Genomic DNA, 144179 nt, shown 5'->3' with positions numbered 1-144179 from the left:
TTCAATCCATTTTTTGGCATGATGCCCTGCCACGTGGCAGCCTCTAATTGGTTGATGGGGTCCACCGGGTGCCACCTGGGATGACACATCATCTCTTGCCATTTGTCTGCCTTGTCACCGCCATTGGACTACCACTTGTTACCATGTCATCACCACCTTAGTAGCCACATCACAACTACATCAACGGGACCCGCAAGCCGGACCTCCACTTTGATTGCCATGTCACCTTTCACCATTTCACGAAGGGTAACATGCGTGCATTTTCCCTTCATGAATCCACGCGCACCGTCGGATCTTGCTGAACATGCTCGATCTTTAGCCTTCATTTTTCGCACTTGCTTTTTGCCATTTCGCGAAGCTTAACTCTCGATCATCTTCCTTTCGTGAATCAACGCGCACCGTTAGATCTCCTGCAACCTTCTCACCGGTTCAGTCTCTCTTTCTTTGCAAAACTTGCCTCAGAAACCATGCCTACGTGGGGTCCACCTAGTCACCACTTGTCGACCTCCTTGGTCACCTTGGGAAGTGCACCCACACACGTGGGGTCCACTTTGGTGCCCAACCTGCTCCTTATGTCAAAATCCTCTTGAGGCTTTGACATTATAGATGGGTGCAGCTTTACACTTAAACATAAAAAAATTCCATTCCCTAGCCAATGTGGGATAAATATAGTTTGCTTGGCACTGTGCATTTTGAAGGTTTTAATGGCTGCCAATGCTTTTGTTTGAGACTTTTCAAACCTTTCAACTTACCAATCGCCTCTCCATACACCACGCAAAGGAGGATGAGGGAATTAAGCCTGCCAATTTCATTGCTTGGATTTTATTGCTGCCCTTTTCCAGCCACATGAAGGAGGGAAACACACTTACTAATTGCATTTGTTGGTAACTTTCAATATTCTGCTCAATGTGACTTCTACGTAAGAGGGGATTTGCACCATTCGCATTGGCTTGGAAGTTTATATTCTTCCCAAACTCCACCTCATTCCACACAAGAGAGTTGATTGCTTTGTTTGAAGTTTCAACCCTTGCCAAAGCCACGCAGGAGGAGGCTGATAGTTTGCATTTGCTCTGAGACATTTTTAAATGCCCTTCCACTCCACTTTAAATTCCACACAGGGAGGAGCTGATTTCACTTGCCATTGCAATTGTTTGGGGTTTTCACTTGCTGCCTCTCCCCAAACACTGTGTTTTCTATTGCAAACCTGCTAATTGCATTTGTTTGAAGTTTTTAAAGCCATCCTCACGAGTCACGCAGAGGGAGAAATTTTGGTTTAATACCTGCCAATGTATCGGATTTAAAGTTTATTTGCTGCTTAAACTTCAATGGCTCTTCAACACCATGCACCACAACAGGAGGAAAGGTTAAAGAAAGGCATTTCAATATGCCAATTGCATTTGTTAAAAGTTTATATGCCTTTCCAACTCCTTCAAACAGCAGGGGAACTGACAAAGAAATAGGAATTAAGTTTTATATCTGTTAATTGAATTTGCCCGGAGTTTCAAAAGTTTGCCAACTCCACTCTATTCAACACTGTTTTCCTTCCATTTTCTTGGAGGTTTCTAATTCCTTCCAAAAACTATAGCAAGGGGGAGATTTGGGTAAAGTCGATTGGCATTATGGCTACCAATTGTATTTTAAAAGTTTTAAAACCCTCTTCCAAAAACTCTACTTGCCAGGCACATTTTTGTTAATGTCTCTTCTCTGTCACTAAAGGAGGATTTAGCATTAAACTCGCCAATTTGAAATCTCCTAGAGTTCTATTAACATCTTGAATCCTATTGAGATGTCTCATGATCACAATCCACATTTAAATATTTTGAAATTCTCCTAGTGAACCAAGTCGCCAATAAAATCAATACATGAGCATGAGCCAGGTCGGGCCCCGAAGTGGGTCCGACTAAATTTTTTTTGTTTTCATGTGACTAACCTTTGAGATGCCTCACGAACCTTAAACATACCTCTGGAAATGATCAGCACCATTTTCAAATCATCAGACTGAGTTTTGCAACTTTCAGGCACTTGTGCCACATTTTCGCATTTAATTGCGAAGACATAATTTTCAAACTAGTCAAAACACCTTTTTGGAGCTTGCCATCTAACAGGCGTGTACTCTTATATACAAACATGAACTCTACCAATCAGTTTCTTAAGACAAATCCTGAGTGAAGAGATATTAATGGTCAAAGATGACCAACTGGCTTTGTCTGCACTACGGACCCGATTAAGTCAATGCGTAGGCAACCCATGATGCCTTTCTTAAAAATATCAAATGATCTCCGTAGACCCTCAAAACTGAGACATAAGTACCTTGAAGTACATATCAAAAATTAGAATACTCAGTTGAACCAAAAGGCTGACTGGGTGCAAATGGTGCGCTCGTGAAAATAGCAACTTTAACTGATATAGCAATAAAAGTATGGATCACTGAAACATATGGCGGAATAAACCCTTTTTAAAACCAATCAAACGGATTGGCAGGAGCTTGAAAATGGAAACATAGCTTCTCATTTATACCAAAAATATCTTGGAACAAACATTCTGACATGACACTCACTGAGGCAACTTTTACACTTATGCAAAACAAGGCTCCGACTAGCAACTGAAACAGGGACTTGTCAAACCATACAAATTGCAAGTAGATTGAGACTGCTAAACTGAGAAAATGGATTCACAAAGACTTGAAATTTTGTACGGAGAGACACTTTTAATCATATAATTCAATCCATTTTGAATTTCTTCATGACGATCAACAAGACAAAAGATATAAGAGCTCAAAGTAGACCACTTAATAAAATCTGCATTTGCACCTAAAATGCACTTTCAGCTCACCCCTTGAAATGGGTACCTGATACACTGATCCAAACTGAAATTTGAAAGTTGCAACACACTACATTAGGCAAATGAAAGGTGTAGGACACACTTCTCAAGCCTTACCCTTTGAAAATCAATTGGCTCCATTTTACCCTCTTTCTAACTAGGCCATTCAAACTGACTCATTTTATGATCATTTGGAAATGCAGAGCAAAATTTTGAAATGGGCCTCAAAACTTGACTCAAATTTAATGAGTCCCAACAAGTAGACATAATACTCTTAAACCCAATTTATCAACACCAAAGGATTTATTTGAGCCTTATTAGATCAAAATGACTCAACACAACCTAATTAAACTCATTAGGCATCCTTTGTGACATTTTTACATATTTAGACTTAATGACCCCTATTAGGTCCATTTGCACTCATAACTCATTTCATTCTTCCTATTACATTCAAATGCTTTAATAGGCTTTTTTACATCATTTTTAGGTCCTTTAGACCCTTCACTTGATGTTTTATACCAAAATGGATTCATGTGTCTCCATGTCATAGGAAGGGCTCCTACACCATACTCCCCCCTTATGAAAAATCTCTTGTCCCAATAGAATAGGGGTCTGGTTTGTACTCCATGCATCCTTCTAGAAGGCCACTTGCACCTTTGGCCTCTTGCAAACTTCTGTAGCAATAACAACTCATGAAATGAGTTGGTCTTCCACCTATTACCTGCGGAAAACTCATGATCAGATTTAAAAAAATCATTAGATCTCTGGTTTAGACAGTCACGTATGGACTCTTGCTGCACTATTTTCCTTGCCTTTGTGAGGTCCAAATGACCCCCAACTCCATTCATCTTTGAAGGACTATCACTATTCTTAATCTTCATACCTAGAGCGCACTCAATAGTCCCTACCATCACACTAGTCTGGACCATCCTTTTGCTATCAGTAACAAAATGTTGCTAGTCTTCTGACTTCTTTCCACACCCCTAATCACTGCCTTGTGTTTCCTTCATCTTAGGAACCTACATACTCCTTCCTACCAAATCATATTACACTGGATTCAAAGATCTGATTATTCTTTAAAGGAGTTAGTGTAAATTTCTTACCATCTTTGTGAAAAACATATGTGTTGAAGAACCCATCATGCAATATCCTTCTCTGATATTGTCAAGGCCTTCCCAAGAGTGCATGACAACATGTCATAGGAACAATGTCACACAATACCCTATCATGATAATTGCCAATGATAAAATCTACATATGGTTTCTCTTGGACTACTAGATTTTGTTCATTTGTTACCCAAGTGGCTTTGTAGGGTCTATTATGTGGTATTCTTACTAAATTTAACTTGTCAACCATCTCTTGAAAAACCAAGTTATCAAAAGAACCCGAATCAATGATCATTCTACATACTTTACCATGGCTAAAACATTAAGTTCTAAAAGTGGATACCTGGGGTTGTACCTGCTGCAACCTTTGTCCGCTTGTAAACATCAGAAAGTCACCCTCAAGTTCTCGAGCAACAATACCAACCTTCTCTTCTACTGGTTGTTCTTCCCCTTGGGCCAACTGAACTCTTTTCTCAGTCTTCTTGCCACCTTGTTCATTCATTGGACACTTGAAGGAAGTGTGCCCAACTTCATTGCATGTGAAACACCTTCCCGTGAAGACTCCTGATCCTCTACCTGATCCAAATCCATCTCCACCTCTGTATCTATCTCTCTGATCTGAAAATGACTCCTTACTCTTATCATTGTTAGGCCCGCTACCCCTTCCTCTATTTGCATTACCTTTGCCACTTCCTCCTTGTCTCTCTTGTTTCCTCTTTACCTTTTCTTCAGCCCTTATAGCCACCTTGTTCATTCATTGAATACTTGAAGGAAGTGTGCCCAAATCCATTGCATGTGAAACACCTTCCAGTGAATACTCCTGATCCTTTACCTGATCCAAATTTGCGTCCACCTCTATATCCACCTCTCTGATCAGAAAATGACTCCTTACTCTTATCACTGCTACCTTGTCCTTGTCCTTCATTGTTAGGCCTGCTGCCCCTTCCTCTATTTGCATTACCTCTTCCACTTCCTCCTTGTCTCTCTTGTTTCCTCTTTACCTTTCCTTCAGCCCTTATAGCCAACTCAAAACACTCCCTAAGTGTCTTTGGTATACTCAAACCAATCTCATCTTGCAATTTGTATCTAAGCCTATTAAGATATCTTGCAACCTTCTTATCCTCATCTTCCAATGCACCTCTTATAATCAACTTATGGAATTTCTTAGTGTAGGTCATCACATCCATGTCTTTGTGTTTCAGATTTTGTCCCAACCTCTTTATCTGAATAGAATAATCAGAAGGAAGGAATTGATCCTTCATCATGGCCTTCATCTTACTCCATGTGGTGATCTTAGTCATCCCTCTTTCTACTCTCTCTATCTGCACACTACTCCACCATGGTAGGTAGTACCTCTCAAATTTGTCTTAGCAAACTTCACCTTCTCATCCTCATTCATGTCTTTATTGTCAAAGTAGTTTTCTAGGGCATCAATGCACCCCAATACCTCTTCACTATCTATCTTGCTTTGATAGATAGGAAAATTGTTGGATTTTGCCAAGATCAAGAGGTCAATGAAATGTACAAGATAGAGACATAATATGGGACAAGAATAAACTGTATTCTCATCAATAGAAAATGATCAATAATTGTTCAATAGTTGTTACATACAATGTAGATGAGCCTGCCTATATAGGCAAGGCTAGGGATATGTATGAGCACACAAATATGACATGTGGCTCAATAAGAAACAAGGGTAGGTAGGAAATAGGTGTGGGTAGGTAGGAGAAATAATATAATATTCCACATGAGGTGGATCACCCACCGAAGGTGGAATTATCACTCCACAATAAGTGGATATGATAGTGTAATAACAAGATCAACACCATAAGAGGTGGAATTTCTCCTACACACACTATCCCAATGTGACACAAACACCCAAGTGTCTCATATCCAAACTACTATGAAATGCATTATCCTAAGTAAACTTAAGTAAGTGTAATAATATCCATGATGAATAATTATTTACACCAACACCCCCCCTTAAGTGCAACTTAGGGGAATGCACTTAAGTCTACAATGCAACTAAGCAATGCAAGATGGGTCCCGGCTATGAGGCCATGTTAGGTACCCATGAACAAATGCAAATGCATGCAAACCAATGCAATGAAATCTCTTACAAAGTGGGGAAAGAGAGAAAAACCCAATGGGAAAAAAACCTCCCCCAAAAGAGAGATGAAAGCTATACAAGAGAACTCTCAAAGAAGTATGTGAGGAACAAAACCCCATGTGAAGAAAAAGTCGCCCCCATATGAGAGAAGAAGAGAAGTCAAACTGTGATCCTCCCTCAATGAAGAATCTGCACCAATGATAGAAGCTCGATGTATGAAGAAACTGCTCCACGAACGTCGAACAACATTCCTCCCCTTAGGAAGAAACAAAACCAAAGGTGTATCCATGAAGTCTCCCCAATCATGAAGGGAAGATGTATGAAGAAAACTCATGATGAAAGGAATCTCTGAAAACTGCTCAAGTGTCTTCATGTTGATGCTGAAAGATACCCCTTCCAAAGGTGGTAAACTGTGCCACACTGCTGAAAAAGGAACTCCAACATCTAGTGAAGATGAATGTAGAGCAATATCCAAAGACTCATGTGTCTCCTCAAAGAATAAAGAGACCTCCTCCAACTGCTGTACATAAGTATCCACAATCATGTCAACCTCGAAAGAATGATCATGTAGAGAATGAACAAGAGGGTTAGAGTGTTCCCTCGCAACAATCGAAGAAGGATCATCTTCATCAAAGAGAAGATGTATGTCATCAATGATGTCTCCCAAATCTGCAATGTAGGATTCCATAAACAAACTTGCAATGTCTGTCAAGTAATCATCCCATGAATCTGAAGCTGGAAGACAATGAATATCCTGCTGCACTGAATCACATGAAGGCAAAACTGTCGCACTATCTGCATCATCAGGTGCAATAGGTGATGTGATATCAATATGAGAAGATGAAATACAAGACTCAAGAACGGGTTCACATGTGAGAATCCCCATGTTCAAGTGTCCAAAGTTCTCCTCAAAATCTGAACCATCACAATAAGTGTGATCATCATGTGTAGAATCATCAAATGTGAAATCATCATCATCAACAAAATCTGAAAAGGAGTATAACCGAGATGCATGATCAACCACCCCAGTCACAATGATAGCTCTAGTCTCCATGTCTCTAATAAAAACTGAGTCAGGTGTGAACTCCACAACTCTCTTAGTTGTGCCATGTGTGATTTGATAGATAGAAAGGAGATTGTTTGTCAAGTGGGGTACACACAACACATCATTGAAGGAGTTATCCCCAATGTCAATAGATCCTTTCCCAATCACATCCATGTATGTATGATTGCCCATCAAAATCTGTGGCATGGTGCAAGGCTCAAATGTAGAGAACATAGACTATGAAGATGCCAAATGATGAGAAGCCCCTGAATCTAGAAGCCATCTCTCTAAATCATGACTGATAGTAGCACATAGAGCTTTTCCTTTTCTTGTTCCAAAAGAGTGAGTTTTTTCACTTGTAGAAGCCATGAATGCTTGCCCTTTTCCTTTTGAATGTGAGGAAGTGGAAGTTGATGAATCATCCTTCTAGTAGACTTTAGGCAAATCAATGTTATGCTTTTTGATGATATGTGTGAGTTCATCAATCTTCTTAGTATGGCAACGATGTTCCTCATGACCAATCTTTTTACAATAAGCACAAGTAGGTCTTTCCCTCTTTGGTGAATTATCTCTCTTGGAAGATAATGAATCTCCTTGTTGTGGAGAAGATGGTGCTTTGTCCTTAGGCTTTGATTGCCATTTCTTCTTGTTTGAGTTGTCCTTTCCTTGATTTCCTTTGTTCCCTTGATTTGCTACTAATGATTGAGACTTAGAAGAAGCCTTAAGAATGCCCATGCTTATCAACTTAGTTTGTTCCATCATCAACATTTCATTGAAAGCATCAAATGTAGGCATTTTGTAGCTTGAACCCATTGTCATCCTATGAGTTTGGAAACTAGAAACAAATGCTGCATATTCTTGTGGAAGCTTCCCTATCAAGTTGAATATCAATTGAGTATCCTTTTTATCAATGCCACAATCTTTGAGTTGTGCCCTCAACTCATTTGCCTTAGTGACATAATCTTGTATAGTATCAAAGTTCTTGGGATCTAACATGGTGAGATCACTATCAATTTGATATCCCCTAATCTCATCAACTTGACCATACAAGTCTTGAAACTTTTGCCAAGCATCCTTGATTAGAGTACATTTCTCAATATGGAAAATGAGATCCTTTGATACATACTTTCTTAAGGTACCAATTGCCATGATATTTTTAGTGAGCCAATCTAAGTGACCAACTGGATCAGCCTTAGGATCAGCTAGAGCAACAATAGTTCCATCAATGTAATGAGTGAGTCCTTTTTCCATAAGTTTACTCCATGCATCAATTTTCTAAGTAGCATAATTATGTGGAGTTAAGAGAGGAAACTTAGAAGAACCCATAGCAACAAAAAGGAAGTAACACAAGAGCACAAAAGCACAAGAGACACCCCCCCAAATTCAATCAATCAAAGTACCCCACCAAAAGTGATGATTTTGGCACTTTATACTTAGTGCGATTACAATGAGCCACTTGCAAAACAAGGCAAAGTGGACTTATGATGCAAATTTTACAACTTCTCAAATGAGATACAAGAGACTTCAATCAAGAGTGCAATGAATCTAACTGAGATTTAAGCAAATATACAAGTACCAAGATAGCCAAAAATGGCCAAGATCTGAAAGTACAATTTCTACTTACAATGACATCAATCTGATAGCATCATGTGAAAGTAGATGAAAAAATACACACTTTCAAAAAAAAATGACACCTAAAATGGAGGTCGGATGACCCTAAATGAAGCCTCTAAAGTTGCAAAAACTGGGATTACTCAGGGACAGTCACCAAAAACTGCATTTTCTGAAAAATCCATGCATCAAAATAAAAAAATTCTTTCACCACTGCGGAGAGCACGAAATTCTAGCCCATTTCAAAAAAAATTGCACCCAAAAAGGAGCAAAAATGAGCAAGTTATGGCCATTTGAAGTTGAACTGCAAAATCAAAAATGCAAATGAGAGGGGGTCCAAATATTTTCAAACCCTGCTGATGTGGCGCTGACGTCAGTAAATCACGTGATTAAATTTGACGGCCGTATGACCGTCGCAAAACTTTGGCCTATCTGCTGACTGTGCGTCTGTACTGTACGGACAGATTGCGTGGTGTGCTGACTGTATATTTCGTACTGTACGGAAATGCTAACTGTGCATGCTGATGTGGCTGCTGATGTGGCGTCCGTACGGAATCTGACTCGGCGTACAGAAGGTACCCGTGGGCCAGTGGTCGCCTGCCACGTGGCGGAGGACGCCTGAGGGGATGCCTGTGGGAGGAGCCGCTTGTGGTGGCGGAGCCAAGCAGCAGTGGTGTGGGGGAGGCGTCGGCGGAGAGATCCAGTGCGGCGGCATCAAGCGTGGACGAGGTGGGACGTGAGCTCGGGCGGTGAAGCTGGAGATGCCGGGAGCTGCTGGTGTTGGGAGGCGGCGCGAGGAGCCGAGCGCGGCGGGCGGTAGAAGACCAGCGGCCGGGTGCAGAGCAGAGGATGTCGAGCGTGGAGCGAGGACAGCCGTGACAGGTATGGTGTCGTCCGATTCTGCAGATAGGTATGTTCTGCGCAGACCTGCAAACCTGCGGTCACGGGTCACGGGGGTCTGCGGACCCCCAAACAAATGTTTTTTTTTTTGTTTTTTTTTTTGATTCTTTTCGGAATTTTTTTTGATCTTTTTCAATTTTTTTCGATTTTTAATTTTTTGAAATTTTTTTTTCAGACAATGAAAATAAAATTATTATTTTTTTTTCAAAAAATACAGGAATATTCCGAAAATCCGTACGATATAGCAAAATTGGGGAATTTTTTTTTTTTCTCACCAAAATAGGCCAACTTTATAACCAAAATTCATGGAAACGACCTTCCGGACGCAATGGCGAGGTCAGATCTGGTCTAGGATGCCTCCAAATGATGATGCTCCTCAGATCTGCCTCTTGACGTCGCAATAATGCCTCTTCAAGACGAATCAATGAAGCTCCAAAAGCTCTGATACCATGTTGGATTTTGCCAAGATCAAGAGGTCAATGAAATGTACAAGATAGAGACATAATATGGGACAAGAATAAACTGTATTCTCATCAATAGAAAATGATCAATAATTGTTCAATAGTTGTTACATACAATGTAGATGAGCCTGCTTATATAGGCAAGGCTAGGGATATGTATGAGCACACAAATATGACATGTGGCTCAATAAGAAACAAGGGTAGGTAGGAAATAGGTGTGGGTAGGTAGGAGAAATAATATAATATTCCACATGAGGTGGATCACCCACCGAAGGTGGAATTATCACTCCACAATAAGTGGATATGATAGTGTAATAACAAGATCAACACCATAAGAGGTGGAATTTCTCCTACACACACTATCCCAATGTGACACAAACACCCAAGTGTCTCATATCCAAACTACTATGAAATGCATTATCCTAAGTAAACTTAAGTAAGTGTAATAATATCCATAATGAATAATTATTTACACCAACAAAAATCAATGGTTGTATTACTGCCACCTCCTTGTACTGCCTTCAATAACCTCACCATCCTTCTCTCTTCAGGGTCTAGTTCCCCTTCTCCATTTCCTTCATTTTGATTCTCATTTGCTCCATCATTTGCTTCAACATCTTTTTCCTCATTTTGTGGTCCTCTTCTAGATCCTCTCTCCAAGGCTTCCAACCTTGCTTGCAATGCTGCATTCTCCCTTCTCATTTGTCTCATCTCTCTATCTCTTGCTGCTTCTTGTTCTCTCCTTTCTCTCCTTTCTATCTCCAAGGTCTCTTTCAACTCTTGGTTCTCCTTGGCTATTTGTTGTTTAGGAGGCATCTTGTATATACCCCAACTAGTGTACAACTTCTCCCTCTTCCTTACTTCCCTCAAGAACCTACTAGTTTCTCTGATACCACTATGATGTAGAGGATACTAGTTTATAAGCACCCCAATAGACAATACTTGTTGTTTTCTAAATTTGACCTTTGAAACCCTCAAGGCTCTCAAGTCTTCTCCTTCACCAATGAACCCAAATTGTGTTACCAACTCAATCAACCAATCTAATACCACCTTGGGTCTTCACATGGCCCAACCAGATTGCTTCAACAATAAACACATACCCATTTTCTTGGTTTACACAAAACCCTCTTACCCGGGTGCAACCTAGGCCTACTTCTAGTAGCCCTGCCATACTGGTTTTCCTCACGTAATTCAACTTTTTCCCAAAACACTTACAAGTAACATTGGACTTCCATATACTATTTTGGAAGTTTCATAACATATATGAAACTCAACTATGGTTCTTTTGGATAAAATACCTTGACTAGTGTCTTGCTACACACTGACTAGGCCCAATTAGCCCTCTTTTCCAAAGAAAGTACCAACAAATGGTACGAACACAACACAAAACCCAAAAAAACTCTTGAAAAATATTCTAAAATAATATATTTTCCAACTTTCAAGGCAAGACACACTCATTTGACAGGTTAGATATTAAACCCTCCTTTTTAGGCCTCCTAACCTAGGGCTCACTCAAAACCACTCCTCCATTCACTTCTAGACTCAACCAATGGTTATTTTACCTTTTATTTAACCCCCAAAAAAATATTCCAACATAAAAACACCACCTTGTTAAGCTACTTCTTCAGCTGCTATACTCATGCCTACATTTCATGCTTTTTCTCACACAAATATGCAGTTTTCATGGTGATCACCTACTCAATCTCTTTTCCCTACATTCTTGTCATTGGGTTAGTTAAAAATACATTGGTAGGGTCTCATTACTCAAGTAACATTAAAGACATAAAGAGGAATGAGCCCTAACTTCTCATTTTGACTCCAAACTAACACAAAATGTGCACCTCCAACCGAGTTCTTTTGGATAGTCAAAATAAAAGATTCAATAATAGATATGAAACCTTCAAAAATGGATTCAAATTTTCATCAACACCCAAAGGAATCACCTGCAATCCATTGCCAATAAAAATGAAAGAAAACAATTCAAAACTAGCAAGTAGTTTCCAGATTTTGTATTAAAAAAGAGCAGTCTGTACAATGCAATTGTGATTCCTTTCCCAAACTTCAATCTTGCCTCTCCAGGTCATGTAACATGAGGTATAAATCAATACAAACCTTCCCAAACTGACCATAACTACCTTTATCCTTAAAAAACACCTAAACCTCTTGTTTGGCTAACTAACTGTTGGGTTTCAAATTTGAATTTGGCAGTACTAGACATGATACTCTTAAACCCAATTTATAAACACCAAAGGCTTTATTTGAGCCTTATTACATTAAAATGACTCAACACAACCTAATTAAACTCATTAGGCATCCTTTGTGCCATTTTTACATATTTAGACTTAATGACCCCTATTAGGTTCATTTGCACTCATAACTCATTTCATTCTTCCTATTACATTCAATTGCCTTAATAGGCTTTATTACATCATTTTTAGGTCCTTTAGACCCTTGAATCCATGTTCTATACCCAACTGGCTTCATGTGCCTCCATGTCACAGGAAGTGGTCCTGCACCAACTATTCGAGTTGTAGCCATTCAGGAGCTAAAGTCTATTAACAAAACTAAGGTAACCCTTGACTCCATCATTGGTAAGCTTACTGCTTTTGAATTAAATGGTTATGATGGTAGTGTTCATAAATTTGAATTTGCATTTAGACCTTTAGTTTCTAACCCATCTATGAGGAAAAGTAGAGATGTCAGTCACAATTATGAATCTAGATCCAGTAGAGAAGTTGATGATGAAGACAGTTTGGTTGAGCTTGAATCATTGTTGGCCAAGAGGTTGCCCAGAGGTACTAGTAAATATAGGGGTAAATTATCTTTGAAATATTTTGTATGCAACAAGATTGGACACATTGCAGCTAATTGTCCTAATGGTGATAATGAGCACAAGCAAGAGAAATTCAATAAATACAAGGGAAAAGGCAAAAGAGATTCTCTTATTGCAGTTGATGGTGGTATCACTGATGAGGAATCTAATAGTGATGCTAATGAAGACATTGTGTTTGTAGCCATTAAAGAGGAATCATCTGATCATAAAGCTTTAGTTTCTCGTATGGATAATTATGATGATTGGATCATTCATTGTGGTTGTTCATATCACATGACTGATGACCAGAGCAGATTTCTTTCTTTGAAAGAATTTGATGGCGGAGTTGTAAGATTTGGTAATGATTCACCCTACATGGTTAAAGGTAAGGGAATTATTTCTCTTAATGGAAAGAGCAGTGGAGATGATGTCTACTGGGTTGAAGGTCTAAAACACAATCTTTTGAGTGTTTCTCAACTCAATGACAAGATATCCATTGGAGCTTAAGAATGGTATGTGCAAAACCTATGGGAGAAAAGGTGAACTGATTGCAACTAGAAAACAGACTAAAGGTAACCTATTTCACCTAAATCATAAAGTCAGCAACTGTTTAATTGCTAAAGTAGATGATAGTTGGATTTGGCATAGGAGATTTTGTCATATAAATTTTGATAACATTGTTAAAGTGAGTAAGTCCAAGACAGTGAGAGGTTTGCTTCAATTGGACAAACCAATTAATGATCTATGTAAGGAATGTTAGTTGGGAAATATGACATCCTCAACTTTCAAGAGAAAATCTTTTTCAACGGAACATTTGTTAGATTTGGTTCATACAGATCTCTATGGACCAATAAGGACTAAAAGTATTCAAGGTGATAGATACTTTATGATCTTCACTAATGATTTCTTAAAAATGATGTGGGTCACATTCTTGAAAGATAAAACATAATCATTTAGTAAGTTCAAGGCATTCAGGGCCTTAGCTGAAAAGGAGAGTGGTAAGAAGATAAAATGTCTGAGGACTGATCAAGGTGGTGAATTTACTTTTGTGGAATTCACTAGATATTGTGAAGAAAATAGTGTCAAATGACAGCTTTCTGCATTGAGGAAACCACAACAGAATGGTATTGCAGAGAGAAACAGTTGGTCAATTGTTGAAGCTACCAAGACGATGTTGATACAAGGAGGTGTAGCAAAAAATTTCTGGAGAGAAGCTGCCAGCACAACTGTCTACACTATGAACCAGATTTTGGTAAAAAGAGGCAAGGACAAGACTCCTTATGAATATTGGTATGGTAGATCACCTAATGTTAGTTATTTCAAGATATTTGGCAGAAAATGTTTTATTAAGAGAGGTGACTATGATAGTAAGTTTGAGGTTAAAAGTGATGAAGGTATATTTCTTGGTTATTCCACCGAGAGTAAGGCCTACAAATGTTATAACAACCAGACACAAAGAATCATTGAGAGTACTGATGTTTGAGTGGATGAATATCCTGAAGTCTCAGAGGAAACCAGTGTGGAGAAAAATGATGAAGATCCTTGCATTTTGTTTTTGGAACCAAAACCTATGAAACATGAAATTAGTAAAGAGAATGTTGTTGTACCAATTCATCTGGAATAGGTAGATTCATAAGAAGATATTGATAATGAAGAAGATGAACCTGCAGATAATGATCATGTTATTTCGAGGTATGTGAGACTCCATCATAATCTTGAATATATTATTGGAGATAAGGATGTTGGAGTGCTAACCAGAAGAAGAATTAGAGAGAATTCTTGCATGATCTCCACTATTGAGCCTAGAACTGCTAAGGAAGCATTTAGAGATGATCATTGGGTTAAATATATTGAGGAGGAGCTTGACCAAATTGAGAAGAACAACACATGGACCCTAGTACTCCAACCAGTAAATAAAAATGTGATAGGTACTAAGTGGGTATTCAGGAACAAACTGAATGAAGATGGTGTTGTAGTTCACAACAAAGCTAGATTGGTTTGCAAAGGTTATGCACAAGAAGAAGGAGAAGATTATGGTAAGACTTTTGCTAGTGGATAGACTGGAAGGTGTCAGAACTTTACTTGCATTTACAACACATAAGAGATTCAAAGTATATCAAATGGATGTGAAGTCAATATTTTTGAATGGAATACTGGAAGAAGAAGTATACATTGAGCAACCAGATGGTTATGTTTTGATTGATGAGAAAGACATGGTATGTAAGTTTCACAAAGCACTATATGAATTAAATCAAGCATCGAGAGCATGGTATAAAAGGCTTCATTCACACTTGATGAAGATAGGTTTTCAAAGAACTAGTGAAGATAGCAATATATATCTCAAATATGAAGGAGACAAGATATTGGTTAGTGAAGTGTTGGTAGATGATATCATATTTGGAGGTAATGATGACATGAGCAATGACTTTGAAAATGAAATGAAAAGTGAGTTTGAAATGTCTCTAGTGGGAGAGATAAAATTTTTATAGGCTTGCAAATAGAGCAAATGAAGAGTGATATTTTCATCAGACAGTCTAAGTATGTGAAAGAGGTATTAAAGACATTTGGTATGAGTGATTGCAAACTAGTTGGGACACCAATGGTTATAGGTTGTAAATTTTCTAAGGAATATGAAGCCACATCTGTTGATGAGAAGGAGTACAGGCCAGTGATTGGAAAATTGCACTATGTTGTTCACAACAAACCAGATATATCTCATACAGTTGTTCTAGTTGCTAGATTTCAAAAGAATCTGAAGGAAACACATTTGATAGCAACCAAGAGGATTTTTAGATATTTCAAAGGTATTGTTGACTATAGATTATGGTATCCATATGAAGGAAACTTTGACTTGAAGGTGTACACAAATGCAGATTGGGCAGGTAATGTTGATGATAGGAAAAGCACAACCGGTGGAGAATTCTTTCTTGGATGAAGACTTGTTTCATGGAGTTGCAAGAAGCAGAGTTGTATATCACAGTCTACTATTGAAGCTGAGTATGTTGCAACTTATATGAATTGTACCCAAGCTATCTAGATGAGACACATTTTGGAAGGTTTCAAGATGAAGTTTACAGAACCTATAAAGATCTTATGTGGCAATACCTGTTAGCATTTTCACAAAGGGAGATTGTTGGTATGAGGATATTGAGAAGGTTGTTGGAGATTGATGATATAATTGATAAAGGATGATTACTGTCTTAGTAATATTATTTTGTCATTGATGTCAAGCAATTGATTTTCTGATTCAGTGTGATGTTTCCATATCTTAAAGAGTATATTTTGATGAGTATAAAGATGTCGGTAAGTGACATAGAATGAATGTAAAACTGAAGGGGAGTAATAAGTTATTCAATGGGAAACTATTACCGAGTTACACAGTGATGAGATCTTGTTGTTTTGATATCCTATATATGAGTATTCGAAGACTGAACAAGAAGGAGAAAAGATTTCAAGCTATAGAATTAGTTAAGGTTTGATACTGTTCTATGTTACCGAGCAAGATGCTAGTCGGTAAACCCTAAGGTTATCGCTATAGGTTAAAGAAGGTAGAATATCTACCGAGTGAGGTTCAGTATTTACCAAGTAACAACCGAGTAATAACAAAATGCATTGGATGGATAAAAGCATTATTAAATGAAAGATGCCAATGAGCTAGAAATGTATAGATGATTGTTATGTCGTGCAAAAAGTTTTTTGAGGATCTATGACAACAAAAATGATAACTCAATGATGAACCACTAGTACCAAACCGATACTGAGAGGGGGGGGTGAATCAGTACAAACACAAATATAGTCCAAAATCGGTTTGACGACAAATACTCCAAATGACTGACAAACAGGGATACCGGTAAAACAAAGTGCAACCGGTAACATCTAGTACAACTCAATCAGTCATGAACCGGTCACTCAATAAGATTTCCTCTTAGCTCAATACTACAGTATCATTATATTCTCCCGCATAAACAAGTAAACTTAACCATCAGATCTTCACAACAGCGAGTTCAATATGTTTTATAGATAGGCATAAAACATAGAACCTTCATGTGCTTAACAGGTCAAACAAAGCATCACAAGACAAAAGCATTTCACATGACACACATATTTTTCACGTGGAAACCCAACTGGGAAAAACCACGGTTGGGATGAATACCCACAAGCTGCTTTTTGAACTCTTTAGAAGTCCGCTCTGTTAGGAGCCTTGTTTGGTTAAGGACATTATAATAGGTTCTGGTAGGAACCGATCTTGTTAGGGATCACCCGGTTAAGGGATACCCGGTTAAGGGTTAAACCCGGTAGGGTCACCTTGTTAGAGGATTTCAAGGACTCAATAGCTGAAAGGATCTCCTAAACTCTCTAGCTTCTCAGAACTCATTAGCCTCGAGTTACTTGGTTAAGAGATTTGAATCAAGCCGGTTAAGACCACCTGATTTAAGGGATTTTGAATCAAGCCAGTTAAGGCTACCTTGTTAGGGGATTTTACAACTATTGAAGTGGTTAGAGATCAACAGGTATTACAATGATCTATTAACAACACTCAATGCTAATGCAGATCTGTTTAGGCTCCTCTTTTCCTTCTGCACATTCACTTTGCAGGTATCTCTTCTCTCCTTTGGTTTGGCAAGAATCACGTATCACTTCCCTTGGATACACACTTACAACTTTTGCCAACAACCTCAGAAAGAAACACAACATCGAACTTATAGGAAACATACAGGTTGGTAGCAAAAACCCTAAACCCTAAACCTGTTAGGTTAAGCAATTCAAACGGTTTGATCTTGACCGCTAAATCATACTACATTAAATGCAATAGTCTTGAATCGATCTCAAGACATTCTCCATCATCCATTTTCCACCGATTTCATGGCGGCTAATAACCCATCACGCATTATTACCGTTTGGCAGACTTCACACATTCCCAAGGTGGATAGGAATAGTCTTCTTCATGCAAGATCCTTCATGCGCACAGAGCTTACGTGGCAACATGATTTGTTCTCCATTATACTGCTAACTCATCACACAAGAGTCACCAATTGAGTCACACAGACTTGAGGTACTCCAACTAGAAATCCTGAAGTGGAAACTATCTACCAACCGGTAGTCATACAATGCTTCCATGTGTCGGTTCCCATAACTACATGCCAGTTCAACTTGACATGCTGGCTCACCTTGAACAAATATATCGATTCACTTTGAACACATATGTTGCTTCACTTTGGCATAAAAATCGGTTCATACATATGCTGGTTCCTCTCTCTTTTCTCCTATCATGTGTGCTGGTTCACACCATGTCTCATATTGACATCAATGACAACATACAATATCATTATGTCTTCATGCCGGTTCACATAATGCTGACAGAAAATACAAGAGATAGATCTACAACGCAGATTGAATGGTCATAACCTAGCACAAGTTCCAAGGAAGGAATAAAAGTTCCAAGATGAGATAAAACATTCTCAGATCGAAGGATACAATGAACCTAGTCACGTTTGAAGATCTGATGGCTAAGATTGATCATGGGAAATGTGATCAAGGAGATTAAGTGGTTAGGAATTGTTCATAAATAAGAAATTGTTGATGAACAATGTATGCGGGAAAATAGAAGAACAATGATACTACAGTAGTGATCACCGAGCACAAAAGACTGAATATCTGATTAGAGAACAGATTGAGAAGCCCAGCAGGGAGCAAGATAAGTCTTATAAAAAGATTATTTTGAGCACATAGAGTCTGCTTTAGCATTTCAGATGTGAAGTTGCAGATATATTTTATACTGTTATTTATTTTGTAAGTGATAGGAAATCTCTTAACCGAGTGGACCTAACAGTCTTATTTGTAAATCCTCTAGCAAGGTAACATTCTGAATGAGTGTTTGAAATCCTTTGACAAGGTCACTTCTAAAAAAGTGCAAGACTCTAAAAAGTCTGAGGGAAATCCCTTAACTGGGTCACATCTAGCAATGTGTTTATGTAATTTGTAATAGGATTGGCTTTTAACTGAGCATACTCTAGAAGGGTATATTTCTTAGTGGGTTTGAAATCCCACAGTGGTTTTTCCCTATTTGGGTTTCCACGTTAAATCTGGTGTTAAATGAGTTAGATGTCTTAAGTGTATTTGTTTATGAGTTTGAATGATTTACAGTCATAGTTACATATTAGTAAAGGCTATCGAGGTTGAAATTGATAAATATATTGAATTGTGAGTTTGTATGATTCACCCCCCCCTCTCATCTTAACTAACAATTGGTATCAGAGCTTTGGAATCTGGAAGAAAAGTTTAAAGGTACTTGAGGCAAGATTCAAAGATGTATAAAAGGGATGCACCAAAGCTGAACAAGTCAAGTTTCTCCACATGGTAGAAAAGGATGAAGCTGCACTTATTAGGAATTGGAGAATATGCAACATATTATCTAGAGAATAATTACATTGCACCAAGCACCTACCCAATGACAATGGAAGAGATAAAGGCAAAGCAAGAACATATTCAAGAAATGATTGAAATAACATCAGCATTAACTGACTCAGAGTTTAATGATTTAGAAGGCTGCAATGATGCCAAAGTGATGTGGAACAAGCTTATATCTATGTATGGTGGTGATGAACATGTTCAAAGAGCAAAAGTAGATAGTCTAAGAAGTCAACTTGAATCCATGAAAATGAATGAAGGTGAGAACATAACCCAATAAAGTACAAGGTTAAAAGAAACCATCGATCAAATCAAAGGAGCAGGAGGATCTATTGAAGAAAAGGATGTAACAAGTAAGTTGCTTAGAACACTTTTACCTGCTTATGCCATTTGAGTCTTTGCAATCAATGAATTAAGGTTTGTACCAAACATGTTAGTCTCTTTGGATGCTACTATCGGTAAGCTACATGCATTTGAGTTAAGTAATTTTGATAATAGTGGGTCTTCGGTAAATAAAGTTGAATCTGCATTCAGTTCTTTTTATATTGGTGAATCTGATGATTACAATGATAGAATGTATAAGTATACTGAAGGAAATCATAGTGGAGCAAGTGAGAGATTTCGCAAAAACATGGAAGAGGTACACAAACTATATAAGGAAATCAGAAAGTAAGAAGAGTTTGAAGCACTATTAGCCAGAAGGTTACCAAGAGGCAAAGGTAAGTATAAAGGAAAGTTACCTTAAAATGTTTTAACTGTGATAGAATAGGACATATGTCTTCTAACTATCCTGACAAAGAATCTAGTGAAAAGAGAGAATACTAAGATGACAAACAGAAAGACAATCAATACAGAGGACACCGAGACTTTAGAAGGAGAGATAGAAAGACATGCCTAGTAGCTGATGAGAAATCCAACGATGATAAATCTGATGGGCCTAAGACAAAGGAAGTTGTTTATGTGGCTATCAAAGATGGATCAGATGAAGAAAGGTATGAGGAAAAAGCCTTAATATCTCACATAAATAAAAATGATTCTTGGATCATAGATAGTGGATGCTTACATCACATGATAGGTGATAAACACAAGTTTATTAAATTAGAAGACTATGATGGAGGCTATGTAAGATTTGGTAATGATGCACCATGTCTGGTGAAAGGTAAAGGTTCCATAACACTTCTTGACAATGCTAAATGTGATGATGTATATTGGGTTGAAGGTTTGAAATACAATTTGTTGAGTGTAGTATAGCTAAATAATATAGGATACCAAATAGAATTTCAGAAAGGAAGTGTCAAAGTTCATTACAAACATGGAAAACTGACTGCTATCAGGACACAAACAAAAGGTAATACATTTCATCTTGACTCAACTCAGAACAATTATCTATATGCTAAAATAGAAGATACCTAGTTATGGCATAAAAGGTTTTGTCATGTAAATTTTGATAACCTGATCAAAATAAGTAAGAAGCACCGAGTAAGAGGTCTACCGAGCTTGAAAAAATCAGAGAATGCAATATGTCGAGGATGCCAGATGGGTAAAATGACAAGGTCAAGCTTTACAAGTAAGTCCTACACCTCTAAAGGAATTTTAGATCTTGTGCACACTAATCTTTGTGGTCCTATGAAAGTTCAAAGTTATTATGGAGATAAATACTTCATATTATTTGTGGATGATTACTCAAGGATGATGTCAGTTATGTTTTTAAAAGAGAAACCAGAAGCCTTTCAAATGTTCAAATGGTATAAGGCTAGATTTGAAAAAGAAATAGGAAGACAGTAGAAATGTCTAAGATCTGACATGTTGAAATGTGGCGACTAATAAAAAAAGTACTGTACACTCAGCACGTATCCTCGTCGGGGTCCAGGGCCGGGTCGGGAGCCCCCGAGAAATTTTTTTTTGGTATTTTTTTTGATGAAAACTGATATTGTAATAAAACCCTAAAAAGGCTGACATTGTTTTTGCCCTAAAAATGCATGTTATAAGTGGCTGGGATGCTTAAGGCATTGTAAGGTTGATGTATTGTTTTTGCTAGATAATTAGAAAGATTGGACGACTGTGTATGGTGGACGTAACCCATTATGGGTGAACCACGTTAAATCTTTGTGTTATCTGTGTCCTGTTTTATTTCTTTATCTTTTGTATTTAAATCTGCATATAATTGTTAGTTCATATTTGATTCGGATCTGTTTGAAACCCTAACAATTGGTATTAGAGCGAGGTTTTCTGTAAATTGGCAGAACTTTCAGATTTGAGTGGGAGCAATGGAGGATTCCAAATTCAAGGTCAAAAAGTTTAACGGCCAAAATTATCAGTTATGGAAAATGCAGATGGAGGATTACCCGTATCAAAAGGATTTGTGGCAGCTCTTGGAAGGAAAGGCAAAGAAACTGACCACAATGTCAGATGAAGAGTGGGACATTTTAGATGGAAAGGCACTGGGATCCATTCGATTGTGCCTTGTGCCATCTGTAGCATTCAATATAACAGAAGTAAAAATGGCTGTAGATTTGATGGCAACATTGGCTAAGTTGTATGAGAAACCCTCGGCTTCAAATAAGGTATTTCTTATGAAGCATTTGTTTAATTTGAAAATGAGTGAGGGAGGATCTATATCAGAGCACTTAAATGAATTTAATACAATTACTAGTCAATTGTCTTCGGTAAAAATTACCTTTGCAGAAGAGGTTAAGGCTCTCTTGATTTTATGTTCTTTGCCAGAAAGCTGGAATAGCTTGGTTTTGGTTGTAAGTAACTCTGTCTCTGGTAAAAATACTTTGGTATTTGATGATATTGTTGGTGTTATCCTAAGCGAGGAAATGCAAAGGAAAAGCACAGGTGAGACTCCAACATCATCAGGTAGTGTTTTGAATGTAGAGAACAGAGGAAGATCAAAGGAAAGAGGAAAAGGCCCTAGGAATGAGAAGTCACGAGGGAAGTCAAAGAAAGGATGCTCTCAATCTAGAGGAAAGAAAGATTGCTGGTACTGCGGAAAGCCTAGTCATCTAAAGAAAGACTGTTGGTCTCAGAAAAACAAAGAAGGAGACAAAAATGAAAATGACAGTAAGGAAGCTAATATTGCAAGTAATACTTTACAAGATGCTTTAATCTTATGTTTGGATAATGTTAATGATTCCTGGGTAATAGATTCTGGGGCTTCATTTCATGCTACACCCCATAGAAAATATTTTCTAGATTATGTTCAAGGTAAATTTGGACAGGTATATTTGGGTGATGATGAGCCCTGTCAAATTGTTGGAAAAGGAAAGATAAAGATCAAGTTGCAGAATGGTAATGACTGGTTTCTGCAGGAGGTAAGACATGTTCCTAATTTAAGAAGAAATTTAATTTCTGCAAGGCAACTAGGTAGTGAAGGTTGCATAGTTACCTTCTTAGACAGTATGTGGAAGGTCACTAAAGGATCATTAGTAGTAGCTAAAGGTGTGAAGGTAGGCACATTATATCTGTGTATTGGTAACACTTACTCTACCTTAGCTACTACAGATAAAGTACTATAGGGACAACAATAATAAATGTTGCAAGAATAGATTCAATAATGTGGCACCATAGACTTGGGCACAAGAGTGAGAAAGGGATGAAAACCCTTCACTCCAAAAATCTATTGTCAGGACTAAAGAAGATTGATTTAGAGTTCTGTGAAAACTGTGTTTATGGTAAATGTAAAGCGGAAAATCACGATCGAACCCTAGTTGCTCTCCCCTCTTCCAACTCCAAGGAGAGAGGAGGGAGATTCACTCTAGGGTTGATGGTTTTCACTTAGGGGAGAGACTTTACATTCAAAAGAGGGGTTGAAACCCACAAGATCCAATCCCACGCAATGCAAGATTGGATGCTAAATGAGTTTCAAGGGTTATGACAGCAAGGCTACCCTCTTTTGTAAAGAATGTTGATAGAAGAATTAAGCTAGGAATGCATAGAAAGTGAGAAAGATTCGCTTATAAACTGAGATAGGAATACAGTATGAAGCTGCGGACCTGGAATTAGTAGTAAAATGTCGATACGGCGCTGTCCTGCAAATTTGAGCGAAAGTTGCCAGGACGATGGCGCCCGAGCGCCATGGTCCTCCGAAAAATCCGCGAAATGAAGGGGGATCTGTTCGTCTTTGCACAAGGATTCCAGATCTTCAATTTCAGCCGCGTACCTGCAACCTACACACAGAAAAGCAAAGACGATTGGGGGGTTAGGGATTAGGGGTTTGCCTTTAGGTCAAACCCCGGTTTTGGAATTAACCAAGAAATGAGCAATGTTGTAAATGTAAATGTCTGTAATGTAAAACAAGTACTAATACCTTGTTGTAAGGATGTTTGTATCCTTATGTGCGAAGGTATAGATGTTGTATGTTGTATGTTGTAGTAGTATGTTGTAAGTGATCTCCTCTTCAATGGTTGAATCCTTGTCTTGAATGCAACACTTAGCCTTGAATGGAGACTTGAAATGATCAATTGCTTGAAGGAATGCTTGAACGCTTGAGTATAGTTTCCACGTTTTTTCTATCATATCGAATGAAAGAGGAAAATGTAGTTTATATACTTGTCAATTAGGGCTGATAGACTGATTTTCCCGACCTTAGGCCAACCAGGAAAGATAATTTTCCAATTTGCAAACATAAAGACCCGAAGTCCAAAAGAGACCGGGCCCAAAATAGGACCCAGGGACCAGGGCGCTGGGCGCCATGGTCCTGGGGGACCAGGGCGCTGGGTGCCCTGGTCCTGAAGGACCAGGGCGCTGGGCGCTCTGGTCCCACCTCTCGGGACAGTAGGGTGCAAAGGAGGTTCAGGCCAGGGTGCAAGAAAATGCAGTTTTTGGTGTCATAATCAGGTTTTTGGGTCTCCATTCAGGTTGCGTGTTGCGTCGCCATCATGAAGACCCAAATGCGGTCGAAATTGCAAGTGTCACAATTTTAGGATGCTACATTTAGCCCCCACTTTAGCGGGAGTATGTATGCTCATACTTCCGGTAAAGTACAAGGAAACAATATTGAAAGACTTTCACCACGTCAAGGAGGCAAGATACACCAAGCCCCCAGTGGACTAAGGATCTTACGATTTCGATTGACAAAGTAAAAGGGAAGATCACGAGGGAGAACCATGACTGTCAGTAGTAAGGTTCCCTCACTATGGGTCATGCAAGAGAAATACCAAAAATTTTCAAGGCAAAGCTGAGTTCTCCAAGAAATTTTCATGTATCCTGAAGGGATAGACAGGGTGTATGGCCCCCTACGTTAAAGCGATCGCACACGCCTCAACGGGGGTGATTGTTTTAACGTAGTGATACACATAAGAAATGAGAAAGGAAAGGAGCACGTTATCACAAGGATTTAGCCCCCAAGTGTGAGATAAACACAAGGATAATAGACACAAAACACAAAGCACGAGGTGACTTTACTTTCCTCAGGGTTAGTATGCTGTATGATAATTCATGTATATATATCATATGTATGTATGCATAATTGTTCTTCATTCCCCAATCAAGGAAGGTCACCTAGAAGAAGGGAACACATGTGTCTTTTGAGTCAACATGAGAGAGATCGAGAGATCTCAATGCTTTGCATCATCCTCAAGTAGACAACACTAAGGACAACAAATAGAAGAATGAGAGTAACGTATAGAAGAAGTAACAAAAGAGAGGAGAGAATCTGCTATGCTAATGAACTAGTCTAGCACGTCATCTACCCCCCGATCTTGCTGATCAATGTTTTGGGAAGGCAGGGAACACGCTAGAGGAGGAACATCCAACATAGTAGATGGAGCTATCACAAGATCCAAACAAGGGCTATGTTCATGTTCCAAGCCACGTTGTTCTTATCTAGGAGCTAGGATAAGTGCTTTAGAAAATTTATTAGATAAATGGTTATCAATATCAACAAGTTCATATTCACTATCAGAAGCAAGAGAAGCAACATTTTCTTCATGAATAACATTTTCATCTATAGCATCATCAAGATTTATAAAAATAGGGTCTTTAATTCGCACAGGATCAAGACCATCATGCATCTTATGTTTTGGAGATTTTGGAGAAAATGGAATAATGCTTGTTGAAGGTGTTTTTGGAGATTGCAAAGTTTGAGAAGCAGCTGCTTGAGCTCTAAGACGACGCTTTCATCGGCGTTCACGTGCAGAACGTTTTCGTCTAGTCTTAGTAGGAAGTGGAGAAGATTGAGGAGGAGGAATGTTCTCAGCCTTATCACTTGGGTGTTTAGGTTGTGGTCTCTTAGGTTGAATAATAGGAGAAGAAGAAGGTCTCTTCTCTCTATAAAAAGAAGGAGGAGGGACTGCTCCATATAAAGGAGGAATTTTTGGTTTAGGAAGGAGACCAAGTCCATCATGACGAGGAGGGATAGGTCTACTCTTAGAAGGTTTATTAGGCATAGACATAGTCACATCCATAGGGATGGGTTGGGAATCGTCTTGAGGAAAGACATTAGTTTTATCTTTCAAAGGAAGAACTTCCTTCTCAAGAACGATAGGAATGTCAAGTTTGGGTGTTTTAGGTTCACTTAGAGATAGGATCATGTCTTTTTTCCACTTTTGATAAGATTTGAAAAGATGATCACTTCGCGGAGGAAGAGACTGGAATTGTTTAGGCCAAAAGTAATCAATAGGAACGCTAGAAGTTCTTTCAGCTGGTTTAAAGAGACTATGATTGACAGTAACAACTTCACCATTATGGGGAAATTTCAAACACTTATGAATAGGAGAAGCAATAGCTTTCATGGAAGATAGCCAAGGATAGCCAAGCTTCACACGAAATTGTTCGGAAGATGGAATAATAGCAAAGTTCACATCAAGGGATTTGTTATGGACCTCAATAGGCAATGTAATAGAACCAATTGCAGGAGAAGAAAATGCATCAAATAGTTTCACAATCACATCTGTTTTGTCATATATCACTTGATTCAATTGCAAAGTAAAAAGAAATTCTTCAGTAATAACATTAACCATGCACAAAGGATCAATAAGCACTATATTCATTGTATTGGTTAATCTAGTTGATCATTTGCATATTGATGAGAATACAGTTTGTTCTTGTCATTATTTTGTCTCTCTTTTATGCTTTTCATTGTGCTCTTGATCTTGGCAAAATCTCACACATAGAATATAATAATTATAGGTAGCAATGGGGGTAAATTAATAAGACTTAAAAAAAATAAAAAAATATCAAAGGTACTCAACCCAAATCTAGTTGCTAACTATGTAATTTATTTTGATACTATTTGCAAAGAATATAAGAATGATAGAGTGAGTTATAGGGTTAATTGGCTACCAAAGAACAAGGTCAATGGTGTTGATAATAGAGTTGGTATATAAAAGTGGTCTATTCCTAAAGCCAAAATTGTATATCTTTCCATTTTCCTTAGATACAATTAGATGACAAGATGAAAATCTTTTGCAATAGAAGAATATGATGATTAGGTATATTTTAGGTCTAGGTTCAATATAAAGTTTGTTCAAACTTTGGTTATTTGGGCTACGACCCCTTCAACAAACAAACACAGGTTGTGTGGTGCATTAAATATTTGATAGGGAATTTAATTTTTAATAGGTCGTCTAACACCTGTGCTCCCCAAGCAACATCTATAGCTATGAGTACTACCTTATTTAGTGTAACTATTGCAAGGAGGCTCCAAACTAATAATGATAAGTTTCATACAAATCACATAATGTGGACGTTGGAATATAGTAAGGTGCAATCATTGTTACCATCTCCACAATGTACAAATCCCTCAATTATTACAACTCCTCCAAGATTGGTAGATAGATCAATTCAATATTTAAGGAATATCTATCCTAAATGATAAAAGAGATTGGGGAACAATTAAAGGAGGCAAGGGTTAACAATATGTAAAGCAGAAAATCGCGATCAAACCCTAGTTGCTTTCCCCTCTTCCAACTCCAAGGAGAGAGAAGGGAGATTCACTAGGGTTGATGGTTTTCACTTAGGGGAGAGACTTTACATTCAAAAGAGGGGTTGAAACCCACAAGATCCAATCCCACGCAATGCAAGATTGGATGCTAAATGAGTTTCAAGGGTTATGACAGCAAGGCTACCCTCTTTTGTAAAGAATGTGCATAGAAGAATTAAGCTAGAAATGCATAGAAAGTGAGAAAGATTCACTTATAAACTGAGTTAGGGATATAGGATGAAGCTGCGGACCTGGAATTAGCAGTAAAATGTCGATACGGCGTTGTCTTGCAAATTTGAGCGAAAGTTGTCGGGACGATGGCGCCCAAGCGCCACAGTCCTCCAAAAAATCCGCAAAACGAAGGGGGATATGTTCGTCTCTGCACAAGGATTCTAGATCTTCAATTTCAGCCGCGTACCTGCAACCTACACACAGAAAAGCGAAGACGATTGGGGGGTTAGGGATTAGGGGTTTGCCTTTAGGTCAAACCCTGGTTTTGGAATTAACCAAAAAATGAGCAATGCTATAAATGTAAATGTCTGTAATGTAAAACAAGTACTAATACCTTGTTGTAAGGATGTTTGTATCCTTATGTGCGAAGGTATAGATGTTGTATGTTGTATGTTGTAGTAGTATGTAGTAAGTGATCTCCTCTTCAATGGTTGAATCCTTGTCTTGAATGCAACACTTAGCCTTGAATGGAGACTTGAAATGATCAATTGCTTGAAGGAATGCTTGAATGCTTGAATGCTTGAATGCTTGAGTATAGTTTCTACGCTTTTTCCGTCATGTATCTATCTCTCTCCCCAAATGAGAGAGGAAAATGTAGTTTATATACTTGTCATTTAGGGCTGATAGACTGATTTTCCCGACCTTAGGCCGACTAGGAAAGATAATTTTCCAATTTGCAAACATAAAGACCCAAAGTCCAAAAGAGACCGGGCCCAAAATAGGACCCAGGGACCAGGGCGCTAGGCGCCATGGTCCTGGGGGACCAGGGCGGCGCCCTGGTCCTGAAGGACCAGGGCGCTGGGCGCTCTGGTCCCACCTCCTGGGACAGCAGGGTGCAAAGGAGGTTCAGGCCAGGGTGCAAGAAAATGCAGTTTTCAGCGTCATAATCAAGTTTCGGGGTCTCCATTCAGGTTGCGTGTTGCGTCGCCATCATGAAGACCGAAATGCAGTCGAAATTGCAAGTGTCACAATTTTAGGACGCTACATTTAGCCCCCACTTTAGTGGGAGTATGTATGCTCATACTTTCGGTAAAGTACAAGGAAACAACATTGAAAGACTTTCACCATGTCAAGGAGGCAAGATACACCAAGCCCCCAGTGGACTAAGGATCTTACGACTTCGATTGACAAAGTAAAAGGGAAGATCACGAGGGAGAACCATGACTGTCAGTAGTAAGGTTCCCTCACTATGAGTCATGCAAGAAAGATATCAAAAATTTTCAAGGCAAGGTTAAATTTGCCAAGAAATTTTCAAGTATCTTGAAAAGATATGAATGGGATGTATGCCCCCCTACGTTAAAGCGATCGCACACGCCTCACCGAGGGTGATTTCTTTAAGGTAGTGATACATATAAGGAATGAGAAGGGAAAGGAGCACGTTATCACAAGGATTTAGCCCCCAAGTGTGAGATAAGCCCAAGGATAATAGACACAAAACACAAAGCACAAGGTGACTTCGCTTTCCTCGGGGTCAGTATGCCGTATGATAATTCATGTATATATATCATATGTATGTATGCATAATTGTTCTTCATTCCCCAATCAAGGAAGGTCACCTAGAAGAAGGGAACACATGTGTCTTTTGAGTCAACATGAGAGAGATCGAGAGATCTCAATGCTTTGCATCGTCCTCAAGTAGACAACACTAAGGACAACAAATAGAAGAATGAGAATAACGTATAGAGGAAGTAACACAAGAGAGGAGGAAAGAATCTGCTATGCTAATGTAACTAGTCTAGCACGTCATCTACCCCCCGATCTTGCTGATCAATGTTTCGGGAAGGCAGGGAACACGCTAGAGGAGGAACATTCAACACAGCAGATGGAGCTATCACAAGATCCAAACAAGGGCTATGTTCATGTTCCAAGCCACGTTGTTCTTGTCTAGGAGCTAGGATAAGTGCTTTAGAAAATTCATTAGATAAATGGTTATCAATATCAACAAGTTCATATTCACTATCAGAAGCAAGAGGAGTAACATTTTCATCATGAATAACATTTTCATTTATATCATCATCAAGATTTATAAAAATAGGGTCTTTAATTCACACAGGATCAAGACCATCATGCATCTTATGTTTAGGAGATTTCGGCTCAATCGTCGGCTGAGGAGAAAATGGAATAATGCTTGTTGAAGGTGTTTTTGGGGATTGCGAAGTTTGAGAAGCAGCTACTTGAGCTCTAAGATGACGCTTTCGTCGGCATTCACGTGCAAAACGATTTTGTCTAGTCTTAGTAGGAAGTGAAGAAGATTGAGGAGGAGGAATGTTCTCATCCTTATCACTTGGGTGTTTAGGTTGTGGTCTCTTAGGCTGAACAATAGGAGAAGAGGAAGGTCTCTTCTCTCCATAAGAGGAAGGAGAAGGAACTACTCCATATAAAGGAGGAATATTTGGTTTTGGAAGGAGACCAAGTCCATCATGACGAGGAGGTATAGGTCTACTCTTAGAAGGTTTATTAGGCATAGACATAATCACATCCATGGGAACGGGTTGGGAATCTTCTTGAGGAAAGACATTAGTTTTATCTTTCAAAGGAAGAACTTCCTTCTCAAGAATGATAGGAATGTCAAGTTTGGGTGTTCTAGGTTCACTTAGAGATAGGATCATATCTGTTTTCCACTTTTGATAAGATTTGAAAAGATGATCACTTCGCGGAGGAAGAGATTGGAATTGTTTAGGCCAAAAGTAATCAATAGGAACGCTAGAAGTTCTTTCAGCTGGTTTAAAGAGACTATGATTGACAGTAACAACTTCACCATTATGGGGAAATTTCAAACACTTGTGAATAGGAGAAGCAATAGCTTTCATGGAAGATAGCCAAGGATAGCCAAGCTTCACACGAAATTGTTCGGAAGATGGAATAATAGCAAAGTTCACATCAAGGGATTTGTTATGGACCTTAATAGGCAATGTAATATAACCAATTGTAGGAGAAGAAAATGCATCAAATAGTTTCACAATCACATCTGTTTTGTCATATATCACTTGATTCAATTGCAAAGTAAAAAGAAATTCTTCAGTAATAACATTAACCATGCACGAAGGATCAATAAGCACTCCACGGCAAGGTGTATTCTTGACTTTTGCAACTATGTATAAAGGACCATCAGGTGCCCTAATGGTTTCACTGGAATCAAATGTGATGGAAGGTTCTTTAGGGTTTTCTTGCTGCTCTACAAAGTTAATCACATTCGGAGTCATAGACACAAGACCATCAGATGAAAGAGAGGAATCATTAGTCTCAATCGAGGTATGAGAAGGTAATGGATTAGTGAAAATCTGAAGATTTTGATTAGGAGGAGCTACAGATGTATTGCCTTTATCATTCACTCCAGAAACAGAAATAGTATTATTATCAATCAAATCTTGAATTTTACCCTTTAAAGAAAAACATTTTTCAGTATCATGCCCAGGCTGATGATGAAATTGACAAAAAGCTTTGTTATCAAAATAAGGTGAAGTAATCTTTGCAGGATCAATTTGTCTTATAGGAGGAAGAGTAAGCACATTTTGTTCCAATAACTTACTCATAATACTATGCAATGATTCATTCAAAGGAGTATACTTTCTTTCTTTCTTGAAAAATTTAGAAATAGGAGGCACACCTGATGCTGCATTCACATTGTTGTTGATGATGTTTTCATTGAATTTGATGGAATCTCTATTCGGTTTAAACTTCCCAAATGGTTGTTGACTGCTATCACCCTTATCACTCGGAGCCATAGGATGTGATTGTTCCATTTGACTCACAGTCAGTTGATAATTGTGAAGAGTTGCACACAACTGTTGGAAAGAAGTAAACTCAGAAAACAGAAGTTTGTCTCGAATATCTTTTTGTAAATTAGAAATAAAGATTCTTTGAATATCATTGTCAGGCACTGGGAAAGAAATTTGAGCATACAAATGCTTATATCTACCAATGAAATCAGTCACTTTTTCTTTAACACCTTGTTTACAATGCATTAAATCAATCAAAGTAACTTTAGGACTTATATTGTTTTGAAATTGTTGAATGAAAGCATTTGCAAGTTGTTCGAAAGAAGTAATAGAATAGGAAGGCAATGAGCAATACCATTGTAGGGCTTTGTCTCTTAATGTTCTAGTAAACAATTTGGCAAGCAACCTTTGGTCATAAGCAAAATCGGTACATATTGCTTGAAAAGTCTTAACATGTGTCAGAGGATCACCTTTACCATTATAAAGCTCCAAATGCGGGATTTCAACATGTTTAGGAGGGATAGCTCGAACAATGTCAAGAGAAAGTGGGCTCGCAACATCAAATGTGGGCACACTAATCTTAGATTGATTCATAGAGGCAATTCGTTGCTGTAAAGAAGAGACAGTTTGTGCAAGATTGTTAATGGTCGCTTCAGTCGAAGAGTTCATATTAGACGTGTTAGATTGAGATGGAGGTGTTATGTTATTGAAAGAAGGTAAAGAGTAAGGTGGTGGGACCCTATGATAATTAGTCATAGGAGCTGATTGGACAGGAGGAACACTACAAGGAGGAATGGAATGATTGAATGAATTGCCCCCTTGCGTCATGTTCATTTGTGGAGATATAATAGGGACACTCATTGAAGGAATGAATGAAGAAGTCGGATTGAATGAAGGAAGAGGGTTAATTGAAGAGGAACGATTGCCCCCATGACTAGTGATCACAGGAGGAATGTCTTGTGTAGAAGTAGCCATTATGTTTGATGTAAAGGTAGGTATGCTAGCAATAGAAGTCATCAAAGGAATAGAATGATTGACTTGAGTAGGAGGTTGTGTATAACCCAAATTTTTAGCACAACTCTTCATAGGCATCACATTCGAATCCACAATGTGTGAAATACCACGCAAAATATCAATTCCATTCTTATCACTTTGAAGCATACGTTTTAGACCCTCAATTAAAGGAAGAGCTTGACTATCAGGGTATTCTTGAGACATCCATTGTCGAAAATCGTCAAATTGGTTATCCAATTTTGAAAGTTGTTCTTCAGAAACCTCATGGAGAGCTTCTTCATCATTAGGAGGATTAGAGGAATTACCCATGTCCTCGTTAAAAAGGCTATTCAAATTAGGTTCCATCTCCTCGGTAATTAAACCTCGGAAAGACTTAATTCTACGGCTTCGTCTAACGGGAATAGTGTAAGTAGGGCTTATTGTTGTAAAACTCATCCACTAGAGAGAGAGAGAGAGAGAAAGTTTTGAATTTAGAGGTAGCAATTTTCAGTAAAATTAGCCAATCTTCCAGATTTAAGCTGTTAAATGCAATCACGACAATCTCCCGAAATTTCGGAAAAAATGTCCGGGACCGTGGCGCTCGGAGTGCAACACGGTCCTTGCAACTTTTTTTGAAATTTGCAGGGATGAAAGGTATGATGATTTTAGAGCTAATCTGAAAAAATTGAGTGATTTTACGATCTGAAGATAGGCCAAATTAAAGTTGCAATCTCGAAATTGAACCCTACCAAGATTGTCGAAAAATGCAAAAATTTGAATTTTGAAAAAGAGAGGGAAACTGAAATTTTGAATTTTATGATTTTAGAGGGAATGTCAAGAGCAATGCAAATTTTGAAATTTAAAAATTGACTCAATTTCACGCAAAATTCAATTTTGAAAGCGGAAATTGAAGTTGTTGTAATTAAGCACTTAATTTCAAAAGTCACAAATTGCAAGAATTTAAATAAAGCACTGAAATTTCAAATGAATGCAAACACACTTTTCAGATTTAGGACAGTAAGAACACAATTTTGACACAAAATTTCAATTTCAATGATTTTTGAATGATTAGAAGCATTAATCCAAGCAATCCCTAGACCAACTTTGACTTTAATTTTGAAAGTGTTATAATTGATAAAATCAGCCAAAATTCTGGATTTTAGTAGGAAAATACAGTAAAATCTAGCTCCCGAAATTTCGAAAAAAATGTCGAGGACGATGGCGCTCGGAGTGCACACGGTCCTCGCAACTTTTTTCCAAATTTTCAGGGATGAAAGATATTGTGATTTTATTGCGGAATCCAAAGTTACAGCTGATTTGGAGATGTTTTGATCAGTGAAATTGTCAAACAAAGGTTGAACCAAGAGGGTTTTAAAAATTAGGGTTTTGACACTTAACCACTTAATTTTCAAAATTAAAGCATAGATATGAATTTATAATTTGTAATAGAAGGGCGGATCTAAAACAAGCATTAACATTTAGACATTTCGCAAGTTCAATTACTAAAAAGAAAATTTAGGGTTTTTATGCAATTAACCTCTAAAATTTTGTAAAAGATCAAACATGGAAATGTAATCAAGGAATCCAATTTTCAGATCTAATTATGAATAATCAGAAAGGATGTTCACGTCAGGTTCACCAAAATGTAAAGCAGAAAATCACGATCGAACCTTAGTTGCTCTCCCCTCTTCCAACTCCAAGGAGAGAGAAGGGAGATTCACTAGGGTTGATGGTTTTCACTTAGGGGAGAGACTTTACATTCAAAAGAGGGGTTGAAACCCACAAGATCCAATCCCACGCAATGCAAGATTGGATGCTAAATGAGTTTCAAGGGTTATGACAGCAAGGCTACCCTCTTTTGTAAAGAATGTGCATAGAAGAATTAAGCTAGAAATGCATAGAAAGTGAGAAAGATTCGCTTATAAACTGAGTTAGGGATATAGGATGAAGCTGTGGACCTGGAATTAGCAGTAAAATGTCGATACGGCGCTGTCCTGCAAATTTGAGCGAAAGTTGTCGGGATGATGGCGCCCGAGCGCCACGGTCCTCCGAAAAATCCGCGAAACGAAGGGGGATCTGTTCGTCTCTGCACAAGGATTCCGGATCTTCAATTTCAGCCGCGTACCTGTAACCTACACATAGAAAAGCGAAGATGATTGGGGGGTTATGGATTAGGGGTTTGCCTTTAGGTCAAACCCCGGTTTTGGAATTAACCAAGAAATGAGCAATGCTGTAAATGTAAATGTCTGTAATGTAAAACAAGTACTAATACCTTGTTGTAAGGATGTTTGTATCCTTATGTGCGAAGGTATAGATGTTGTATGTTGTATGTTGTATGTTGTAGTAGTATGTAGTAAGTGATCTCCTCTTCAATGGTTGAATCCTTGTCTTGAATGCAACACTTAGCCTTGAATGGAGACTTGAAATGATCAATTGCTTGAAGGAATGCTTGAATGCGTGAATGCTTGAATGCTTGAGTATAGTTTCTACGCTTTTTCCATCATGTATCTATCTCTCTCCCCAAATGAGAGAGGAAAATGTAGTTTATATACTTGTCATTTTGGGCTGATAGACTTATTTTCCCGACCTTAGGCCTACCAGGAAAGATAATTTTCCAATTTGCAAACATAAAGACCCGAAGTCCAAAAGAGACCGGGCCCAAAATAGGACCCAGGGACCAGGGCGCTGGGCGCTCTGGTCCCACCTCCCGAGACAGCAGGGTGCAAAGGAGGTTCAGGCCAGGGTGCAAGAAAATGCAGTTTTCAGCGTCATAATCAGGTTTCAAGGTCTCCATTCAGGTTGCGTGTTGCGTCGCCATCGTGAAGACCGAAATGCAGTCGAAATTGCAAGTGTCACAATTTTAGGACGCTACACAATAATAAGAGGATTACTAATTTGGTTGATGATTTGATTAGTCATAGATTGTAAAAAATAATAAACAAGATTGTAGACACTTGGGAGGGTTACAAATACTTGTAGTACCAAGATGATTTAAAGGATATTTTAGGTAGATGGCGTTGGAATCCAAGAAAACTGAAAGGGGGGGGTGAATCAATGTTCTACTGGAATATTCAGTTTTAACCTTATTATAACATGCATTCACCAACCAGTACATATATAATAGAAAGAAGTAAAGCAATCAATGAACCAATCACACAAATGAACACCATAACGCAGAGAGTTTATACGTGGAAAACCTCAAAGAGGAAAAACAACGGTGGGATTTGTGACCCACAATATCAATTCACTAAACATATGAAGAGATATTACATAATATGGGGGCCTGCACATGCAGGAAGGCTTACCGCCTAGAGCACACTGCTCAACACAAAGAAGTCTCATTGACTACAGTCACTTTGAATAATGGAACATAAAATTGAACTTGTAGACACTTAAAAATAATTATTTTAATTATTTTTAATTCCTCACATAATTAATTAATTAAGTATGTTAATTCAAATTCTCCTCAATATTAATTAATTATATTTAATATTGTCACTATAGTATGTGACTGATTTATTTAATAAATCAATCCATTTCTTTATTCTTCTAAAAATTAAATCCTCACAAATATTCCTCTTAACTAATTAAATTCAATTAATTAGTTAACCCACATGATTCCTCCAACTCATCTTCCTAATTCATCATTAACCTAATAAAATCTTCTAGAAACCCCCTAAAATCACTTAACCTTATTCTTCTAATTTTTTATTCCCTACACTCATTCTCTCTCCTAGTCAAATCCTCCTACAAATCCTATCCCACCTAATCTTTCCTCTAATCCCCCTCCTAATGAGTTCCTAGTGGTTAATCATCATGATTAGCCACAAAGTCAACTCCTTGTCCCTTCCATCCAACCACTAGCTTTAAATGCTCTTTTCCTAGGTGAAAATCTCACATTCCTCTAGGCATCCCATCTCCCAAGGAATTTTTAATTCCTTCTTATTCCTCCAATCCCCATAATCATCCCTTATGGAGATTTTTTAATTCCTCCTCCCCATCCTTCAAGGAATGTCATATCCCTTGCTTTTCTCAAGGCACATTGGGAAGTCTTCCCAATGCACCTTTCTCTTCTCAAGAAATATTGGGAAGTCTTCCAAATGCACCTTGAGGAGTGTGGAGACAAGAAATGTCTTTAAGGCATATCTCTTGGTATCCACACCCTCTTGGGCCTTGTGTGAGCTCACAAGAAATCCTAGCCCTTCATCTTGAATCCATCCTAGCCATCCATTTTTCCTCTCCTCTTCCTATAAATTGAGGACTCCATCCCTTCATTCTTCATCTCCAAGCTTAGTAATCTATTCTACCCTTTTGAGCCTAGGAAAATCATCTTAGCAACCTTACCATGTCAAAATCATCTCTCACCCACACTTAATCATTTCATCCCTATCATCCTTCAAGATCCATCTCATTTTTTCACAACATTGGAGAGCCATCCACATCAAGCAAGCAAGAGGAGCACATCAAGTGGAGCATCATCCAAGAGCGTCTTCACTTCATCAAGCTACATCCAAAGGAGAAGGTAAAATAGCAAGGTATAAGCATTGTCTTCATGTTGTTTTTATGTGATTTAGTTTATGCATTATCTTCTTATGTTTTTAATGTTTGATTTACATATTAACAATCTAATCCACCTTGCTTCATTTTCCCTTCTTCATTTTGACATGCCTGGTGGGACCCACGTCCCTAAGAACTAATATTTTTGTGATTTTTTGTGAGTTGTGAGACGCAAGTTCCAAAACAATACAAGAGATTACAAATCAGCGCGAGCAACTCGGGTTTAGCACGATAGAAAACCTATTTCGGCGAGAGCACAGACGCACCAGCGTGAGCGCTAGCGCACCAGCGCGACCGCTCTGACATATTTTAAATTTTTCCCACTCACCATTTAAAATTTAAAATTTTTTCTATCTATCTATTTATTCACCACTTGCACAGGCGTTTCGGCGTGAGTGAAGGCACTTCAGCACGAGTGCTTCAGATCAGGGCAAGCGCTTTCATACAATTCCCGCTCTAGTATTTAAATTTAAATTTTCAAAATTTTTGCCCGCTCATCTGCCAGGTTTCCATTTTCAGGTTTCAGCGAGAGCGTAGGCATTTCAGCGCGAGTGTTTCTAATCAGCACAACAGACGGGTATAAAGCCCTTCTCTATCCTATGTTTTTTGTCATTCTTGTTTACTAGTTTATTTTAGTTCAGCGCATACGCAGGCGTTTCGGCCCCTACCCAGGTGTTTCGGTGTGGATGACTGCACTTTAGCACGTGTGTTGTATGTGCAGTACAGTTAGGACTAATTTTCATCTTCGGATGACTACACTTCAGCGCGTGTGTTGTATGTGCAGTACAGTTAGGACTAATTTTCATCTTTTTAGTTTTGCAGTTTAATTCGACCGTCCAAGACTCAAAAATAAAAATAAAAAACTACTAATCCCATTTTTTGCAGGTTGTCTAGCAGATTCAACCAAACATTGTGCATTTTTTAAAGTTAGGCACCTAGATGTTAATTAAAAGGGAATGAATCATTGTTTTACATGTTTTAAGAAAAGCGTAAAGGTAGGAGAGTATGCTCTCGTCTAGCTAGACGATCAGAAATCCAAACCCTCCAACTTTTTCTTGTTTGATTGGATGTTTACCTCTAGCGGATCTACCCTTCCAACTTTCTCTTTGAGAAGGTAAGAGGGGAACGACCCAAGTGAGTACACCTAGACCTGGGGTTCCCAACTCACTATAATAAATAGGTCATTGACTACGAAAGGGTCAATAGTTGGGGCTATATGAGAGTTCACTCTCACATTGGGTGTTTAGTAGGATCCTAGAAATCCCAATCATGCTTGCGTGACTACTAAGTTCTTGGTACTTCATTGGGATATAGGCCTCAATTACGCTTGCACAACTACGAAGGGTAGTTCCTAATGGGAAGACTTACTAAACACCTTGTTCATAGTGGCCAAAAACCTTCTAGTCATTGGTGTAGGAGGTCAGACCTCCGAATCTGCCCATATTTTTATGGCCCTTAGTAGACACACAAAGTTCTCCATGAGGAGTCTTCATGGGAATTGATGCTTGGCTGCCTCGAAGAAGTGAGTGTCGTGGAAGGGAGCCAATGGGGTTAAGCATCTAAGTGTTCGCTCTGGGTAGGTGTAGCTGGGAAACCAATTGGGATCCAATGACTATTGTCCTTGCCAGCCTTAAGAATGTTGTGTATGAGCATGAGTGTCTTTGAGATAATATGCATTTGATCATTGTGTTTGTCTTGTTTGATACATACTTACCAAGAGTAGACTAAAGACACATCACTATCCCCAAACACTTTGCAAAAAACACTTGTCAAGACACAAACAATTGTCCAAGTCATTACCCACACAAAGTCCAAAATTGCATCAAAGCTCCATTTGTCCCATATTTCATAAGCCCAAGTGAGAAGCTAAGAGTCTGTCCTCTCCGTCAATGTTCAAGTTTGTCCTTTGAAACTTATCGACAAAATTAGGGTGGTCGTGTCCCTTCGTATAACTTGCCATCCGAATTAATCCTCTATTGAGTCATGTTCATGCCAAGAATAACCTAGTCATCAAATTTCTTCTAAGTCATCACTGCCACACCTCCTCAATCAATCATCCTCAAAATTCCTAAGGACTTAGCATGTCAAATCAATATCCCACTACTATCAAATCAATTATCAAAATCCAAATCCAATCATCCTTTAATCCAATTTAACCTCACATTAAGGTTGCATACCTTGTGAAGTTCCATTTAGACCTCATCATTAATCAATTGGCTCTCATGCTTGAAGAAGAATCCTCTCCAAGTATATTTTTCCTAATCCTATTTTAGTCTATCAAGACTCTTAACTCATGTCTTTACTTTGCTTAGGGTCATTACTCAACCCTTGGTGTAAGAGAGGCTTTTTAATCATCATTCCCAGGTCTAAAATCTACCCAACTTGGTCATTACCTTGCTTGTGGTCTCATCCACCACCTAAAATCCTCATCCAAAGACTAAGGTGTCAAATCCTAATCAAATTCGGGCTCTAATCCGAGAACCCCAACCAATCAAAAAAATCCCTTGTCATCAAAGACAAAATCCAAAATTCCACAAACATCTTGCTAAGTCTTTTCATCAAAAATTTCCTCCTCCAAGATTTTCTAAGATTATTCGTGTATGGTCACAACTCAATCCCAAAAGAAAAGGATAGTTGAACAAAAATATGGCATGTCAGACATTAGTGTCCTATATGAAGATCCCATGCAAGTTCCTACACAAAGTGGGAAACCTAGCAATCAAGATTAAAGCTAAAATCCTAATATGGTTAGCCAAGATGAACTCTCCCTGGAAGTGCAAACTTTTCTAGTAGACTCTTATAACCAAGAGATGATTGAAAAGTTCATCCAACACAATCCTACTACACTTCTAAAGACTCTCCTTGAAAATGGAGCTCAACTTCCACCCGAATTTGATAAATCCACCCTCAGCCAACAACCACAAGAAGACCTTGCTCCCTCAGAAAGTGTTGCACCTATTATTCAAAATCAATCAATTGCAACCCCACCAATCATCCAAGCTCAATCAATGCCACCCGTAGCACCACCCACTATGGTCTCCATCCCACCTTCTTCCTCTTTACCATCTATACCACTATCGAATTTGATCTCATCTATTCTCCAACACGCTTCTATACCACCTCCTTCCATTCAACCCCATATTTCTATTCCACAAACTTTCCTTCCCATCAACAATGTCACAAATTCTATCTGGACCGTACTCAATCCCGTCACAATAGTTTGCGGACTGCAACCAACTATCACCCAAATCCCTATGACATTGGTCATCACATCTCACGTTCATGTCTCCTCATCATATCAATACATTGGTGGTGGTGCACCTTCCTTGACTCATCCAATTCTTGGGGCAAATACAATTCATCATTATCAAAATCCACAACAAGACCTCATCAAGGAAATTCAAGACATGAAAAATATCATCAAGGACATGAAAGAAGGGACTAACAAGAGGAAACCTTACTCATTTGAGGAATTTTGTCCTTGTCCTTACGACCCATCTATATCAGTTGCACCTTACCCTCCAGGATTAGAGATCCCTAAATTTACCAAGTATGAGGGCAAAGGAGACCCCCGTGACCATGTTCGAGAATTCCACATCTTATGTCAAGAAGTCTCCTATAGTGACCTATATCTCACAGACTTTTTCCCAAGTGTCTCATAGGAGACGCCTTGACATGGTTCTCATCTCTACCATGAGGCTCCATTGCCTCCTTCCCAGACTTGGCAGAGAAATTTGTGACCCACTATGCTTACAACATGGCTAATGATGTTTCTATGATGGACCTATGTAACACAAAACAAAGGCCTGGAGAGAATTTTGCTAACTTCCTACAAAGATGGCGACATCTTATCAAAAAATTCCAGTGGGACATGCCAGAACAACATCAAATTGAATTATTTCAAAAGAACTTGGTGCCTGAACTTTCAAGACCTTTGGTGTCTCAATGTATCAAATCCTTCCAAAAATTGACCGATAAGGGCCTCACTCTTGAACATGTCTTGTTGGAGGAAGGAACCTTGAAACATTACCAGAAATCAACACAAAGTTCTTCCTCTTATCGTAACGACAAGCCAAAATTCTGGTCTAAAAATAAAAACGTGGTCAATTATGGTGTAATTGATGCAAAGCGGGTCCAAACAGTGGTTGCTCCCCCAAAATCCACCACCAATAATCATCAATTCAACAATCAAAACAACCAAAATCAATAACAAAAACCTCACAACAATGTCTCAATCCAGGGACGACCACCTCGATCAAATAACAAGACTCCAAGAGATTTCACTCCTCTTGTTGAGCCTATTGAAATGGTGTTTCAAAAACTTGTCCAAGCAAGTGCAGTGGTTTTTCCGATCACTCACCTGCTTGACCCCAATCAACCTAAACCTAGATGGTATAATGAGAATGAGTATTGTGAGTATCATCATATCAATGGACATGACACACGAAAGTGCATGAAGCTCAAAATCTACATACAAGATCTCATTGATAGGGGTGAGATTGTAGTAGCAAATGCAAAACCTGGTAATAACAATGACAAACTTAAAATGTACCAGGAACCATTCTTGAAGCATGATAAAGGAAAAGGCTCATCATCTAACATAGTGGGTTATGACTACACCAATCACATAACTAGATTTGGCTCTTTAGTGGGTCGCATCGAGCCCGTAGAAAACCATGTTAACATCATAATCGTCTAAGGAGTTAATCCTCCCCCTCCCCAAAGCAGACCTAACCCTGCTAGGATAGTCATTCAAGGTGCCATGACTTCCACCTCCCATCCCCAAAATGACTGTAATGTAACCACACACCAAGGAAAAGTCACCATCCAAGGAGTTCCTCCCCCACCAAACCCCCCACCCATGTCTTCCACCCACCAATACGACCTCCTAGACCAACTTGGGAAGACCCCTACACAGATTTCCATTCTAGAACTTCTCAAGACTTCCCCTATGCATAAGGAAATTTCGAAACAAGAACTCCTTAAGTCTCGTGTTCCTGATAACATCAATGCTACTCAATTCCAATCTCTCATTGGAAACCTTGCTTCCCAGCAACACCTTGTATTTACCTCCAAAGATGCTCCTGTAGATGAAGATCACAACAAAACTTTGCACATTGAAGCCCTTATCCAAAAACACAAGGTAAAATGTATTTTGATAGATGGTGGATCTGGACTTAATCTGTGCACATACAAGTTAATAAAACAATTGGGACTTTCTAAGGACTTGGTAGACACATCAGGAAGGATCACTGTAAAAGCATATGATGATGCAGAAAGAGTTTCGAAGGGCATGATCACCTTACCTCTTCAAGTGGAACCTATTAAAATTGAAACCCCTTGCCAAGTACTAGATCTTGATCTCCCCTATAATATTCTCCTCATGTGGCCATGGATTCACTCCTTGCAGGTCGTGCCCTCCACCTATCACCAATGCATCAAATTCCCCTATAATGGGAGAGAGATCACTATCAAGGGTGATCCCCAACCTTTTCAATATTGCAAACTATTAGAGGGGAAACATTTGTATCATTGCCCACTAAATAGACCCTTGTCAACACCTCCATCTGACACATCAAATGTTGCCTCCACTTCATCCCAACCAAATAATCAAATCAAGATCTTGGACAATGGTTGTGGAGAATACAAATTGGAGGATGTCTTATTAATAGGCAACCTCCCTCTCTCTCCTAAGTCATTTGGAAAACCGAAAGAGCTCAAAAAGGACCCGAAACTAGTCATGCAATGCCAAAACACCACCTTCTAGAAATGGGGCCCACTTGATGAGGAGAGCCTCTTAAACTGGGAAGAGGATGAAGATCCAACAAAAATATCCAAAAAATGGTATCCAAAAGCATCAGTCATAGTTGAAAAAATGGGTTACAAAGGACATGGCCTTGGACCAAAGGAGAAAGGAAGAAAAGCACACATAAATCCTATCTCCTACAAATACAACAGAGGCTTGGGGTACACCCCGGTGCCTAAGATTACTATCGTTGGTGCCCCTTCTAGTCCTTCTTTGGATATTGAAAGCGCTAATGAAGAGGAGTTCCACGAAATGCCTTATGAATACAAAATGATATATTGTTTGATACTCACGTCAATACCATTTCCCCCATACCCCCTTCCACCTCACACGAGCTACATCTTGTCCATCTTGAACTCATAGACTGAGGCCAACGCGACAAACCCACATTAGACATCTGGGCCGATGATGATGCTCTCATTACTCTCCTGACAATGCGAAATCTTGAAGATTGTAATAGAGTAGAGGGTATTCAACTACATGAAAAGGGATACTTTGGTAGTCAGGTCAATGCCCTTAGTCGCAAAAAAGATAATCAAAACAAAAAATATGATTCCTTAGGTGAAAACCTCTCTGAGGTGCCTTTGGATAAGCAAAAAATAAAAACAAAGGGTGTATCCGAAAGTGAAAACCTGGAAAAGGCACTTGATGATGAGGGACTTGACCTCCCTACCATTGGTTACCTTACACAGGACAGATCAAATTTGCTAAAAGAAGAAACAAATAGCATCAACATGGGCACCGAAGCCATCCCACAAAATGTGCTCATTGCTAAGTCCCTCACAGAAAAAGAGAAACAAGATTTCATCAACTTCCTTATAGAGGTAAAAATCAATTTTGTATGGTCCTATGTCAATATGCCAGGGTTGGATCCTGCCTTGGTGGTTCACAATCTTGCTGTCCGCCCAGAGGCAAAAACCCATAAAACAAAAATTGCGCAAAATGCACCCACATGTTGCACTCTTGGTCAAGGCAGAACTCCAAAAGATGTTAGATGCAGAATTCATCAAACCAATAGACTACGCTGAATGGGTTTCCAACATTGTACATATCAGCAAACCCATTGGGGGCACCCGCATCTACACAGATTTCTGAGATCTAAATAGAGCTTGTCCTAAAGATGATTTCCCACTCCCCAATATAGACATGATTGTGGACCTTATAGCAAGACATGAAATGATATCGCTTATGGATGGGTTTTCAAAATACAACCAAATCAGAATAGTAGATGAGGATCAACATAAAACTATATTCACAACACCATGGGGTACTTTTTGTTACCGGGTCATGCCTTTTGGTCTTAAAAATGCTGGAGCTACATATCAATGTGCCATGACAACAATTTTTCTTGACCTCTTGCACAAAATTATGGAGGACTATGTAGATGATCTCCTAGGCAAGTCCAAGAAAAGAGAAGAACACATCCCTATTCTAAAGCAGATCTTCAAAAGATTAGAAAAATAGAAACTATGCCTAAATCCCAAAAAGTGTGTGTTTGGAGTCATATCGGGAAAATTATTAGGATTAAGTGTTTCCAACAAAGGCATTGAGGTCGATCTTGCAAAAGTAAAAGCTATCATGGAAATGCCTCCACCGAAAACTCTCAGACAATTGCGTTGTCTCTAGGGGAAACTACAATTTGTTAGATGCTTTATTTCACAACTAGCAGATAAGTGTCATCTATTTGCACACCTCCTGTGCAAGGACACAAAATTCAAATGGGACTGCTTATGCCAAAAGGCCTTTGAGAAACTAAAAAAATATCTATCATCACCTCCAATGTTGATGCCTCCTACTCCTGGAAAACCCCTTATTTTGTATATATGTGCTACTGTAGTGGCATTGGGGGTATTATTGGCACAGATAGATGACCAAGGCAAGGAACATGACATTCACTACATCAGTCGAACATTGGTAGGGTATGAACTCAATTATACCCCTATTGAAAGAGCATGCTTGGCATTGGTGTTTAGCACACAGAAACTTTGACACTATATGCTAAACAACAAAACAAAACTAATTGCTAAAATTGATCCACTTAAATATCTCTTGTCAAAAGAGGTTCTCACTAGTAGAACTGCTAAATGGGTCATGCTTTTAAGTGAGTTCGACATTGAATACGTAGACAGAAAGGCAATCAAGGGACAAGTCATTGCAGATTAGTTGGTTGAAGCTCCACTTCCAAGTTACTATCCTCTTCTCACAGAATTACCAGATGAGTTCATTATGACTGTTATCACATCCTCCACATGGTGATTGTACTTTGATGGCCACTGCACCCAAAATAGATCAGGGGTAGGAATATTATTGGTCACACCTCAAGGAGATGGCATCCTGAAATCATACAAGATAGCCTTCACATGTACCAATAACATAGCAGAATACGAGGTACTCATCACAAGTTTGCGCTTGGCCATCCATTGGAAAATAAAGGAGTTACAAGTCTATGGCGATTCTTAGCTCATCATAAAACAAGTCAACGATGAGTACCAGACAAAAGATGATAAACTCCTTCCCTACCGTACTATGGTTGAAGATCTTAAACAACATTTCATGACAATCAAGTTTGATCAAATCCCACAAACAAACAACAGGGTTGTATATGTAATGGCCACCATTGGCTCCCTCCTTCAAATGCTAGCACATAGTTAGAAGTGTGAGTTCTTGGTTGAGCAATTATTTATACCAGCATATGACCTACCAGAGTCTAAAATGGTGTGTTTTCTTGTTGGTATTGAGTCCCCTTGGTACCGAGAAACCTTTTCTTTCCTCAAAGACAACACCATTCCCCCACATCTCACTAAAACCCAACAACAAACCTTCATTCATCGATGTTCTTGTTACACCATCCTTGGAGACACCCTATTCAGAAGGCATTTTGATGGTTCCCTCCTAAGGTGTTTAGATAAACAAGAGGCAGAATGGGCATCACGCGAAGTACACGAGGGTATCTGTGGGGCACACTCAAGTGGACTCACATTGGCTAAAAGGCTTTTGAGAACGGGATACTCTTGGCCTAAGATGGAAGTAGATGCATATAACTATGTAAAGAAATGCATCCCTTGCCAGCAACATAGTGACAAGATTCATGCACCGTCACAAGAATTGCAGCCATTTATTACACCATGGGCCTTCTCACAGTGGGGGCTCGATCGGGGCTCGATCTCATTGGGAAAATTCACCCTCCATCTTCCAACAGACATAAATTCATTATTACCTCCACCGAGTATTTCACCAAGTGGGTAGAGGCTATCCCTCTTACTTTTACCATTAGCAAGAAAATATCTAAATTCATCCTGAACTACCTAATCTGCCAATATGGCATCCCAAAAGTTATCATTACAGATAATGGCAGACAATTTAAAAACCAGGATGTCAAAGAACTCTGCCCAAAAATTCAATATCTAACATCGCTTTTCCACTCCATATTATCCCCAAGGCAATGGCCAAAATGAGGCTTCTAATAAAACCCTAATAAAAATCCTCAAAAAGGCAGTCAATAAAGTTGGTCATGATTGGCACCTCCAACTCCATCCCGCTTTGTGGGCCTACCGTACCTTCATCCGCACCCCCGTAGGTGCCACCCCTTATTCCTTCGTCTTTGGCTCCGAAGCCATCCTTCCCCTTGAGATCGAGATCCCCTCTCTAAGGGTATCACTACAAAATATCTTACTAGATGAGGAATACAAAATTGCCCGCTTACAAGAGCTAGAATTGTTAGATGAAAGGTTCCTTAAGGCCTTGAATCATCTTCGTGTATATCAAAATCATCTGCGCATGAGTTATCACAAAAAAGTCAGAACCCGAGAATTCCAAATTGGTGATCTTGTCCTCATGGAGAATCAGAAAAATCTACAAGATAGAGAAAAGAAAGGCAAGTTTGAGCCTAATTGGCTTGGATCATATGTAATCACAACAAAATATGATTAGGAGCTTATCAGTTGGCTACTCCTGAAGGCGATCCTTTGGATGATCCAATGAATATCATGCACCTCAAAAGATTTTATGCCTAGTCCTCAGAAAGTCTTAAAAAAAAAAAATAAAAAAAAAAAAAATAAAGAAAAAATACAAAAAAAAAGAAAAAGATCCTAAAAAAAGCGTCACTTTGGTGAAAACCTGGCAAACAGGCACCGTGTGACACACAAAAAAAAAGAAGCAAAAAATCAGAAAAAGAAAGAAAAAACAATTCGTCCACCAGTGAAAACCACTTTGTGGCGCTATGGACAAGTACCTTGGTGAAAACCTCCATGCAGGCACCAAGGTAAATAATTGGATCCATTGTTTATCAGATCCACACTGCAAATCACCCGCCATCCAGTCCACCCATTCGCAACATTCCTTCTCTTCCGCCTCCCAATAAAACATGCGTATGATGATGAGTCTTTGCCTAAGTCATGAACAAGGAATGTCCCATTAAACTGAGCTTTTATGCCTCTCTATAAGCTTCAAGAAGTCTTGAGAAACAAATCCCAAGTCCGCAGGTCACTTTCCAAAACCATAAAATCACTTGCCTAAATCCACAAGTCCACTTTCCCCTAGGGATGATTCCTTCCCTCACCTGGCAACCTAATCCTCCATCCTAGTCCTACTCTTGGAAAGAGATATCATTTGGTCATAGAAGAATTGACTTGTTAGATTTTGTGGGATCTTTTCATTTAGACTTGCATCTTTCCCTATGACTACAACTATCTACGACTACCTGGGTTTGCCATATCCAAGTATGTTACAATAGGTGCATACTGGGGCATATTTTCATAGCATGGCATGTTTTTGATCTCTCTTGTATAAACTGACAATCTAGTATTAGTGTTTGTCAACACCTACCCTTTCGTGTACAAGAGTTATCAGTGTGTTTGAGGGTCTCCTTGCACATACCCACAACTCTATATCAGTGTTTATTAACACTTGCATAGCTGTGTGTAAGGAATTCCCGTTTATCTAAGAGTCAGTCCACACCTTGGGTTTCTCATGGCATCTTGATTTCTATAATCAGTGGTGCAAGTCACCCAGGGCAATATCAAACTGGTTGGCTCTCCACATTTGTTGTGCACAAAATCTCACCATCATTCCATAAAATCCTAAACTCAATAATCCCATGGAGTTCTCAATTTCCCCCATTTACCATCTATTCCATATTCTTTTATCTAATATCATTGTGTTATTATTGGCATATTCTCTCTTTGCCTTATTTATTCACATCATATAGATTGCATTACTTAGATATTCATTTTCCACAAAACATTTAGGATATAAGGTTGCACTTAGGTTGCATCACATAAATAAAATATACTTATTCATCCATATAACATTTCATCAATACCCCGGTCCAAAGGAAACTAAGGATTGGTAGGATTCTTGGCTACAACATCTTTGAGTTTCCCTCTACCTATTTGGGGCTTCCTCTATGTCTCAAGCCCAAGGATTCCTTCTGGAATAAGCTAATAGACAGATTTAACTTGAAACTAGGTAGCTGGAAAGGGGTTGTCCTTAGTCAAGTAGGTAAAGTCACTCTGCTCAAAGGCAATCTCCAAAATCTTCCTATGTATGCTCTTAGCTTGTTCAGAATCCCCTCTAAGTTTGCAGAAGCCATCGAAAGAATCCAAAAAAAATTCCTTTGGTCGGGAGTGGAAGTTAAAAACAAAATTCCCCTTATTGCTTGGAATAAAATTTGTTCCCCTAAGGCCTCAGGTGGGCTGGGCTTAAGGAACATTGGTTCTATGAATAAAGCTCTTTTAGCCAAACAAATATGGAGATTCAAAGGGGATGAAAGAGAATGGAACTCTATATGGAAAAATAAATATCTCTATATGCAACCTTCTGAGGAAGAATTCTTTGACAACTCTTTCACTGTTGATGGTTCTGCCATCTGGAATGCTGTGCAATCAGCTAAAGGCTGGGCTACTGCTGGCAGAACTTGGAACCTTGGGGATGGGAGGAGAATAAGATTTTGGGAAGATAGATGGATCCTGGATAAACCTCTGGAGGAAATTCCTATCCTTAAAGATTCGAAAGACTGATTCAAAAGTAGGTATGGTGAAATGGTAAGAGATTACTGGAGAAATGGGAACTGGATTGATTTTAGCCACCAGTGCCCGAGTCTCAAGTTCCTTCAGATTGCTCTCTTTGCTAAAATTCCTAGAGACAATAAAGATGATAGATTGATATGGAGGGAAACTCTGGATGGGAAATACTTTGTTTCCTCTACTGTGGCTATTCACAATGTCCCAGTGGAAGATATTCCCTTCTGGGCTAAAGTTTGGAACAAGAATTTAGTTACTAAAGTCAATATCTTCTTTTGGATTTTCATCCAAAATAAGATATTAACCCTGGACAATCTTCATAAAAGAGGTATTATTTTTCCTAATAGGTGTTCTCTTTGCTGTAGGGAAGAAGAGACATTTTGCCATATTCTCAATCAATGCACTTTTAGCCAGGATATCTGGAAAATCATCCTTACCAGGTGGAACCTAAGCTGGGTCTTCCTGAACTCTCTTGGTGACACTTGGCTTCAATGGAAATGCCCTAATTCTAATCCCAAAATTGTGGAGACCTGGAGACTTACTCTACCGATTGTTATTTGGAACATTTGGAAAGAGTGCAACAATAGGATTTTCAGGGATAAAAGGGCTATTCCTAAAGTGGTTGCAGATAAAATCTTTAGGAGTATTTTTGAATGCCTCTACTGCACTGATCAGGGACCTGTTACTAAAGATGATTTCAAAGACAGGTAGAACCTTTCTACCACTACTAATAGCAAGGAGACTAGCAAAGAAGGACTTGTCTGGTGTTTTCCCCTGCAGGGATGGATTAAGGCTAACTTTGATGGGGCCTCTAAAGGGAATCCAGGAAAGCTAGATATGGGGGCATTGTCAGGAATTATGCTGGAAGTTGTCTCAAGGCAGTGGCTAGTCCTTTAGGGAATCAAACTAGCCATTTTACTAAAGCCTCTACTGCCTTGAACACCTTAATTATAGCCAAAAATCTAAATTATGATAAAATATGGCTTGAGGGAGACTCACTTAATATTATTAAGTGTTTAAAGGGGAATCAAAGCCTTCTTGGTCTATTGAAAATATCATCATGAAAGCTAGGGAGATCATTGCCAGTTTCAAAGAAATTATTATTCAACATGCCTTCAGAGAGAAAAATAGTGTTGCGGATTGCCTAGCGAATACTGGAGTTAACTCTGATTCTCAAATGATTTGGCATAAGGAGGATCTCAATTTAAATATTAAAGAGATCCTCAGAAAGGACTGATGTATGGGGAGAGAAGGACAAATAAATCATGACAAGTAAAAAGCATCATTTTTGCCTTGCTGGAAAGGCCATCATTACCTGACATTGCGATAGATCTTCTATTACCTTTAAAAAATCGCCACACGCTTTGTGGGTTACTCAGTGCGAAAACTTGAGCAACACCGGGAAAGAAGGTTTCAATTTGCAGAGAAACAAAGTTGATAGCCCATATCCAAAGATGGGAGGAGACCTGAGATGGGAAGAACCAGACAACACATCGACCTCGAAAGTGATGCCAAAAGTCTGGGCGAAATTGGAGAAGGGCTCTCTCACCAGCTTCATGAAGAAGCTTGAGGACTATGACAAAGGTAGGGTTAACTTAGCCATTTCCAAGATTTTTGAAAACTAGTCTAATGGCTCTTTTAAATTTTATGGAGTTAAGTTTAAGCTGGATGTTGGGCTTATTTCCACTGTGACTGGAATGCCCCACTCTAGGCTTAATTTCTTTCGAGACCTCAAAGTCTCCAACAATGCGGTTAACCTGTTCCTGCGGAAAGAGAAAGAGAGAGCTAAAATAGGCAAGGCTACTAGGGGTACTACGAAGCTGCAAACATCGAGAAGTTGTGGGGCTAGGTTTCGAATGCAATCATGGAGTACATCACGGTTGAAAGTCCTTTCTCTAGGGCCCACACCTACCACTTTGTGCTCTTAAACCATTTCAGACACGACAAAAAGGTGTCTATGCCCTACTACCTTTTTCGGTCCCTTTCCAGGTCCCTCAACAAACACAGGACTAACCCTTCCTGCCTGATTCTCCATTGCGGGCTCTTGCTACTCATCTATGAGCATTGCAAAACCCTCGCCCTACTGGAAAATAAGCAGAATTCTGCTTCCCCGGGCAAGAGAAAGATGGAAGAGGGAGAAACTAGCAAGGAGAAGGCATCATCCAACAAAAAAAGGAAAAGTGCCCCCGGGCTAGAAACTGAGGACATCATCAAGGATAGCAGTGGTATGGAGACGGATGAATCCAATGGTGAAGACAACTAGAAGGACAAGGAGCTGGGTAACGAGGAAGAAAGCGACGATTTTGAACTCAGTCAAGAAAGCCCCATCCTCAGCGAATGCCTTGGTAAGGACAATAGCCATCTGATGGAAGAAGGGGATCCCAAGGATAACAAGGAAACTAGAGTGAATTTTGAGAAGGAAATGAGCAAAGACTCCAAGAAGGACTTGATTGGGGATAGGGATAGCAAGGACAAGGAAAGTGCTAGTGAGGGGCTTATCCTGGATAACCTCAAAAAGCTCTCAGAGGCCAGAATGGACTTCGATAGATGGACGTATGAGACCCTGAAAAACCTGGAAAAGAAATGGACAAATACGAATAAAAAGAGGGAGGATGAAAACAGAGAGTAGATTAATTGGAAGCAGGAAATGGAGAACAAGGTAAAATCACTAGAAGAGGGAAAAGAAGAGATGAAAAATCTGATGGAAGTTATCCCAAGTATCTTCACTGCTGTCACCAAAAACCTGGAGGTCATCACCAAGGTCTTTGATCACACCTGCACTCCTAAACCGGTCATGGATCTTGACCTAGAGGAGGAGACCATTCAAATTGGAAGTGGTGATGCTACTTCAGTGGGCGGTACTGCGAAGAGAACCAGGGCTAGTATCAAGAAAGTTGTGGTTGCCTCTGCAAAGGATCCCCCTAACTTCAAAGACAACATCAAAGAGCTGCATGAAACCAACAACACCCTAGCTAAAGCCCTAGAAAAAATCTGATTGCTGGAAAGCCTGCTAGCTTTTTGGGGCTTTTTTGGTTTTTCTTCGGTTTTTCACTGGTTTTTCTTGGTTCTATTCCTTTATGTTTCTCATAGCTTTGTTGTTTTAGTTATGCTTGTATAGGGTTTTGGGGCCCCTTCAAAACCTGCTTTTTCATTAATCAAAAACATTACATTTAGATTGCATCATAAATCATTTCACATCTACAAATCCATCACACATGTGCATTTATACATAAAGCATTAAAATCACTCATCCTGCATCCAAAAACCATATCATCAACACATCATAAACATACATGTATAAGTATCCTTTCTGCATCACAAAATAAGTCAGCATAACACATCCATGATTGCATCCATATATGACATCATAAGAAGAACAAAAGAATCCATCACAATAAATGCTACACATCATCTGTCACCAATCAAATCATGTATATATATATAAAGAGGAAAATGTGTCTGTCATGATATAATGATCGCCCCGAAGGGTCAAAATATAATACACAAGCAATACAAGGAGCTAGCTCTCCCCTCCTATCTCTCCACCCCCCTCTATTGTACCTCCCCACTTGATCCTCCTACTCCCCCTGCTGGTGGCCAAAAACCCACTGATCCCCCTGTCTGCTGACTTTGAGTCAGTCGCTGACTATGGGTCCTATGAGACCACACACTCTTATTGTACAAGGATGCTCGTTGTCTTATAGGCACTACTCTGTGATATAGCCCCCTATAATACTATGCCTCTCGGGCTAACCTCTCCACCCTCTCTCGCTGCTGCAGACTATCATAAAATATATGTGCCAATCCTACGGGAACTAATGTCTATCAGGCTGCATCCCTCTCCCCCTACAGTTGTGTCGCCTCTGCCTCCATCGTCTACACTCTACCCCATAAACCCTCTAACTCAGCATCTTACCAATGAAGGGCATCCTGTAATCCTGCTATGGTTGTCCCTGTAAGGGCCTCCTCTAGCATCCTCTCTGCCTCCTCCCCCTCCACCCTCAAGGCATCTACCTCTGTCCTGTTAGTATGAAGATTCTCTATCAGATCGGCTATCTCCCATGTCAACTGCTCCACCTCTTCCCCCATGCTCTCCCTCTGAGCCCTCTTTACCTATAGCTCATCCTCCACAGAATGAAGCCTCACCCAATAACTATCCCACTCCTACTGTAAACGGTCAAAATCAGCCTGTGTCAATCCTCCCCTCTCCCCTGCCTGTGTCTTAGGGATATCCATGGGAACAACCTCCCCTCCCTCACAAACTACAACCTCCTCTCTCTCGCCAACTGCGGCCTCTGCAGCCTCTCCCACTGGGGCATCCTCTCCATCCCCCTCCTCCTCCTTTGGATCCCTCGCCACACAACCTAGACTCTCCTCTATTGTCCACCCACACCACACCCTGCATGAACTACAACTCTCTTTCCTAGTCCATCATCCTCCCGACCCACCACCTGATCAACCCCTAGCTCCAACTCCTCATCATCCAAAACCCCAGGAATGGTAAGCTGCACTGACAAGTGCCCCTCCCACCAGCTCCTGTATCCACCTGTCATGCCTAGATCATCCCCTGCCCCCATCTGCTCATCCCAGACTATGTGAAATTCTATCTGGAAGCTCATCCGGTTGTCCAAGGGACTCACTGTAGGTCCCCAATACCTCACCTCCCGTGTGATCCAGGGGTACACTGGGATATCCCCCACTATATCTTGTACCTACCCAAGCTGTCGGGCCACCCTGAATGGAGCATAGTACTCCATGATATACATAGATCTCCCAAAAATCCACATCTCAACTCTTGTCCAGTGCAGCTGCCAGTCATCTCTCCAACACTCACATCCCAAAAACGGCCTTCATGTGAACTATGTCAGCTCATCTAGGATCCTCCTCCAAAACCACACAGATGTTGTCTGTGTGTAATGCAGTAGTCCCCTGTACCTATCCATAAACGGCTGTCGTGGCTGCTTGTCCTGAACTCCCAGTGGCCAAGTCACTACAATATGCTCCCACGCCCATATGTGTAAGAGTGTGACTCCAATAGATAAACTGGCATACTCCCTATAAACCACTAGATGCATGTCATGATACAACTGGCTAGCATCGCTGACCCCCACTCATACTGCTGACCATCATGTAGCATGAAGTACAAGCATCTGCTCCACCCAAGAGGAAATCCATGGCCACCCAAATCCGGAATGATCCGTCCACTCAGGAATCCACAAATCACCAAGACCAATCAAGGAATCTACCGAACACCCATCGCCCGACCTAAATGCATCTTGCCCCTATCTAACATAGGTGGCATCTCATACTCACACACCTCTCGCAAATAAAAATCAGTTGTGTCCAACTGATACTTGGGGATCACACCACGAACGGGGATCTTCAAGATCCTCCAAACATCTAACAAAGTAACTGTGGCCTCTCTAGTCAACAAACGAAAGGTGTTATACCGACTAGCCCACCTCTCCACCAATGCTGTCATCATGGCAGTATGTGCTCGTATCCTCAGCCACTTGCCTACGTAATGCAACCCTAGTGTAGTTAACACCTCTAGCTCATCACGGGCTAACTCATGATATAAAGTCATCGTGGTAGACCAATGCTCTCTCGAAGCCAGTGGTCCTCTCTCCACCTGCATCCATTAAACCAAATCATTACTTTCACTTCTCAAAACCCCCTCCTAACCTCTGCAACAAACCATACCCTTCCCCCCATTCCAAAATTCTAAGTCAAAATTGCATTTCCACCCATCCCAAGTGCACGCGCTGATTTACCAGGTGCTCACACCAAAACCGTGACACTCGTGCCATTTTGCAGGCACTCATGCCAACAGAGAAACCCTACCCTCTATTGACCCCCCTTCTAGGCTCGTCAACGCGAGTGCCCGCGTAATCCCTTGTCCACCCGCGCTTAAGGGCGAGCAGCTGCGTTGATCCCTCCATTCCCCTCCCAAAACTCCTATTCTACTCGACCCCCAGGCAAGCGTCCGCGTTGATCGCTAGCACTCACATTGGCCTATGGGCACGCGCACTGAAACAATGATCAACACGAGCACCTCGCCTAATCTTGACCCCTATTTCTAGCCCTAGAATTTACCTAAAATCAAAAATTTCAAATGAGGGATAGACTTACTCACTGGTGGTCCATAGCTCATCGATCGAACAAAACGTCGGATCCTCTCAGCGCAATGATCACGAACTGGAATGTGGTCCATCTCTCCTTCTCTTCTTCTTCGCTCTGAGTAGCTCCAAGGCTTGTGTGTAACAATGACCCCTCATTGGGCCCGTTGTGGCTTATATGGGCCCCCACGAGGGCCCATTTTCCTCCGTGGTCTCGCATCTCCTATTCTTCTCTCCAAATTCTTCACGACTACTTCATATTTCTTCCTCACTTATCTCTTCCACCCAAAATTCTTCTTCCTTTATTTTTCGAGAATTTTTCGTCTCTTTTTCGAAAAAATTCTCGAGGGGGCATACACCTCCCATGCTTTACGTTGGGGCATCCTTTTCATCTTCTATCTTCTACACATCACCAAATTTGCCGCTGCGTAAAATAGGAGCAAAATGTACACTTAAAAATAATTATTTTAATTATTTTTAATTCCTCACATAATTAATTAATTAATTATGTTAATTCAAATTCTCCTCAATATTAATTAATTAAATTTAATATTGTCACTATAGTATGTGACTGATTTATTTAATAAATCAATCCTTTTCTTTATTCTTCTAAAAATTAAATCCTCAAAAATATTCCTCTTAACTAATTAAATTCAATTAATTAGCTAACCCACATGATTCCTCCAAATCATCTTCCTAATTCATCATTAACCTAATAAAGTCTTCTAGAAACCCCCTAAACTCACTTAACCTTATTCTTCTAATTTTTTATTTCCTCCACTCATTCTCTCTCCTAGTCAAATCCTCCTACAAATCCTATCCCACCTAATCTTTCCTCTAATCCCCCTCCTAGTGAGTTGCTAGTGGCTAATCATCATGATTAGCCACAAAGTCAACTCCTTGTCCCTTCCATCCAACCACTAGCTTTAAATGCTCTTTTCCTAGGTGAAAATCTCACATTCCTCTAGGCATCCCATCTCCCAAGGATTTTTTAATTCCTTCTTATTCCTCCAATCCCCATAATCATCCCTTTTTGGAGAATTTTTAATTCCTCCTCCCCATCCTTCGAGGAATGTCACATCCCTTGCTCTTCTCAAGGCACATTGGGAAGTCTTCTCAATGCACCTTGCTCTTCTCAAGACACATTGGGAATTCCTCCCAATGCACCTTGAGGAGTGTGGAGACAAGAAATTCCTTTAAGGTATATCTCTTGGTCTCCACGCCCTTTCTTGGGCCTTGTGTGAGCTCACAAGAAATCCTAGCTCTTCATCTTGAATCCATCCTAGCCATCCATTTTTCCTCTCCTCTTCCTATAAATTGAGGACTCCATCCCTTCATTCTTCATCTCCAAACTTAGTAATCTTATGCTGCCCTTTTGAGCCTAGGAAAATCATCTTAGCAACCTTACCATGTCAAAATCATCTCTCACCCACACTTAATCATCTGATCCCTATCATCCTTCAAGATCCACCTCATTTGTGCACAACATTGGAGAGCCATCCACATCAAGCAAGCAAGAGGAGCACATCAAGTGGAGCATCATCCAAGAGCGCTTTCACTTCATCAAGCTCCATCCAAAGGAGAAGGTAAAATAGCAAGGTATAAGTATTGTCTTCATGTTGTTTTTATGTGATTTGGTTTATGCTTCATCTTCTTATGTTTTTAGTGTTTGATTTTCATATTAACAATCCAATCCACCTTTCTTCATTTTCCCTTCTTTAGAACTCATTTAATGCATCTGCTATGCCAGATCAAGTTCTGGTTGAAGCTCTGACTATTCCAGTTCTGAACCCCTAAACCCTTACCGAAATAACCTTCGCTCTGTGAGCGCATCCAAAATCATCTACAAATCATTATAGAGTATTGATCTCTTACACAAATGACCTCATATACATGATCTTCACATTACTCATCTAATCTAACAACATCATATCTCAAAATAATCTAATAACTGACCTATATACCCTTACAATCCTTCATGACTCATGTTGGCTTACATAGATAATACAAAATGATTATTCATGCTAACTCATTACATATGTACATAAATAATAAAGTGAATTTCTGATTGCTGGATCCCCCAATGATGTCGGCCTCCTATACCAGTACCCTGTTTGTCGGTTATTATCCTTGCCTAATCTGCAAATCATGTCAGTCTTCAATGCCAATACCCATAGAATCCTTCCTATCGGTGAAGATACCTGTCGGTGTTGGTGAAGTGTCTGCCGATGAAGTACCAATCCAGAGAATGAAGTTGGAACATGTTATCATCAATGACAACATATGAAATCAATCAAATGAGTGTTAATTGCCAACAATATCTCCCTTTGGCATTGATGGCAACACTCATGTGAAAAATAATAATGGTTTCCATCTGCCAGATTCACCCTAAGACTACTCCCCCTAAGTTGAGTATGTCATCCGTGATCATGCTCTGTATAAATACTCCTTATCTCTTGATGTCAAGGATTTATTTTTCACCTGTACTCCTCCCCCTTTGACATCAATGCCAAAAAGAAACAAAAACCAGGATAAAGAAAGAAATTTTGTACAAAGAATGTGTCCCAAAACAGCTTACCAGTGCTGAATATACTTGAAAATTTCCGGATAGGCTTTCTCCAAAAGCTCTAGACAAGTGTCCCAACCAGATTTGAATGTGTCGAATACTGATACAAGTCCATTAAGCGTATGAGCATGAGACTCTTTCTCCTTAAGCTCTGTCAGTGTGGGATTTCCTATCATATCTATGCATTCCTTTTTATGTACACTCAAGGAGTCCAACTAGGGACTTGCCAATCCTCTGAGCCCTTTATCTCTCCTAATGATTTTGTCTCTATCCCTTTCAAGAGCTGAAATTTGAGCTTCTAACAACAAAATCTGCCCATCAATAGATGTAGTCAAAGAATTGGAACCATCCATGAAATTTACTATACCTGCAATTTTATCCTAAGAATCTTTAATGCCTTTATAGTAATCCGATGTTAAAACATACTCTGTATATATTTGTACATTTCCTTAAAGGATTATCAATTAATTTCAGTTTGTCAATAATCTCTTTCTTTTCTAATTCAATCAGTTGATCAAAAGTGGCTTTCTTAGCTTGAGTGAATCTTTCCAATGCCCGTCGATTAGATATTTGCTGCAATCATTGAAAATCCTTAGAGATGTGCTCAATAATTATTTTGAGCTTGCCAGATGGGCTTGCTCCTTTGTCAAACTGGCACTCCAGGATAAGTTTATGCAAAATTAGAGTTGACTGATCAATTATTCCCTTGTCCATTGACCCTTCCTTCATCATCTTTGGAGAAGAAATCATCATGGGCTCAGTAGAACTCATCTCAGTTATGCTCTTCTTCTCTACCTGGGAGGTGTCAATTGACAACAAAGATGTGCTGGCTACTGGTTTCCTGCCGGATTCCTTTCCCTATTTATTTGATGGTTGTGCATAAGCACTTATTTCAGTCTGATTTTTTTTTTCTTTTTCACCTTCAAGATTTCTCCCTTTATCCTTCTCCTTTGTTTTATTTCCTTTAATAACATCCTCTTTTGCACCGATGGCTTCGCCACTTGGTGTAGTATCTGTTACTATTGGTTCCTTATTAACTGTATCCTCAATCTGTACATATTCTTGATGTCACTGGTACCCAGATCCTCAATGTGGCAATGAATATATGCTCTGGTGTCTTCCACATAAACAACTCCTTCTGGAACATGTGAAATTGCACCAACCGAATCATCTAAGGTGGCAATATGTGGGCATGGCTTGAAAATTGGCCTGGGACGATCCTTAACCTCGACAACAATTGGATTTGCAATGAAAGTAGGTGTAGAAGATAATCCAACTTCCATGATGAGAGATGATTGCAATAAATACCTGAGAAATGGTTGTTGGTGAATAACCCTAGAGAATTATTTTGAGTGCTGGTGGAATCACTGATGAAGATTTCTTATCGCTCTAAATTGCCTTAGACTCGCTCTATATCACTCTGAATGCAAGGTGATAAAAAATGAAGTGGATTCAACCTTTTAACCTTCGAGAAATCCTAATTCATCATTGATATAAATGTCTTCCGGTGGAACATACCAGATCTCGATCAGACATCTCCATGTCGGATAAATCTTTTCCAATGTCTGGAACTTCTTCCAGATCTCCTTCCCAAGGCTTATGTAATATTTTCATGAAATTTGCCTACCCCTAAGGCATCTGCCTCAGTTACCTAATGAGCTTCCTGTTGGTGCAGAAGCAATTTGCTCTACTGATTGAGTAACTAGAGCAGTCCCATTTGTTGATTGATCATCTGACTTCCTGACCCATTTCTTGGTATGATCTTGTCGGATTTCATTGATCTTTTCTTTCCCTTTATCATTTGATCCATCATTGCTAACTAGTGGATTTTTGCTTCTACGAAACTTCGCTATGTGTCCAATCTTGTTGCATGCATAACATATAATATTGTTCTTTTGAATTGCTTTTCAATAACTGGGATAATTGCTTGACCTGCACTGATTAGCCATATGTCCAAATTTTCCACATGCATGACAATTTACATTCATTATGCAATCTTCTATCTTATGACCATACTTATTGCATTTGGAACATTGACCAGGAGTAGAATTATAGTTTTGATTTGCTCTATTTCTACATTGCCTAGCCATATGACCAATTTATTACAAACAAAGCATCTACCATTGAATTTGTAAGCATTGAGCTGCCTTACCGGTTTTCTCTAGTTCCGATTTTTCTGATCTTCATTTGCAATACCAGAGCTTTGACCTTGTTCAAATCCAAGTCCTCTAGAATCTTTGTTTTGGATTTGGCTTTCCAATAGTTCATTAAGCTGTGATGAACTAACCTTGAATTTATCCTTGTACTCATTTGAAATAGTCAGGTCATCTCTTAGGATTATCATTTGTCTTTCAAGTTCTTGTTCATTGCTTTGGGATTGTACTAATTCTGTTCTCAACACATCATTTTCATGAGCCAACCAGATGCATTCTTCAGATCTATCTTTCAAAGATCTCCCAAGCTTTTCTTCATTCATCTTCCGGTCTTCAATCTCCTTGGACATCCTCATAGTTAGGGCTTGCATTTCATTCTTCATGACAATATTCTCTTGACTCAACTTTTGACATTTTTCTTTAAGGGCATCTTTCTCCTCATTATCCTGATTTTGTAGAAGTTCCTTCCTCCTAACTTGAATAGATGACAACCTCTCTTGTAGGATAAGAATGAATTCCTTTGCAGAATTCAAATCATCTTGTAACTTCAAGTTCTTCATTCTTTCAACATCATAATCTTCAAGTGCTACCTCAAGTTGTTTTTCCATACTCATTTCCATGGATTCCAGATTCAGGATCTCCCTCAAGTTGTTAGGCTTCCTCCGAGGCACAAAGCTATGATACCAATTGTTGGAATCCAAGAACACTAAGAGAGGGGGGGTGAATCAATATTCTACTGGAATATTAAGTTTTAACCTTATTATAACATGCATTCACCAACCGGTAAACCAATACATATATAATTGAAAGAAATAAAGCAATCAAGGAACCAATCACACAAATGAACACCATAACATAGAGTTTATACGTGGAAAACCTCAAAGAGGAAAAACCATGGTGGGATTTGTGACCCACAATATCAATTCACTAGCCATATGAAGAGATATTACATAATATGGGGGCTTGCACATACATGAAGGCTTACTGCCTAGAGCACACTGCTCAACACAAATAAGTCTCACTAACTACAGTCACTTTGAATAATGAAACATAAAACTGAACTCATTTAATGCATTTGCTATGCCAGATCGAGTTCTGGTTCAAGCTCTGACTGTTCCGGTTCTGAACCCCTAAACCCTTACCAGAATAACCTACGCTCTGTGAGCGCATCCAAAATCATCTACAAATCATTACAAAATATTGACCTCTTACACAAATGACCTCATATACATGATCTTTGCATTACTCATCTAATCTAACAACATCATATCTCAAAATGATCTAATAACTGACCTATATACCCTTACAGTCCTTCATGACTTATGTCGGCTTACATAGATAATACAAAATGATTATTCATGTCAGCTCATTACATATATACATAAATAACAAAGTGAATTTCCAATTTTCGAATCTCCCAATGATGTCGGCCTCCTATATCGATACCTTGTTTGTTGGTTATTATCCTTGCCTGATCTGCAAATCATGTCGACCTTCAATGCCGGTACCCATAGAATCCTTCCTACTGGTGAAGATACCTGCCAGTGCCGGTGAAGTACCAATCCAAAGAATGAAGCTAGAACATGTTGCCATCAATGACGACATATGAAACCAATCAAATGAGTGTCAATTGCTAACAAATGGATTTCCATAATTTAAAAAATGTAATATGTTTGATTATCCCAAATGATTTATTTAGCACACAAGAAATGATTGGTCTATTGGGAGAAGTTTCATCTTATCAATTAAAGCTTGAGAAACAAGTTAAGGCAAAAAATGTTAGAAAATATTGAGAAGAAGATCATTCTAGCTATTCTAGATAGCAATAAGATTATCAAGCCACTCTATCAATGGAAAAGTGAGATTTGCACAATCATACCTTTATTGTCTTCATTCATTTGTACTAGAGTGGAGCTAGATTCTTTACTATTCAATAGCATAGTATATGAATTCTTAGGATTAGAATCCAAGCTTGATATTTTCAATAAGAATGCAAGTGCAATATTGGATGCTAAATACAATGCATAACTAGATAAGATTATAACTTAGGTGTTAACATTTCAAATGGCCTAAGAAGAAAGTTTTTAATTTTTTTATAAAAAAATATATTGAAAAATGTAGGCTTGATTTGTATTATAATCAGTCATTAGATTTTAGTGTCAGTATCCTAATTAGATAGATGACAAAGTAGGTTAGAGTTTTTCTCGTTAATAGATTTTTGGAGTGGTTCTTGATGTTTAGTTTCAAATTTGGGCTCCATTGATCCATTTTCTTTCAAGTTCAACCTTCTCTAATGGCCTCAACAACTTCAATGAGTCAGTTACAAGGGAATATTATTTTTGTAATGGGCTTGTCCCTATTCTATTCTAATAGAAATTTAAAAGTGTCAACTATAATGTAGAACATATGAGAGATGTAGCCTGGCTCAAGAGGTTACATGCTGACTTATTTTATATAAGGGGATTTGAGCCTCATTCTAAGGGATTCTAAAAATTATAGTTGGACAAGCATTTTTGTTTAGAGAAATCTAGTTTTTGTCTTAGGTCATAGAGAAGTTAGTTTGTAAATGAGATTTTCTTTGATAGCAACATACATTTCAATTTGCAAGTATATGAAAAACATGGCTCAATTGTAATTAATTGTAATTGTCTCTAGCGTATAATTCAAAATTTTCTCATGGTTGAAATGATCAAGTATCTTGAAGCATCTTTGCATAATTTTGTGTAATGAATATTTCATTAATAATTTATGTTCAAGTAATAGGTTAACCTTTTTTTTAATAGAATATTGAAATTGATGTGTTATTCAAGGATCACTAAGTAGAATTATAATTAATGCCATTTGTAGAATACATTATTATATAAGGTAATAATATTTGTAATCCATTGAATATGTGTTAGGTTGTTGTTAGGAAACATTTACACAGTTATATGACTCTAGAATCCATGTTCAAGACACTGATATGAATAATTGGTCTTGTATAACATCTAGAATGACTTTAAAAATTTGACAAATCTTAAGAATTCTACAACTTATTTATAATTATCTATGTTCTTGTTGCTTGGTTCTTAAAGTATACAAAGGATTCAACCAATTATTGTGTTAATTTTAAAAATCCTTGTCATGATACATGAGAACACATTTGCTATGTCAATATTCTATTACAATTGTTAATAATTTGTTGATATTGATAAAAGAGGATACCCACCTAGGTTTGTAGAGCCTAAAGTACAAAAATATTTAAGTCCTTATTCATTGATCAACATCCTAATTTCTTTTTATCTTTATATACGGCTATCCTTTTTAAAGGATCAGTTAGATGAACCAATAGGGTTATGAAGTAGTAGAGGATTGGTAAGAGCATTGGGACTATCTCGAAGATATATGTGACAATGGAAGAGAAACATGAAAACCATGAGAGAAGCTTCAAAATTATCACTATTCCCATGCCAATATCTTATGGGTGGGGAGTGGTCCCTATGAAAAGAGAAATTATGTAATGATGGTCACCTATATAATCTAATAAAACATGTAAATGAACAACTTCAAGTATAATATTGTTGATTTATGACTTTCATATAGATCTACAAAGAACATTAGAACATATCATCATATTATAAGAAAGTCAAAAAAGAGAATAAAATTCGTTTAAAGACATAACTTTCCACAATCCATAAAATTTAAAATAGCTGCTTCTAAATTAGATTGTGTAGTAGATTTTACATAATATTTCAGACCACACTCCAGAATCCAATCTCTGATATAACTTTCCACAATCCATAAAATTTAAAATAGCTGCTTCTAAATTAGATTGTGTAGTAGATTTTACATAATATTTCAGACCACACTCCATTATCTAATATCCATCGGAGAATTAAATTCCTATTTTCCTAAACATTAAACAAAATTTCCCCTCTAAACACCTGTCATATCATCCCCCAAAAATGTATGCCAATAAAAAACGTTCCACTTGTCTAAGTTTCTTCATTTGATGCATATGGATGTGAATTATCCTTACCCATAAGAGATGGTTTGCGAGATACGATTATCAGTAAAAATGTCTCAACAGCGGTACACTGAGTACATTGAATTTCAAAGAAATGGATCGCAGAGCATGTCGTTTGATGGTTCAAAGTTCAAAGCCTTATCGGCACAGATAAGCCGTTGCAGCGATGGGATATCACAGAGAAATAAATGGCCATAATACTACGTTTCAGAAATTAGACTAAGCTTGAGATGATGCTTTCTTGTGGTAGAATGGATGACAACAAACATTCTACTCAATTCAATCATGCAATGCCATCTATTCCTAATGTGTAAAGAGGGTTGCTTGAAGGAGGCGTATAGTGTGCTACTTAATATGCACTTCCCTCCCTCGGACTCCTTTACCTATACTCAGAGGGTAAGCTAATCCACTGTTTCATCGCTGAGATGGGTTTTACATTTGCTAGAAATCCATTTTTCCAAAATAATCTTATAAACATGTATGCCAAGTGTGGAAATTTGATGGATGCTCGAAAACTTTTCGATCGTATGACTGAACGAGACATCTTCTCATGGAATATGATAATTGCAGCATATAGAAAACATGGGTTTCCTGAAGAGGCATTGCAATTGTTTCACCAAATTAAACCAAGTGGCGTTGAAGCCGATCAGTTCACCTTTGTCAGCATTCTGCCAGCATGTGCGAAAATGGGTGCTCATGAACAGGGTATAATCATCCATCAAAGAATAATTGAAAGGGGATTGCTGTCTAATGTTGTAGTTGCAAGTGCCCTGATAGACATGTACGCAAAATGTGGAAGCATACAGAAAGCATGCGAACTGTTTGACAAATTACCTAAACGAGATGCAGTCTCATGGAATTCAATGATTGCGGGCTATGTACAAAACGGTGTTCTTGACCAGGCTGTAAGGCTTTTCAAAGAAATGCCTCAACCAAATGTAGTTTCATGGAATGCAATCATTGCTGGATACGCACAAAATGGTGCTTTTGACGAAGCTATGAGGCTTTTTGAAGAAATGCCTCAACCAAACGTGGTTTCATGGAATGCAATCATTGCCGGATATGCGCAAAACGGGTTTGTTGAAAACGCTTTGGAGATCTTTAAGCAAATGCAATTGGCAAGGGTAAAGCCAGACTCAGCAACCTTTGCCGGTGTCCTCCCAGCATGCGCCAAAACTGGAGCTTTGGAACAGGGTATGGAGTTCCATCAAAGAATAATCAAAAGTGGATTTCTGTCAGATGTTGCGGTTGTAAATTCCATAATAGACATGTATGCTAAATGTGGAAGCATAAATAAAGCCCACGATTTGTTTGATAAAGTGCATCATCCGAATGTGGTCTCATGGACAGCAATGATTGCAGGATATGCAATGCATGGCTATGGCAAAGATGCCCTGAAAGTCTTTGAAGCAATGAAGGACTCTCAAATCCAACCCAACCATGTAAGCTTTATTTGTGTTTTATTTGCATGCAGTCATACAGGTCTTGTGGATGAGGGTTGTAAATACTTCAATTGCATGACTGAATCTCACTATATTATACCTACAATGGATCATTATGTATGCATGGCTGACCTTCTTGGCCGCGTTGGCTATCTTGAGGAAGCCCTCAACTTTATCATCAAAATGCCATTGAAACCTGATGTGGATGTGTGGATGTCTTTGCTTGGGGTATGTAGATCACATGAGAATATAGAGTTAGGAGAATTTGCAGCAGAACAGCTTTTTGAATTGGATCCTAAACATACTTCATCTTATGTTCTCCTTTCAGACATTTATGCAAAAGAAGGGAAGTGGGCTGGCCTTCAAAAGATAAGAAAATTGTCAAAAGACAGGGGTATTAAAAAGATCCCTGGATGCAGTTGGATCGAAGTTCATAAAATGGTACATGTTTTTTGTGTTGGAGACAGATCACACCCACAAACAGAGGATATCTATAAAATGTTGGAAATACTGACCTGGGAGATGAAGGCAGCAGGATATCTTCCTGATTCAAGACATGTATCAAATGATGTGGAGGAGGAAGAGAGGGAATTATACATGTTGCACCATAGCGAGAAATTGGCAATCGCTTTCGGGTTGTTAAACACCTCTCCAGGAATAGTCATTAGAGTTGTTAAGAACCTTAGAGTGTGTATTGACTGCCACAATGCAACAAAGTTTATCTCCAAGCTTGTTGCAAGGGAAATTGTGGTAAGAGATGCAAACCGATTCCATCATTTCAAACATGGACAATGTTCTTGTGGAGATTACTGGTGATGCTAATTTAAGCAAGCTATAAACACAAATTGCACTATATCAAACTGCAGGGTGTTGGACATGCTCTGGTAAGAACGTTGGTTTTATTTTCAGTTTGTAAAAGATGTTTTTAAGTTTTTGGAGAGCTAGACCATTCTGTTTACTTTATGACATCATATGTATAGAATGCGTCGTTGCCTATATATACTAGTGGATTATTTGTTCAGTAGGAGTCATGACATTGAATTGTCCTTCAGGAACCCTTACAGCTCTCGAATAAATTCTAGAGTGGGCAGAAGAATGGGAATTAAAGACATTAGGTTTTCATAGTTTATGGTGATATAATTGGAATTTCTGGATTTGACTGTATATTCTTTTTTTATCAATATTTTGAATCATATTCTATGATTCATCATCTGGATTTGATTTTTCTCTTCTCTAGCTCACAATCCTCATGATGAATCATGGAATGTGAGTGAAAACATTAATAGAAAAAAGATACACAGTCAAATTAAGAATGAGAATTCTCAAAAAGATCAGAAATGCTTGAAGAAAATGGGTATCATCTCAGCTGGCATGAAATGTGTGAGAGAGACTGATAATCAATCCAATTCTTGTAGACCATGCCTATTGCATCTGTTCATGGTTCTTTTTAACAATCTTTGTATTTTATATGTTGTTCTTTTCCAGATAGATTTGATTATTTTTTGTCTTTTGATCCAACTTTTCAGCAAGCTACCTCGCTCATCTTCAATGAAACAAAGTCTGGTGAGGAAACTCAGTGTCGTACACATGGTTTTTGTGTTATTTATGGTGAGAGATTTATAATACCACCTCACAGGTCCATTGCTTTTCAAAAATTTTAATGTTTTTTTAACTTAGCCAATAGGCTATTTTAATTTTTTTTTTTACTTAGCCAATAGGCTTTAAGTGGGGGATTTTGAGCTCGAAAAGTCCATTTTTATTCTGGAAATGTGTCAGCCTCCTTGTTTGGTTGCTTCTTTCCAGTGGCTAAGCAGCTGAAACATAGGAGACTGACTAGCACCCTAGACGTCTTGCCACGTTTGGGGGTAGTGTGGTTTTTGGCAGAGGAAATCGGATTCAGGATGTTATGCTGTTGCTCCGTTATCCACCGCCATGATGAGAAGGCACCAACGGAACAGATAAATAGAGAAGTCCAGGCCAAGAGTGGCAAAAAGCAATCTTCTCACAAAGTGATAAGGGCAAACTACCAGATATACAAAGGTTCTTCAGACTACATCACTCTAGTTATGTTTGCTTCAAACCCTAGCATGTAGATTTGTGGATTGTTGGGTTCCTTTGCGTTTCATTTTGTGGTGTTCTTGCAAGTAGAGTTTTATTTGTTGAATCAATGAACAATTCAATTCAAACTCTGGTTCGCTTCCTCTATTTTATCATTTCCTTTGTACTTCAATTTTTGCTGAATTTGGAGATTACACTTTGAAACTGGCATTCTGTCAAAACTGTAACATACTTCCTCTCCCTCCCCATGCAACTATACTCTGTAATCACTTTATTTCATGAAATTATATCCTTTTGTGTAATGTCCCCATCTTTTTGACAGGCATTTTGTTGTCAAACTCTAGCCTATTTTATTCCCTGGGTTAGAGTTATGAAATAATTAAAGGGAATATGTGAGTGTGGGCCGATAAAAAACTCTTATGACAAAATTATTATTAAGGCTAACTTAATCATTAAAGAGGGGGACCTAATAAATTATATTGTTATTGTGCCTAGGTGGCTTTTCATGGGGTCTAATAATCATTTAATGTTATCTTCATAAGCTTGTCCCCAACGTGAATCTGGAACCTTCAAAACAATTTGATGGCTTTTTGGATGAAAAGGATTTATAAGGTGAATTGATGCTGAGGAAAGGATTATTCAGCTTGTTCATTTTTATTTAATTCTTCCATCGAGCTTAATAGTGCTCTCCAGGACGAGACCCCTGGTTTGTGTGTTGGGACGAAATCCCCAGCATATGTTCGATTCAATCTTTAGTGTTGCACAGAGGAATCAATATTTTCAGCGGCTCATCATCCTAGTGAAATCGCAGTCTAAGCCTCTCAATAATATCACTTCATGGAAATAAAGGGGTGGCTTTTTGTGTGATGCATGGCTGACATTTGTAGGGCCTGAAGAAGATATTCCAGAGCCAAGGAATCCTACAGTGATCAGTTTCAGGTGCCAGGCAGACTGACAATCGGAGTCGCAGCTGTGAGAAACCAGTCCTGAGTAAAGGTGATTAGCAGTAATGACAGACTCTCGATTTGATTAGCAATCGGGTTGATCTGGGTATGAAATAAATCCCTTAGTCCATGCATGCGCTCAGCAGTATGGTTAATTTGTATCGAATATGAGATGAATGAGTTCAATAAATGCTATTGAATTTAGTTTGTGCCTGTCCCAAGTCATTTGATTTTTGAATAAACATAGAGTGCATGTTCAATTGAATAAATAAATTTGATAAAAGGAAACCGAGCTTGATAGGAAAATAGAGTTAGAATATTTCAGTGGTATCAGAGTCACCTTTCCTGCCAGCCTGTGTGGGAAAATCATTTGCATGTCAGTTTCCTGGTGTAACTGTTGGTTGCATGTCAAAATAAAGAAATTCTATGCACAGATATAACACCAGAAGTTGGTCATGGCATCAGGAGGAATCTGAAATTAGACGAGCTGAAGGTGAAATGGGTGAGAGAAGAGGTGGATCGCCACCTAGAAATTTAAACAATCAAATGGATCAATTTCTGACAGCCTTTGCTCAGCAGCAGCAGTAGATGATGCAACAATTCCAAAATTGAATGATCACTGCGATGGGTCAGTTGAGGATGGATCGTTCTAGGTCCAGAAGATCGAGTAGTGTACCCAGCCGGGCCAATAGTAGACATGAAAACCTGGACAGAGCAGGGTCTAATGCTGTTAGAACAGCAACTACACATTCAGATAGACCCCTATGTCCTACCTTCTTACCTAGATAGAATGAAGAAGAGATAATCCCGGAGCAACCAGAGGCAGAAACCCATATAAAAGATGATGTGATGGCTGCATATGCTGATTACATGACACTTCCGGAACAGGTTAGAGCGTTAATGAACTTGAATCAGTTCTTGGATCAATGGAAGGAAAAGGCTAGATATCGCATGAATAGGCAAGATGGAAGACCTAGAGGACAGGGTAGGCTTGGTGCTCGACCAGCTGAATATAAGGATGCACTAAATAAAATCCCTTTACCCACTTTTGATGGCAGTGGACAGGTAAGTGCCAGATCATGAGTACACAAACTTGACACCTTCCTGTCACTCAAACCAATGGAAGAGGATAAGGCCATTCAATTTGCCACAATGCATTTAGAAGGAGTAGCATATGACTGGTGGCATCATGGGCTAGTCTCTCAGGATCATGCACTAATTCATTTTTATGAAGAATTCGTTAACAAATTGATTGCCCGGTTTGACAGAAAGGATGTGGAAGTCTATTATAGAGAACTGGCACAACTTAAGCAGATTGGTCATGTTGAGGTATACATCAGTGAATTTCAGAAAATTGCAGTTATGGTTCCTGATATGTCAAAAAGGCATGTTACAATGCTATTTGTTGAGGGCCTAAGTGACAAATTGCGTGGGTTGGTGAAAGGTCACAAGCCTAGCACATTACTGTTGATGTGTATTTTGTACACGACCAAACACAGAATAAAATACCTAAAGGTACCTTATCCTCTCTTGAGCAAAGTTTCCCGATTGTTGAAGATCTCGCCGAAGGATCAGTCGAGGCAACTCCAAGGTTCTTGTATGTAGGTTCTCTACTCGTGGATAAGCTCTTTGTGGTATGATGTGATTTTGCTGGAATCACAAGGGGACTTACACTTGATGACTAAACGTCTGACTTGCTTTGAACATTGCTGGAACACAGGATTTCACTAGTCTAGATTTTTTGAAAAAAAGGAAAAAAGGATGAGGGCAAGGAAAGGATCTAATTCTGACACTAAGAATGTAGGAGCAATGAATGGTCTTTGATGAAATTCTAACTAAGTCTTGTTTTGACATCCCAGGACCATCTCCACAAGGTTAGTGCGATTTTCGGAGGAAAACTTTATGATGTTCAGATCATCGCTACAAGCATAGACACCATCAGCCTGATGCATACCAGTGAAGAAGCGACAATTGAAGTTAAGCTTAAGCTAAATGATTCCAGTTGACTACACAAGGCAAGTCTGCAATCAACAAACTGCTAGTAGTATGGATATACGAATTTCACCATCAATCAAACACATTTCTTCCACTCATCTAATAACATGAAATCAAATATGAGAAGTATAGAGACCATGCAAATTGTTGAATCGACCCATAAATTTCACCATTTCTTCAATGAAGTTTTACAAGTCTTTTACAACAACATCTTGGCAACAATCTTTGCCTTCTCTGACTATTCACTACTAGCTATTCTAACCTCTATGAACTAACTATTAGCCTTTACAAATGAGGAGCTAGGGCTTATATAGCGCCCAAAATACAATTCAATGGCTTAGATCAACTTGAGATCAATGGCCGAGATTTTACAATGAAAACCCTAATTAGGGTTTGTTATAACAAACTTAATTCTGACCAATGAAATAATTGCATTATTTGGACACATGTCTTCTCTGGAATATTCGACCAATGGATAGCCAGGGTAGGTACATCGAAGTTTGTGCCATCTTTGAGGAGTCAGGTACATTGAATCTGGACATGCTGAAGTGGACCAACCCGACTGGAGGAGTGATGACTGGGATGCCACCTTGTCTTTCCTTCAAATGTTGGACTGGAAGAGGTCGTCCTTGATGAGATTGGGCTGGAGAAGGTCATTCTTGTTGATGCTGGGCTAGAGAAGGTCGTCCTTGTTGATGCTGGGCTGGAGAAGGTCGTCCTTGTCCTGGCCTGGTCTTCTTTCATCTGCCAAAACAAACCAAAAGATGATTAAGGACACATGATAAATTCATTTCAACATAGCATTTTCAACTTAAATCATCAACAAAAAAGATATTAAAATGAAGTTAGTTCAAGACTCTTTCCAGGGACAGGCCCTATAAGAATTTCGCCCTGGACCCTCTGGAAGGGTCAGGAGCGAATTTTGCATTCCTGGCTCATTTAGACCTCCTTTCAACGTTACCTCACAATTAGCTCCTCGCCTGGCCCCAACAAGGTGAAAAATAGCAGTTTCAAAGGATTTCGCCCTGGACCCTTTGGAAGGGTCAGGAGCGAATTTTGCATTTTTGGACAAATTCCATCATGTCTCTACTCCAAAATGCCTTCTAAGGCAAGCATACACTATCCTTTTCTTCACCAAAGGCTAGGAATCCACAAGTTGACCTTCCCCATGGGCAAACTAGGTGATTTTGGGAATTTCGCTTTGGACCCTTTGGAAGGGTCAGGAGCAAAATTCACCTTTTAGGTCACAACTCTTCATTTCCTTCACTTTAATTCATCTTGCAGGGCAAAGTAACATCATTTCAACCTCAACTGCACCTTAGGACTCCAAGTCTTGACTTGACACAAGGAGGAAATGGGTGGATGAAGAATTTCGCTCTGTACCCTTTGGAAGGTTCAGGGGCGAATTTCTTTGCTTGTAGCTCATTTTTCATCATTTCAACTTCAATCCACCTCACAAGGCAAGGAAACGCTTTTCTTCTCTCATCCAACCCAAGTTTATCTTGATTTTGCAAGGCAAAATAGGTGATTGAAGGATTTTCGCTCTGGACCCTTTGGAAGGTTCAAGAGCGAAATCCTTGGTTTGGGCCAATTTCCATCATTTTTCAAAACCAACTAACTTAAAAAAGGCAAGAACATGTCTCCTTGCACCCATCCAAGCCATGAAAATCTAACGCTTGACTAGACTTGCAAGGAAAATAGGTGGCTGTAAGATTTTCGCTCTGGACCCTTTGGAAGGGTCAGGAGCGAAATTCTCATTTTGGCTCAAATCCTTCAAACTTGATAATTATTGACCACTCAAGGACATGCCTAAGGACTTCTTTAATCATGATCCACACTAGATTTGGCATGAAACTAAGGGAAAAGATAGGTTTTGCACAATTTTGCCCTGGACCCTTTGGAAGGGTCAGGAGCGATTTTCCTTTTCTAGCCCAAAATCATCATTTTTTCAATCCCAATCTCCTTTGCAAGGTGAAATTTCATCTCTTTTCGCCTTAGGAACAAGGTTTCATGTCCAAGAAAGGTGAAAAGGTAGGTTTATAAGGAATTTCGCTCTAGACCCCTTGGAAGGGTCAGGAGCGAAATTGCCTTTCCTGGCCAGAATCCTTCAACTTCCAAACACTCTCAAAGGCAAGATCATGTCCATTTCCCCTTTCAACATGCTTTGGACATCACAATTTGGTCAAATAGGGAAGGAAATGAGGTCTAGGAGGATTTTTGCTCTGGACCCTTTGGAAGGGTCAGGAGCGAAAATCATGATTTGGGCTTGATTCTTCCTTTTTCCAACTCAAAATCACCTCAAGAGGTAACTAAACATCATCCTTCACCCAAGGGATAAGGTCTTAAGCCAAAACAAGGTCAAAAGAATAGGCTTGCAAGGAATTTCGCTCTGGACCCTTTGGAAGGGTCAGGAGCGAAATTCACCTTCTTGGCTAGAATCCTTCATTTTTTCAAAGCTTTCAAACATTTCCAATGTCCAAACATGTCTACTCTTCCCTTCAAAATGCCTTGCGAATCAAAATTTGGTCAAATAAGGTCAAATAAGGCCAGAAATGAGTCTTAGGTTGATTTTCGCTCTGAACCCTTTGGAAGGGTCGAGCGAAAATCTTGATTTAGGCTTTAATTGCTCATTTTTCAAACTTCAATCTTCTCCTGGAGGCAAATATAGATTGCTTTCCACTTGAGGAACCAGGTTTTAAGCCCATTCAAGGTAGCAAATGAGGATTATAGTGAATTTCGCTCTGGACCCTTGGAAGGGTCAGGAGCGAAATTCCTAATCTTGGCCAAAATCCTTTACATTTCTATGTTCCATCACCTCAAAAGGCAGAGACATGTTATTTCCTTCCCAAATTTGCCCATGGAACAAGGTTGGTATCCAAAACATGGGAGCAAATGAGGCTTTATGAAGAATTTCGCTCTGGACCCTTTGGAAGGGTCAGGAGCGAAATTCCTATTTTTGGACAAGATCCTCACTTTTCAAAACACTTCTCAAGGCAAGAACATATCAAAACTCACACACAATGCCTAATAAACCAACGTCCATCCAAAACAAGGAAGGAAAATGAGAGTTATAAGGATTTTCGCTCTGGACCCTTTGGAAGGGTCAGGAGCGAAATTCACCTTAGGCCATGATCCTGACTTCATTTTTTCGCATTTCTTCATTCAAACAAGTGCTTTTGCCTTCATTCAAGCCTAGGAATGCATTAGTTCTAGGTTTTGGTCAAAGTAGAATGTCTTATGGAGAATTTCGCTCTGGACCCTTTGGAAGGGTCAGGAGCGAAATTCGCTTTGGACCCTTTGGAAGGGTCAGGAGCGAAATTTGACGTTTTGAACTCTCCGTCAGGATCATTTTATGGAATATAACATTTAAATATAAGTGACATTTCCTTATACTTTAAGTTATATTCCATATATACTTCTAGGATGTTTGAGAGTGGTTTCGGACCTCCAGGAGTTATATTGCAAAATCTAGTTTTTGGAGGATTCATCAGTTTTCCAGACTTAGTCAAATTTCAGGATCAGGACATTCTAGGCTTAGCCAAATTTCAGGGCATTTGAAGATCAGGATGACATTCCAGACTTCATCACTCACCAACTTGACCTAGCTTGGACCTTCAAGAATGATACTCACTCACCAAGCAAGACACAATTAGCAACAAGAGCAAAACCAGGCCCTAAGGAAGACTTTCAAAGAAACCCTAATTCCGGGGCCCTGTGGACTCACCTCGCTCAAGCAAAGCCGACCATCCTATTGATCCCCTGGCGACACTCAAAATGCTGGCGACACTCAAAATGCAAAGGCAAAACCCTAAACGATCTAGAAAACAAACCCTAGAAAGCAAAAAGCAGGGGTTCCCATTTGCAATGGGGCGATGTGTGAATACGTCACAACAATTACACGATGCCATTGGTCTAGCATTGGATTTAGAGACCACACCTTCCTTCCAACTGCAAAAGTTCTTTAGTGGTTCTTAGTCAAAGCAAAAGAATTTCAAACCACAAAAGAACTTACCACCAAAATTAGATCAGGAGTCTAGGAATGAACTTCGCAAGAAGAAGTTATGTTTTAACTGCAAAGAACCATGGGAGCCTAGCCATCGTTGCCTTTGTAAAGGCAAGGTGCATCTGATTGAGGTGATTTTTGAGGATGAAGAATAGGATCATAGCACTGATGAGGGTTCTAATTAGGGAGATCAGCCACAGATAGAATTGGAGGACTCGACAGCTAAGGAAACTCCATGCATTGTCACTCTATTGGGAGTTCCACGTAGCAGACCTTTCAGGCTGAAGGGTGTTCTTAAGGGATAGAGGATGGTATGTTTTGAAAGATCCCTAAATGGATTCTTTGCTGCCTGTTGTGACCATTTCACACATCGCCCCATTAAAATGGGGACCCCCCCTTTTTGCTCGTTTTGCCTGTCTTTCTCTCTGTTTTTTTTAGGGTTTTGGGTTAGTGAGTCAGTCATCTGGACTAGGGTTAAGCCTTAGGGTTTCCGTTTTAGTGTTTTCAAGCCAGAGTCCAGTCCAGTTTTGAAGAGAATTGTTGAGCTTCCTCCCGTAAGATGCAATTTTGAAATGAGGTGAATTTGTCAGGCGGTCAAGTGAGTTTGTCTAGGTTCAGTCGGAATTTTGAAAGCAAGTCCAAAATTTTGCCTAAGTGTTAATGATGGAATTATGGAATTTTGTCTGATTGAATTTTTTGACCAAATTTTGGAAATTTTAATAATTGATCCTAGGCATTGGAAATAGTTTAATTTTGCCTTGTGAGGTGACTAAAGTCCTAAAACCTTGATATTTTGGCCTATGGAAGCAAAATCGCTCCTGTCCCTCTGTTAGGGACCAGGGCGAAAATCATATTTTTATGCATCTTGGTTATTAATTTATTTCATTTGTCTTGTGCAGGGTCGCCAGGAGATGCAATTGAACGCGAATTGAAAAGTTTAGGAGATTTTTGAGACTCAAAATGGCAAATTTTTGGAGTTTGAGGCCAAATCGCTCCTGTCCCTCAGTCAGGGACCAGGGCGAAATGTCTTGTTTAGACCATTTTGACCTCATTTTGATCGAACTAAAGCATCAAGGACGTGATGGAAGGTGGAATAAACATGATGGAGCACCTGGACTTAGTCGTTTGCAACAAAAGGTTGAATATTTGCCCTCAGGGACAAAAATCGCTCTTGTCCCTCACTGAAGGACCGGAGCTTGAAATTCAAAATTGCCTTGTCCTTGATAGATTTTAACGATTTCACGATTTGAGAAGAACAAGGGAGGTACATTTTACTCGTTGAATATAATTTGATTGCACCTCGAAGGAGAAAATTGACCCTAGAAGCAAAATCGCTCCTGTCCTTCAGTCAAGGACCAGGGCAAATTTTAAAGGTAGCTCCTGTCCCTCTCTCAGGGACCAGAGCGATGTGCTTGAAAGACAGGTTTTTGGCGAAGTGAAATGAAGTTTTTAGTTTGAGGCAAGTAAAAGGAGGCGTAACGAATCCATTGAAGATAATTTGAAGATTGCAAGACACCAAACAAAGCTTATCTTGTCCTAGGCGCTCCTGTCCCTCTCCCAGGGACCAGAGCGATTTCCTCCTAAGACAAATTTCCTACCAAGTTGAAACGAGGTTCATGTCAAAAATGAATAAAGGTGAACATAACGAATCCATTGAAGATAGTTTTAAAAGTTGGCAAAGCACGAATGAGCTTATAAATGGAGGTTCGCTCCTGTCCTTCAGTCAAGGACCAGAGCGATTTCAATGAAGACCATCATTTTCTTCCTAGATCACATCAAAGCGAAGTTACACAAGATTGAATATGTCCTTGGAGAGATGATGGACAAGGAACCAAATGTCGAAAAGTGACTAACTTGAGCAAAGAGGCAAGTTCGCTCCTGTCCTTCAGGCAAGGACCAGGGCGAAAATCACTCAAACATCAAATTTGCCTTGTAACAGACAAGTAAAGTATGCGTGGAATGAATGAATAAAGTTGTTACTTGCCTTGTGATATAAATTGGTGATTAAAGAGACGAAGACCAAGGAGTAAATGCAAAGTTCGCTCCTGTCCCTCACCAAGGGACTAGGGCGATAATGATCTTAAGAGGCATTCATCTACAAAATTGAATAGATCAAGCTCAAGATTCCCATTCAAGATGCCAGTTTCAATGTAGAGGAAGTGGTTTTGAACGTAAAAGGCGAGAAATTCAATAGCAAAATGCTAAATCGCTCCTGTCCCTCTCCCAGGGACCAAAGCAATATGGTTTGTCTCCTTTACATCTCTCACGTGTTTGGCGCCAATAAATTTTTGAATTGCATTAATGAAACTTGAAATTTTTAATTAAAATTGGCATTTAATGGGCGCGCACAAGGTATTTAATAATTAATTTTGCCTTTAAAAAATCGAAACTATTAAATACGAAGGCATTAAATTAATTAATTATTAATTTAAATAAAAAAAAGGGGAAGAGCGCTTGGGTTATATTTTCATATTTTTTACAAAGTCGGCCTCCATTTTTTATTTAAAATTTGTTTTTATTTGCCTATTTTCAAAAGTCGGCCTATGGGGGATTGAAGAGGTAAACGCCTATAAAGGAGAGGTATGTTATCACATTTCAAATCATCATTTTATCATCCTTTCACATGCGATTTTGGAAGACAAGGAGAAGTGCGAAATTTCCATTCAAGGGGAGTGCGAACTTGTTTTGAAGAGGAGCAAATTCTCTATCATCGCGTTGGAGACCCCCAAAGGTGGTGAAATTAACTAAGGAGGCGCCTCTGCTAGAGGAGGATCACGTTGAAGACTCCAAACTTCATTTTTGCCTAGGCGAATTTCCTTATTTTTGCATCTTTTTAGAGTTAGCTCTCAAAGTAAGGTATGGCGAAGTCTTCTTTTGTCTAAATTTTGAATGTTGATTGTCATAGTCTCAATCTCAATTTTGAATTTTGAAATTTTGAATTTCCAGTAGCTCAATCGTATTTAGGAAATGATAACTCAAAGACTTATCATGAAGTTTCCTAAATTCAATCTTTAATCTAATCTATAGTTATACATTGCAAAATCTATTACTTATTATGAAATGTTGTGTAGGTGTTACGATGGCAACCCCGAAGGCAGGAGCATCCACCAGTCGTCCAGCTCTCATGAAGGAAGATCAAAAGAACAAAGAACTGGAGACCAAGATCGTGTCTAAGTGGAGCAACATTGGAGATACCAACTTGGGAAACTTCAGTACGAAGAAGTTCCGAGAGGTCCCTTATATTGGCAAGCCATCACCTGTCGCCAGGAGGATAATTGAAAGTGGCATCATTAAGGCGGCCGGCTTCCCTCGAGCAGTCCAGTGCCATGAGTTAATGATCGAATGTGTTCGCCATTATGATCCACAGTCAAGATCGATCGTGTCCAAGGAGGGAAACACTTTGGCTTACCTTTCAGAGGAAGCTATAAGTGAGGCTTTCCATCTTCCAGAGCACAGAGACATGATCTACAAAAGCATAGAAGGAGCCAGGTCCATGTACGAGGATGATCCAGACGCTTGCCTAAGCATCATCAACAAGAACTGGTTACTCAAGAGTCGTCCTCGCCTGAGCAAGATTCCAAATACACCACATAGAATCGATTTCCAGGAGGAGTACAGAGATTTGATAACATTGCTCAACCGAGTTACAAGAGCTCCTCAAGCCTTCTATTTTGAGAAATGGATGTTCTACTTCATCCAAGTGATAGTTCAGGGAAAAGGAACAATTCATTGGGCTAGAATGATTAGCCATTGCTTGGACGTACAGTTAAGGAGACTGAAGGCTACCAAGTCTTTCCACATGAGTTCATACGTCATATATGCCTTGATCAGGAGCTTTGAGTACGCAGGACTACCTCACAGAGGAGTGATTGGAAGAGGACCCGGCGAGGTCAGAGTTTGTGATTCCTATGTTCACTTGCATCATCCACCAGGAAGTAACTACAAGTTAGTCAATGATACCTTCACGATGAACATCACCAGGACGTTGCAAGGCGGGATTCACAACAGGCTATCACAGGATGCACAAGAGCTAGTAAAGAGGTACGGTGCTTGGTTTATCCAGTTTCCGAAATTTACTTATATTAGAGTTCATGGATGTCCTTCACCTCCATACATGTTGCCGAGATATCCGACAGACAGAATTGTGTTACTTGAGGTAATTAGACAGTTGGCAGCTTATGCGAAGGCATTCAGACACAGACATGGAAATGGAGTCCCTGTGCCTATCATATTAGGCAATTCAGTTGAGGTATGTCCTAATGCTCTAGCCATGGATGATGCAGAGGAGTTAGCTTTATATTCATTTTTATTCTTTGCCTTAAGAGAGAGCTTTGATCCTTATGGGTATATAGAGGAGATAGTCGGTAGAAAGTACAGGCATGAGTTTCAGATAGAAGACTTTGTGATGAATCTCTTAGATGATCTTGAAGTGAAAAGAAAGATGCATTCTAGATTACCTTTGGATTTCATCAGGAAATGCAAGATTTACAGAGTGGCCGACCAAGCTCAGGACAGTGGTAGACATCTCCAATCATCTTATGATCGAGAAAGCAAATCAGTGAGGCTAGATTGGAATGAACCCGAGGTTGTGGACCTAGATGCTTTGATGGCTCCAGTTTTGTCTTGTACTCGCAGATGGGTTGATGTGCAGCATCAGAAGTTGAGAGAGCAAGGCATATCTATGACTTTTACCTTGGAGGAAAGGCCAGCTGAAGGTGGAGCTAGTGTAAGTGAGGGATATCCTAGTGTAAGTGAGGGTAATCCTAATCCCAGAAATACAAGCGAAGGCAACCTTCGAAGTGTAAGTGAAGGCAATCTCCATCCGAGAGGCTCGAAGAGGAAAGAAAGACCTGAGAAAAGAGAATCTTCCAAGAAGAAGCAAGAGGCCAACCGAGACCGTTCATCCGGCACATCTTCTCGACAAGAGAAGAGGACATTTGAGATAGAGGAGTCTATGGAATCAATGGTACAAAACGATAAAGAAGGACAGACACCTCGAAGGTCACCAAGTAGATCTCTCCAAGATAATGAGCTATATGAAGATAAGGAAGATAATGAAGTAACATCTCCTCCCAGAGAAGAAGAAATATTGCCTAAGGAGATACAGGTTAAAGAAACAAGATCTGCCATCCTAGATTGGTTAAAGGAAAGACTAACAAGGGTGATTGTGATCGAAGACGAAGACAATGTGATTGATTTAGAGAGCCTTGTTGGAAATTCCCAGGAAGTCCCAGAGAAGAGGAAGGCTACTAAGATGTCCAAGATGATCAGAGATGAGACCGGATCCAGGAAATTGCAAATAGCTACACCGACAGTGGACAAGTATGAAGGTGAGATCCTCGCAGAAGAATATGATGTAGAGACATTTGAGCTTGGTCCACTTACGGCCGAGCAAACACTAGATGAGGCCACCGATTCATTTGAAGCATTGAAAGACAAGCTTAGGGAAGAAATGGAGAAAAATAGAAAGCTTGAGAGAGAGGTCGGTGCATGGAGAACCTACTTCAGCCATCTCAATCAGCCTTTGGGACGTCAGGATCCAGTAGTATCTCCTATGCAGGCACTTCCCCTTCAATCAATTGGTGAGGCAGAGAGAGTCAGGAGTTTGGTCCAGCTTATGAGCTCTTGGATTGACAAATCTCATACAGTTGCTATGGAATTTGCAACGAGGATGATGCAGACCATTCACCGAGCTATCCAGGTTCTTGAGATCATTCACAACTTGATGATAACGGTAGCTGCCTTTGCTCATACTAAAGATGTTATCATTCCTGTCCTGCAAGTAATCAGACAAACATCAAGGAAGGTCCTAGTATAGGAAAAGATAATGGATGGAGGACCTCATAGTTTACTTCAGTGGTCAACCTTACTCCAGATGAAGGAAGTTCTCTTCAAGGACATCAGTACTAGATGCAATCATGTTGAGGAGGTTATCCACCCGATCCAGGACAGAGTGTTTGAAGTACTACGTACTATTCTTGGCAGGAGGATCGAAGTTGAGACAGATGTGGATTTGCAGGAATTGGAAGAAAGGGTCAAGGTCATCTTTTGCAAGGATGCGAATGTTATCACAGATGAGCAACGGGACTAGATGTTTGCTACCATGCTCCTGATTGAAAAGACTAAAGAACTTGAACCTGAATGGGACGCTGCTCTTCTCAAGGCTTTTGATCAGGTCATCCACTTGGAAGAAAGAGTGAGGAATCTTCCCGAGATTCCAATTGCTGAGATCGAAGGAATCGTATCTAGATTCATTGCATATGCTAAAAAGGAGCATTGGAAAGGGAATAAGATTCTAGAAGAAAGGTTGTTATAGATGACATGGCACCTTAATTGTCATTGGTCTATGTCTCCTAGATTTTTGTGCCAAATTTAATATTTGGCTATGCATTTAATATTGTTCAGTAAAAGGGGGGATATTTAAAATAAACCCTAATTAGGGTTTAGGTGTCATCATCTTGGCCATTGATCTTCTTTTTGATCTGGACCGTTCATTGTAATTGAGGATGCCATAGATACCTTCATTTCTTTCATTTTGTAACTAGAAAACTAGAGATTAAGGAGAAATTAGAGAATTAGAGAGACATTAGAAATTAGCAATTTGATAGAAGCAAGTTACTTTGTAGCAAGATTGAGCTGTGAAGAAGGAATTTCAAACAATTGTTGTACATGATGGCTTTGAGATCAATAAAATATTGAAGTTATGGTGTTTTATTGCAATTCTTGTGGCTATTTTCATGGTTGTTCACTTTCTTGAATCATTCTCAATCAAAGTAGTGTTTTAATTTGAAGGACGAAGTGTTGGACTTGATCGTCGGTGAAATTCACTTTCCAAACCACTAGCTTCTTGCTGATTGTAGGAACGCCTTGCGTGGTCAACTGGAGAAACTTGAATCGCTTAAACCTTCAATTGTCATTGTATCTTGGATATGTACCTTTATGGTAGTGTCTATGATCCTTGATGAATTGAAAAATCATTTGTTACCTTAGAAGATCGCATCAATTTCAATTGAGTTGTTATTTTATGGCAATATTGAAGTTGGTAGAATCTTGCCAAGTCTCGTCCACATTGAGTCATTCTTAGGATTAGACTAGATCTCTTGCAAGCCCTACCCTTTTGATCTTTTTTAAGAACTTGTTTTGTTTAGGAAATTCTACTTCAGAAACGTAAGGCCCCTTGATGACACAACAATCACAACGACCACTGGTGCTTATCCACACGTAGAGACCCTACTTAAAAGAACATTGGAGTCACCCTAACTGATCCTTCTTGCGATATCTTCAGTAGTTAGAGACTTTATTCAAGAGAGGATAAGGTACCCTTGGGTATTTTATTCTGTGTATGATTGTGTACAAAATACATGTCAACACTGCCCTGGATAAGTTTTAATTAATAAACTATCTTTCAGAGCCTTTTGGTGTTCTTAGAGACTAGACAGAAGATGCAGAAAGTGTTGTTTATTTTTTGGTGGTGGGGATTGCAACCATTAACCAATAATAACATAGAATTCAACTCAAAATAAGATATCAGCTTCTGATTTTATTTATGACAGCAGATAACATTCAACTAGGAGTGAAGATACATTCACCAAAACAATTAAAACTTACCGCATATCCAGTGCTGGGGTTTGTTGTTGATTTGCTATCCAGAAATGGATATAGGCATGAGTTGAAGGTACAAGGGCAGTCCAGATGTACCAATACACTTATACTACCTCCAAATGAATTACCAATAACAAATTGGGCCAAAAACCCGATTACCAACTGGAAATCCAAATTCTGCTAAGCAAAATTATACAATTTTAGCCTTAAATCCTCACTGTTTTGCTCACCCTGATCTCAATTCAAGCCTGATGACCGTGATTTCTTCTACACGGTCCTTGCTGATCCTAACAATGAAGTTAAGAACAAGAAATGGAGTTAAAACCCTCCATTTTATTTATTATCACTCCACATCCATCTGTAATGGTACGACCCCCTTGGGAAACAGTACAGCTGCCAAAAGAAATAAGTAATGCATTGAAATTGAATGTATTCTTGCTCAGATATGATGTAATGACCTTGATGCTAATGATTACTGAGTTTTCTTGTTGAAATGACCCTCAATATGCCTGAAACAAGCTTCTGATGTGTTCCACGTGCCTCCTGTAGAAGGGATTCCATCGTCCTGAAGACCAAATATGAGGTTTCCATCTCAAACTTGCTTGCTGTTGTAAATTGCAGACCTGCAACTTCCAAGTTCTTCACAAAATAATATATCATGAATCAAGAATACCTCTAAGGATGAATACATGCATTCCTTACATTCCACGTGGGATGTACCTGTTGCAAATGGTGGCCCTAAGGCTGCAAGGATCACACCCAAGCTGAAGAATCAATCTGCCATTCTGAAACCCTTACTCTGCAGCCTGAATGCACAATGAAGAATGGCGTACTCAATCTCTGTCAACTATGCACTTTGCCTGAAGAATCCAATGCCAATAACTGTTGAGGGCTATGTCCCAGCCAGTCCAAATCTTGGGGTTTGCGTCCTAGATGAAGAATCACTCACTGAGAGCAAATTCACAAAATAAGTTTGATTGTGTAAAAAGTTAATGAACAATTAGGTCTTCATCTCCTTATATCTCCTTTCCTTTCCAAGCCAAACCCTAAAAGGGAGTAAAGTTGGCGCATTATGAAAAGAGTGTTATTTTCTAATTATGGCGTCAACTATAGGAAAATAACAGTAAATTGCAAATAAATAGCGCTAGGCATCCAAAAAGACTCTGGAAGGTGAGAATCATGTAGCAAAGTTCAAGACCTTTCCAACAAGCTATAACACATAGGCATATCAACCCAAATGTAGCCAAAAACCCCTTATTACTCCGAAATGACTAAATACATAGCCTTATTTTAATTTATTTAATCACTAACTTAGGAAATACTTAAATATATTAAAATATCTCCAGATATCCAATAACAACCCAAAATAACCAAACAATCATGAATATAACTTTATCACTTATATGTGACCGATGCCGAAAAAGCTGAGCTAATTGGCAGTCCCATCCCTAAAATCTAGGGATGCTCCTAGAAACTAGGAAACGCACCCAATCTTCCAAAAATTGAAACCATAGTATGGTCTCGTGGAACCTCAAATATGGAAACTACCACAACCTCCTAAAAGGTAGGGAATCTCCCTAAAAAATAGGAACCTCTCTTCAAACACTTGTAACTGCTCAAAAGGATCCTGCTCTGCTCGTTGGTCCTGTTGTGACCATTTCACACATCGCCCCATTGCAAATGGGGACCCCTGCTTTTTGCTTTCTAGGGTTTGTTTTTAGGTCTTTTAGGGTTTTGTCTGTTAGCCTTTGCGTTTTGAGTGTCGCCAAGGGGATCACCTGGATAGCAGGTCTTGCTGGAGTAATATCCTGATCCTGAAACTTGGCTAAGTTTGGAATGTCTTGATCTTGAAATTTGACTAAGTCTGGAAACTGAAAAACCTCCAAAAACTAGATTTTGCAATATGACTCCTGAAGGTCTGAAACCACTCTCAAACATCCTGAAAGTATATATGGAATATAACTTAAAGTATATCACTTATACTTAAATGTTATATTCCATAAAAATTATCCTGATGGAGAGTTCAAAAAGTCAAATTTCGCTCCTGACCCTTCCTGAAGGTCCAAAGCGAATTTCGCTCCTGACCCTCTCTGAAGGTCCAGAGCGAATCTCGCTCTTGACCCTTCCAGAGGGTCCAGGGCGAAAATCAATCTAGGACTCATTCCTTGCCTTATTTGACCAAATTTTGATTTGCAAAGCATTTTGTTTGGACTTTGGGATAGATTGAAAACCTTGAAGAAAATGATGATTTTTGGCCAAGATTGGGAATTTCGCTCCTGACCCTTGCTGAGGGTCCAAAGCGAAATTCATTATAAACTTCATTTGCCACCTTGTTTGAACTTGAAACCTTTTTCCTAGCCTTGAAAGCGATCTTACCTTGCCCTGTGAAGTGGTTTGAAACTAAAAGATTGAGCATTTTAGCCTAAATTGTGAATTTCGCTCCTGACCCTTGCTGAGGGTCCAGAGCAAAAATCTTATTGGAGCTTATTTTTCGCTAATTTTGGCTAAATTGTGATGTGCAGGGTACCCTGGAAAGGCGATTTGGAATCCAAAAGATGAAGGAATATGCCTAAAACCAAAAAGTCGCTCCTGACCCTTGCTGAGGGTCCAGGGCAAAAATCACAAAAACTGCATGTTTTCTTCAAAATGGTGCTAAGGCAAGGTTAGGATAGGGCGAAGAGACCTCCAAATGCATGATCAATGATGTTTTGCTTTTGAAACTTGATGATTTTGGTCAGAAAATGAAAAATCGCTCCTGAACCTCAGAGAGGGCCCAAAGCAAAAATGTTGAAAATCCTCATTTTACCTTACAACAATGAAGCAAATTTGGATGGAGTGGTTGAAGCAAGGACATTGCCTAGTGGTGAATAAAGTTTTAATGAAAAATGATAAAGAATTAAGCCCAGTTTGCAAAAATTGCTCCTGACCCTTGTTGAGGGTCCAGGGCGAAATTTTTGGAAGGGTGATTTTCTTGCTTATTTTGGAGGCCTGAACGTGATCTAGCTTGGTGAGAAAGTGTTTTGGTGAGGAAGTGAAGATTTGTGGTCAAAATTAAAAAAATCGCTCCTGACCCTTGCTGAGGGCCTAGGGTGAAAAACACCAAAATTGCACTTTTTCTCTCAAACTAGATGGAGCAAAGTCTGGAAGTCAGTGAGGAAGCCTATTTGAAATGTCTTGAAGAGATTTTGAACGTTGAGAAATGCTAATTTTGAGCAAAAAATAGAAAATCGCTCCTGACCCTCAGGGAGGGTCCAGGGCGAAATCATCATGGAGTTTCATCAAGCCTTGTTTTAAAAATTAGTATTCTCCAAATTGCATTAGATCGCCAAAATTGCTAATTTTGAGGCATTTGGAAAATTAAAATTAAATTAGCATTAAATTAAAAGCATTTTGGCATTTAATAAATTGATTTTAAGCCTTAGAAAATCGAAATTTACTTTGGAGGCATTTAAAATTAATTTTTATCAAATTAAAATTCAATTAATAAGCGCTCAAGGCCTTATTTTGTTTTTATTAGCCAAGTCAGCCCCCTTTTTTTGAGATTTTACTTATTTTTTACCTCCTTTTTGCCAAGTCGGCCTAGAGGAAGCAAAGGGGTGAGCGCTCTATATATTGGAGGAGTTTGTTTCACATTTCAAATCATTCATTCATCCTTTTTCAAGTGCAAAGTTGAAGTGGGAATTGGAGGAGCGAAATATAGCATGTTGGAGGCGAAATTCTACTAATTGAGGAGCAATTTGAGGAGCAAAATCCAGAAGATTGGAGGCGAAGTTTGCTAAGTGTTGGAGGTTAATGGAGGCGTGATTCATCGAAGAGGAGGCTATGATTTAAACTTTGCCTAGCGAAATTCATTTTTTTTTACATCATTTCTTAGAGTTTAATACTCAAGAGGAGGTATGGCGAAATCATCTTAACACCCTTGTTCAAGGTTTGATTTTTAGACATTTTTTTAGAAAAGTCTTGATTGGTTAATTAGGAAATGATAACTCTAGATTTATCATGAAGTTTCCTAATTAATATCTTAAATCTTCTTTTTGAGTCTTATTTTCTACCCTTTAATGCTCAAGGACTAATGTTGAAATGTTGTGTAGGTGTCAAGATGGCGACTCCAAAACCCGGAGGATCTACAAGTCGGCAGGCTCTCATCAAAGAAGATCCGGTCCAGGACAAAGATGATCTCCTCCAGCTTAGTCTCATCAAAGAAGATCAAGCAAGGATAAGGGCGACCTCTTCCAATCCAGCATTCCAAGGCAAGATACATCATCATCCTGCACATCAAAGACAAAGGAAGTTAGAGCAAGGGTTCGTTGAAGGAGCAGATAGTTTCAGAAGAGTTAATTAAAGCTAGCTTCTCAGCAACATCAAATTGGCATCAACCAAGTGTCAAACGAGGTGGCATCCTAGTTATCACTCCTCCAGTCGGGTTGGTCCACCTCAGCGTGTCCAGATTCAATGTACCTAACTCATGGGAGGTGGCACAAACTTCGATGTACCTACCCCAGCTATCCATTGGTTGAATTTTCCAGAGAAGACATGTGTCCAATTAATACAATTATTTCATTGGTCAAGCATTAAATGTTATGTAATGGTTGTAACAAACCCTAATTGGGGTTTTCATTATTGAATCTTGGCCATTGATCTCAAATTGATCTTAGCCATCAAATTGTATTAAGGGCACTATATAAGCCCCGACTCTTCATTTTGTAAAGGGCTAATAATAGAGGAGATAGATAGAGAGTAGTTAGAAGAGGAATAGTCAGTTGATAGAATAGCAATTAGGGTAGAATAGGAGGATAAGGCAAGAAATTGTTGCCATTGATTGTAAACAAACTCCATTTTCATTGAAGCAATGGTGAAGTGTGTCGTTTCTTGCAATATGCATGGTTTCTTGTTGAATCTTCAATTCTTGATGGTAGATGATTAGATCGAATGAAGGAAATTGTTGAATGCACGTGTGTGGAATCCGTTTAATCCATACCACTAGCCTCTTACTGATTGTAAGGATGCCTTGTGTGGTCAACAAATTAGCTTAATCTTAAGTCGTTACATGTCCATTGTTCATGCATTATCTTGAATGGTGATCATTGTCAGATGGTGTACGATTTGAACATATTGGAAGCATCCCTTAGAAGATCACATTGAGTTGGTGTCGAATTGATCAAGCCAGATGGTGAGACCCAGCCCAGTAGGACTCCACCTAGTCATTCATCCATCTTCTCGCATTCTAGGTAGTAGAGTAGATTTCCTGAACCTTGCATCTTTTGCCATTTGTTTGCCTTCCAGTTAGTTAGTAGGACTTGTGATTCCAGCAAATCAGACGTTCAGTCATCAAGTGTAAGTCCCCTTGTGATTCCAGCAAATCACATCATACCACAAAGAGCTTATCCACATGTAGAGATCCTACAACAAAGAACCTTGAAGTCATCCCGATTGATCCTTTTCGTGACATCTTCAGCATTTGGAGACTTTATTCAAGAGAGGATAAGGTACCTTTAGGTATTTTATTCTGTGTTTGGTCGTGCATAAAAAATATGTCAACAGGTCCCCCAGGTGGTCATTCAGTCAACTGCCAGTTCTCCCTAAAAAATAGGAGACCTCGTCCAAAGGTCCGAAATGGCTCACAGAGCCCCTGCAAAGCTCCATGACCCTCATAATGAGTCCCCTAACCATGTCATTGACCTACGGGAACTTGAATGGTAGGTCAACCCCTACTCATCTCATGTCACCTAGAAAAGGGGACATTACAATCTTCCCTTCCCGAAGATTGCTTGCCCTCAAGCAATCTGCACCTGCACGCTGAGAACCAATTCACTGGATCCCATATCAATCTGATAAACGTTACTTCACCCAACCGTTGTGCTACTCTGATATAAACATTTGTATACCCAAAGTGAAACAACTCATCATGGATCCACTGAAGAAATACACCACAAATGTCAATACCAGGATCCCAAATCTTTGCACTGTCATATCCATCCGTCATGTCAATACTCATTATACTGCTGCTGCAAATCTGGACATCACCTAACTAGTTGAGAGTTTCACTCCAATTGAAACCATAAATACCACCAATCTTCAATGTTGAAATAGACCCATCAATAAGACAATTTCCAACAAGCTAAGTGTGATGGAAACCTCTCCAAAACCTTTGATCAGCGGCTGCAACTTGCCTTCACAAGTTAGTATGTCTTCATTGGAGGATGCCAAATAAATATATTGTTTAGCCATGCACCAAATATAGTCTCTTACACGCTGATCTTCATAGCCCACTGTCACATCTAAGAAAACTAAGTCACCAATTAATAAGTACATCGCTGCCCTATCATATGAAAGAGGTGACAAGTCCACAAATGAATAGTAGATGTTTTTGTTCTGCAACATGGATAAACCTTCAGTGGCTGGTCCACTATGAATGCCACCTAACAACTCATCAACTTCACATCTAGTCTTGCCAACTTGAATGTTCTCAATGCAAGGTTTCAAATTTGACTCATTAGATAAAGGAGAATTGCTGATCAAACTCAGAAAATCAAACTGATTTTTATTTCCATTCAATATATCTTCGCTGTCCTTTTCTTCCCTTGGAAGAAATAAAGATCTAATGGATGGTTCTCTTTGTATCCTTGCGTCATCTAACCAATTGTGACGCTCTTTGACTCTTTGGAGGTGGTGTCTTGCTTGGGCAGCTCTATGTAACCAATCTTCGTTCAACTTTTGGCAATGTTTTATATCAGCTGCCCCAAAGTACACAAAATCAAACTTATGGTGAGTTGTATTATTTGCATCAGCATAACCCATGCTTGTACCATAAGCACCCGCAAATGTAGAATGCAAATCTTTATTCTCTTCATGACCAAAGGCTGTCATATCTTGAGGAAGAGAAGTTACGTCAGTGTTGTTAAGGACTTCAGAATTATGATCATACCGTGGTGACAAATCTTTGGATTCACTACACACCATTAAATTTCGACTTTCCTCATGGTCTTCCCAATTGAGAAGAGGAAGTAGTGTGACAAATGAATCCAAACTTACGCTGTCCATTTCAACCTCATGTTCTTCATCAATTGCTGATTCAAAATCAGTCTTTGGGCAATCTGAAAACTCATCAAACCTCTCATGAATGTCTTGTGTATTGCTTGAAGTTACAAACTCTTCCTTCACATCTTCCACCAAAAATGATGGGACAGCGTTGTAACCAACCAAAGAGGCACCAATTGGATCTACATGTCTCTCAAAATCATCAAATAGTTTCCTACCAATCTCACTGGTAAACATCATATCTGCTCCTCTTCCTTTGCTTCCCTTGCTCTCAATTGACTCTTGTTTTGTTCTTGGTTGATGACGTGGACTTGAAAACATCAAGTCATCTTCAACTGGTACACCCATGAATTGTGTGAAGGAAAGGTGGTCACGTATCTTTTTAGGAAGAGAGCAATACTTATCATAGTTGTTCATAACTGTATCATTGAATGTCTTGGTAGGAGACCTTCTCCTTGTACTTGTTGAAGGAGTTGTACCCTTAGACTGTCTGGAACTCCTTGAAGGTGTTTGGTCAAATTCTTTCCCTGCTTGTTTATTTCTAAACAACCCTGTCATGATGTCCAATTTGATTTTCAACCAAACTAAACTCAAATTTGAATTAGAACTCTTGATCTTCACCCAACAGGCTGGCAAGATCAAAGCTTTGATACCACTGAAAGATCCTAAATCAATTCTTTGCTGCCTTGGATAAGTTTTAATTAATAAACTATCTTTTAGAGCCTTTTGGTGTTCCTAGAGACTAGACAGAAGATGCAGAAAGTGTTTATTTTTTGGTGATGGGGATTGCAACCATTAACCAATAATAACATAGAATTCAACTCAAAATAAGATATCAGCTTCTGATTTTATTTATGACAGCAGATTACATTCAACTAGGAGTGAAGATACATTCACCAAAACAATTAGAAACATACCACGGATCCAGTGCTGGGGTTTGTTGCGGATTTGCTATCCAGAAATGGACACAGGCATGAGTTGAAGATACAAGGGCATTCCAGATGTACCAATACACTTATACTACCTCCAAATGAATTACCAATAACAAATTGGGCCAAAAACCCAATTACTAGCTGGAAATCCAAATTCTACCAGGCAAAATTATACAATTTTAGCCTTAAATCCTCACTGTTTTGCTCACCCTGATCTCAATTCAAGCCTGATGATTGTGATTTCTTCAACACAGTCCTTGCTGATCCTAACAATGAAGTAAAGAACAAGAAATGGAGTTAAAACCCTCCATTTTATTTATTATCACTCCACAACCATTTGTAATGGTATGCCCCCCTTGGGAAACAATACAACTGCCAAAAGAAATAAGTAATGCACTGAAATCGAATGTATTCTTGCTCAGATCTGATGTAATGACCTTGCTGCCAGTGATTACTGAGTTTGCTTGTTGAAATGACCCTCAATATGCCTGAAACAAGCTTTTGATGTGTTCCACGTGCCTCCTGTAGAAGGGATTCCGTCCTCCTGAAGACCAAATCTGAGGTTTTCGTCTCAAACTTGCTTGCTGTTGTAAATTGCAGACCTGCAACTTCCAAGTTCTTCACAAAATAATATATCATGAATCAAGAATACCTCTAAGGCTGAATGCATTCATTCCTTACATTCCACGTGGGATGTACCTGCTGCAAATGGCGGCCCTAAGGCTGCAAGGGTCATGACCAAGCTGAAGAATCAATTTGCCATGCTGAAACCCTTACTCTGCAGCCTGAATCCACAATGAAGAATGGCGTACTCAATCTTTGTCAACTATGCACTCTGCTTGAAGAATCCAATGCCAATAACTGCTGAGGGCTACATCCCAGCCAGTCCAGATCTTGGGGTTTCCGTCCCAGATGAAGAATCACTCACTCAGAGAAAATTCACAAAATAAGTTTGATTGTGTAAAAAGTTAATGAACAATTAGGTCTTCATCTCCTTATATCTCCTTTCCTTTCCAAGCCAAACCCTAAAAGGGAGTAAAGTTGGCGCATTATGAAAAGAGTGTTATTTTCTAATTATGGCGTCAACTATAGGAAAATAACACTAAATTGCAAATAAATAGCGTCAGGCATCCAAAAAGACTCTGGAAGGTGAGAATCATTTAGCAAAGTTCAAGACCTTTCCAATGAGCTATAACACATAGGCATATCAACCCAGATGAAGCCAGAAACCCCTTATTACTTTGAAATGAGTAAATACATAGCCTTATTTTAATTTATATAATCGCTAACTTAGCAAATATTTAAATATATTAAAATATCTCCAAATATCCAATAATAGCCCAAAATAACCAAACAATCATGAATATAAATGTGACCTATCTGTGACCGATGCCGGAAAAGCTGAGCTAACTGGCAGTCCCATCCCTAAAATCTAGGGATGCTCCTAGAAACTAGGAAACACATCCAATCTTCTTGAAACTGAAACCATAGTATGGTCCCGTGGAACCTCAGGTATGGAAACTGCGACAACCTCCTAAAAGGTAGGGAATCTCCCTAAAAAGTAGGAACCTCTTCAAACACCTGTAACTGCTCAAAATGATCCTACTCTGCTCCTTGGTCCCCCAGGTGGTCATTCAGTCAACTGCCAGTTCTCACTAAAAAACAGGAGACCTCATCCGAAGGTCCGAAATGGCTCACAGAGCCCCTGCAAAGCTCCATGACCCTCAGAATGAGTCCCCTAACCATGTCGTTGACCTACAGGTACTCGAATGGTAGGTCAACCTTTGCTCATCTTAAGGGATAGAGGATGGTATGTTTGGTTGATAGCGGAGCCACACATAACTTCATTGACGAAGGATTAGTGATGAGGCGTGGGCTTCAGGCTGAGGAGTTTCTAGGATTCAGTGTCATAGTGGCTGATGGTTTTCCGTTGACTTGCACTAAGGTAATTCCCCAGCTCAGTATATAATTTGGTTATTACACTTTGATAGGGGATTTCTACGAGATTAATCTCAGTAACATAGATGTTGTGTTGGGATTGGAGTGGTCGGAGTCACTTGAACGCTATGTTCAAGACTTCAAACAGATGCAGCTGGAGTTTATGGTGAATGGGAAAAAGACAATACTTAAGGCCATGATAGATGGTGGTCCTCGGGTGGTGTTAGCTAGAAGGATGGAGGCCCTTTTCAGACATGGTGATGTAGACTGGGCAGCACAGTATTTTGTTTCTTCTAAACTAGCTTCCAGCGAGAAACCAGAGTACCATGTGGATATACAGATAGTGTTAGATAAGCATAGTGCAGTTTTTGGAGGTATACCTCTTGGTTGGCCACCTGACAGAGGATTTGAACATGTGATTAAACTGGAAGAGGGCTCAAAACCCATGATCACCACACCCTATCGGCACCCACGTCACTTTAAGGAGGAGATTGAGAAGACAATCAAAGAGCTTCTTAGTATGGGACATACAAGGCCCAGTTCGAGCCCATTTGCCTCATTGGTAGTGCTAGTTAAGAAGAAAGATGGGATGATGCACATGTGTATAGATTATAGGGCATTGAATAAGAAGACTATAAAAAACAGATATCCCATACCCAGGATCGATGAGTTGATCAATGAACTAAATAGGGCCGTGTACTTCTCCAAAATAGATCTGCGCTCTGGTTATCATTAGATACGTGTCAGAGAAGAGGACATTCACAAAACTGCCTTCCGTTGTCATTACGGGCATTTTGAGTTCCTGGTCATGCCCTTTGGACTCACAAATGCACTGGCAACATTTCAGTCTTGTATGAATCATGTGTTTTGGAAGCAGCTGAGGAAATTTGTTTTGGTCTTCTTCGATGACATCTTGATTTACAACAGAACTTGGAATGACCATTTGCATCATTTGGACGTGGTATTGGGTATTATGGAGGTACAATCACTTAATGCAAAAGCCTCTAAATGTGAATTTGGGATGACAGAGATCTTGTATCTGGGACATATCATTGGTGTTGATGGTGTGAAAGCGCATCAAGAAAAGATTCAGGCAATCTTAGACTAGTCACCACCTAAAAACATATCTGAGTTGAGAGGTTTCTTGGGGCTGTGTTCATATTACAGAAGGTTTGTGCGAGGGTTCTCACAGTTAGCTTCTCCACTGACCGACTTTACTAAGAAGGGTGCATTCTCATGGTCAGAAAGTGCACATTTAGCTTTTGACAAGCTTAAGGATGCTATGAGTTTGTGTCCAGTGTTGGCATTACCGGATTTCACACAACCATTTGTTTTGAAGTGTGATGCATCGGAGCAGGGAATTGGTGCAGTGCTAATGCAGAACCGACATCCGATCGCTTATGAGAGAAGAAATTTGAGGGACAATGAGAGACTTTATTCTACATATGATAAGGAGATGCTAGCAATCATGCATGCGCTAGCTAAGTTTAGGCAGTTCTGGTTGGGACTCGTTTCATAGTGCATATAGATCATAACAGTCTCAAGTATTTCCTAGAGCAGAAGGATTTGAATGAGCGACAACAATAATGGGTAAGCAAGATTCAAGCTTACGATTTTGATGTGGAATATGTAAAAGGAAAGAAAAATGTTGTTGTAGATGCTCTCTCTAGGAAACCCACTCTTTGTTCCCTCACTCAAATTGCAACTGACTGGAAAACTCAGTTATTGGTTGAGTATTCAAATAATCCTTTTGCTTGTGATCTTATTGATGGTAAGGTGCAAGATGACAGATATGCAGTGATGAATGACATTATCTATTTTAAAAACAGAATCTATCTTGTACCTGGTTCCAAATTGAAGAAGAAAATGTTGGAGGCACTACATGATTCACCTGTGACAGGACACCCAGGTTTCTTCAAGACCTATCGCCAAACTCGTAAGAGGTTTACCTGTAAGGGATTGAAGGATGATGTGCTCCAGCATGTTAGAGAATGTGTGACTTGACAACAAAACAAGTCAAAACACACATTTCCTACAGGTCTTCTACAACCTTTGTCGATTCTTGAGCAGAAATGGGACGGGATATCAATGGATTTTATCACAGGGCTACCTCGTGTGCAGGGGAAAGATTGTATCTTTGTGGTAGTGGACTAGCTTACTAAATATGCACACTTCCTTGCTGTTCCTACCGACTCCTCAGCATTGCAGATTACGGAATTATTTTTCAGGGAAATCTTCAGATTGCACGGATTTCCCAAAACGATTGTGAGTGATAGAGATAGCAGATTTATGAGTATGTTCTGGCAAGAGTTGTTCAGATTGGTAGGAACTGAATTGACACCCAGCACCAGTTACCATCCTCAAACGGATGGGCAGATAGAAATAGTTAACAAGTGGATTGAAGGCTATTTGCGAAACTATGTTTCGGGAAAATAGCGTGCTTGGGTGAGGTGGCTCTATCTTGGTGAGTATTGCTACAATACCACCTATCACATGTCCATTGGCATGTCACCTTTCAGAGCTTTGTATGGATATGAGGCTTTATCATTCATGGATTTAGCATTTGATGACAGTAAGGTTCCACAGGCTAGAGAGATTGTGCAGAGCTACCAGGACATTCTCAAATCACTCAGAGAAAACATACAACATGCTCAGAACCAACAAAAGATATATGCTGATAGGCATCAAGTTGAGCAGTCTTTTGAAGTGGGAGACTTAGTGTTGCTACGTTTGCAGCCATATAGATAGACCACATTGAAGATGAGTGAGGCAGAAAAGCTGAAACCACGTTTTTATGGACCCTACAAGATTTTGAAGAGAATAGGAGAGGTTGCATATGAATTGGAGTTACCTAAGGGCAGCAAAATACACAATGTCTTTCATGTCTCGTCTTAAAAAGGTTCTAGGCCAACATACAGTTGCTTCTCCTTAATTGCCTCCACTAGATGAAGAGGGGAAGTTGGTTTTAGTTCTTGAAGGCATTGCAGATTGGAGAGAGAGGAAACTGAGGAGCAAAGTGGTACGGGAGTATTTAATTAAATGGAAGAATTTGCCACTTGAGGACGCAACTTGGGAAGGAGAAGAGATATTGCAGCATCCTAGCTTGAAATTGCTGGAGGACCAGCAATTCCAGGAAGGGAGGACTATAATGTCCCCATCTTTTTGACAGGCATTTGGTTGTCAAACTCTAGCCTATTCTATTCCTTGGGTTAGATGAAATAATTTAAGGGAATATGTGAGTGTGGGCCGATAAAAAAACTCTTATGACAAAATTATTATTAAGGCTCACTTAATCATTAAAGAGGGGGACCTAATAAATTATAATGTTATTGTGCCTAGGCGGCTTTTCATGGGGTCTAATAAACATTTAATGTTATCTTCATAAGCTTGTCTCCAACGTGAATCTGGAACCTTCAAGACAATTCGATGGCTTTTTGGATGAAAAGGATTTATAAGGTCAATTGATGCTGAGGAAAGGATTATTCAGCTTGTTCATTTTTTTTTATTCTTCCATTGAGCTTAATAGTGCTCTCTAGGACGAGACCCCTGGTTTGTGTGTTGGGACGAAATCCCCAGCATATGTTCGATTCAATCTTTAGTGTTGCACAAAGGAATCAATATTATCAGCGGCTCATCATCCTAGTGAAATCGCAGTCTATGCCTCTCAATAATATCGCTTCATGGAAGTAAATGGGCGGCTTTTTGTGTGATGCATGGCCGACATTTGTAGGGCCTGAAGAAGATATTCCAGAGCCAATGAATCCTACAGTGATCTGTTTCAGGTGCAAGGCAGACTGACAATCAGAGTTGCAGCTGTGAGAAACCAGTCCCGAGTAAAGGCTATTAGCAGTAATGACAGACTCTCAATTTGATTAGCAATTGGGTTGATCTGGGTATGAAATAAATCCCTTAGTCCATACATGTGCTCAGCAATATGGTTAATTTGTATCGAATATGAGATGAATGAGTTCAATAAATGTAATTGAATTTAGTTTGTGCCTGTCCTAAGTCATTTGATTTTTGAATAAACATAGAGTGCATGTTCAATTGAATAAAAAAAATTGATAAAAGGAAACCAAGCTTGATAGGAAAATAAAGTTAGAATATTTCATTTTGGCCATCCTTTTAGGGTGTATCGTCTAATCTCCAATTTTCCACATTGTCACCATTCATGTCTTCATCTATGCTGAAACTGCCCTCAGGAAATGGGAAATTAAGCCCTGCTTTGTTACGATGTTTCTTGAATTTAATGAAAAAGATATCGTAGTAAAATTCTTTAGAGAACTCAAATTTTTGAGAATAAAGAAGAAATAGCCATCAATCCTCCCCTTTTGGGTATACACATAAATCAGCTGGGGCTTTGTCTCGACAGGCATTATATTCATATGAAAGAATAGGATTAATGAAAAACATGACTGGGTCGAAATTTTGAATTATACTTCAATTGGCTAGAGCAAAAAGTACCAATGGATTTATGATGACAAGAAAAAAAGCTTCTAATAGGAGACAATGCCATTTGAAACAAGAAACCTAAGTTTTCAAAACTTAGTGCAATCTCATCTATATTGCAATTTGGACAATTATTTTCGATTTCAATGTCATAATCATATTGCCTATTCCCCTAGCCATACCTATGTTGATAATTTCTACTATTTCAATGTCTATCAACTGGCAGTTGCCTGTATCCATTACCATTATCTCATCAGTATCTAAATTTTTTAGTTAAAAACAAATAAAAATCAAATAAGGTAAGTGCTTCTGGAATTATTCTGATAATATGGTCCATGTTAGAGTTCTCTTACCTCCCTCTGCTGTGAGGAAATGGAGATGGTTTGTTATCATGATAAAGGTCAAGAAAATTAGAAGCGTCATTGTTTTCAGATGTCTATCTAAACTAAATTATCAATAGTTTAGAAACGATTGATATAACTGGCATGGGCTAAAGCCCACTTGTGGATAGCGCAAGATCTCCGGCAGATCATCATTTATGTTGATCATGCTAGCCTCCCAAAAGTCATTATTTTCTTTGAAGTTCCAGCTTTGGTTACAATAGTTTTAGGTGAAACTGGGACATCATTATTGTGGTTGTGGTTGATTTGAAGACTAACATTTTATGACTTAAATGTAAAAATACTCAAATACAAACCTGTAAAAATACAAATTTAATGTATATCACATACAGAGTAAATATTACTACAGATGTATCTATAGAGAAGAGTTTATTGATAAGTCTCAAAACTATAAACAGTATGTATTGTGAAGCAATATTTATACCTACCTAATGTAGAACTATTTTGTTTGGTTGTAATAGGAACAGCTTTCATCTATATCAATACCCCTGTTACATTGCCAAACTACTTGACACTTCAATAAACACCTGAAATACAGATGGTTTATAATTTTAATTGATTTCCTTGTACAAGAATTCATCGTCTTTTTTTCGCAAAATTGATTTGTTAAACTGTATAAAAACTTTATCTTCTGATCTATGGAAATGGTTCTGATATTTAATTTGGCTTTTATTATGTAGATACAGAGGTTTATGTCATGGTCTTCAGATTCTTTTTATCTGCCAGGGTTGTTGGAAGGTTACTATGGCTAATGCTCCATTTTATTTGACAAAATTGCTTGAGAAAAATTTATAATATCACTTGCTTAAAAACAGAGCATAAACAAGTTATGTGAACTGTTTAGCAGAATGTTTGTTTAAATCTGAATCCTACTTGTGAAAACATTATTCCAGTCTGATTCAAGATAGGAATATTTGAACTCATATTGTCCTTTCTATAAATCTTTATTTTAAAGTCGTTCTGGTTTTTTTGTTGATTTGTTTATAGTTCCATTGATCAATTTTATTTTTAATAGCTAAATCTGTTCTAATTTCATTTGAAGTCATTACAGTGCCGCACAATATTGGACCAATAAATCATATGCCTAGGTATTTTTGTATTTGTCATATTAATGTACACTATTTTACTTAAACCTTACATTTATTTTACACGCGCCTCATGCTAGCAGATCATGGAGAATTAGGAGGACATGAAGACGTGATCACCATTCCAAGTAGCTCCTTTGAAGATTCATCAACGCCCTCAGAGCCGAATCATACAACTATTTCATCAATGGGCTCAATGTCCATTAATTGGCTCGCACAGCTATGTCATCAACTGGCTCAGTGTCCGTTGATTGGCTCATACGACTATGCCATTAACAGGCTCAGTGTTTGTTGATTGGCCCGGCTGCTACCAAAGCAATACTGAGCTCCTCTCAAACAATGTTTTAACGAATTGCCAGGATACCGTCAGACAACTTAAACACGTATGTGAACATACATGCCGCATGGAAAATTCTGAAATTAAAATATTTCAAGACATCAAGTGAACATTCCACACAACATGTAGTGTATTAGAGGCCTTCTATGATATGTTGCGAGATTTACGATACGATGAGCTTTATGAAGTGGATAGTTCTGCTGATTTGAAATGTTCATTCTACAGCTTCTTGGACGATGTTTGGTACACACACCCTAACTAAGTGAAGGGGTGCATGTTAAGCTGTTTTTTTTATGCCACAAAAAATAGTAATACGATCAGCTCCAACTCTATTTTGGTGGCCGAACAAGACTAATAAAACAAGCACTCTTGTAACAAATGAGCGTTGTGCTACACTGCATCAAAAATGGCACAGCTTGGCTGTTGCTTACTATATACTCACAGCATTCTGAGTGTACATATTGTTTTTTATCAAATATATATAACAAAAGTTGGCACTATTAGTACCATTGAATTCTCAGTGTACATATTTTCAGCACAGCTACTTCATGTACATAAACCATTGCAAGCTACACAGCAACCTCCTCCTACTGCCAACATCAAGGAACAGTTGGGTAATTACAACTACTTTATTACATTGTTTGTACACTAAATTCATCTGTTAACATTCATGTTTTCAAACACGACATTCTATATGTGGCTAACTTCGCTTGGTATGCTCTTAACTACAGATACGCAGAGCCTCAAGTTGACACAGATCACATCTTTTCTCTATGAAGACCATCAACTGTACAATCATCACAATCACTGTACTAATCAATACAAAAGTGTGCAGACTGAAAATCTTATAATTGTTGACATTTTCACTATAAGATTTTGGCTGCTGGAATTAAGTTGTCTTTGTGCTTAACAAAACTCTGATTCAGCTCAATTGAACTCAACTATGATGGATTTCAATCCAGAAATCTTTTTATGGAAGGCTCTGAAATCTGTGTTGAAAACTGGCTGCTATAATTAACTTGATTAATGTTAGTAATGTAAGGCACTGACTTCTGTGTTGAAATTGGCTGCTATAATTAGCTTCTCTTTGTGCTTAACAAAACTCTGATTACTGTTAGCAAATGCATTTAGTGATTGTAGTTGTATTTTTGGTATCCAAAAACAGTTACATAATATCATCACAAGCACTGTACTCATCATTGTCAGCTGTTCACTGCAGATACAAACCTTTCAGAGAATTTCCAGAATTCCACGAATGCATATTCAGATTACCTCGTAAGCGTAACAAATTTATTTGACAATGCACCAGTCTATGATATTTAGTTACCAAGATACAAAGTTACTAAAAGTAAATTGTTCACAGCAACAGTTCATACCCTGTTAACTACAGATACATGGAGCTTCTAGTTGAAATAGACCATATCTTTGATCATGAAGACCTTAATCTGTATGGCTCGCTCATGAAGACCTTCAATTGTATGCCATTCTGAAATTGTATGACAATGTTCCCTATACAGCATCTTGTACCTACTTCAGTATTTATCACATCTTTAGCTAAATAGATTACAAATTTATGGTTTTCATCTTAACAATCTAAACTTAAAACCTGTTTCTGTGATATTTTGCAGCTCACGACAGGGTATCTTACAAACTCTGCATTTTTTGGCCCTTTGTAATGTATTGCTTCAATTGTTGAAACAGACCATATCTTCGATCATTAAGACCTTCAGCTCTATTGCTCGCTCATGAAAACCATCAATTGTATGCCAATATTTTAAAGCTCAAGACAGTGTATCTAACAAACTATACATGTTGGCCCTATACACTGCAATCTCCATGCTGCTGTTTGCCAAACTCCTATCTGCTCACCATTGCATGGAAAATGCAACTGCTAGTTGTATTTATATTGTATCAGGAAAATATGCTTGAGTGGGATTTCTATGCTGATATTAGTGGAGAGGTTTGGTTTGCGACTCACAGATTAAATAGTCTATGGTCCTCATGAATCTGGTGGGCTACAAAATTAAAGGAGGACCAATGAGTTGTTGTTAAGAGTCAACTGCAGGAATTCCTTTCATGATATATTTAATTTTTTTTTTCTAATTTAGTTAATTTGAATTTTTAATTAAATTTATTTCAATGAATTTAACTATTTTTAATATTAGAATTTTAAATTTTTGACATAAATAATAGAAATTGAATGTTAAAAAATAAAGAATGACATTCATGTATAACTGAAATCTTAAATATGTGAAAATATATCTCAAAACATAAAGTATTATAGGAAAGTGCTTGATTTTATTTCTATAAATATGTGTATCTTACAAATGTGTAGAATGATTTAATCACTTTTTAAAACATGGAGATCATATTTATAGCACACTTTCATGAAGTCCTATAGCTTCTCATTGTGTGTTCATCTTTTGTCTTGGCTTTTAAATTGTTGGATTTTGCTACAAAATGACAGATTTCTCATGCAGCTTGGAAATGAAAGAATTTAGTGTTTAGTAGGACAGCTTGATCATCTTCTATCATGATACCTATTAAATCTAGAAACTCGATAGATTTCATCTAGAGACTCTACATTTAGAGTTATACATCTTTCCAAGTAACATGAAAAATTCACAATATGCAATTACTATGGCTTTTCAAGGACAAGACTTCTAAAATGTAGGAAGCATTAGTACCATTTCTGAAGGCTGTAAAAAGGTAATCAATTTTGCTTCTTAGGGCATTACAATTAGACTTTGTGTAGGTTTATCATGTGTGTACCACATTAATCAACTTTTGCACCTATTAATGTTGTATATTTGTTTTCCATCTTTTTTAGACCAACAAATTATGGATAGGAAACATTTTTGGGAGTTAATCTTAAAATAGATTGACAAAAATTTTACACAAATTAGCCAACCAACTCATGTTGAGCAATGAGAGGTAGAATATGGATGCTAAATTTGTGTCGATTGAACTATTATGACTAGCTTTTATTTTAGAAATAGAGTCAACAAAAAGGACATAGGGCATTGGATCTCTTGGCATCCCTTGAATGAAAGTTAAAACATCAATCCTATCTCTAAAAAATAACTAAAGCAATTGGAAGGGCTTAAAAACAAAAATGTAATTGGAATTAAATGGGTATTTAGAAATAAACTTAATGAAGATGGTAAGGTAATCGGAAACAAAGCAAGATTAGTGTGTAAGGGATATCCACGGAAAGAAGGAATTGATTACAATGAAACCTTTACACCGGTAGCTAGAATTGAAACAATCAGACTATTCTTAGCTTTTGCAGCACGCAAGAACTATAAAGTATATCAAATGGATGTTAAATGTGCATTTTTAAATGGAGATCTTGAAGAGGAAGTTTACATTGAACAAATGATCAAAGATGGTTTGGGAAAACATTCTTGTTTGGGTTGTATAGTTCCATCTTTCATTTTGCAAATAACTTGTTTGATGTGTGTTTTATGACACCTCGAATATAGAATAAAGTATTGAATACTCTATCATCTCTTGAACAAAATCTTCCCAAATGCTGAATTGAATGATCACTTGAGATGATTCCAAGGTTTATACTGTCAGGTCTTGATGTGTGGATAGTCTTAATGGTTGATGTGATTGCTAGTAATCCAAGGGAGCTCACATAATTGTTCTTAGGAGATGACCACTCAAAAGCAAAGAAATAGCCTATGAGTCTGATTATACTTCCAAAAGATTTTCATTGAAATGCATTTTTTACTACTACTAATGACTTATGAAAAAAAATGGTAAAAAGGGATAGGGTTTTGAGTTACCCTAATTTAATCCTAGAAAGCAAGGGATAATGAACGACTTAGTGAAACTCAACCATACTTTGTTTCACCATGCAATGAACAACTAGGCAAAGCTGGTGCGATCTTCTAAGGAAAGAAAATGATGTTCAAATCACTATTAACTACCATCAATACCATCAAAGGTATGCATATCAATGAGTGAAGAGTAATTGAAGTTAAGATTCTTTTGACAGTTCAAACTAGCCATGCACTACAATTTATAATCAACAAATTGTAAATAGTATGAAATTACAAGTTTCACGATGAGTCATCCACACTAACTTCCATTTAACTAAAATACTTAACCAAATTTAAATTTACTTGAGAAGATGGAAAACCATGCAAATACTCCAAGATAGCATATAAAATCACCAAGCTTCAATGCCTTACATTTATTTGGCAACACTATAGCAACAATCTTATGAGTTACAAATGAAATGAGGTAGCTTATATAGAGTTCCAAATACAAACAGAAGGCCAAGATCAACCTAAAATTAATGACCAAGATTAACCACCTAAACCCTAATTAGGGTTTGTTACAACCAAATACCTAATTGGCAACTTTATTAAATATCAACTAATAAAAAAGAAACAAGTTTCTTGGTGCAAACTATAATGATGGATCCATCGATAATAAAATTCAAAGCCACATAGGATCATAACAAACTATCATCTAGAAGTTTGTTCCCCTTATCTCTTTCCCTACAAGCATATTCGATGAATCTGGACATAATGATGTTGAGCTCTTCCATTGGTACACTTGGCATGATCTCGAATTCTTTTTCCATGAATGTTAAGTCAGCTAAGGCTGAAGCAAATATCTTTTCCCAATAAGGTCCTAAGTCTTGAACATTGCTAACAAATACCATGAATGACTGAATGTCATCTAGACGTTCCTCTGGAATTGCTTTTGTAGGCCTGAAGAAGACACATCTTTCTCTTTCCATCAACTTATTAGTAATCAAATCTTCACCCTCTTTCACTCCTCCAAGTATCACTCCAGTTGTGACGATGACTCTATCATATATACCCTTGATCATTTCCTCAACTTGTGCACAAACTCTGTTGATTCCACAAACATATCCTTCCTCATCTTGAGTATGTAATGCCATCTATAAAAAATTGTATGCTTGGTGAACTTCCACCACTCCACCATCCACTAAAGTTCATTTAGGGATGTCCATCAATACTTGTAGTCACTGAATGGTTAGCTCTTTGACACTGCTAAATTCCTCATATGAGGTAAGTAGAACTTGAATCCTATCTTGGATAGAAGTGACACTAAAAAATGTACACCAATTCACCAACAAATTCTTTTTCCTTAGCAAAAGCATTATCCATCAATCTTCTCACAACTTGGGATGTTGTCTAATTGAAAACTGATTACAAATGGCTGGTAACATTCATACTACAAGATTCGGCTCACTGGCTTGCTATATACATGCTCAATTACCTAATTGGTTAACTCCGGACCTCTAAATATTAAGATATATCTTCTATCTTCTCTGTGATGAATTATGGTGCTTAATTACATTGATATATATGCTCAAGAGAGATCCACATCAGCCCAAGAGAGATCAAATGCCGAAGAACAAGATCTAACATGAAAAACCACCAGGTCGGCCTCCACCAAAGATAATCCTCCAAAAAATCCAAAGGAAGAAATGTGGATCAAAGGGAAGGTCAATCACATGCCAAGGAACATTGGGATCAATGAACTGAAGCTCCTCAAGCTATGAGAAGGATCCACAAGATTCGCCAATAGAAAATAGGTCCAAGCAGTAAACCGTCTCAAAATCTGGAAGCGATAAATTGTCAGAAAATGATCCAAACGTCCCACGGTTTAGGAATAAGGAAGATACAATCATGGTTACAAGCAAATACAACTCCGTAAGATCCGGTGAGCAAATGCAAGAAAATGTAGGAAGAAATGCTAAAACTACAAAACAAAAATAAAACTGAAAATAAATGTTCTTGGTTGATGCAAGATTGCCAAGAACTGGGAATGCTCCTACATCAATTCAACTCTTCAATCTCTTGTTCAGATGTAGTAGGCCCTAAGTCAATGGTTTCAACATCATATTGATCAGGAGTGATCTCATCTTTTGTCTTATCCACCCTTGGAGTAGCTATTTGCAATGTGTGTGTCCCTGCACTGTCCCTTGTTATCTTAGAGAATTCAGTAGCTCTCTTTTTCTCAACTATTTCGCCAATTCTCTCCCAAGTTATCTATTGTATCCTCTTCCACTGCTATTACCTCCTTGGTCATTCCATCTCGCAACCATGCTGGGATAGTTGATTTCTCTTCTCTCTCTTCTAACTCTTTGGGTCCTTGATATTCTTGGGAAGGAGACTTCCTTCCTTCGTTCACATCTTCATCCATGATGTTAACATCTTCATTCATTATAGATGTTTCAGATCTACAATTTATCCTTGCACAATCAGATTAACTTTTGGTGGCAATCTTGTTTCTTGGGCTACTCTTCCACTTCTATTATTTTATATGGTGGACTTGAAGGATTCATTCACACCTAGCCCCTCACTTTTCCTTAATGATTGACTCTCTATGATAGATGCTTGGTTCATAGTACTCTCTTGAAGAGATGAAGTGCTAGTGGAAAGATGATTGGCACTAGTCTTTTGTCTCTTTTGTCTTGATCCTTCCTTATGACTTTCTTTCCTTTTAGACCCCTTAGGTTGAGATGTTTGGGTTGCTCCCTCCCCCAAAAACATACTCTATATCATCATTGAATGATTGGGAATCCAAATTCCCCATCACCTTATAGGTTAATTCTACATTTTGTTCTTTGAGCTTCTTAACCTATACATCGACCCACCTTTGTGTGTATTGTAGGATAGGCTTCATCACTTCCTCCAATTTTGGTGATTTCTATTTATGATGCAGGAGCATCCCCGGTTCGCAACAATCTTGCATCAACTAAAAACATTTTCCTTTCTATTTTGTTTGCAGTTTCAATTTTCCTTTCTGTGTGTCCCGATTTTTGGCTCACCGGATCTTGTGGAGTTGGATTCTACTTGAAGACTTGATCATCTTTCTTGCTTTCAGACCACATCACATTTGGATCACTTTCCGACAAGATATTGCTACCGGTTTTCAAGACAGTTTCTTGTTACTGGTTGCCTGAGACCTATTCTGGTGATCTACCGGAACCCATTTCGAAGCTTGTGGATCCTTGAGTGTTGATTTCGATGTTCCTTGGCATGTGGCCAACCTTCTACGTTTCATCCTTTGGATCGATACACACACACACACACACACACACAGACATACATACATACATACATACATACATACATACATACATACATACATACATACATATATATATATATATATATATATATATATATATATATATATATATATATATATATTTGTAATCATGCTTTAAAATGGAATCAATTAGAATCAATCAAGGTATCAGATAGATAGATTGTGCCTAGAAGATGGATCTTTCGATTCAAGGTCCTGGTTGTGACCTTTTCTACTAGGTTTGTGTGCCGATATGTTGTAACCCGGTTGTTACTGGTTGGATGCAATCAAATTTCATGCAATAAAACTATCTGTTATGCATTGCCTTCATCATATTTGTGTGTTTCCATTGTGTTTATTCTTGCTGACCGGTCCAGACTGATCTCCTAAGGTCCCTCCTCACCGATGATTGCTTCAATTTCATTCCAATTAACTTGTATCTCCTTTTCTTTCTCATGTTCAAAGGCACATTGGAGGCACCTTCTATCATCTTGCACTTGATTTGGAATGGGAAAAAGCTCACAAGTCCTTATGATATCAATGGGTAGTTGAGAAAACATCTTTCTCCTAACTTCAAAGTCACCCTTAGCTCATTCATAGATTGATTGTGCAGTTTTTTTTTGAGCTTCTTAACTTATATATCGACTCACCTTTGTGTGTATGTTACAATGGGCTTCATCACTTCCTCCAATTTTAGTGATTTCTATTTCATTCCAATTACCTTGTATCTCCTTTTCTTTCTCATGTTTAAAGGCACGTTGGAGGTGCTTTCCATCATCATGGACTTGATTTGGAATGAGAAAGAGCCTACAAGTCCTTATGATATCAATGGGTAGTCGAGAAAACATCTTTCTCCTAACTTCAAAGTCATCCTTAGCATTCATCAAATAGTCTTCAAGATGTGGCCTATGTTTGTGCATTCTTCCAATAATCTTCCTTATGTTGCCATATGGATCAAAGTTTGCTCATGGCAGATAGATGACAAGGGGATATAACTTCAATTCTTCTTTTGATTTTTTAGCAGCTTGTATTGATGGACATATCTCCACTAATTTCCCAATAGTGATTGGAAAAGATATTCCAACCTTGTGTCTATTCTTTTGGATTTTGTCACATGAAACCAATTGTCTCAAGAGTTACACCAACACCATTTTGTCGATCAGGTACATTGGAAGCTTGTAGGGTGAAGATGAACAACCTTGAACTCTAATGTATGTGAACTTGGGGTATTAGATGAACCAGGCTCCATACTTCTTCACTATCTCCTTTGCTAGCTGGGACAACCTTTGATGAATACTGCCTTGCAAGGTCCTTACTATATGCATTGAAAAGACATCATTGACTCCTATTTCTCCTTCGTTGCTTCCAACCGGCCCTCGATATGTTAATCCCTTGTATCTATAGGCTCTTGCTAATGAGTAGACCACATATGAGCTCATGTAGAATTGCTTCGATTGCTCTATCTTTTTCAATTGTTGATCAATATAATTACTTATGATTATTTCCCAATTGACCATCTCATCTTTGGTTGTCACTACTTCCACGTAGTAGAACATCCAAGTCTCAAAGTATGAATGATTGAGGAGACCCCATGATTCAATCAACAATGTGATCAAATCCCCATATTCTTCCTTGAAATCTGATCGGTGGAGTCTCTTAGGCATCTTGGAGTGATGAGGTCTCAACATGGATATCCAAAACTTGTTGATGATTTCCAAACATTTCTCAAGGTCTTCATCATATATCATTTGTGCTCCTTCTTTATTTTTGTAGACCATCTTATTATGATCAAGTTTATCAAATGCTTCATGGATGTCTTTCTTTGATAGATATGCTAATACCTTGCCACCAGGAGCCACTATTTATCTTGACTCAACATCATAATGTCTTGCACACTCAACTACTAACTCATTGATTGAATAGATGGAGCGAAGCTAGCTACTTGCACTATCCCGTTCTTGATCATCTTCTTTGACACACCAGAAGTATTACTCCCATAGAGAGGTCCTCAGAACTTCTCCATGTTGAACTTTCTAGGGTTGATATCTCCTATATTTGCGCAATACGAGTCGATCTTTGATTCTGTAAGCATGCCTTTCAAATCCTCCTTGATTTGTGTCTATCTAGACAGTCCTCTGGTCCTTGGGGCTGCCAATCTCCTACAAGAGTTGCTTAAGTTATGATTTTGAAAGGATATTAAGGTGAAAAGGCACGAAAACTCAGTAGTAAAGAGAGAAATGCAATTCTAGAAATCTGAAAATCAACATAAAATTTGATGAATTATTATAATTCCAACTTCAAATTCACATCCTGACCCTCTATTAGACTAAGATTTTATTTCGATAATGATCATGCTAATGCAATATCAATCAATTAAGAACAAAATTTGACAATTGAGAACCTAGAAATTAATAATCTTGAAGGAATTCAAAGGTCTAAAACTCTTCATAAGTCTGATTTGAGCATGCACTTACAAAGGATTACCTAAAATCAAGTCTGATACTAATAAATGAATTCAAAAATGTGCAGAAATCAGACCTTCTGTGAGCCCTAAGTGATAATTAAATGATGCTTCCAAGTTCGATGTTACTCAGAAATTTGCTTTCAATGCTCGTGAAGTTTGCTTTGATATTGAATGTTGGCTTGGAATTCACTGAAACTTTCTTCGATGTTGATCAAACTCGCTAATTCGTCTTCACACTAATATAATGAATTCGCTTCAGGTTTACTTGGATCAAATGCACTGCTTGCTGATGAAGGAAATTTGATTAGATTGATGAGTAAATTAAATGCTCAATCAATCTTATATAGACATTTTATCTTGAGTCATGACCCTTGGCTGTTCATTTCCCTAAGAGGTCAACCTTTCATTTACTTCTTTTGCAATGTTTTTAAATTCCAAGGGAAGCTGACCTTATTTCTTCCTTTCCAAATTTAAATTTGAAATTAAAACGTTTTCATTTCAAAAATCTGACTTGTGTTTAGTTGTATTAGCTCCACCCAAGCATCAAATAATGTTGTCATGCAACCCTAGGTTGTAGATTCCTTGGGGTCAAGGAAAATAAGAAGTGACATTGTGGATTCCTTGAGGTCAAGGAATTTGAGCACTCACTTAACTTCCTCCCTCAATTTCGTTGATCATTCTAACTTTCTCTGTTTGAAAATAATGAAAATCCTAAGGATGAATTTGGATAACGCAACCTTTGCTTCATCTCACCTTCAAGTATTGAGAATGGATTCCATGAGGTGAATTTTTTTTTGATTATTTCATCTCTTTCAATCGTTCTTCACTTTCTTCTTTCTTGGTTTTTCTTCATTGAGGCGTTCACTTGTTTTTATCTTTAAAATCACTTTGCTTGAAAAATTTGATAATCCAAGGATAAATCGAGTTTAAGACGATTTTAATCTTTATTTCTTTCAAGACTCTCAAATCGTGGATTCCTTGGGGTCAAGTAATTTAAGAAGTGACATCGTGGATTCCTTGAGGTCAAGGAATTTGAGTACTCAAGGATGACATTGATCATCTTCTCAAGATCAATTCTTTCTTAAAATCATTGTTTTCACCAATTAAAAGGTAGTTTTTGCAAGTTTGGATAGAGATGATCTCCCTTGTTAGAATCATTTAAAACTTCATCAACTTTGTCTCTTTCCTAATGTTTGGAAGACTGATCATAATGGATTTGGGCAACTCATGGGGAACTAGCCTTTAAGACCCTAAAGTTGTGGATTCCTTAGGGTCAAGGAATTAAAGAACTCACATCATGGATTCGTTGAGGTCAAGGAAAATGAGCACTTGAGGACAAGTTGTACTCTACTCTTCAAGTCTTGGATTTTGGGGCGGTAATGGGTAGATCCTTTCATTTGATCATGAAATCATGGATAAATTCACTCATCAACTTTCATACATCTTTATAGTGCAACTTCCATTCAACCTAGCTCTTAAAATTTCCCAGTCGCAAATTCCTTGAGGTCAAGGAATTTGAGAACTCACATCGTGGATTCCTTGAGGTCAAGGAAAATGAGCACTTTTTGTTTCATCCACACTTGTAATTTTTTTTTTGATATCCACTTTTTATCTACCTAAATCTAGATCGAATTTTCTCTTTCTCACCCAACCCTTATGACACTTCCTCTTGCTTGATTGAGAGTTGCTCATCATTCATAAAACCTATTTCATGACTAAACCTATGGGTTGCATTCATGTGAATCCTTGATTAATGAATCTCTTGACTCTCATTTAACACTAAGTTAGCTCTTAACTAGCCGCTTGAGGGACTTGATTGTTGCTAGACTACTTGAGAAACCTACGACTACTAGCAAAAAAGAGAGGGTCCCCATTTGCAATGCCAGCGCAATGTGTGAAAAGGTCTCAACAACTTGGAGAATAAAGGGCTTTGAGCTCCAAGGGTGAGAATATTTATAGAGAACTTATTTATTTTATTAATAAATATCTTTTATTGATAGAGTTTCCCCCTAATGAGCTTTCTCTAGCTTAAGTTTGATGTCTTTTGAATGTATGTGTTGAGAATTTATATTTTCCTCTTTTAAATGCTTTGCTTATTTTATTGTAGCATGAATTTTAGCTGTGTGAGGATTGATGTTTATTGTGTACGTAACATATTTATTGAAGTGAATTACATTGTTATAGAATTTGTACTAGTAAACTATATCTTAGAATAATAGTGTAATTATAGAATAACTTACTATTAAAGAAAATTACTCTTTTTGTGAATAGTATTTATTTGTTTGTAATTTCTAGAAAGATTAGTAAGATATTGCATTTTATATCAAAAATGTTGAAGTGAGGACTAATAAATAGAAAAATCAAGTCAAGGATTCACCCATAACAATGTATGGAAATTCAATTCATGTTGTGCACATTTTTCCATTGTCAATTTCTAAGAGTGCAAGTAGCTACTTAATTGAAAAGGGTTGGTCAAATAGCAAGTACGTAAAAAAATAATCCTTTCTTTATATATTGAACAAAACTTCAAAAAATTTCATCCAACAAAACTTGAGTATGAAGAAAAACTATGATTATGTCATAGTAGGACCAATTTAATCCCAAATCCCTATTAATGGTGTGTTGACACACAACTCGACTTACATGAAAATCCAAGATGAAATCACACTTCTCGTAAAAGGGTTACACTCCAAACAAAAATTAATTTTCCCCAAGTTCTCTATAGTTAGTTATGGATGTGTTAAATAATTTAATTGTTCATTGTACTTTGATGTTTTACTAAAGGGCCTACAAGATTTAGACAAAATTTTGAACACACAAAAGTTGAATCACATAAATGTTCAACTTTTAGATTTAGCAAGTGTAATGTCATAAATTGCATACCTTGCAATTCCACATTATATAAATCTCCTCTTTCATTCAATAAAAGATAATTGCACAAAAAAATAGTAATTTAATTAAATATGCTTATGTTTGATCAATAAGATTGATTTTCAACCCCTAGGTTTGATTTTCTCTGGACAAATGTGCTATGCGCAAATGTCCACGCAACATGCTAGCATCCTACCAAAATCCATGACTCTACTAACCATTGGAGTGTTACACTCCCTACAATCTGACAATGTAACACCTTTGTCAATCAACCCAGTCATTGTAGATGAATCTGGACTTGCTTTATTGATGTTTAAGCTTCCATTTTGAACTCTATAGCTCCCTCTCTAGCATTCTCTTTCATTCTTGATTTTCTCACATGCGCACAATAAAATACTATATTCTTGAAACTCTTTCCATCACATTGGAAATAACACTGAAGCTTTGGAGACTACTCTTCCTTTCTCATGGTATTCGTGAGAAGGAAAATTTTCCCTTGGACAATTTGTCTTCCTCTACTGGGAGATTGGTAAATTGTAATTATGAAGCATTATTTTAAGCTTATTGTATTGTCTTTTGTTTGAAGCATGTTGCTCTCCTTTATGGTGTCTCTTTCTATGTAATTTCCATCAATATCTATCTTGATTGTCGATGGAGGTGGAAAAACCAAAATGGGAGTTTGATTGAGATAAGCCCCTAAATAACCACCTTGACCTTTCTTTTTGGTCTTGTATGTGTAGGTTTTGGAGGAAGCTCACCCTGTTGAATCCATTGCAACTTTTCAACTGTTTGAGTGATCTCTTTCCCTTTTATTTTCTTCTATTTATTTGTTTCAATATATAATAGTTAATTTTATTCCAACATAATTTCGTATTTTCCATCTTCAAAATCTATGCAGAGGTCATACTATTGTTTCTTATGATAGTTTTATTTTTCTATTCATCTGAGATTACAATGCACTACGATATCATTTGCATGCTGTACAAACGTCCATAGCAGAGAACTTGTCCAACTATCTTGAAAACCTTAGTCACCTACACTTTATATGATGAAGTTGTCACAATTTAATACTATCCTATGTTCATGATATATATAGAAAAACCATAAAATTCCCTTAATTAATTGATAACTTTATAATTAATTGGATAAAGTAGAAGATAGTGATTACCTCTTCTTTATTTGAGTGTATACTTGGTGTAATGGAGGGACTTTGCCACCTCGAGGATGATGGATTCTTGAGGACAAATTATCCTTTCGATTACCTCTATGAACTGGCACTAAGATGAGCTAGGGGATAACATAATTATGAAGGTTTAGACACCAAAGAGGCATCTCTAGATGACTCTACAAAGCCTTTGTCCTCGAGACGAGTGTGCGGAGCTAGCACACTAGCGTGACACGCTATTTCCTTGTACAAATGGAGTGTAGAGTCCGAGCAGAAAGGGTTGGATGCGCTGATAGAATTTATAAAACAACTAAAGAATATTGAAACTTGCAAAAAACATGGATTACGAAACAGAATGAGGAAAAGACTAGAGTAAGAAAATCTCACAACCAGTCCACACTATGAAGTCTCTTGCAAGATAATCTCCTCTTCACGAAGTTGTGCCTACACACATGTAAGAGAGAAAATGTTGGGGGATGTCTTTTGGAGTCTTCCTAAGTCAAACCCTCGTTTTGGTGTTTCCACCTCCACAGACAACCCCAAAAATCCATTAGAAAGATAAATGATAAAGAGAATAACAATACAATGTGAAATTGGAAATAAAATTGATAAATATGCAAGAGAGAGGATTAAGATGACTCCCCTATCATGAATGAAGATTGGAATGCTTGGAAATTCTTGGAATGGTGTGCTTGGAATGCTTGGTAATGCTGCAACAATGGTGGTGTTGGTATTATGATATCCAAAATGGTCTCCAAGAGCTCAACTTGCAAGAACTGGTTACCAAATTTCCAAAAGATCCTTCCAAATGCTTGCCAAGTGAGAGATATAGACCTAGGAAGGAATTTAGACATTGGTGGGTGCATATAGAGGTGTTACGATTCCTTTTGGGTGCAGGCATAATGATCAAATGGCCACCTGCAGACTGTCAGATTCGCGGGACGCTAGCACGCCGCGCAAATGTCTCCATGCCATGCCTTCATCCCCAAAGATGACATAGTTGGTAATGCTTCGACTAAAGCTGACAAGGATGGTCTAAGTGGACAAAAGGACAAGATGGTAGATCTCGACCTCTAATGACATAGAGGAAAATCGCCATTTGTCACATTAATTACAAGGGACAATATTTTTGATATAACATTTTACCCCCACTTTAGCGAGCATACCTTTGCTGAGGTATGCGAAGCTAAAGTAGAGGAAGATACAGAGAAAGAACATTCATGATAGGGAGGCATATTTTTGTTGATCAGACGAGGTTTCCCCCTGTGAGATGACGTTGAGATTTGGTATAGATATTGCCATTTGGTACATCCCAAATATGCTAGCTGCAGACTAGCATGATGGATGATAAGATAAAGGATAAGATACTATAACAAAAACAAACCTCACTTTGGAGGAAAGACCCTAGCTACAGAAAGATATGATATAAGAAGCCACCATTGGTATAAGATATGCTGGTATGGATAACCATACGATAGGGAGATATGATATGCTAGTATGGATAACCATATGATGGGGCAAGATAATGATATATTTTCAAGCATGGGTAGCGACACGCTAGATTGCCATGCGATAGGGAAAATGAAGATAAAATTTGCTGGCATGGATAGCGACACACTGGATAGCCATGCGATATGGAAAATAAAGATAGATTTTCCAGCATGGGTAGCGATATGATAGATAGCCACACGATAAGGCAAATAAATTTGGTAAGTAGTAGATTGGCCCCTACCAAGGCAAACAAGAAAGATATGAATTGAGAATGGTTTGGCCCCCATGTAGGCAATCTTTGGAAGAGATCAAGTGGCTTTACCCCCACCTAGGCAATCTTAGAAAAGAAAAAGGTCAAGTAGTTTGGCACCCACCTAGGCGATCTTGGAAAAGAAAAAGATCAAGTGGTTTGGCGCCCACCTAGGAAAACATGAAAAAGAAACTTGGCAAAGATACAAGAGATAAAAGATAAAATGCAGATATGATGCCCCCCCTTATAATGATATGCACAAAAGGCATGTCATTCTAAGGAGAAGAGGAGTTGTGGCACGTCAACATGACAAGATGTTTTCGTGAAATGCCATCAATGGATAACAACACATAAATGTCCACAACATAAAAATATGTAATGCAAGAGGATAGGGGACCCGATAGTTTGGCATCAGAACCCATAACAGTGCTAAAAAGATATATAGTATCACTGCGAGATGGGTGTATTGTCATAGTGCCAAGTGTCTTGGATCTGTAGAAGAGCACATGAAGGAAAAGGAGAAAAATAAAAATTTGGGTCAACATGGAAGAAGGCAAAGAATGCTCCCAATGCTTTGCATCATTCCCGAATGTCGAAAAGAAAGATACGACAAATAGAAGAAAGAGGTAAACAAATAGAGGAATGTGTACAACATAAAATCCCCTCTATCCGAGCACCTAAAGAGTAACTCGGATCCTTCAAGAGAGCACAACGGATAAAAACAGCCAGCCTCCTGTATCCAAGTACCTACGGAGTGACCTAGGTCCTCCGGGAGGGAAAAAGTAGATAAAGAAAGCATGGGGGAACACAATCAAACACACATGCAAGCAAATGTAGATGAAAAAGAAAATTCCTAATGATCAGCCTTAAGGAGGGGATCGTACTGTAGGAGATCATCATCCTCAAGAAGAGTCTTGTTCTCTTAATCTAGGTCATAGGGAGAAGGGGGCGAGCTCAAAGAGGGACTATCGCAAGGGCCACACCGAGTGTCACACCAGAAATGAGAGAAAGAGATGAAGCAACATCGACATTGTCATCCGCAAGCTCGAAGGAGGCAAGGGTCAATGATCGTGTGAATATCATAGACAAGGCTGAGATATCCTCTAAGGAACCGAACATGCATGCCTCCATGGAGGAAGAAGGTGACTCACTTGGAGAAGATGAAAAAAGAACAGGACCATTTGCCTCTAGAAGAGAGGCAATGAAAAACTCAGGAGAAGGTGGGGCCTTCTCGATCATACAAATAGAAATAGGCAAACCCATAGGCACTGAGGCAGGTAGGGGAAGGGATGAGGAACACACCTACAAAGACTTGCACTGTCGTAACTGCGGAATAGGGCCCTACTCAAACTTGTGTTTACATAGGATAGGGGTCTTAGGCCTCCTATCAACCATAGTAGGATGAAGGACCTCGAGAAAAATTGAATGTTGGAGTAGTGGTGAAGCTGGCGGGGTGGACAAAGACACACTAGGCACCACCTACGTATGTGCCATGTTAAGGAGTTAGGACAAGGAAGGTATGCCTGACAAAGAAGTGATGAGAGGAAGCTCCAAAGAAGGGGCGATGAAAACTTGCACCCATTTAGAGGGAGGTTGATAGAAAGCCCCTGAAGTAGCAAGTAGTGAGACTCAAACAACTGTAGAGACAGGAGCAACCAAGGGGAGAGGCTTTGAAACAACAACGTTGGGTGTCAGAATGACACTAGTGGGCTGTAAGGTAGTGTCATTCTCTCGAGCTCGGGCCTATTGAAAGCATTTACTTTCATGCGCACGCTAATTTTGACGGAGGTGAGGACCACCAACTAGAGCCAGAAAGGATTCAGGAGCACCGATGTAGGGGCTAACTCCCCCGATTTATATTGATAATAAGCATGGTACATTAAATCACCACGGGGAATCATGGGTCCCACTGGAGTGAGCCAAAAGTGTCCCACAAAAAATCCCCTCGGGCAACCAGGGGTCAGTATCCAGTGTCCTAGATGACATGCACCATGCCCTCATGGGGAAACTTGAGTCATTTGTGCATAATCAAGGGGACTGCATCCATAGAAATCAGCCAAGGAATGTCGAACTTAACTCATAAGAGGTCTGATTAGGGAATGATGATCAACACAGATGACACCACCTTAGGTTCTACAAGGACTGTCAAGATGATACTGCCTAAGGGGCGGATAGAGAATCCATCATGTGTCCTCAAAGTTGCACGACACTCATCATATGTCAGTCTATGCTGACCATTCACAAAGAGAGTCTCCTTTGTGATGATATCGACTCTGTTAGATGGATCAACCATCACACTTGTGACAGTTTGATTGTTCAACTTGGCAGGGATGTAAAGAGGAGTAGGCTCTTCGCAATACGGGGCATCTAGAGGTTTAATGACAAGGACACGTCAAATACTTTCCCCTTCTAGGTCGGAGGTGAGATAATGGGCATGATGGTAACCATGTTGACATATGACCGTCATTCAAAGAAGGATCCAATGCAGAAATGAAGTTTGCTAAATGTAGAGGGAATGGATCGATATAAATTTGCAAGTCATTGTTGGTTTTATCAACAAAGTTGTTCGATTTGTGTTTCTGTGCATCTACCTTGATTACACCACTGTCGATGTGGTCTTGGACAACATGTCAAAGATGATAACATAGCTTAGTGTCATAACCAGGCACGCGATGATAATGAAAAAACTTTGAACCATTATACCAATGTGGATAAGGCTGACTATTAGACAACGGTTTCATTTTCAAAAGAATATTAAGGTTGTCTTTCAACAACCGCTATATTATGCTCAAGTAGGATCCATTCAACTTAGTGAAGACTCTATTTTTTTGCAGGGCTTGCGTAGCGGCTATTAGAGGAATAGCCACAACATTAGCAACAACCTTATTATTTTGGGACCCATTTATGGTCGTGCCTCCAAAGGACCCACCACGAGGGTTCAAAGAAGTATCTCCGAACTGTGACACAGTGTGCTGGTAATCGGTGAGAGATGAGCAAATGTTAGTGAAATTTTGATATCAGTTAAGAGATAGTTTCTCCCTCAATGCTGGTTGTAGATTACCGATAAACATCCTCTATAGATCACTATCTGGTAGGGCAAAGGGGATCTTGGTTGAGATAGCTTATCTTGAAATAAAATCAATAATCTTTTCATTGGGCTTATGTTTACAATGAACAAGGTCAACAATAGTGACCCTGCTACGAACATTCACCTGAAATCATTTAAGAAAAAGATCCATAAGATGATCAAAGGTACGGATAGAGTGGTCAAGTAAGGAGCTATACCATTCTAACATTGTCCTTTTGAGGTAACGCGAGAACAGTTTCAACAAGATGAAATCTAGATTATGGTAGTCACTACACATAGTCATGAAAGAATCTATATGCATATTTGGGTCCCCATCGCCATTGAACCTATCAAACTTCAAGGACTCAACAAAAGTTGGAAGGATAGTATTCAATATGGTAATGTCAAGGAGTCTCTTCCTATAATACGCAAACATAGATGATTTACTAGAGGGAGAGGCTAAGTTTGTCAGCTGCAACTGCAACTGCACCATGTTCTGTAAGATTATATTCAGAACAGGATTAGAAGGCAAAGGAGGTGGAGGTGGGCCAGATCCACTACCACCTCCATCGGAACCTCCAAAAGGACCAGTGCTACCAGCAAATGTAGTACTAGCGCTGATTATTGAAACTTGAGCATCGACAGAGGTTGAACTACTAGACATACCTGTATAGCCCAAAGGAGTGAGTGACACACTAATACTAGGTATGGTGAAACCCACCATGTGCACACCATTATTACAATAAGGGGTCATAGTGTGTCATAAGGTGGCAAGATGAACCATTATTACAATATAAAAAGCAGTGCCAATATTGCTTACAAAAAGTTGACATCTAAGGGGTCATAGGACACAATATGACCCTTTCCCCCTCCCTCTCTCTATCTCTCTCTCTCTCTCTCCTCCCTTCCCCTCCCCCCCCCCCTCTCTCCCTCTCTCCCTAATATCACATTCTAATTTATTTATAAATTAATATTTTATATATTAATATATATATTAATAAACAAAAGATTAATTATGTGCAAATTTAGTTATTGAATTTACTTATTAAAATCGAATATCTGATTTTTGTTGTACAAATTTAAAATTTAAAATTTTGGCTCAGGAATGCTTTGGGATTTGGCTTCGAAGTGACAAGCCTAGAAATTGAACTAAAAAAATGTGTTTTTCAGTATTCCTTGATTTTCCAAACTTTACACTGGTGGCTGACGACTTTTTTAATAGCCAAGATTGATAAAATGAAAAGGGTTTTTTAAGGACGCTCTCAACTTTCCAACAATATAAGACTTGTCTTATTTCAACTTTAATAAATAATAATTATTTATTTTCTAATTGAATTATGACAAAAGTCCTGATTGATAGACTGATTGAAAAACACTCATAACTTTCAATTAGTATAACATTTTTTTGACTCCAAAACATTGGTCACATCCTATGATTCATCTACTATAAGGAAATTTTTTTTAAAAATTAATTTCATAAGCTTTTGACCAAGTTAAAGTGGTCAGATGTAGGAGTTTTTGAATTTATGAAAAGTTGTAGTAAAAAATTCATAAATAATTATTTACTTTATAAAAAATTATTAAAAAAATACGTGTCACATCCGAACATGAGTCTAATACTTATATTATAAATCTTATAAAAAAATATTATGATTTGATTGTGATTAGGGTGGTCAGACATACGCCTACTTATCTTTTTCCTGAAATTTTAGTACCACTGCATTGAAATTTGAAAAAATAGGACTTTTTTTTTCCAAAAAAAAACGTGTAGCTTAGAAACTACATTCAATTTTCTATAGATTCTCTTACATATTTTCAAAATAATATTCACAACTTATTCAAATTTTCATGTCAAGTTGCATAACTCTGATTTTCTGAAATTTCATTGCCACTTAAGGGCCTGTTTTGGCACACCATGATCCTGCACATACCCACTTCCTGTAGCATACCTTGATACATTGTGGTGTTTTGAATCAAATACCAAAGTGATATCTTAGCCGGAGTAACCTTAAGTTGCTCGATAAGTTCATAATCACTTGGTCACTTGTCTGCTAGCAAAGGTGCCTTAGGAAGGATAGGTTCAGAAGGCGGTAGAGAAGTTCGAGATAGTTTAGGAACTTGTTTGTTATTCCGAGTGTTATATGTGTGAGCAATAGTATTATAAGATGGTTGCTTGTATTGCATAAATCTGGTGTATAAATCAAAAGATTCTCCTTTGAAAGGTTTTTCATTATGTTAGATATTTGGTTAATCCTAAAGACATTGAGAGGGGGGGTGAATCAGTGTCTAACCGGTGATGAAAGATTTAACTTAAGTACTTGCAACTTTATAACTGAAATTAATATACCGGTAAGAAAATAATAATAGAGTAAAGAGAAACAAAAGAATCAACATCAATGCATACCATAACACATATATTTTTGGCAAGGAAACCTGGTAAGGGAAAAACCTTGGTGGGATTTGTGACCCACAATATTTACTTACTGGCCAATATGAATAGATATTACTCAGTACAATAGGGGCCTGCACATGCAGGAAGGTCAACTTCCTAGAGCTCACTGCTCAACACAAAATGGAGTTCCACTGACTACACAATTGGATGGTTAAATCCAATAACAATGTACTACTTCAAAATAGCATCTATAATGCTGGATTTAGTACCAGTTTAAGGTTTGTTTGATACCTCTACCAAAACCTTGCTGGTAAATAGTCTTCGCTCTGCTCTGCTTCTTATTCACTCTTAAAATAAATACATCAAAGTGCATATACAATTATTCGGTGTCATACATACATTTCATTGCCTACTTCGCATACAACTACTCACAAAATGACCTCCAAGATCTCATACATATATGAGTCTTTACAATACATCATGTCGGCTATACAATTATAATTTACATTACATAAACAAAATTATTGCCAAGTCAGCTTTGGATGCCGGTATGATATGTTGCTGATGTAAACTAGATGTTGATGTGAATAAACCTTGTAGTATCTGCCGGTGCCGGTAGGTGAAGTCTTTTGCCAGTTGAACCTATGAAACATGTTGAATATTGTTGCCATTTAGTTGAACCTAGTTGTCATAAATGACAACATCTACTATTCTCATCTGAGTGTATAATGCCAACAATCTCCCCCTTTGGCATTGATGACAACACTCATGAGAAATATCAAAACTATGAAATCCAAAACTGAAAGTGCTCCCCCTGGGCAAATGATCTCGTTCTGTTCACTTGTCACCATGCCTTACTCTATACATTTTTCTCATTATACCACTCCCCCTTTGACATCAATGACAAAGGATGTCAAAAGTATCAAAAATTCAAAAATTTACCTAGATCTCTGAAGCTGGTTATGTACAATCTGAAAAATTTCTGCCAAAACTAAGTTAAGACTCTGCAAAAACTTTCTACTGTTGGAAATTATTGTCTTTGTCTTCCTAATCATCTCAGTGAGATAATGCATCTGTTGCTCCGGTGATATTTCTCCTTTTATTGTTGCCTTGGATAGTTCATTTCGGTGTGTCAGTAGATTATCCAATCTAGGACCAAGTTTAGTCTTCAACTCCCAAGTTTTCATCTTCAACCTTGCTTTCTCTCTTTCCAGTTTTTCAATTTTCTCTTCATAAATAGCCATTTCCTGATCCAAAACCGATGTTAGTTCTAAAGAACCAATCATGTTATCTACAATGTCATCAATCTCTTTTTGAGTTTTTTTTATTTGTTCATCAATGTCTTTTGTTAAATGATGAGGTTTGCAGGCTTCCCAGTATAATTCCTTATATTCCAAAATAGTGGAGTTCAATGCTGGTAGCAATGAATCAATCTGTTCTGTACAATCCTTTATTGTTTTGTCAAAGAAATCTTCCTTTTCCTTATTAACTATTTTCTAAATAGTTTCCTCATTTATTTTATCTACAGACTGAATGTTAGAAGAAGTGAATCTAGACAATGTGTCCAATTTACTTATTGAGCCAACAATGTGATCTACCTTGCATGTCGGTGCAATCATTTACAAAATTGGTAGAGATTCATCAATAGCCTTAAATGCTAAGGCATTGCATTCAGTTATCTTCTTTATTGAATCCAATAATACATTTGTGACATTTGTCAGTCTAAAATCCATAGTAGAAGTGGTGGGAGAAGTGCTAGGTTCTGCATTAAGTTTCTTCTCTTCTTCAGATACTTGTTCAACTACCTTAATCACTTTCTTATCTTCATCCTTACTTTTATTCTAATTCTTATTCTCTGTCAGTTCAGATTTTGTTTATTCTTGTTCCTTTTCTACCGATATCTCAACATTCTGTTGAGTGTCAACTACCTTTACCAATGATTAAGATTTCTCAGCATTTGCAGATTCAGATTTCTTTTCCTCAACAATTTCTTTATCTAATATAATATTGATGTCCTGAGTGTCAACATTCATTGTGAACATAATGTTTGACTCAGGATCAATATCATCTGTTTTCACTTCCTCTGACTTCTATTCAGGCTGATTTTGCATTTTTGTTGGTGCCTCTGCTACTGCCAGTGGGGTGTCCTATGTTGGTGGAGGTAAGTTATCTTTTATGGTGAAATCAGGAACACTGCCAACCTTACTTTTACCCTTATCTGCTTTCTGATATACCTTAGTGAAGGATTTGTCAACCTTTTGTCTTTCATTTTCTTCTCTTTTCTCTTTCTCAACAAAGAATATATCCCCTGCTTATCTATTGTTTCATATACTATCTCTTTTAATCTACCAGCCATGAGGCTTACTTGCCAGTGACCACTTGCAAAAATAGTTTTGTTAGCTTCAGATATCAAATCATTAATTTCTTGCTTAGACTTAATAGGATGAACCATTAATAGTGCCTCAACTTTTAGTTTCTTATCTAATTCCATAATAGGCATTCTCTTGGCTTCAAGTCTCAGATATAAATCATTTGGAAGAACATCTATAACTTCAACAAGAACCTTCTTATATATATCTAAGTACAAGATTATGCTCTCCTCAATAGTATCCTTATTAGAATCTTTGAAAGAATGATAGAACTTACTAACATTTCCAAGATTGCCATCCTGAGTTATTTCATCGATAAGTTTTGCTGGTGAAAGAATATCAGATACCTTTTGTTTCAGTTTCTTCTATGTAAATTTCTTCTTCTTCGGACTACTGGTCTCTCTCACAGCCTGTTGTTTCTTCTAAGTGTCCTTGATTTCTTCAGTGAAGGAGCAGGTTCCGGTGAGGGTTTTCTCTTCTTCCTTTCCACCCTTTTGAATTCTACAGCCTTGTCATTATCAGAGTCAGATGAGGTAGCCACCAGAGAAATATGTGCTATCGGTTGTTGATCTGATTTTTTTTCTTGTTTAGCAACACCACTCATCGAATCAAGTTTCAACAATCCCTTTTTAACAACTTCAACAAACTTTGAATTATTTTTTATTATTTTGTCTCTTTTCTTCCTCTGCTTCTGAATAGTAACATCACTCTCTATAGTATCTGCAGTGCCAAAGATCTTTTCTATCGGTTCCAGTGGAGCATCTAGGAGTATCTTGGCATAAGATTCCAGAATGTTTGAATCAACTTCATAACCCATCTCAGTTATCCAAATAGTTCTAGGTCTAACTGTCTCCATCCATACTTCATCTCTTTTAATTACAAAGCATATCTGTTTGTCATATTTGTCAACAAAGCTTTGAGGGATTCTTTCTCTTTGTCTCATTTTTTCTTGAAAGTCTTTTACATGCTTGTCACCATCATAACCCATGCTAGTAATTGCCTCCTTTATCTGTTTTCCAATAGAAATATCATAGGCAAAGTCTTTGTGGCCTATACTGGGAATTACCTTTGAGAAATATAGCATTAAACATACAAGTAAATTGCCAAATTTGAAAGTTCCCTTCTTGTCACCTTTGATCTTATCCAGATTTTCTATAAGTTCATCTTTCAACCATTCACACAGATCAATTTTAGTATTGTTCATTATCATCTAATAGGCACTATGAATGCATAGACTTGAAACAAATTTTTCCTGTTAGTATGTGCCACCTTATATCCAATAACCATGCTATCATATTTGACATTATTATCAGTTATATCGCTAACCCTAAGTGATCTATTATCTGATGTTGCACCGGTTAAGTTCATAACCTCTTTGTTTGGAATTTTCTTTTTCTTCTCAGGCCTAGTGCCGGTAGAAGATAAACTAGTAACAACCTTAATTGCTTCCTTAGTAATTTTGAAAATTGAGTCTAGCCATAAAAATTCACCATGAACCCTGCTAAGAACATAACAAACAATCTCATCTGAAAATTTAGGAATGTGAAGGATGTCAACGAACCCTAAATCTTCCACAATATTATGTTTCGGTTTGACTACACCTTGTTTGTCTGAGATAACATTCATGAACATGTTCTTTATATCCTCGGACCCTAAATCTTCAATGTTACAGTGAATGTATGCCCTAGGGTCTTCAATACATGCAACTCCCTTCGAGATTTTTGAAATGCACCAATGGAGTCATCCAATTTAGCTATCTTAGGGATGATCTTAAAGACTGGTCTAGGTCACTTTATATTTTCCACAATAGTAGGGTTTGCAATGAATTCAGGAACAGAAGATGAAGAAGCCATGTCGTAAGATAAATACCTTTTAACTGAAAACCTTGGATGCCCTAAAAATATTGTTGCTTTGCTTCTTGAATGCTGGTACTCAACTTCTACGCTCTTCAAATACTTGAATACTTTGGTAAGTTGAAATGAGAGATTCCAGTGCTTTATAACTAAAAGTTAACTTACAACCACAATAAATGCTTTGTCGGTTAAGTGAATTTCCATGTAACTCAACATATTTGTCGGTAAAGAAGAATTGTGACTTCTTACCACCATCTGAGGGTAAAATGCTTGTTCTTCAATGGGTTTCCTTACCCCTAAGTATTATTCCTTAGTTAGATGAAGAATCTCCTGCCAGTGCAGGATTACTCTGTTCTGCCGGTGCAGAGCCAGATTCATCATTTCTCTGATCTCTCTTCTTGACCCATTGTTTAGTGAATTCTTGCTTGATTTCATTCACCTTTTTCTTGCCTTTGTCATTAGATCCTTTGTTGTTTGTCGGTACATTCTTGCTTCTGTAAAATCTTTCAATATGTCCAATATTGTTACATAACATGTTACATTGTTTCTTTGAATAGCTTTTCCATAACCTTGACTGGTTTGAGTTCTACATTGATTAGATAGATGTCCAAATCTACCACAAACATAGTATTTTACATTCATTTTGCAATTGTCTGAGTTATGACCATGTTTATTGCATTTGGAACATTGATCGATGGATGAGTTTGTATTCTGACTATTCCTAAATCTACATTGATTTTCTCTATGACCAAATTTGTTGCAATTAAAACATTTCCCATTGAATTTATAAGCATTAGGTTGCCTTACCGGTTTGTTGTTATCATGATTGTTTGCAGTTCCAAAACTTTCTCCATGTTCAAATCCAAGTCCAACTATTTCTCCATCAGGTTTTTGACTTTTTAGCATATCATCAAGCTTATCTGAACTTTTGAACTTGTCCTTGTATTGATTTGCAACAACCAACTCACCTTCCAGGGTGCTAACTTGTCTCATGAGTTCCTCTTTGTCATGTTGCATGTGAATCAAATCTGTTTTAAGCATATCATTTTCATAACTAAGCCTTAGAGATTCATTTGATATTTCATTAAGTCTTCTGGCCAAATCTTCCTCATTCTTCTTTCTATCTTCAATATCCTTACATATTCTCATGGTTAAATATTGCATCTCATTCTTCATGTTACTTTTATCTTGTCTCAGTTTCTCTGCAATATCTCTAAGAGTTTCTTTTTCTTCATCATCTTGTTTTTGCAGTTGCTCATGTAATTATTTTCTCTTGTTTTGTGCCCTAGCCAAGTTTTCTTGAAGTGCTTTGATGAATTCCCGAGCAGTTCTAAGTTAATCTTCCAGTTTGATATAATTTAATTTTTATGCATCAAAATCTTCAAGAGCTCCTTCCAACTGTTGTCTCAAGCTTTCCATCGGTACCCATTTCAGAATCTTCCTCAAGATGTTAGGCTTTTGCAAATAGAGGACCAGGCTCTGATACCAATTGTTAAATATTTGGTTAAACCCAAAGACACTGAGAGGGTAGGGGGGGTGAATTAGTGTCTAATCGGTAGATGAAATATTTAAACTTACTTGCAACTTTATAACTAAAATTAATATACCTGTAAGCAAATAATAATGTAGTAAAGAGAAACAAAAGAATCAACATCAATGCACACCATAACACATATATTTTTGGCGAGGAAACTCGGTAAGGGAAAAACCTCGGTGGGATTTGTGACCCACAATATTTACTCTCTGGCCAATATGAATAAATATTACTTAGTACAATAGGGGCCTACACATGCAGGAAGGCCAACTGCCTAGAGCTCACTGCTCAACACAAAATGGAGTCCCACTGACTACACAATTGGATGGTTAAATCCAATAACAATGTACTGCTTCAAAATATCATCTGCAATGCTGGATTCAGTACCGGTTTAAGATCTGTCTAATACCTCTACCAAAACCTTGCTGGTAAATAGTCTTCGCTCTGCTCTGCGTCTTATTCGCTCTTAAAATAAATACATCAAAGTGCATATAAAATTATCCAGTGTCATACATACATTTCATTACCTACTTCACATACAACTACTCACAAAATGACCTACAAGATCTCATACATATTTGAGTCTTTACAATACATCATGTCGGCTATACAATTATAATTTACATTACATAAACAATATTATTGTCAAGTCAGCTTTAGATGCCGATATGATCTATTGCCGATGTAAACTAGATGCCGGTGTGAATAAACCTTGTAGTATCTGTATATGGTGAAAATGGATAGCAATAAACAACAATATCGAAAGACTAAAATGGATTCAACCACCAAACCCTAGCCTAACAATGAACAAAGATCCACCATAACATATGAAGATAACCTAAGACAATGCAAAATAACTCAATAAATCACAAAGATTATACCATCACATGTCCACTAGGGTTTTTGATCTCCATTCTTCCTATCTCCATTGATCTTGTTTGATATGCTTGCTCTCAGATTTTTGTATGCACAAGAGCTCAACAAAGAACGGAATGTGGTTGCAAGTAGGATCGTAGTGTAGCCAAGTCCTCCAAAATCAGTCATTAGGGTCCTTGGTAATGAAGAAAGCATCTCCTTAAATAGAAGACACAATAGAAAATGGAGGGTTAAGATTGAGAGGTGTAAAAAGAGAGGTCGGCTAGGATTAGAGGGTAGGTATAAGAAATACCAAAATAATGAAAGGGGTAGGTAGTGTAGGAAATAAGAGATGAATGACATGTGTCATGTGTAGAAAAGGTTAATGAATTAATTAAATAAATAAAGATTTATTTAATTAATAGAAGAAGTAGGGTAATTAAATAAATAAAATATTTATTTAATTTAGGAAAGGGATAATTTAAATAAATAAATGTATTTATTTAAATGAGAAATAAGGCTAGAAGAGGATAAATGAATTAATTAAATAAATAAAGATTTATTTAATTAATAGAAGAATTAAGCTAAAGTAATTAAATAAATAAAATATTTATTTAATTAGACATGACAATTTTAGGTGTCTACATTTTGCCCCTCTTTGAGACAATGCGGCTTGTCGCGTTGTTTCAAAGAAGATAAGATGAACTGATACAGAGTTGCCCCAGGATGGGAATGATATGCCCCCTCGAGAGATTGGATGAAAAAGTCTGGAAAGATTGCAGACAATCTCGCGATAAGAAAGATGGGAAAGAATGGACTGATTGGATAAAGTGACAAAATCACAGGATGAAGAATACTGACTCGGGAAAATGAGGGCGAGGGCTAGGGTAGGCTATAAGATAAACCACGGGCAAAAGACATCCTCATTGTCATCCACACCCATAGAAGAGCACAGTGCAGAGCGAGAAAAGAGCAGCAGCAGTCAGCAGCGATGGCATTCGTTCCTAGATTCGATCGTGTCCGCCGATTCCAGCGACCAGCCGATGCAGGAGAGCCGGTAAGTACCCGAAAACCTCCTCGTACTTTCACGCATTTCAAGTTTTGTCATTAATGCATGTTTAGGAGCAATAAATGCGCTAGAAATAGGGTAGTTTAAAAGTGCAAAAACGCGCAACCGCGTCTGTGTCAGCGCCAGGCGCGTCTGTGTCCAACAGGCGCGTCTGTGTCGGGTCCAGGCGCGTCTGTGCCTGTAACCGCGTTTGTGTTGAATGCGGACGCGTTTGTGAAATGTAGTAGCGTCTGTGCTTTTGAACAGCGTTTATGTCATGCAGGGACGTCTGTGATCCCTGGTCGCGTTTATGTCTGGCATAGGCACGTTTGTGTTTAGAAAGCGCGTCTGTGTTGCAGAGGCGCGTTTGTGCAGTCTATAAGCGCGTTTATGAGTTAAAAGCGCGTGTGTGTTGAAAAAGTGCGTTTATGTGTTTAAATGCATGGTTTTAGTCCTTTAGGTCAAATCGGCAGTTCTGTGATGAACATACGCTGTCGATTGGATAAGCTGCTGAGAGGATACACTCAAGCAGGTCCTCTAGGAATACTAGGATAGATCAAGGCACTTTGTGATGAACAGGGAGCACCAGGATAAGCAGCACTTTGTGATGAACAGGGAGTGCGAATGTGAGTGACACTTTGTGATGAACAGGGAATGTCACACACGTAGTACTTTGTGATGAACAGTGAGCACTACTAGGATAAATAGCAACACTTTGTGATGAACAGTGAGTGTCACTAGGGTAGATAGCCATATGCATTTGGGTAGCGAGTAGCATTTTGTGATAAACAGTGAATGCCACAATAACTGACAAGATTGATTTGCTTGACTGCAGGAGTATTTGCCGATGTTGGAGTCACGGGAGAGATTCCCATCGACTCAGAGACTGCTTCCAGAGTTGTCCATCCAGGACATGATTTCCATTGAGGAGATGGGTCTCACATATATGCTCTATGTGCCTGAGTTTCGGGCAAACATGGGGTTGCTGACTGCATTGGCCGAGAGATGGCACTCAGAGACATGCACGTTTCACCTGCCGATGGGTGAGATGACAGTGACACTGGAGGATGTATACAGGATACTACATATCCCCATTGATGGAGAGTTGATCCCCTACGACCGTGACGGTGACAGGGAGGCCTTGAGACGGGTTTTTCAGGATCCTGAGTTGGAGATGAGAGCAGGGCATGTAGCCTGGGACACCATGACTGCCACAGGATTGGCATTGCCGGCAGTTATTGGGGGAGTTATCAGTGGATACCTGTGTCCAGACAGGGCCACACGAGGATTGGCAGTGGGCTGGGGAGGGGCCTTGGAGACGCTGATGGCAGAGCACACTAGGTATGCATGGGGGCCATGTGTCCTAGCACATTTGTACTATGAGCTGCATCAGTTTGTATACCACGGATCAGTGGGGCTGGGCTGCGGTGTGACTCTATTGCAGGTGTGGGCCTATGAGCACCTTCCAGTGACGAGGCCGATTCATTTCAGAGGCAGAGGACAGGGACAGAGTTTTGTTCATTTGTATGCCATGATCACATCCCAGCCTCGGATTGGGAGATTGGAGAACTGGAGGAGAGTCATTGATGACATTGATATGGTGATCTGGAGGCCGTACCTGGGGTGCGAGGAGTGGGGTGATGATGCACTGGAGCTACCCTACACCTTCCGGAGCAGGTACCTGATTGGGCGGACGCCCTATATATTAGAGAGACAGCTGGTGGATAGGGTATGCAGGCAGTATGGCCGGATTCAGAGGATGCCCCGAGGCTCGGGTATGTATGCCCGTACTGTTAGAGATCAGGTGCAGTTTGGCCCACTGCTATCTTATGATCAGGCAGTGATGCAGCTAGCAGAGATGATGCCGATGCCATGGGACATGTGGCCAGAGGTAGATGATGCAGGGATGGACGCAGAGTACTCTGCGTACTGGGCAGAGCATCCATTTCCGAGGTTGACAGATCCGGCAGAGCCAGTGGATGGAGAGGGTGGAGGAGATGATGATGAGGGAGGAGGGGATGCAGGTAGGGGCCGGCGGAGGCGGAGGGGAGTGGTGGGAGAGAGACGGGTAGCACCTCGGAGGGAGGGAGGTCAGGAGAGAGCAGCTCCAGTGGTGAGAGGACGGGGTGGACTGCCCTTACAGGTGCCAGCAGCACAGGGTCCCCGAGAGGGACAGAGACAGGTACAGCCAGAGGGACAGAGACAGGTACAGCCACAGGTACCTATACAGGCACAGGGACAGGTGCAGGCAGAGGCACAGGGACAGGCACCTGTAGAGGAGGAGCCACAGGCAGGGGCGGAGAGCGGAGACTCCGAGGAGGATGAGGTGGTGAGGCTGCGGGAGATCTGCCAGGGCCAGGCAGATGAGATTGAGGATTTGGTTCGAGAGAGGAACCACCTCAGGATCAGGGTCCGAGATACAGAGCGGGAGAGGGATCAGGCCATCCAGAGATATACCGAGGCCGAGACAGCTCTGAGGGCAGGTAGGCGGGCAGCAGAGGATGCAGGGGCAGGCTACGCCTATGTTTTGCGAGCGGGAGAGGAGATCGCCTACTGGAGGGATCTATATTATGCAGCCGTGCCAGCAGAGCAGCGGGCTAGGAGCTTCCAGAGGTCGTCGCGCACAGCGACGGCTACGGGAGGGAGCCGCAGGAGACAGGCATCCAGCGGTGGGGTTATGGGGCCTCCACCACCACCAGAGGGACAGGGGGATCCAGGGGCAGGGCCATCTACAGCTCAGACTCCGTCGAGGCGAGGTGGCTCCGAGGGAGGGAGTTCCTCATAGCTATAGTGGGCTCCCATTGTATCAGTAGATGTATCATTGTTGTATTGTAGACACCTGCGGGTGATTCTTTTGTAGCCATATGATTCTTTTGACATCATTGTATTATGACACATTTGATTGATTATATATATGAGATGATTCATCTTTTGCGGCAGCTATATGCATGTGTACCTTGTGTGATGAGATGTTCTTATGTGATGCATGTTTTATGATATGGATGCTTATATGATGCAAGGCCATATATTTTTGTTCTTTTATGTTGTATATGTGATGCATGATGCAAATGAAAATGTATGTGATGCAAATGATTATTTATATAATGAAAATGTGAGATGTGCTAACATGTGTTGTATGCAGGATGTGATGCCATTATAATATCTATATGTATGAAATGCTTATATGTGGTGATGCAGGTGCAACTATATGAAATGCACATGTTTTTGGTGTGTCATTATACTCAGTCATGTGATAGCGGGCTACGCGGACTCGAGAAGGACAATGGAAGTCAATCAAGAAAGGGGGATGGAAGACAGAAGATATGAACGTGAAAGAGCTTCTTGTGCGTTATCATCATTGAGCTTTATTATGGCAGAATAGGTTATGACAATCGAGGCATATGTTCGGCCCAGAAAGTCATTGTACCTGTTTGCATGGAGATAAGACAGTCACAAACAAGGAATGCCCCAGTTCACACTAGACTCACAGTGTCCTCATATCCTTGGACAAGTCATAGTATTACTAAAAGACAATCCACAGACAGCAAATGCAAATAAGTGACGATACCCCATCCTCGCCTTTCTAGTCAAAGACATCCTGGAGATAGAATCTCTAGTCAAAGACATCCCGGAAAAGCTAAAAGACATGTCACCAAAAAGATAAAACCAAAAGAAAACCAAGACTCGACACCCACATCCACTGTAGTCTTCAAGTTTGTGTCTCTTGTCACTTGTTTAAGTCAAATTTTGATTGTGGTCACAATGTTCACTTTCACAAAAAGGATAGATAGCACTGAACCATATGTTGTCTGAGTCTGTTAAAAGATTTGATTTTGTTGAAGCCCATTGTTGCTGCTGTGTCTCCTTGGAAACTGACTAAATCCATGAAACTGATACCTTATTGTGGAGAAGATGGAACTTTATTGCGGATCTGCGATGCAAAATGTTGCTTTATTGCGAATTGTGCGCGGATAGACTGAAGAGAGCTGAAAGAAACTGTACTCCTCGAAACATGTGATGTTCTCAGTTCCACACCCATTACTAGACGCAGGAATTGGCCGTAGTCACAGATAGGATCTGATTTATTATGAATGGCTAACCAATCTCGGGTAGATCAATAACAAGCCATGATGGGAATGGGTAAGTTTATTGTGAGTGAATTGGTCGTGATTGTGTGCGAAGTGAAAGAATGAAAGGGAATCCTGAAAGAGGGAGGAGCAAAGTCCCTACGCATGGCGCTGGTGACCCAGTTTTCACCATGGTACTTGCCCAGGGCGCCACCGAAGTGGTTTTCACCGTTGGACGAAATTATTTCTCTTTATTTTCTTGGATTTTGCAATTTTTTTGTTGTCACAAGGCGCCTGTTTGCCAGGTTTTCACCAAGTAACAATTTTTTTGTTTTTATAATTTTTTTTTTTGTATTTTTGAATTTTTTTGATTTTTTTTGTATTTTTGCATTAGGATACTTAAAAAGAGCTTATGTGTAGAACCTGCGAAGGTGCATGCTATTGATAGGGTCCTCCAAAGATTCACCTTCTGTAGTTGAGAGCTGATATGCCCCAGATCCATATGCTGCTGTGATGATGTAAGGACCAAGCCAGTTGGGTTCAAATTTGCCCTTCTTTTCTCTATCTTGCTGATTCTTGGGGTTCTCTCTGAGGACTAAGTCACCTACCTCAAATGTGCGAGGCTTGACCTTGTGATTGTAACTGCGACTCATTCGTTGTTGGTAAGCCTTGAGATGATTAAAAGCAGTGTGTCGTCGTTCCTCCAACAGTTCTAGTTCTTGTAAGCGAGAGACCCTGTAGTCTTCATCGTTGATTATGTTTCTCAAGGAGACCCGTAAAGAAGGTAACTCGACCTCAATAGGCAAGATGGCTTCAGCACCATAGACAAGTGAGTAAGGTGTAGCTCCTGTAGGTGTGCGGACACTGGTACGATATGCCCAAAGTGCGGGATTGAGTTGGACATGCCAGTTACGGCCAGCGTCGTCGACTGTCTTTTTAAGTATTTTGAGGATTGTTTTGTTAGACGCCTCAGCTTGGCCATTACCTTGGGGGTAATATGGTGTGGAGAAACGATGAGAGATATGGAATCGCTCACAGAGTTCATGAACATCCTGATTCTTGAAAGGACGCCCGTTGTCGGTAATAATGGAAGTAGGAATCCCGTATCGACAAATGATGTAGTTCAGGATGAAAGTAGCGATTTGTTTCCCAGTAACTTGTGTGAGAGGCACGGCTTCAATCCACTTTGTGAAATACTCTGTGGCTGTGATAATGAATTTATGTCCGTTGGAAGAAGGAGGGTGAATCTTGCCTATGAGATCGAGTCCCCACTGACAAAAGGGCCAAGGAGATGCAAGTGGCTGTAGTTCTTGTGCTGGTGCGTGTATGAGGTCTCCATGAATTTGACACTGCTTACACTTCTTGACAAACTGATATGCATCTTTTTCCATAGTAGGCCAGTAGTATCCAGTCCTGATGAGTTTCTTGGCCAAGGTAGGACCACTAGTATGCGGACCACATATCCCTTCGTGCACTTCTCGTAACGCAATCTGAGCTTCGTCACTCTCTAAACATCTAAGGAGGGTGCCATCTAGACCTCGCCGGTATAGGATATCAGCTAGGATAACGTATCGGGAGGATTGGCGGATGAAAGTGCGGCGTTGGTTGTTCGATAAATCGGGAGGTAAGATGTTGTCGCGAAGGTATGTGAATATGGAACCATATAACTGGGATTCAGGACCAACAACACATATCATTTCTGTGAGAGTGATCTCATATGACGGAATCAGCAGGTTGTCAACCAGGAACTCATAATAGGTCTCATTTTGTGGTAGGTCAATGAGTGAAGCAATTGTAGCCATGGCATCAGCAGCGCGATTCTGTTCTCTTGGTATCTGCTCAAACTCTATCTTTGCAAAGTGTTGTTTCAGATCATCTACCAGTTGTTTGTAAGGCATTAGCTTTTCATCTTTTGTTTGATAATCATCAGTTGCTTGACGGATGACAAGTTGAGAATCGCCAAAAACACGAAGTTCCTGGATCTTCCACTGAACTGCAATTCTTAACCCTGTTGTTAATGCCTCGTATTCCGCTATATTGTTGGTGCAAGGAAATGATAAGCGGTATGACTTTGGTATAGAATCGCCTTGGGGAGTTATAAAGAGTATACCCGCTCCTGCCCCGTGCTGTGTGTATGAGCCATCAAAGTATAGTTGCCATGGCTTTGCAGGTGATATTGTTAGAATGGACTCATCTGGAAATTCTGACTGTAGAGGAACATCATCTATCATGGGAGCATCTGCCAGTTGATCTGCAATGGCTTGTCCTTTGATTGCTTTTCTGTCCACGTATTCTATGTCGAATTCACTCAAAATCATTACCCACTTGGCCAGTCGCCCAGTAAGTGTAGCTTTGTTGAGCAGATATTTTAGTGGATCAATTCTGGCAATCAACTTGGTCTTGTGAGTGAGCATATAATGTCGTAATTTTTGTGAAGCGAAGACCACAGCGAGACATGCACGCTCAATTGGTGTGTAGTTGAGCTCATATCCCACCAATGTGCGACTGATATAGTAGACTGCTTTTTCCTTGCCGTCAGGTATTTGCTGTGCTAGTAGTGCCCCCAGTGCTGTTGGAGTAGCTGATATGTAAAGTAGCAATGGTTGATTCGGAATTGGTGGCATCAAAACTGGCGGGTTCAAAAGATAGTCTTTAAGTGCCTGAAAAGCCTGTTGACAGTTCTCGTCCCATTTGAACTTAATGTTTTTGTGTAGCAGGTGCTGGAAAGGATTACACTTATCTGCAAGTTGTGCTATGAATCTTCGTATGGACTGGAGTCTCCCTTGTAAAGACCGAAGTTGACTGATATTCTTGGGTGGCGGCATGTCCAAGATAGCCTTGACTTTTGCTGGATCCGCTTCTATTCCTCTTTTAGACACAATGAATCCTAGGAGCTTCCCGGAGGTTACTCCAAAGACACATTTCTTTGGATTTAATCTTACCTTGTATTTTTCCAGCCTATCAAAAGCAACTGAAAGTATGTCCAAGTGTGTATTTCTGTCTATTGATTTAACCAAAAGGTCGTCGACATAATCTTCCACCTTTACATGCATGAGATCATGGAAGATAGTAGTCATGGCTCGTTGATACGTGGCACCTGCATTTTTCAGCCCAAAGGGCATGACATTCCAGCAGAAGGTTCCCCATGGACAAGTGAATGATGTTTTATGTTGATCTTCAGGTGCAATCCTGATCTGATTATATCCAGAGAATCCGTCCATTAAAGATAACATCTCATGGCCTGCTGTGAGATCAACAATTAAATCAATGTTTGGTAATGGGAAATCATCCTTCGGACAAGCCTTGTTGATATCCCTGAAATCTGTACATATTCGGATGCTGCGATCTGGTTTGCTAACAGGCACTAAGTTGGAAATCCATTCAGGATAATCAATTGGACGTATGAATCCGACATCTAGTAATTTCTCCAGCTCTGCCTTGACTAATAATGCCACCTGTGGATGCATTTTTCTCAATTTCTGTTTTACTGGTTTTGCCCCCGGTTTGACTGTTAAATGATGCATTACTAAGTCGGGGTCTAGTCCAGGCATATCAGCATAAGACCAGGCGAAGTTGACTTGTCGTGCCTTAAAGAAGCTTATGAACCTTGCTTTCTCGGCCTCTGTCAATGATTGAGCCAAAAATATGTTGTGTGGAACCTCGGCTGTACCAATGTTTGTCTTTATAGTCTCCTCTACCAACATGGATGATTTTTCCTCGTATGATGCTGGGAGAATGTCAAGCCTTCCATCTTCGGGCGCCTCAGAGAGGTTTTCACCCTCAGATACGTCCTTTCTTTTTACTTTTTTAGAGTCAGAGAGCGCCACAGTGTGGTTTTCGCCATAAGACCCTTGTTTTGTCTTTATTTTCACATTTTTGCGACTAGAAGGCCCGACACCCTCACCAAAGTATGCCATGTTATTTAGCTCTATGGCGTATCCTGCTTTATGGTCTCCAAGAGGAAGATCATCGCGAATGCCAAGATAATCAATAATAGCTTCGTCATTTTGAAATGTATCAATCTGTGGTGGTCCATCCTGATCCCAGTCAATGAGTTGGGGGTGAACGAGGGGAAGGTCTTTAGTGTTTTTAGAACCCGCAAGGCTAATAGTGAAGATGTGGTTATATTCAGGTATGTCAAGGTAGTCATCGAGGTCGTCAATGGCACTCTCCTCATCAGTGTCGATCGTGAGTGAGTCCAAATTATCATCACTAGTAGCACCCTCAGGGACAGGTGTCCTCATCCTATGTGATCCTGACCTAGGGCCCTGAAACGAAGCTTGTGCGGGATCCTTATGGGTCGGTTCTTGACCAACTCTGAATTTCTTGTAAAACTCCTCCTCCTCTGTAGGTTCATCTGGCTCTCTGAATGTCTCATTAAGTTCATAATCGCTGGAGGATTTGTCTGAACCCCATTCCCACTCATTGGAGTCCGTGGAATAATTATCCTCTTGTTGAACTTCAGCCACTTTGACTTGCCATATCTGTTTTGTTCTCTTGTGTTGAATCTTGGGGTTTAGAAAACCAAGCCCCTTAGAGCGTTCCCTTCTTGTAGTTAGCTCAGGTTGTAGAGGCTCCATGACACCTTCTTTGCGTAGTCCGAGAGGACTTTTTCCATCATACCCGAATCTCTGCAGAATTTTGAAACCTTTACCATAGTTTTCACAGGGTATTATAATTTGATCATGTGTATCATCTTCAGCGTCCTTATATAGCATTTTATATAAACTTTCTTCCTCTAGTTCGCCCCATTTTTGAAAGACGGTAGGATCCCATTTGAGGAGCATGATGGAGATTTGCTTATTTGGATGTGGTCGCCCATATTCCTTGGGGGAGTTCATGACTTGTCGTAAGAACATTGTTTGATTCAGAGTGTATTCTCCCATGCCTTTGTCTTGAAACTTGGCTCTAAGTTCACCCTGTTTGGATGTCGAGGGCTTTAATGACTCAGGATCAATATATGCTGAAGAAGGAGTAGCCTCACGATTGCTGGGAATGATAATCTCAGTATGTGATCTCAAGTTATTGCAATATATGAATGGATTTGGATCACCATTGACCGTTACCTCGACTCCATTATGAGGAAATTTTATGCACTGATGGTATGTTGATGGGACCGCTCTCATTTCATGAATCCATGGACGTCCTAGCAATATGTTATACGTGAGGTCTAGATCCAGGACTTGACAAATCACGTCCTTTGTTACTGGCCCTATTCTGAGTGGTAAGATGACCGTGCCCTTGGACGAGCGCTCTTCATCATCATAAGCCTTAATAGTGATTTGGTTTGTAGCATTCACAGCTTTGTCAGAATATCCCAATTGTCTGATGGTGCTCAATGTACAAATATTAAGACCTGCTCCTCCATCTATCAGGACTCGTTTTATTCGGTGTTTATGTATGAAAGCTTCAATATGTAGAGGTGCATTGTGAGGTTGACTTATGGAGGCGTCATCGGCTTCTGTGAATGTGAGGGAGTGTGGAACGGATAGGTATCCCACCATGGCTTGAAACTGATCCACGTTTAGATCCGTAGGGACAGCAGTATCTCTCAAGGTTTTATCAAGGACAGCTTTATGTGCAGGAGATGTACGTAAGAGCTCAAGAATAGAGATGAGTGCGGGTGTTTTCCCTAATTGCTCTACAAGATCGTACTCAGGCTTAGTTGACGGAAGATTGGTATTCTTAGAAGAGGTTCCTGGCAATGTGATCTTACCTCGACGAGTTGTAACATGACATTCAGAGGTAGCTTCGGATGAAGATCCCACACCTTTTAGGACAATTTTAGGTCGCTGAGGAGGATTCTCAGGATTTTTATTTTTGATAGTAATGGTAGAAATATGATTGTCCATTGAGATGTGGTTAATAGTGGAATCATAATTGTAAGATGTTCTGGTGTAATTGGCTTGATCATCTGTGACTTTGCCTTTTCCCTTGTCATGTTTTGGGAATGGTTCCTTAAACACCTCATGCTCTTGGTTAGATGAATGTCCCTCAATCTCAATATCTCCTCTGTCAATGAGATCTTGTACAATGTTTTTCAATCGATGGCAATTACTTGTCTTGTGACCCTTGCTCTTATGAAATTCACAATATTCATCATCATTCCACCAATTCGGTTTTACCTTTGGTTCATATGGAGGAAAATCTGGGACCGTGATCACTTTGTTTGCTACAAGCTTTTTGAATACTGATTCAAGTGGTTCTCCCAATGGAGTGTACTTCCTTCGTGGTTTGGAAGCTGTTTGATTGTTCACTTGATTGTTGGTAGAATTTGATCCAGAAAAGATGAACTTTGGTCTCACTGTGTTAGCATCCACAACACCATCATTAACTGTGTTCTTGTTCTTGTTCCAAAACTTTGGTTTGTCTTTTCCCTTAAAGTCCTCTTTGTTTTCTCTGAATAGTTTGATAACTCCTTGTTCAATTAAGACTCTTTCTGTTGCTAGGCCCTTTTCAATGACATCCTTGAATGTAGACAAACAAGCTTTTCTGAGATCATAACCAATAGCCTTGTTAACATTTTGTGTGAACATTTCCACCATTTGTTTTTGCGGGATTTCACAAGAGCATCTGCTAGCTAAGTTCCTCCATCTTTGCAAAAATGACGCAAAAGATTCTCCTTCTTTTTGTTTCGTATTGCACAAGGTAGTAACTGAGACATCTGTTTCAATGTTGTAAGAGAAATGTTGAATGAATGCCTCTGCCAAGTCACCCCATGACTTAATACCAGGAGGTAATTGAGAAAACCATTCCATCGCTTGATCTCCTAAGCTCTGTGGGAACAACCTCATTAAGTATGTTTCTTCTGCCGCTACCTCAATGCAAGCTGTGAAGAATTGTCTTATGTGTGCCTTGGGATCTCCTCTCCCTCTATATTTGTCAAATTTCGGTGTTGCAAAGTGCGGAGGAAACGGAGGCATGGGAATGCTCTTATCAAAGGGATAAGGGCATATATCTCTCATAGTATATGTGGGTTTTGATGTGCCCATGTCTTCCACTTTCTTTTGTAGATCTCTAATTTGTTGCTCCAAATTATTTTTGGGAGGAGATGGATTTCTTGTAGCATATCCCATGTTTGAAACACCCATTTGAGGAGGAGCTTGTTGCATGTATGGATGATACTGATCGTAGACATGTCCATATGGAGGTCTATATTGTTGCGACATGTATGGAGCACTTGGCATAATTTCTTGTTGAGGAACCCCATATCTGTTTTGTGTGTATAAACCATATTCAATGGGCCTTTCATTTTCCATTGTGTTGCCCCCAATTTTGGCATGAGGTCTTCTTGTGTCAAAATTTTGAGGATGTCCTTGAGTATCCGCTTGTCTTGATTGATCCATACCTTGAGCATGTGTTTGAGCATAAGGCCTCCATGATGGTCTTTGAATGTAAGTATCATATGTTTGAGCTTGTGTATGTGGGATTGCTGGTTTCTGAAGCAAAACTGATGGTGACTCCGGCATCATATTATTTGGTCCTCCACTATTTGGTTGAGTTTGTTGTGAAGGTCTACTTTCCATAAGTTGAGATAAGTCAAAATCATGTGGTATCTTAGCTCCACTTTGTGCCATCATGTTTAGAAAGTATTGACGATCCCTCCTCATTATCTCTTCAACCAATCTATTGAATTGAGGATCCATTATAGATTCTTGTATGTCTGCTGATAGTATTGAAGAATTGTCCACATTATCATTGTGTGTAGCGTTGTGTATAGCGTTTGCGCTTTCCATATTTGGATTGTGTCTATAAACATTCATGTCTGGTAATGTAGTGTGCTCAGGATTGTAGAAGACATCATTGTCATACTCATAAGAACTCATGTTTACGGGTCCTTGAGCTTCTTTAGCTTTTCTCCTAGATTTTTGAAGACGGGTTTCAACCATGAACTAGGTGTTAGACCAATATGTGAGAGACTTAGACGAAAATGACAAGGGTATGTAAGACCAAGAGTTGTATGGAGTGTAAATGAATCTGAAGTTTACTTGCAATGTCCAAAGTGTAAGACCAAGTATGTATGTTGTAGAGTAGGTGTGACTTCCAAAGAGAGGATAGTTTCTCTTGATGAGGTAAGCTGACCTTGACTCTAAGTAAGACCAAATGAGACCCAAAGGTAAGAAACCTTGATGAGGGATCACTTAGCAAAGTGTTGTAGTATGTAGTGTGTTGACAAAGTATAGTGAGGACAAGCAAGTGACTTTTGACTCAAGTTTAGACAAGTATGACTGTAAAATGAGGTATGAAGCAATGATGGACTGTGTAAGACCTTAGAACAGGCTGAATGCTAGATGAACCTGAAGAGATAACCTAGGAAGCTCAAGTGTGCCGAAACTGATTTCTTTGTTTGCTTGACTGTTAAACTTTTTTCAAATCCTGACACAGACGCCTCTGTATACTTCACAGACGCGGTTTTAAGACACAGACGCTATTCTGTTTGACACAAACGTGATTCTGAGATTTCCTGTTGATGTTTGCTAAGACTGACAGATTTTCGCAATTGTGGACACAGACGCGCCTGTATACTTCACAGACGCTATTTCCAGACACAGACGTGTCTCTGTTCGACACAGACGCTGATAAAAACACAGACGCTATTCTGTACTTCACAGACGCGTTTATCAGACACAGACGCGGTTTTAACAGACACAGACGCGTTTCTGTAACCTTAGTGCAATCTTTCCTATCTGTGAATTTGTTTTGCTGTGACCAAATCTGATTTTTCGACTGTTTTTCGTGACAAGAGGACACAGTGTTGATGACCCAATGTTTGCAGACTGTTTAGACTCCAAAAAGTGTGTTGTTTGATGTAAAAAGTTTTTTGCATACACTTGAAGACACAAAAGACACAATGTTTTGCTGTTTTGTCTTGATTGTTTGAGTGTTTATCATAAGTCAAGCACAATTCTTATGGCTGGCCAGGACAATAATTGTTGATCCCACATGGGGTTTTACCCCCGAGGCTACGCTATTCAGAGCGGATACTTAGATGCTTGACCTCACTGGCTCCACCCTCGGCACTCACTTCTCGAGTCAGCCAAGCATCAGTCCCCATGAAAACTCCCCATGGCGAACTTTGTATCTCTACTAAGAACCGTATGTGTGTGGGCCGCTACCAGAGGTCCGACCTCCTGCCTCAACAACTAGAAGGATTTGGGCATCTAAAACAATGAGGTGCTAGTAAGGGCATCCGCTCGTGTGGCCATACATGCGGCACTTTCAGCTCTGTAAATACAGAAGGCTCCCAGCCGGTAGGGGTTACGCCCTACAAATGATCAAATAAATTTGATCAAACGGGTTTATGGGGAGACATAGTGTCGGTATGAACTAATCAGCACACGTTATTCATAGTTTTCACCATGAATACATTTGATTATAGTGGTTTGGATGAGGTGGGTTTTCCTCGCTACCACTTGGGTCGTTCTCTTCTCACTAGTAGTCCTAATGACCACACGGGAAGACAGGCCCTCTAAAGAATAAACACAAAGAGCCTATTGCTCAAGACACAAAAGACAATGGTTCAATTTTAGTGCACCAATTGAAGTGTTTGCTAAGCTATGAAGACAAGGCACACAAATAAAATTACAAAACCCTAGCTAAGGCCCTGCAACAAAATTGTTAGTAGTTTGGGTTGTTTCAAATGATAACCCCTTCCTGCAAACACACAAGTTAGGTAAATTTTAAGAAAAACCCAAAAAGACTTTGTGAAAAGGGGCCTTCAACAAAAACGTATTTGCCTCCAAAGCGAGCTGCACAAACCAGGTTAGCTAGATCTGCAAAGGTTAGCCAAAAATAAACCAGATCTGAAAACCCTAAGTACAAAATCCGAAAAGCCGAATCGAAAAACTTGAAAAAAATTTGCAAAAACAGAATGCACAGACGCTGTTATACCAGACACAGACGCGTCTGTCCGACACAGACGCGATTCTGTGATTTGCAGACGTGATTTCAGAACACAGACGCCTCTATATTCTGCAGACGTGATCGTATGGTTCACAGACGCGCTTAGGGATCACAGACGCGACTTTCGGAAACCTGCAAAAATAGAAAATGACAGAAACACAGACGCGATAAAAGATGTCACAGACGCCTCTGAAATACAAAAACGCGATCCGAACACTCGCAGACGCGAAAAAAACCTAAAATGTCGTCGAAATCGTCCGATCTGCAACTTCAAAAATGCAAAATCTGCAACAAAATGTTAAATGCAAAGGGACAAGAGTCCCACCGGGCGTGCCAAAATGTATATGGTGAAAATGGATAGCAATAAACAACAATATCGAAAGACTAAAATGGATTCAACCACCAAACCCTAGCCTAACAATGAACAAAGATCCACCATAACATATGAAGATAACCTAAGACAATGCAAAATAACTCAATAAATCACAAAGATTATACCATCACATGTCCACTAGGGTTTTTGATCTCCATTCTTCCTATCTCCATTGATCTTGTTTGATATGCTTGCTCTCAGATTTTTGTATGCACAAGAGCTCAACAAAGAACGGAATGTGGTTGCAAGTAGGATCGTAGTGTAGCCAAGTCCTCCAAAATCAGTCATTAGGGTCCTTGGTAATGAAGAAAGCATCTCCTTAAATAGAAGACACAATAGAAAATGGAGGGTTAAGATTGAGAGGTGTAAAAAGAGAGGTCGGCTAGGATTAGAGGGTAGGTATAAGAAATACCAAAATAATGAAAGGGGTAGGTAGTGTAGGAAATAAGAGATGAATGACATGTGTCATGTGTAGAAAAGGTTAATGAATTAATTAAATAAATAAAGATTTATTTAATTAATAGAAGAAGTAGGGTAATTAAATAAATAAAATATTTATTTAATTTAGGAAAGGGATAATTTAAATAAATAAATGTATTTATTTAAATGAGAAATAAGGCTAGAAGAGGATAAATGAATTAATTAAATAAATAAAGATTTATTTAATTAATAGAAGAATTAAGCTAAAGTAATTAAATAAATAAAATATTTATTTAATTAGACATGACAATTTTAGGTGTCTACAGTATCTATCAATGCCAGTAGGTGAAGTTTTTTGCCAGTTGAACCTATGAACCATGTTGAACCTTGTTTCCATTTAGTTGAACCTAGTTGCCATCAATGACAACATCTACCATTCTCATTTGAGTGTATAATGCCAACACATTAATGGTCTTGACTTTCTTAGGAGAAGGACTTGCCATTGTCACATGGATGCAATGTCTCTTAGGCCTTTGTAGATCTACAAAGACAACAATGACATTCACATACCCTTCATTTTTGCATGAGGATGTCATGGATAATAACTCACCTTTTACATCTCTTTTATGTGAAGGTTCTTCAAGGAAGTCATTCAAGACTTCATCCAGCATATCAAAATCATCCTTCAAGAATGCCTTATCAAAGGCATCAAACTCCAAAAGGAAGAGATCTGACATTAATCATTCATGTCGATTTCACCAAAATGTAAGGGAGGAGATTTTCCCCCTCCAAGATGATGAATCTTAGAAGGAAAATTAGTCCGTTGTTACCTCTTCGAACTCGTGCTAAGATGAGCCAAGCAGTAAAAAATAACTACACTAATTATGCTATAAAAGATAAATAACAAAATTATATTGCAGGAACAATTAATAAACAAAAAATTAATTTACAGGATGATACAATATTGAAAAGCAAATTATACCTTTCAGTCCGTGAACTCTCAAGTTTCAGACACCAGCACGGGGTACGAACATCAGCGTGTCGCGCTGTCATCTATACGGCCCACAGGCACATAGTTTATTGCACATGGAACCTATACGTCACCTACACAGACTAAGACAAAGAAAATTATTGGGGCTGTATAGGGGTCTACCTCAGTCAGACCCCCATTTAGGTGTTTCCACCACCATAGACAACCAGATAGATAGATTGGAAAGATAATTTGGAAACTTGGTAAATTGGAAATATGAGAATAGAAACTATGGTACGCTTAATGGAAGCAAACCCCTATTGTATTCATTAAATATTGGAAATATTAGAAAATGTAAGAAACAATGAATTCATCTAGATGATAGATACAATAAAAAATGCAAAGGACTCATTGCATGAGAGTAAAATGGATAAAAGAGAAGACAATGCATGAAGCCAAAACCCTCCTTGTTGATGGTACAAGTGTGAAGAAGCTCATGATAGTGCTTGTTGGTAAGAGCCACAACAAGATAGTTGTAGCTTGATGTTGGTAGAGTGTGTATCCAAGAGCATGAAGAGAGCAAGAGAGAAATGAGAGTGTGCAAATGCAACCAAAGTCCAAGAGCGAAGAACCCCGAATTGGGAACCCTTCTAAGTGAGCTAGGAAGGGGTTTTAAACTCGAAAGAAGCATGGAGATCTGTTACGATGAAATGCAAGCCAAAGGACACGTGTTGGCTAGCGTCAAGCTGTCTGCCAGATTCAAGATTTTGCCAGCTTTTTGGGACGTTAGCATGGCACATGGATGTCCCTGCATCATGCTTCCATCCATTCAAAAATAGGCCCAAAGGTTCTTTCAAGGCATTTCAAGGCACTTTGTCTTTCAAGCCCATGATGCCAAAATAATATGATTTTGATCATAGAATCATCATAAATGTACTAGGTGTCATGCATAAGTGTCATAAATGCACTAGGTGCATTTTAGGACACTACAAATGTAAATTTACTAAACTTACCATACACAAGTGCTTATAACCTCCAACAACTTTCTCAATATGTAATATCTACTCAAGACCTATGTCATCCTGTACAAGATAAGAAACACATGCACACACATGCTTTATTTTTTTATTAAATTTATAATTAATTTGTAATTTGATTAAATTATCAACATTTAAAATACCATACACGAGGCTACACATCTCGTCTACCAATATCCTGTGCACCTAGAGGTCTAGGTGAACCAAAATCAAGACCGAGAGTCACAGTAGCTAATTCCACTACAAGGTCAAATAAAGCATGTATGTGCAAATTGGGTTAAAAATTATATTGAAGTATGGACTTTTTTAATCCCTATAAATAAATTTATATTGTGAAGACCTCAAATGATTTCTTTGATTTTGTCTTTGATAAATGTCATGAGGATAGCTTATCCTAATAGTAGTGTCCACCTGCAAACATGTATATAATAAAATTATATTTATTGAACATATGTGTGTGAGTTATACTAAATTGAATTAGTACAAATTCCTAAGTACATGTTTAAAAAAAAAATACACAAAGTAGATGGATCATGCTCAATGCTTAATGATGTATGAGATACACTTGTGACACCCTCTGGTCGGTATGGTGCAGATGCGGCATGACCTGGGCCTTGGAGTAGCAAAAATTCAACATTCAACATGATAGTTTAATTGATTTAATTTTTAATTGTCAAAATTCATTATGATAAATTAAATAGTTCAATGTAGATAAATTGTTATTTTTACCCCAAAAGGTGTGCCAAGTTGTGTAGGTGTCAATGAATTATTGAATCAAACATTAGGTGTTGCCCTCGTCTACATACACCAAATAATTTGAATCAAAAATTAGATTGTATTAAAAAAGTGTGCACTTAATTTGAGAAAATAAAATCCTCATATGATGTGATATCATTTGTTGCTACAAGTACATCTGAAGTGGATTGAGGAGTAGGAGTAGGACCTACACATACATTATTATAACTCATACACATACATGTGGCATCAACCATGGATTAGCTATCATATGGGAAGCTTGCTCATTGCGGTTACCTGAGAGGACACTCAAAGCACCTAAAGAACAAATCACTGATCTATGTTGCATAGGTGCATGAATAGTGGGAGCGATAGAAGAAACCATGGATGGAGCATGAGCGGGTGTAATAGTATGTGCCCCTAATTTGTGTTGATTAGCTTGAGGGTTAATGAAATATAGAGCTACATGTACTTTGGTGATTTTTAGATCATTGAATTTCTCATAAGTGTATCCATCAGCATAAAAATTATGGATCTTCTCTCTCCATTGGTGGAATTGATCTAATTCCATATCAATGGATCAAACAAAGTCTACAACAATTTGCATCAATTGAAGTTGCAAATTGTACAAGATG

At 38.9% G+C, this 144179-nt stretch overlaps 2 protein-coding genes across 16 annotated transcripts; one reads left to right on the top strand and one right to left on the bottom strand.

The window, feature by feature from the left end:
• Nucleotides 1–9200: 9200 nt before the first annotated feature.
• LOC131876783 (uncharacterized) lies at nt 9201–10869 on the bottom strand. Its single transcript, XM_059222270.1, has 2 exons — nt 10588–10869; nt 9201–9650 (listed from the first exon to the last, which is right to left on the bottom strand). Exons 1-2 carry the CDS (start codon nt 10867–10869, stop codon nt 9201–9203), a joined length of 732 nt encoding a protein of 243 aa, XP_059078253.1.
• A 52496-nt stretch (nt 10870–63365) lies between these two features.
• LOC131080072 (pentatricopeptide repeat-containing protein At1g19720) lies at nt 63366–99663 on the top strand. Of its 15 annotated transcripts, none has more exons than XR_009114126.2 (6): nt 63366–63766; nt 63941–65696; nt 97341–98208; nt 98326–98622; nt 98814–99088; nt 99223–99238. XR_009114126.2 is itself a non-coding variant. In XM_058018163.1 (4 exons), exons 1-3 carry the CDS (start codon nt 63796–63798, stop codon nt 99082–99084), a joined length of 1173 nt encoding a protein of 390 aa, XP_057874146.1. In that variant the 5' UTR covers nt 63366–63795; the 3' UTR covers nt 99085–99088; nt 99223–99663. The 15 variants fall into 15 exon arrangements, 4 of the variants coding, with proteins under 4 accessions (XP_057874146.1, XP_057874145.1, XP_057874148.1 ...); XR_009114129.2 differs by having other exon boundaries at nt 63366–64564; nt 64733–64812; XR_009114125.2 differs by having other exon boundaries at nt 63366–64564; nt 64733–65696.
• Nucleotides 99664–144179: the final 44516 nt, after the last annotated feature.

This window comes from Cryptomeria japonica, chromosome 6 (assembly GCF_030272615.1).
Source record: "Cryptomeria japonica chromosome 6, Sugi_1.0, whole genome shotgun sequence".
NCBI classification, from domain to species: domain Eukaryota; kingdom Viridiplantae; phylum Streptophyta; class Pinopsida; order Cupressales; family Cupressaceae; genus Cryptomeria; species Cryptomeria japonica.
The sequence above is the reverse complement of the archived record's forward strand: the minus strand, read 5'-3'. Positions and strand labels throughout refer to the sequence as shown.

Bases quoted from the DNA above. Each gene is read 5' to 3' on its own strand.
- LOC131876783 (XM_059222270.1), bottom strand. From the start codon at position 10,869: ATGCCTCCTAAACAACAAATAGCCAAGGAGAACCAAGAGTTGAAAGAG. The intron at 9,651-10,587 runs GTGAGGTTATTG...GGGGGTCCGCAG, and splicing joins ACCCTGAAGAGAGAAGGATG to ACCCCCGTGACCCGTGACCG.
- LOC131080072 (XM_058018162.1), top strand. From the start codon at position 63,796: ATGGGTTTTACATTTGCTAGAAATCCATTTTTCCAAAATAATCTTATA. The intron at 64,813-98,813 runs GTAAGCTTTATT...TGTTCACTGCAG, and splicing joins CTCAAATCCAACCCAACCAT to ATACAAACCTTTCAGAGAAT. The intron at 98,870-98,957 runs GTAAGCGTAACA...AATTGTTCACAG, and splicing joins ATGCATATTCAGATTACCTC to CAACAGTTCATACCCTGTTA.